Here is a 144179-nt window from a genome sequence, read left to right on the forward strand (position 1 = left end):
CTGACCTGGAAAACCAGTTGCAGGATAGCTCCCCTGAACTGGTGGATGAATGGTGCGGGACACCTGCCACAGGTGCCCTGACTATTCTAGAAGGGGGTACCGCTCCAGGTTGGAGGGTACAGAACCCCAAGGAAGAGGAGGGCCGGGTGTGGGAAAGCCCACCCCAACCTCCTGTCCAGCCACCGGATACAGGCCCGGGACTGGTGGGTCAGTGCCAGAGTGTTAGACCTGACCTGACAAGAGAGGGAGTGGACAAAGGGTGCCAAGCACCTGGGGCTACTGCCCCCCACCCTCTGACGCCACAGAGGTTTGAGTGCCCTGAGAGGAATGAGGCCTGGGTCTCATCCCTGATCACTGTTGGTGGTCACTGTGGCTTGCTGTCGGTCTGTTGGGACACACCTGTGAGGAAATTCAGGTTAGGTGCTGCACAGGTGGTGTCCACAGGTGAAGAGAAGATTTCCACATGGATTGGCATGGTGGACTCTGAGAGTATGGATAGAGTGATCCAACTGGGTTTAGGACGGCGTAGAACAGGGCTGCCCTGCTGTGTGGGCCAGTTTCCGTGTTCTATCGCCTTAAGCAGGGAATCCCATCGAGGTATCGTTTGGTCTACCCTGGCTTTAGGCTGGAAGGGGGTTGTGTTGGAACTGGCCCTTCTTGCAGGGTCATCCTCAAACTTTTTGCTTCTTCCTCCCTTATTTTTCCTGACCCGTGGCTGTTGGCAATAGGACTCTGCGCACTTTACCACTGCTGATCAGTGCTAAAGTGCATATGCTCTCTGTGTAAATTGTTATTGTGATTGGATATACATGTTTGGCATATTTGTATTACCATGAAGTCCCTAGTAAAGTGCACTGGGTGTGCCAGGGCTGGTGATGACAAATGCTACTAGTGGGCCTGCAGCACTGATTGTGCCACCCACAGGAGTAGCTCTAAAATAGTGTCTAAGGCCTGCCACTGCAGTGCCTGTGTGCAGTTTAGAACTGCCATGTCCTCCTGGTCAGTGTCCCCACTGACCAGGCCTAACCCTTCCCTTTTCGTGCACATCAGTCACCCCTATAGAAGGCCCAAGGTACCCCCCTGGGCAGGATGCAGTGTATATAAAAGGTAGAGCATGTACTAGTGCAGGTGACATGCTCTGGTAGTGAATGGCAGCCATTTTCGTTTTTCACTACTGTAAGGCTATCTTGCTCCATAGGTTAACATGGGTGATGCTGGCTACAGTGGTTAACAGCATTTCTTCCCATAGGAACAAGATAGGACATAAGTATCTAGTATCCCTGAACTCAGAATTTAATAACACATCTTTTAGGAAAGGTTGTTTTTAAATCCTGTGTTTGAGGACAGCACTTTTAGAAAGTTGCTGTTCTCTTGTCTGACCCTTCTGTGTGCCTGGGCCTGTTTGTGTATTGACTGTCTGGTTTGTGAGTGACAGGGGCTGGGGAATTCCCCAGCAGGATGGATGAGTCAGCACTAGGCTGAATGACTGCAGTTGCAACTGGAGTGGTGGGAGGAGTTAGCACCTGGGCTGAATAGGGCTCTGCCTGCCTTCCACAATGCTGGCTCCACCCCCCTGCTGGGCGGCTGAGGACCCTGCCCCTCACTCTGAAAGGAAAGATGCAGCCAGCAAAACAAAGTGCTCAGGATCCACCCAGAACTGGTTCAGACCGGGCTCAGGGCCCACATGCACCAAGAGAACAAAGACTTTAGGGGTATAAGTACAGGACCCCTGACAACAGAAAATTAGATCATCCTGGAAATCAAGAAGGAACCTCTGCCAAGGAGAAAGCTGAAACTGAAGAAGGAAGATTGTCCTGCTGTTGGTCTGCTGGACTGACCTGTTGCTTTGCTGCCAAGGAGAGGGGAAGGACTTTGCTGTGTGCTGTGTCCCCTGTCTTGAAGGAATCTCCAAGGGCCTGAAAAGAGCTGGCTCCCTGTTTTGAAGTCCCAGGAACAAAAGGACTTCACCCCCAGCTTCCCTGAACTCTGCTGAGAGAGTTCTGTCCCTCCTAGAGTGCTTGATCCAGTTGTGGGGCCTCTGGAGGTTGTACCTGTGCTGGGAAGCTTGAAACTAAGCTTGAGAGACTTTTGAACTTGAAAAGTGTCGCATCGCTCGCTTGCGGAGCGCATCCCCGACAGTGCGAGAAGTTTCCCGCCGCTACGGAGGTCGAGATCGTCGCAGCGACATCGCATCCTCCGTTTGCGGGACGCACCAGACCGGTACGGGAGAATCGAACATCGCTGCGAGTATCGTCGCAGAGCCTGTCGTCGCTGGGTGAGATCGCCGCACCGCTTGCTTGCGGGTCGCATCACCTCGCTGCGAGTGTCGTCGCAGAATCAACGCATCGAGGAGCTGCGAGAGAGAGGATCCCCGCTGGACCGAACATCGTCGCCCCGGAGATCGCCGCAGACCCTACGAGATCGTCGCATCGTGCCTTTGCGAGAACAGACTTCCTACGGAACCTACGCACCGGAATCCATACAAGTGGCCTTCCTCCCCATACAGACCGGATTCGTCGCAACACGCCCGCTGCTGCAGCGGGGCTGTCGCATCGCCTCCCCAGGGTCTCAGGAGCAACGCATCGCTTGTTTTCCACCGCACCAGCTTCTGCTTTTGGAACTTTGTTGCAACTAAAGGTACTGTGAGTAAACGTGACGCAACTGTGAACTTTTCACGCATCAGTAGAGAATTCTATCGCAACGTAGAGAATTCTAACGCAACCTTAAGAACTCTTTTGGAAACCATATTCTTGAACTGTGTATGTTGGATTTTTGTCGTTTTGGTCTTGTGTAGTTTAGATTAAAATACCTTTATTTTTCTAAACTGTTGTGGAGTCAGTTTGTGGTGTTTTCACTGTGTTACTGTGAGTGTTGGTACAAATACTTTACGCATTGCCTCTGGTTAGCCTAGACTGCTCGTGCCAAGCTACCTAGAGGGTGAGCAGGGGTTATCTCAGAAGGTTGTCTCCTTGCCCTGACTAGAAGCAAGGGTCCCTATTTGGACAGTGGTACCTACCTCTGCCAACTAGAGACCCCCAGATCTAACATTGGTGGTCAGGCGGTGGGATTTGAACTTGTATTTGTACTTGACCCACAGTAATTGGTGTACATCACTAGTGAGTGCAGACCACTACGCCACCGCATACCACGGTTATGTTTTTTTTTGTTCCATTTTTGATCGTAACCCTGAAAGAATCCAAGCATCATGTCTCTAAATGGTAAACCAGCAAGTGAAGTTGCGGAACTGGAGTTTGATATTGAAATGTTAAGTGATTACAAAGTAGGTCAACTCAGACAGTTCTGCAGGAACTTTGGATGTCCCATAAAGCGCCACTCCAAGAAGGAGTAGCTACAGGAGGCCTTAAGGGCCTGCTGGGAGACCAAAGAGGCTGGGGAGACAGGTGGTGCAGAAGTGGATGAGGATGCACAAAGGGATGGTTTCAGGCCACAGGACCTGCCTGTGTCCAGAGCAGCCTCAAGGGCTGGCAGCAACCATTCAGCTGAAAGTTTTTCCCCAGAGGAGTTGGAGGAAAACCAAAGGGCGAGAGATCATGAGTTAGAAATTTTGAGGCTTGAAATGGAGCTGGAGCAAATGGAAGAAGAAAGGGCGGCGGAGGAGCGCAAACATGCCCGTGCCCTGGAGGAATTGAAATTGACCTTGGCCCATGAATTAAGAATGAGGAAGCTTGAGTTGGAGCTCAAGTGGCGTGAGGCCATGAGGGTCTCAGCTGAAGAAGAAACATGGGTAGCTCAAGAGGTGAGCTTTGCTGAGTTGGAGGTGGAGTCCAGCTCAGATGGTGGCAGCATGATTATGATATCTAGTGCGGAGAGGGAGGTACAAACACCCAGAGATGTGGCGCCTGACTTGAGGGAGGGGGTCGACATACACCAGGGGGTTCAGGTTTATGATGTAGTTCCATTGGAGTGCAGTGTCCCTGAATTAGATTGGGGGACTGGCATAGGGGACCATATTCCTAGTGGTGGGAGGGACACTCTACTGACTCTAGATGAGAGGTACAGGGAGAGGGGTTCCCCCATGGTAGAAACCTTGGTGTGTGTGTGTAAAGACCAGCCAGAAGAGTGTGGGTTGTGTGACAGAGACAGTCAGATACTGTCTTGCCAGTCTCAGGAGAGTGGTGTGGGGTACTTGTGTGAGGCACTGGAGGGTGAGGCAAAGGGTAGCTTGGTTAACAACTGTGGGGGGCTGTGTGATTCATTTGTTGAAGAGCATATTTTAAGTCCCTGTTTTCCAGAGCTATGCCAACACCCGGTGGAGTGTGAGTTCTCTGATCCCAGAGAGCTTGCGTTGGAGGCAGACCTCTTGGTGGATTCCAGAGAGTCTGAAGAGGCATTGGGGAGTGATCCCAAAAGGAGTGGCTTAGATATCTTCCAGACCTGTGAGGTGTAAGATTTTCAGTGTAGCCCAGGTAGGTCCCAGTGTAGTGGGAGGGGTGTAGGGGCTCATGTCCGGTCTCAGTGGAGAAGGAATGAGTGTGGGACGGTGTGTCTCATGGTGCCCGAAACCCAGTCTCAGGGCCTGGAGGGTTCCTTAGGGGAACACCAGGTTGGGGACCTAGACTGTACTTGTAGGCCATTTGAGGAGGATCTCCTAGTGTCTGGGGAACGGGGAGTGCCTGTAACCAGGCCTCCATCAGTTCTGGTGTCTGGCAGTGCCGCTCCACTTGGGAGGGTACAGAAGTCCAGACTGAGGGGTGAGAGGGGGAAGGAGTCCCCAGTGGGAGAACCAGTGGGTCAGGGACCAGTCGGAAGGGCTGAGTCCCCAGTGAGTGACCATGGTGACCTCACTTCTGTCCTGGGGGATCTTCCCGTGCTGTCAGGTGGACAGGAGTCGGGAGATCTGCGGCAGTCAGACTGTCACAGGACACATGAGTTGTGTGTCACCCTCAAGGGGGTACTATGTGAGTCCCCAGAAGTCCTGGCGTGCCAGGCAAATGCACAACCGCAGGTTTTGGTCCCTGGGTTGGGAGACCAGGTTCAGGATTTGCCTGACCTGGAAGGAAGGACATCTGTAACCAGTGTCCTGACCAATATGGTTCCCAGGGGTACCCCTCCAGTAGGGAGGGTGCAGCGCTCTGGAAGGGGGTGCAGAGGGAGGGAGTCCTCGCCCCTGACCCCGGTACAACCTGAGGGGTTAAACCCTCGGTTGGGAGACCAGTTGCTGGAGGGAGGTCCTGAGCTGGTAGGAAAGTTGTGTTCTTGGTTGTCTTGGTGGACAGAGGTGCCCCTGGAAGGAGGGCAGGAGTCTCACCCTGGGGGTGGACTGGGCCACACCGTTGTGTTGGCCAGGTGGGTACTGTCTACCAGTATAGGCACCTCAGTGAGTGAAGTCCTGGTGCGCCAGGCAAGTGTTCCACTGCAGGGGTTAGTCCCTGGGTGGGGAAGCCAGGTTCAGGTGTTGTCTGACCTAGAGGCTTGGGAGCCTAGGTTTGAGGGCCAGGCCCGGGGTATCCCCCCTGACCTGGAAAACCAGTTGCAGGATAGCTCCCCTGAACTGGTGGATGAATGGTGCGGGACACCTGCCACAGGTGCCCTGACTATTCTAGAAGGGGGTACCGCTCCAGGTTGGAGGGTACAGAACCCCAAGGAAGAGGAGGGCCGGGTGTGGGAAAGCCCACCCCAGCCTCCTGTCCAGCCACCGGATACAGGCCCGGGACTGGTGGGTCAGTGCCAGAGTGTTAGACCTGACCTGACAAGAGAGGGAGTGGACAAAGGGTGCCAAGCACCTGGGGCTACTGCCCCCCACCCTCTGACGCCACAGAGGTTTGAGTGCCCTGAGAGGAATGAGGCCTGGGTCTCATCCCTGATCACTGTTGGTGGTCACTGTGGCTTGCTGTCGGTCTGTTGGGACACACCTGTGAGGAAATTCAGGTTAGGTGCTGCACAGGTGGTGTCCACAGGTGAAGAGAAGATTTCCACTTGGATTGGCATGGTGGACTCTGAGAGTATGGATAGAGTGATCCAACTGGGTTTAGGACGGCGTAGAACAGGGCTGCCCTGCTGTGTGGGCCAGTTTCCGTGTTCTATCGCCTTAAGCAGGGAATCCCATCGAGGTATCGTTTGGTCTACCCTGGCTTTAGGCTGGAAGGGGGTTGTGTTGGAACTGGCCCTTCTTGCAGGGTCATCCTCAAACTTTTTGCTTCTTCCTCCCTTATTTTTCCTGACCCGTGGCTGTTGGCAATAGGACTCTGCGCACTTTACCACTGCTGATCAGTGCTAAAGTGCATATGCTCTCTGTGTAAATTGTTATTGTGATTGGATATACATGTTTGGCATATTTGTATTACCATGAAGTCCCTAGTTAAGTGCACTGGGTGTGCCAGGGCTGGTGATGACAAATGCTACTAGTGGGCCTGCAGCACTGATTGTGCCACCCACAGGAGTAGCTCTAAAATAGTGTCTAAGGCCTGCCACTGCAGTGCCTGTGTGCAGTTTAGAACTGCCATGTCCTCCTGGTCAGTGTCCCCACTGACCAGGCCTAACCCTTCCCTTTTCGTGCACATCAGTCACCCCTATAGAAGGCCCAAGGTACCCCCCTGGGCAGGATGCAGTGTATATAAAAGGTAGAGCATGTACTAGTGCAGGTGACATGCTCTGGTAGTGAATGGCAGCCATTTTCGTTTTTCACTACTGTAAGGCTATCTTGCTCCATAGGTTAACATGGGTGATGCTGGCTACAGTGGTTAACAGCATTTCTTCCCATAGGAACAAGATAGGACATAAGTATCTAGTATCCCTGAACTCAGAATTTAATAACACATCTTTTAGGAAAGGTTGTTTTTAAATCCTGTGTTTGAGGACAGCACTTTTAGAAAGTTGCTGTTCTCTTGTCTGACCCTTCTGTGTGCCTGGGCCTGTTTGTGTATTGACTGTCTGGTTTGTGAGTGACAGGGGCTGGGGAATTCCCCAGCAGGATGGATGAGTCAGCACTAGGCTGAATGACTGCAGTTGCAACTGGAGTGGTGGGAGGAGTTAGCACCTGGGCTGAATAGGGCTCTGCCTGCCTTCCACAATGCTGGCTCCACCCCCCTGCTGGGCGGCTGAGGACCCTGCCCCTCACTCTGAAAGGAAAGATGCAGCCAGCAAAACAAAGTGCTCAGGATCCACCCAGAACTGGTTCAGACCGGGCTCAGGGCCCACATGCACCAAGAGAACAAAGACTTTAGGGGTATAAGTACAGGACCCCTGACAACAGAAAATTAGATCATCCTGGAAATCAAGAAGGAACCTCTGCCAAGGAGAAAGCTGAAACTGAAGAAGGAAGATTGTCCTGCTGTTGGTCTGCTGGACTGACCTGTTGCTTTGCTGCCAAGGAGAGGGGAAGGACTTTGCTGTGTGCTGTGTCCCCTGTCTTGAAGGAATCTCCAAGGGCCTGAGAAGAGCTGGCTCCCTGTTTTGAAGTCCCAGGAACAAAAGGACTTCACCCCCAGCTTCCCTGAACTCTGCTGAGAGAGTTCTGTCCCTCCTAGAGTGCTTGATCCAGTTGTGGGGCCTCTGGAGGTTGTACCTGTGCTGGGAAGCTTGAAACTAAGCTTGAGAGACTTTTGAACTTGAAAAGTGTCGCATCGCTCGCTTGCGGAGCGCATCCCCGACAGTGCGAGAAGTTTCCCGCCGCTACGGAGGTCGAGATCATCGCAGCGCCTGACGCCGCTGCCAGAGACGTCGCATCCTCCGTTTGCAAGACGCACCAGACCGGTGCGGGAGAATCGAACATCGCTGCGAGTATCGTCGCAGAGCCTGTCGTCGCTGGGTGAGATCGCCGCACCGCTTGCTTGCGGGTCGCATCACGTCGCTGCGAGTGTCGTCGCAGAATCAACGCATCGAGGAGCTGCGAGAGAGAGGATCCCCGCTGGACCGCGCATCGTCGCCCCGGAGATCGCCGCAGCCCCTACGAGATCGTCGCATCGTGCCTTTGCGAGAACAGACTTCCTACGGAACCTACGCACCGGAATCCATACAAGTGGCCTTCCTCCCCATACAGACCGGATTCATCGCAACACGCCCGCTGCTGCAGCGGGGCTGTCGCATCGCCTCCCCAGGGTCTCAGGAGCAACGCCTCGCTTGTTTTCCACCGCACCAGCTTCTGCTTTTGGAACTTTGTTGCAACTAAAGGTACTGTGAGTAAACGTGACGCAACTGTGAACTTTTCACGCATCAGTAAGAATTCTATCGCAACGTAGAGAATTCTAACGCAACCTTAAGAACTCTTTTGGAAACCATATTCTTGAACTGTGTATGTTGGATTTTTGTCGTTTTGGTCTTGTGTAGTTTAGATTAAAATACCTTTATTTTTCTAAACTGTTGTGGAGTCAGTTTGTGGTGTTTTCACTGTGTTACTGTGAGTGTTGGTACAAATACTTTACGCATTGCCTCTGGTTAGCCTAGACTGCTCGTGCCAAGCTACCTAGAGGGTGAGCAGGGGTTATCTCAGAAGGTTGTCTCCTTGCCCTGACTAGAAGCAAGGGTCCCTATTTGGACAGTGGTACCTACCTCTGCCAACTAGAGACCCCCAGATCTAACATTGGTGGTCAGGCGGTGGGATTTGAACTTGTATTTGTACTTGACCCACAGTAATTGGTGTACATCACTAGTGAGTGCAGACCACTACGCCACCGCATACCACGGTTAAGTTTTTTTTTGTTCCATTTTTGATCGTAACCCTGAAAGAATCCAAGCATCATGTCTCTAAATGGTAAACCAGCAAGTGAAGTTGCGGAACTGGAGTTTGATATTGAAATGTTAAGTGATTACAAAGTAGGTCAACTCAGACAGTTCTGCAGGAACTTTGGATGTCCCATAAAGCGCCACTCCAAGAAGGAGTAGCTACAGGAGGCCTTAAGGGCCTGCTGGGAGACCAAAGAGGCTGGGGAGACAGGTGGTGCAGAAGTGGATGAGGATGCACAAAGGGATGGTTTCAGGCCACAGGACCTGCCTGTGTCCAGAGCAGCCTCAAGGGCTGGCAGCAACCATTCAGCTGAAAGTTTTTCCCCAGAGGAGTTGGAGGAAAACCAAAGGGCGAGAGATCATGAGTTAGAAATGTTGAGGCTTGAAATGGAGCTGGAGCAAATGGAAGAAGAAAGGGCGGCGGAGGAGCGCAAACATGCCCGTGCCCTGGAGGAATTGAAATTGACCTTGGCCCATGAATTAAGAATGAGGAAGCTTGAGTTGGAGCTCAAGTGGCGTGAGGCCATGAGGGTCTCAGCTGAAGAAGAAACATGGGTAGCTCAAGAGGTGAGCTTTGCTGAGTTGGAGGTGGAGTCCAGCTCAGATGGTGGCAGCATGATTATGATATCTAGTGCGGAGAGGGAGGTACAAACACCCAGAGATGTGGCGCCTGACTTGAGGGAGGGGGTCGACATACACCAGGGGGTTCAGGTTTATGATGTAGTTCCATTGGAGTGCAGTGTCCCTGAATTAGATTGGGGGACTGGCATAGGGGACCATATTCCTAGTGGTGGGAGGGACACTCTACTGACTCTAGATGAGAGGTACAGGGAGAGGGGTTCCCCCATGGTAGAAACCTTGGGGTGTGTGTGTAAAGACCAGCCAGAAGAGTGTGGGTTGTGTGACAGAGACAGTCCGATACTGTCTTGCCAGTCTCAGGAGAGTGGTGTGGGGTACTTGTGTGAGGCACTGGAGGGTGAGGCAAAGGGTAGCTTGGTTAACAACTGTGGGGGGCTGTGTGATTCATTTGTTGAAGAGCATATTTTAAGTCCCTGTTTTCCAGAGCTATGCCAACACCCGGTGGAGTGTGAGTTCTCTGATCCCAGAGAGCTTGCGTTGGAGGCAGACCTCTTGGTGGATTCCAGAGAGTCTGAGGAGGCATTGGGGAGTGATCCCAAAAGGAGTGGCTTAGATATCTTCCAGACCTGTGAGGTGTAAGATGTTCAGTGTAGCCCAGGTAGGTCCCAGTGTAGTGGGAGGGGTGTAGGGGCTCATGTCCGGTCTCAGTGGAGAAGGAATGAGTGTGGGACGGTGTGTCTCATGGTGCCCGAAACCCAGTCTCAGGGCCTGGAGGGTTCCTTAGGGGAACACCAGGTTGGGGACCTAGACTGTACTTGTAGGCCATTTGAGGAGGATCTCCTAGTGTCTGGGGAACGGGGAGTGCCTGTAACCAGGCCTCCATCAGTTCTGGTGTCTGGCAGTGCCGCTCCACTTGGGAGGGTACAGAAGTCCAGACTGAGGGGTGAGAGGGGGAAGGAGTCCCCAGTGGGAGAACCAGTGGGTCAGGGACCAGTCGGAAGGGCTGAGTCCCCAGTGAGTGACCATGGTGACCTCACTTCTGTCCTGGGGGATCTTCCCGTGCTGTCAGGTGGACAGGAGTCGGGAGATCTGCGGCAGTCAGACTGTCACAGGACACATGAGTTGTGTGTCACCCTCAAGGGGGTACTATGTGAGTCCCCAGAAGTCCTGGCGTGCCAGGCAAATGCACAACCGCAGGTTTTGGTCCCTGGGTTGGGAGACCAGGTTCAGGATTTGCCTGACCTGGAAGGAAGGACATCTGTAACCAGTGTCCTGACCAATATGGTTCCCAGGGGTACCCCTCCAGTAGGGAGGGTGCAGCGCTCTGGAAGGGGGTGCAGAGGGAGGGAGTCCTCGCCCCTGACCCCGGTACAACCTGAGGGGTTAAACCCTCGGTTGGGAGACCAGTTGCTGGAGGGAGGTCCTGAGCTGGTAGGAAAGTTGTGTTCTTGGTTGTCTTGGTGGACAGAGGTGCCCCTGGAAGGAGGGCAGGAGTCTCACCCTGGGGGTGGACTGGGCCACACCGTTGTGTTGGCCAGGTGGGTACTGTCTACCAGTATAGGCACCTCAGTGAGTGAAGTCCTGGTGCGCCAGGCAAGTGTTCCACTGCAGGGGTTAGTCCCTGGGTGGGGAAGCCAGGTTCAGGTGTTGTCTGACCTAGAGGCTTGGGAGCCTAGGTTTGAGGGCCAGGCCCGGGGTATCCCCCCTGACCTGGAAAACCAGTTGCAGGATAGCTCCCCTGAACTGGTGGATGAATGGTGCGGGACACCTGCCACAGGTGCCCTGACTATTCTAGAAGGGGGTACCGCTCCAGGTTGGAGGGTACAGAACCCCAAGGAAGAGGAGGGCCGGGTGTGGGGAAGCCCACCCCAGCCTCCTGTCCAGCCACCGGATACAGGCCCGGGACTGGTGGGTCAGTGCCAGAGTGTTAGACCTGACCTGACAAGAGAGGGAGTGGACAAAGGGTGCCAAGCACCTGGGGCTACTGCCCCCCACCCTCTGACGCCACAGAGGTTTGAGTGCCCTGAGAGGCATGAGGCCTGGGTCTCATCCCTGATCACTGTTGGTGGTCACTGTGGCTTGCTGTCGGTCTGTTGGGACACACCTGTGAGGAAATTCAGGTTAGGTGCTGCACAGGTGGTGTCCACAGGTGAAGAGAAGATTTCCACATGGATTGGCATGGTGGACTCTGAGAGTATGGATAGAGTGATCCAACTGGGTTTAGGACGGCGTAGAACAGGGCTGCCCTGCTGTGTGGGCCAGTTTCCGTGTTCTATTGCCTTAAGCAGGGAATCCCATCGAGGTATCGTTTGGTCTACCCTGGCTTTAGGCTGGAAGGGGGTTGTGTTGGAACTGGCCCTTCTTGCAGGGTCATCCTCAAACTTTTTGCTTCTTCCTCCCTTATTTTTCCTGACCCGTGGCTGTTGGCAATAGGACTCTGCGCACTTTACCACTGCTGATCAGTGCTAAAGTGCATATGCTCTCTGTGTAAATTGTTATTGTGATTGGATATACATGTTTGGCATATTTGTATTACCATGAAGTCCCTAGTAAAGTGCACTGGGTGTGCCAGGGCTGGTGATGACAAATGCTACTAGTGGGCCTGCAGCACTGATTGTGCCACCCACAGGAGTAGCTCTAAAATAGTGTCTAAGGCCTGCCACTGCAGTGCCTGTGTGCAGTTTAGAACTGCCATGTCCTCCTGGTCAGTGTCCCCACTGACCAGGCCTAACCCTTCCCTTTTCGTGCACATCAGTCACCCCTATAGAAGGCCCAAGGTACCCCCCTGGGCAGGATGCAGTGTATATAAAAGGTAGAGCATGTACTAGTGCAGGTGACATGCTCTGGTAGTGAATGGCAGCCATTTTCGTTTTTCACTACTGTAAGGCTATCTTGCTCCATAGGTTAACATGGGTGATGCTGGCTACAGTGGTTAACAGCATTTCTTCCCATAGGAACAAGATAGGACATAAGTATCTAGTATCCCTGAACTCAGAATTTAATAACACATCTTTTAGGAAAGGTTGTTTTTAAATCCTGTGTTTGAGGACAGCACTTTTAGAAAGTTGCTGTTCTCTTGTCTGACCCTTCTGTGTGCCTGGGCCTGTTTGTGTATTGACTGTCTGGTTTGTGAGTGACAGGGGCTGGGGAATTCCCCAGCAGGATGGATGAGTCAGCACTAGGCTGAATGACTGCAGTTGCAACTGGAGTGGTGGGAGGAGTTAGCACCTGGGCTGAATAGGGCTCTGCCTGCCTTCCACAATGCTGGCTCCACCCCCCTGCTGGGCGGCTGAGGACCCTGCCCCTCACTCTGAAAGGAAAGATGCAGCCAGCAAAACAAAGTGCTCAGGATCCACCCAGAACTGGTTCAGACCGGGCTCAGGGCCCACATGCACCAAGAGAACAAAGACTTTAGGGGTATAAGTACAGGACCCCTGACAACAGAAAATTAGATCATCCTGGAAATCAAGAAGGAACCTCTGCCAAGGAGAAAGCTGAAACTGAAGAAGGAAGATTGTCCTGCTGTTGGTCTGCTGGACTGACCTGTTGCTTTGCTGCCAAGGAGAGGGGAAGGACTTTGCTGTGTGCTGTGTCCCCTGTCTTGAAGGAATCTCCAAGGGCCTGAGAAGAGCTGGCTCCCTGTTTTGAAGTCCCAGGAACAAAAGGACTTCACCCCCAGCTTCCCTGAACTCTGCTGAGAGAGTTCTGTCCCTCCTAGAGTGCTTGATCCAGTTGTGGGGCCTCTGGAGGTTGTACCTGTGCTGGGAAGCTTGAAACTAAGCTTGAGAGACTTTTGAACTTGAAAAGTGTCGCATCGCTCGCTTGCGGAGCGCATCCCCGACAGTGCGAGAAGTTTCCCGCCGCTACGGAGGTCGAGATCATCGCAGCGCCTGACGCCGCTGCCAGAGACGTCGCATCCTCCGTTTGCAAGACGCACCAGACCGGTGCGGGAGAATCGAACATCGCTGCGAGTATCGTCGCAGAGCCTGTCGTCGCTGGGTGAGATCGCCGCACCGCTTGCTTGCGGGTCGCATCACGTCGCTGCGAGTGTCGTCGCAGAATCAACGCATCGAGGAGCTGCGAGAGAGAGGATCCCCGCTGGACCGCGCATCGTCGCCCCGGAGATCGCCGCAGCCCCTACGAGATCGTCGCATCGTGCCTTTGCGAGAACAGACTTCCTACGGAACCTACGCACCGGAATCCATACAAGTGGCCTTCCTCCCCATACAGACCGGATTCGTCGCAACACGCCCGCTGCTGCAGCGGGGCTGTCGCATCGCCTCCCCAGGGTCTCAGGAGCAACGCATCGCTTGTTTTCCACCGCACCAGCTTCTGCTTTTGGAACTTTGTTGCAACTAAAGGTACTGTGAGTAAACGTGACGCAACTGTGAACTTTTCACGCATCAGTAGAGAATTCTATCGCAACGTAGAGAATTCTAACGCAACCTTAAGAACTCTTTTTGAAACCATATTCTTGAACTGTGTATGTTGGATTTTTGTCGTTTTGGTCTTGTGTAGTTTAGATTAAAATACCTTTATTTTTCTTAACTGTTGTGGAGTCAGTTTGTGGTGTTTTCACTGTGTTACTGTGAGTGTTGGTACAAATACTTTACGCATTGCCTCTGGTTAGCCTAGACTGCTCGTGCCAAGCTACCTAGAGGGTGAGCAGGGGTTATCTCAGAAGGTTGTCTCCTTGCCCTGACTAGAAGCAAGGGTCCCTATTTGGACAGTGGTACCTACCTCTGCCAACTAGAGACCCCCAGATCTAACATTGGTGGTCAGGCGGTGGGATTTGAACTTGTATTTGTACTTGACCCACAGTAATTGGTGTACATCACTAGTGAGTGCAGACCACTACGCCACTGCATACCACGGTTAAGTTTTTTTTTGTTCCATTTTTGATCGTAACCCTGAAAGAATCCAAGCATCATGTCTCTAAATGGTAAACCAGCAAGTGAAGTTGCGGAACTGGAGTTTGATATTGAAATGTTAAGTGATTACAAAGTAGGTCAACTCAGACAGTTCTGCAGGAACTTTGGATGTCCCATAAAGCGCCACTCCAAAAAGGAGTAGCTACAGGAGGCCTTAAGGGCCTGGTGGGAGACCAAAGAGGCTGGGGAGACAGGTGGTGCAGAAGTGGATGAGGATGCACAAAGGGATGGTTTCAGGCCACAGGACCTGCCTGTGTCCAGAGCAGCCTCAAGGGCTGGCAGCAACCATTCAGCTGAAAGTTTTTCCCCAGAGGAGTTGGAGGAAAACCAAAGGGCGAGAGATCATGAGTTAGAAATGTTGAGGCTTGAAATGGAGCTGGAGCAAATGGAAGAAGAAAGGGCGGCAGAGGGGCGCAAACATGCCCGTGCCCTGGAGGAATTGAAATTGACCTTGGCCCATGAATTAAGAATGAGGAAGCTTGAGTTGGAGCTCAAGTGGCGTGAGGCCATGAGGGTCTCAGCTGAAGAAGAAACATGGGTAGCTCAAGAGGTGAGCTTTGCTGAGTTGGAGGTGGAGTCCAGCTCAGATGGTGGCAGCATGATTATGATATCTAGTGCGGAGAGGGAGGTACAAACACCCAGAGATGTGGCGCCTGACTTGAGGGAGGGGGTCGACATACACCAGGGGGTTCAGGTTTATGATGTAGTTCCATTGGAGTGCAGTGTCCCTGAATTAGATTGGGGGACTGGCATAGGGGACCATATTCCTAGTGGTGGGAGGGACACTCTACTGACTCTAGATGAGAGGTACAGGGAGAGGGGTTCCCCCATGGTAGAAACCTTGGTGTGTGTGTGTAAAGACCAGCCAGAAGAGTGTGGGTTGTGTGACAGAGACAGTCAGATACTGTCTTGCCAGTCTCAGGAGAGTGGTGTGGGGTACTTGTGTGAGGCACTGGAGGGTGAGGCAAAAGGTAGCTTGGTTAACAACTGTGGGGGGCTGTGTGATTCATTTGTTGAAGAGCATATTTTAAGTCCCTGTTTTCCAGAGCTATGCCAACACCCGGTGGAGTGTGAGTTCTCTGATCCCAGAGAGCTTGCGTTGGAGGCAGACCTCTTGGTGGATTCCAGAGAGTCTGAGGAGGCATTGGGGAGTGATCCCAAAAGGAGTGGCTTAGATATCTTCCAGACCTGTGAGGTGTAAGATGTTCAGTGTAGCCCAGGTAGGTCCCAGTGTAGTGGGAGGGGTGTAGGGGCTCATGTCCGGTCTCAGTGGAGAAGGAATGAGTGTGGGACGGTGTGTCTCATGGTGCCCGAAACCCAGTCTCAGGGCCTGGAGGGTTCCTTAGGGGAACACCAGGTTGGGGACCTAGACTGTACTTGTAGGCCATTTGAGGAGGATCTCCTAGTGTCTGGGGAACGGGGAGTGCCTGTAACCAGGCCTCCATCAGTTCTGGTGTCTGGCAGTGCCGCTCCACTTGGGAGGGTACAGAAGTCCAGACTGAGGGGTGAGAGGGGGAAGGAGTCCCCAGTGGGAGAACCAGTGGGTCAGGGACCAGTCGGAAGGGCTGAGTCCCCAGTGAGTGACCATGGTGACCTCACTTCTGTCCTGGGGGATCTTCCCGTGCTGTCAGGTGGACAGGAGTCGGGAGATCTGCGGCAGTCAGACTGTCACAGGACACATGAGTTGTGTGTCACCCTCAAGGGGGTACTATGTGAGTCCCCAGAAGTCCTGGCGTGCCAGGCAAATGCACAACCGCAGGTTTTGGTCCCTGGGTTGGGAGACCAGGTTCAGGATTTGCCTGACCTGGAAGGAAGGACATCTGTAACCAGTGTCCTGACCAATATGGTTCCCAGGGGTACCCCTCCAGTAGGGAGGGTGCATCGCTCTGGAAGGGGGTGCAGAGGGAGGGAGTCCTCGCCCCTGACCCCGGTACAACCTGAGGGGTTAAACCCTCGGTTGGGAGACCAGTTGCTGGAGGGAGGTCCTGAGCTGGTAGGAAAGTTGTGTTCTTGGTTGTCTTGGTGGACAGAGTTGCCCCTGGAAGGAGGGCAGGAGTCTCACCCTGGGGGTGGACTGGGCCACACCGTTGTGTTGGCCAGGTGGGTACTGTCTACCAGTATAGGCACCTCAGTGAGTGAAGTCCTGGTGCGCCAGGCAAGTGTTCCACTGCAGGGGTTAGTCCCTGGGTGGGGAAGCCAGGTTCAGGTGTTGTCTGACCTGGAGGCTTGGGAGCCTAGGTTTGAGGGCCAAGCCCGGGGTATCCCCCCTGACCTGGAAAACCAGTTGCAGGATAGCACCCCTGAACTGGTGGATGAATGGTGCGGGACACCTGCCACAGGTGCCCTGACTATTCTAGAAGGGGGTACCGCTCCAGGTTGGAGGGTACAGAGCCCCAAGGAAGTGGAGGGCCGGGTGTGGGGAAGCCCACCCCAGCCTCCTGTCCAGCCACCGGATACAGGTCCGGGACTGGTGGGTCAGTGCCAGAGTGTTAGACCTGACCTGACAAGAGAGGGAGTGGACAAAGGGTGCCAAGCACCTGGGGCTACTGCCCCCCACCCTCTGACGCCACAGAGGTTTGAGTGCCCTGAGAGGCATGAGGCCTGGGTCTCATCCCTGATCACTGTTGGTGGTCACTGTGGCTTGCTGTCGGTCTGTTGGGACACACCTGTGAGGAAATTCAGGTTAGGTGCTGCACAGGTGGTGTCCACAGGTGAAGAGAAGATTTCTACATGGATTGGCATGGTGGACTCTGAGAGTATGGATAGAGTGATCCAACTGGGTTTAGGACGGCGTAGAACAGGGCTGCCCTGCTGTGTGGGCCAGTTTCCGTGTTCTATCGCCTTAAGCAGGGAATCCCATCGAGGTATCGTTTGGTCTACCCTGGCTTTAGGCTGGAAGGGGGTTGTGTTGGAACTGGCCCTTCTTGCAGGGTCATCCTCAAACTTTTTGCTTCTTCCTCCCTTATTTTTCCTGACCCGTGGCTGTTGGCAATAGGACTCTGCGCACTTTACCACTGCTGATCAGTGCTAAAGTGCATATGCTCTCTGTGTAAATTGTTATTGTGATTGGATATACATGTTTGGCATATTTGTATTACCATGAAGTCCCTAGTAAAGTGCACTGGGTGTGCCAGGGCTGGTGATGACAAATGCTACTAGTGGGCCTGCAGCACTGATTGTGCCACCCACAGGAGTAGCTCTAAAATAGTGTCTAAGGCCTGCCACTGCAGTGCCTGTGTGCAGTTTAGAACTGCCATGTCCTCCTGGTCAGTGTCCCCACTGACCAGGCCTAACCCTTCCCTTTTCGTGCACATCAGTCACCCCTATGGAAGGCCCAAGGTACCCCCTGGGCAGGATGCAGTGTATATAAAAGGTAGAGCATGTACTAGTGCAGGTGACATGCTCTGGTAGTGAATGGCAGCCATTTTCGTTTTTCACTACTGTAAGGCTATCTTGCTCCATAGGTTAACATGGGTGATGCTGGCTACAGTGGTTAACAGCATTTCTTCCCATAGGAACAAGATAGGACATAAGTATCTAGTATCCCTGAACTCAGAATTTAATAACACATCTTTTAGGAAAGGTTGTTTTTAAATCCTGTGTTTGAGGACAGCACTTTTAGAAAGTTGCTGTTCTCTTGTCTGACCCTTCTGTGTGCCTGGGCCTGTTTGTGTATTGACTGTCTGGTTTGTGAGTGACAGGGGCTGGGGAATTCCCCAGCAGGATGGATGAGTCAGCACTAGGCTGAATGACTGCAGTTGCAACTGGAGTGGTGGGAGGAGTTAGCACCTGGGCTGAATAGGGCTGTGCCTGCCTTCCACAATGCTGGCTCCACCCCCCTGCTGGGCGGCTGAGGACCCTGCCCCTCACTCTGAAAGGAAAGATGCAGCCAGCAAAACAAAGTGCTCAGGATCCACCCAGAACTGGTTCAGACCGGGCTCAGGGCCCACATGCACCAAGAGAACAAAGACTTTAGGGGTATAAGTACAGGACCCCTGACAACAGAAAATTAGATCATCCTGGAAATCAAGAAGGAACCTCTGCCAAGGAGAAAGCTGAAACTGAAGAAGGAAGATTGTCCTGCTGTTGGTCTGCTGGACTGACCTGTTGCTTTGCTGCCAAGGAGAGGGGAAGGACTTTGCTGTGTGCTGTGTCCCCTGTCTTGAAGGAATCTCCAAGGGCCTGAGAAGAGCTGGCTCCCTGTTTTGAAGTCCCAGGAACAAAAGGACTTCACCCCCAGCTTCCCTGAACTCTGCTGAGAGAGTTCTGTCCCTCCTAGAGTGCTTGATCCAGTTGTGGGGCCTCTGGAGGTTGTACCTGTGCTGGGAAGCTTGAAACTAAGCTTGAGAGACTTTTGAACTTGAAAAGTGTCGCATCGCTCGCTTGCGGAGCGCATCCCCGACAGTGCGAGAAGTTTCCCGCCGCTACGGAGGTCGAGATCGTCGCAGCGCCTGACGCCGCTGCCAGAGACGTCGCATCCTCCGTTTGCGGGACGCACCAGACCGGTGCGGGAGAATCGAACATCGCTGCGAGTATCGTCGCAGAGCCTGTCGTCGCTGGGTGAGATCGCCGCACCGCTTGCTTGCGGGTCGCATCACGTCGCTGCGAGTGTCGTCGCAGAATCAACGCATCGAGGAGCTGCGAGAGAGAGGATCCCCGCTGGACGGCGCATCGTCGCCCCGGAGATCGCCGCAGCCCCTACGAGATCGTCGCATCGTGCCTTTGCGAGAACAGACTTCCTACGGAACCTACGCACCGGAATCCATACAAGTGGCCTTCCTCCCCATACAGACCGGATTCGTCGCAACACGCCCGCTGCTGCAGCGGGGCTGTCGCATCGCCTCCCCAGGGTCTCAGGAGCAACGCATCGCTTGTTTTCCACCGCACCAGCTTCTGCTTTTGGAACTTTGTTGCAACTAAAGGTACTGTGAGTAAACGTGATGCAACTGTGAACTTTTCACGCATCAGTAGAGAATTCTATCGCAACGTAGAGAATTCTAACGCAACCTTAAGAACTCTTTTTGAAACCATATTCTTGAACTGTGTATGTTGGATTTTTGTCGTTTTGGTCTTGTGTAGTTTAGATTAAAATACCTTTATTTTACTAAACTGTTGTGGAGTCAGTTTGTGGTGTTTTCACTGTGTTACTGTGCGTGTTGGTACAAATACTTTATGCATTGCCTCTGGTTAGCCTAGACTGCTCGTGCCAAGCTACCTAGAGGGTGAGCAGGGGTTATCTCAGAAGGTTGTCTCCTTGCCCTGACTAGAAGCAAGGGTCCCTATTTGGACAGTGGTACCTACCTCTGCCAACTAGAGACCCCCAGATCTAACAGTAGGATTAGGAGCGTTCACTCCCATTTGCTCTCGACAGTACAGCTTATTAGCTGAAAGGAGCTCTTCTATATAAGTGCCTGATTTTAAGTGCTCAAAGTGAGTCGACATTGGTGAAGAATCCACATGGCTCATTGCGGAAGTACAATTAAGGTAACATTGATGAATATTAAAATCACCTAAAATTATAACACAATGGTAAGAGTGTTTCCTCTCTCCGAAGTGTTCAAGAAACCCCTCTAAGGCTACTACATGTTTGTATCTGTCCTGCCATGTATCAAGGTCGGAGGCACTGGCTGAAAGACAAATTTAACGAGCAAAGAGTCCGCACCTGTTGATCTGCGATAGTCCAGATTCTATGTTCAGCGTACCCACAACTGATCTGCCGATCAGTAAAATTTTTGGACAGCTTTGTGAAAAAAACGAGGCCCACAGCCATCGAACCGATCCTCGTCAAGACCTAAGAACACTGTTTGAATGACAAACTTGTGCTTCAGCAAAGCTCACTGGAACCAGTGACAGCCTTTTTGTAACATAGTTTTTATACTCGTCTTTTAAATTCTCTTCCCCTTCCCTTTTACTACTTATTATTCCTTCCCCATTCCTTAAAAGTTGTTTTAAATGTCGCAGAATGTTATACATTGTAATGGTTTTAATTAACCGAGCAATAAAGAATTTACTATTACTAAATGTTTGATCTAAAAACTTCTAGTAAAGTAAAAACGAGCTTCCAGCAGGGGGGAGATTCTTGAGCAGCAATTCTACTGCTAACAGATGGGGTGACAGTCAATCTACCATTCTAGTTTTATATGCTAGTTCAAGTGAAACCAGTAGAAGAAGACCCCTTGGTTCTACCCGCTGTTGAAGGGGTAGCACACTTAAAAAACGAGGTGAAGCCATCCAGAAAAAAATTTCAGTAGTATCCCATGTTTCCTGTAAAGCAATTAAATGGCAACATAAGAGAGCCATAGCACATCATCTCTTTTAAATCTTAGACCTGCAATATTTCATGACAGGATCTTCATATTGGAGAGACCAGGGGTGATAGGTGCTGGCTTGGAAGGCGGAGCAGAAACTGACTTAGCAGGTGAAGTGAATATAATTTCAGTCGAGCCCAAGGACCTTGTGCCCTGCGATTCGGCCTGAGCTTGAAATAGTCAGTCATTGTCCTCTAACCCCTGTGAGCTAAACAAGGGTTAGAATCTGTTCGCAAGGGGAAGTACAAATTGGCCATTGCTTCCATGGGCATGCTTAACTGACCTAAGAGCAATCTGCCTGGGATGGTTTGGACAAAAGTGAATTGGAGGGTAGAAATACTGAAGGGGGGCAATCCTAATCGATGTTTTGGAACTTCTCCTTAACTGACACTCAATGAGTGCTTGGGCAGGGTGTCTCGCCTTGACTATGACGCAGTCCCCCTCAATATTTTCCCTACCCTATGTCCTACCCATCCCGCTCTTCTGGCCATCATAACATGAGGAGACAGATATTGACCATTAACAACACTGGCATCCCATCAGTGAGTGACCTTCTGCATAAGATCCAGTGTGGATTCTTTTGAGGTTTGTATGATTGGTGGAACTCCCAATAAAACTGCATCTAAAGCGCTGATACTAGGGGCACTCTAGTGTACTCTGGTTTCCGACTTGTGCCATGGCAGGTCTATTTGAGGTAGATCTGTGAGTTGAACTTCCCTTTGGTAATCGCGCCCCTTGTATGTGTACTACCTGCGTGAGCGAGTCACAGCAGTGGCAGAGAGTGCTGCTGGGACCTGTGGTCTCCTGCCCCCCTCCTCCGTACACAGTCCAGGGCTGTTCTGTTTCCCCTACCACCCGGAAAGGCATTTACTTCAGCCATTGGCTAGTTTAAAGTGACAGGCCTGACCCATTTACAAACTTTCAAGGCAAAGCTCCCCTTGTTTCATTACCCCATCATCTCCATCCTCCTCGTCCCAGCCCTAACTGGTGATGTGGACTGGGCGAGGAGGGTGGAAATGAGGGTAACTGGTGCAATCTCTCCAAGCTATCTGGTCTCAAGCTATTTTCTGTTCATATTTGGTTTTATTCAACATGGGAAGGTAACCGCGCATCTATCCACACAGTGGGTGAATGTTTGTTGCACTTTCACAGTTTTATCAAGAACATAAAGTGTATCAGAGTATCAGATATAAGGGTAACTACAAATGAATGTGCTGAAATGTACCATTTTTTTTAGGTCCTGGTGAAGGGATCAGATGTCATAAAACACCTGTCGGGTGTGTTCTTATTGAAGGGGTTAAATATAACATTATTTGGAAAAGTAAAGAATGCCTCCAAACATATCAACCGTTTGAAAATACCTAGATATTTTGAAAACTAGCTATTTTTTCGTAAGTGCGTTTTGCAATCGAAAATGGTTTGGTGACTGGGGCCCAAGCATCTGATAGATACTACTTCATTCCCACTTGTAAAGTTAAAAAATAATGTAATGAGTTCTGACTTTAGCATATGTGTAAACTCAGCACCTTTCCTTAATTGAAACGGTGCTGTCCGAGCCTAAGAAGGATAGCACGCCTTTGATGTTAGCTTATCTGCAGATGAGGTTGCATTGTTTTTCTCTCTGTGTTTGCGGAAGCCTTGATACCACAGCGCCGGCCAACATGCACTGTTATACTGAGCATAATAGGTGCAGAATGGGTAACGTTTGAGTCCCGTCCCATTCAAACACACGAGTCCCGGTCGACATTGTGATAAACGAGCGGGTCACCAGTGCCACAGCGAGCGCGTGCCATGCCAGCCGCCGCAGCTGCTCTAGGCTCCTTCCAGGCTGATGAAGTCAGCTTATTGTCCCTGGCACCTTCCCCTGTCCGCGGGGCATTGTGGGTTCCAATTTTGTGTCAGAAATACGTTTCTTTGAATCTGTGTTCCAATAAAATGAAATGCTTGTCAATTAAATTAAAATAATGTCCTTCCATTCACTTTCTAAAAGCCAGTTTGCGCATTTATGTACGTATTTATGTGATTTGTCCAGCTTTACATGCCCCCTCCAGGCTAATGGCTGAACGAGAGGGTGCGGCTTTAGGCTAGAGCGCCCTCTGGGGACCCAGGCTTGCGCCTGGGAGATTCAAGCATCCTTTGATTCTGGGCAAATAACTTAATTCCCCACTGCCTAAAATGAATGTGTTAGTCTGTAGTGCATCTGGTGATCACGTAAAGCGCTCTGATACCCTCGGGTCGAATTCGCGCTATATAAAACTGCAAAGATAAACGTGTCCCCTGGCCGTCAAGGAACATGTCCCACATTCACAGTGAGGTAGTAAAAACAGCTATAATTGGGTCCGGAGGACCGCTCCTGCCCCTGGGCCCTCAGGCACTGCACCTAATACGCTTTGGGTAACTTCGCCCCCGACGCAGACTCTTCAGGCGCCACCAGTCTGCGGCACACGAGGCCGCGACTCTGTACAGCAAGGCTGTTTTTCATCTCTTCCATGGTGTGGGGTCGCTGCACGACTTGAAAGCTGGGATTAGAGCCCGGCCTCCGTTTCTCCCTGTGCAAAACATTTTCTATATTTATATATTTAGACATTAGAATGTGTCTATAATGCTCGAGCTTCTTGGCATTGCGTGGATAAGTTTTCTCATGATAAAAATAAGGTCCTCCGCAGAAGGTATGTAATTCACATATATACAACGATGAGCATAAACATCATTCCTACATCTATCTGCGCATGTCAAAATAAAATTATGCAATAAAAATATCAGAACATCAGGCTTTCAGCCTTCTCTTGTCCAGCGTTCATTGTGGGCCTTTGGTGTCTTTGAACTGAAAAAATACGTGGACATGCACACAAACAGAATGTGTGCAGTAATAAAGAACAAGGACAAGAGCAAAACATATCATCGGCATAGCAACAGTAGCATGACCAAGCATAAGAGCATGAGATTGGCACGTTAAATTAAACAACTAATTGCAATATACAAAAAACAAAGTGGCTTGGCCTAATTTGACAACGTTGACTCACTACAAAAGGTTTGCAATATATAAATATATAGATAAAAGTATATAAACACTGACACTGCATACACGAATTCAAAGGGCACCTTTCCTTTAAAGCTGCTGATAACAGGCATTTGGGATGTCAACAAAAGGCTGCATTGTCAGGAAGCTCTAACGGTGCTATGAATTCCTGGATATTGATTTCTTGTAGCATTATTTGCTCTTGTATTTCATTCTCTCTCAAACTATTTTTTTAGTAAACTGCGAGTGTGCTTCTGGAAATGTGTTCTCGTATAAAGCACTCTGACACCCACTGGATCACGTTCACGTTATATAAAATTGGAAATGCATAAACGTAATAAATAAATATGGACTTGTAATACTGGAATGTCAGTCGAATGTATGCAATGCCAGTACAAATTAATGAGGCCCAGTATCAGATGTTATTCAGAACAATCATATCATTAGAGTGAGAGTCACACTTTTAGTACTAGAGTGCACAGGTGTGATTGCTACAGAACAGGTTAGCTTATTTGAGATCACAACGCTTTTTTTCTCAAAGACTCCATTCTTAAACCACTTTACAAGTTGAAGCCATACTTACAAGCCCTAATTATTATGATTCCGTCTCTTTGCATGAGTTTGTCCCTCTGACCTCTGGGTAGGATTACATACTGTGGTTTATATGTACTGCACACGACATAAGAGCACAGCATAAACCGTATTTGCAGGTGAAGAGAGAGTGATATGCTGTGAGCAGTCACTTAACAATGGTAAAGAATAGCATAATGCACATCTACTGTACATTGCAAAGTCTGCAGTTCAACATGTGCTTGATGAATTGTTTTAAAATGCTTCTGTAATCATGAAATGCTGCACTTCATTCTGGATACGCACTTTCCACGCATTTATTCCATCATTTTCTCCCTTCCCACTTCACCTTAAAAAAAAAAAAACATTCTATTCTATTTCTTTGAGTTCAAAGTGCCATTAAATATAAGCCGTGACGAAAGCAGAGGACTAGAAATCAGAAGATATGAGAATGAGAAGAAGGCCACACAGCAGCCTGAGTGTGGAAAGCAGGAATGAGGAAAAAGGTGAGTATGAAGACAAGATAAGAGTCAGTTGAGCTGTTCTTAAAGAAGAGTTATGAAAGGCGAGCGACTCATTGCCTCACTCTAGATAGGGATACTTTATATTTGTATAATACCGCATACAGTACAACACTTGTTATTTCGATGTTGTGGTAATATACAACTGGCAGAATCTGATCTGGAATACGTTTCTAGAAGGCCTAATCACATGTTATGCAGAACCTAATACAGTGCGGGGCATATTCACAAGAATTGCCGCTAACCAGTTTTTGCATTAGTTAGCAGCAATTTTCTTAACGGTGTCTCTTGCCGAAAACTGTTAGCTACATATTTACTATACACCGATACATGGTGATGGTATCAGCTAACTGCAGCGAAAACTGCTGCAACCAATAGCGTCAAGGCGATAAAAAATGTGATGCTAGTGAGAGAAAAGTGGCGAAAGGCCAATTAGCTGTAAAAAAATCACGTTAGTCAGCCCAGCTTCACTTTTCCGCCTCTAGAGGCAAAAATAGCCTATAAATCCACCTCCAATGAAAAAAAGAAAAGAAAAGCAATAGAATGCTGAATGGACCAGCCAGGGCCAAGTTCAGCACAGGTCAACTACCCCCCCCCCCCAAACCCCCCAACAGCGAGGATGACCAGGAAGAGTCCCAGGGTAAGAGGAAATGCAGAATCTGGGCCTCATTTATAAAAAGAGACTTATCGCTGGGGAAAAACAATAATGCAGCACTTTTCATAGCACCTTCCTTGCAACACCATGGCAGCCAATGCCTGGAAGTACGGACAGTCTAAGGGGCCCGGAGCCTCACTGGGCCTGCGTCTGAGACCCGGGATGGGAGGCGGCGGTGCTGTGGAGTTACTGCGGCCTGACGGTGAGTAAGGCCCAAGCCTGTGGGCTGTGGCGGTAGACATTGAGGCGTCCACCCTTACCTGATGGCAAAGTCTGGCAGGACGCATGGAGACACATTGCTGACCTGGGTGAGAAGACCGCCTAGCGCTGCTTGGAGCTATGATCAGTAGAGGCACTCATGGGCACCGATGTAGAGAGATCTGCGTTGCACAAAACGCGCCACCACTTCACCGGGGTGCACAGAGGAGATTGCCAATGGTAGGCTGCATCTCTGCCTCACAGGCCGGAGGATCTGGCACTGCCCGGACACTGTGGAGGATGAGCCCCCTGAGCTGCACCGAACTTGTGTGTTGGGAGTGTTGTAACTTTACACCTAAGGGGGCCCTGTTGCATCACCTGCATCAGGAGGATTCCCTGTGGACTTGGCAGCGACTGCGGTACCCAGGCGTGCGAAATCCTGCATGGCTGAGTCACAGATTCAGAGAGAGAATGGTGGGTTGAGCCGCGGTTTCGCTGTCCAGGTAAGGAGAAGGTGGGACGTGGAGAGGAGGAGGCCCAGGGGTTGAGTCAGGCACAAGCCCTTGGGCGTGCAGCTTGATCTGCCATGACTCACTGGGGCACTTAACATCTGGCACATGTTAAGTCACTGACAAGAACAGCGTTCGGATGTGGAAGGCCGTACCCAGTGTAACAACGTGATGGTGTTGGGTCTGCCTGAGGGAGCAGAAGGGGCTGATACCGTGGCATATACTGAGGCATGGTTGTGTGACCTTCTGCCAGCAGGTGCACTTTTCTCATTCTTTGCTACAGAGCAGACCCATCGAGTGCTGGTTAGCTGCCCGCTGCCGGGGCACGGGTCCTAGACCCTTTCTCTTTCACCTCCTACAGGTATTGTGATGCTGTCCTGAGGGAGGTACGCAAGCTGGGGGAGGTGAAAGAGGAGAATGCCACAGTTATTTTCTTTCCTGACTACGCCACAGGGGTGCAGAGGAAGAGGAGCTCGCCTATAGTGGTTAAGCAGTGCCTCTGAGATTTGGGCATTAAATACTCCCTCCTCTACCCATAAAGGCTGCGAGTGATCTCAGACATTGACACGCAAATCATTGACGCCACTGAATAGGTCTGGACCTGTCTGCAATCCACTGGTTGCCAGGTGCTGTGGACAGGGAGTGAAGGGTCTGTACAACAAGCTGTCATTCATGAAGCCAGTCATACTGGGAGGCATAGGAGGAGCATGCGTCTGCCCCACAACCACAAGCCACTCCCAATCTGCATCGGGTTATACAAGAGAGGCGGAAGGAGCTGAATGCGGCGCAGACGATCCGCAATCACACTCAGAGACAGGATCCCGACACTTCCCCTGAATGCTCTCCCAGCGACATGGGCTCCGCTGCAACGTGGTCATCCGGTGTGGAGTCCATGCACCCCCCAGATGTGACTCCTCAGACGACAGATAACCTAATTTCATGTTGACTGGTTGTGCGTCTCTCCTTTTTCCATGGTTGCAGACAGCTCTGGAGAGTCTCTGGCCTTCTGCAGTTCCTGGTCTCCAGCTTCCTGTTGCTGAAGTTCCAGTCTACAGAGGTCAGTACTTAGAGGGAATCAGGTCCAGACATCACCCAAACGGAATGGAGCAGTTGATCAGGTAAGCAATGCATGTCAGGAGTGGTGGTGGTGGTCTCCTTGGTACTCCAAGCGGCAATGGTAGGAGGTCCATGGCGTTGTTGACCTTGCCAAGGATGAACTGTGGGAGTTCTTCTATTATCCAATCTCCTCTTTTATGAGACCCTAGCGGCACTCTTGTAATGCTGTAACGTCACTTGTTTGATGTTCTGGTGGCGCAATGTGCCACAGCATGTTTACAAGGCCACGTAAAGCCACTTTACGTGGCTATTCATGGCCTTGTAAATACACGCCCCTTTCATGCATTAAACAGTGTGAGAGGGGTATTCAATGAGTGTTGCTGTGGGTGTTCCCACACCAAAACAATAGAATTGGAACCATTCCCATGTTTACGAGAAACATTAAACCTTCGGAATGCTACCGAATCTAAGACCACCTCAAGGGTGGCGTTTGGGAGGCGCTACGAGGATAAATGTTTTCATTTCTTCTCTTTTTTTTCCTTTTTGTAAGTGTGCAACATTCTGCAGCACACAGAGAAAGAGGAAACACACTGATTGATAGGTTTTGTGCAGGTAGGTGTCCCTTCCTGCACAACTTCAATCAGTTTTGCAATTCAGTCAACCTTGCACCATGGTGCAAGGCTGCGTGCATTAGCGCATTGCCGCCATTGTGAGCCAAAGTAGGGGAAAAAGACAGGGAGGCTTATTCATTAGCCCCTTGTGATAGTGTAATGCCCCCGGTACATCATTTTCAAAACGTACTTTCAGCGTGAATTTTGCACCATGCTGCACTGTATTTACAAAGTGATGCATCTAGGCATTTGTGCGACCTTGTGAAGCCCATTATACCTGGGTCAGGTATGATGTATGCAGGGAGGGCATTCCCATGCAACAACGCCTCATAAGAGTGGAGGAGTGAAATCTATCAGATTTCACTGCGACAATTCTAGGACGTCACTGCATCAAAACCTTACTCCTGCCTCATGGCAGGTGTAAGGGTGACGCAGTGCCATAGGGATAGGCATGCCCCATGCATTGCTGGAGTTGCATCATGCTTGCGACAATGCATGACTTTAGCGCTGACAGCTACGTCAGGATTCCAGACGCATCTGTCATTTATTGCGACATGGATCTCTGTACAAAAAATATGGCCCATCCATAGTGTTGAAAGGAGGCACAGTGAAAAGTGTTGCATCTCTGTTTTATTGCAGCGATGCAACGCATTTCATGAAAGAGACCCAGTTATGCACCCTATCTTACTGATAGGACGCTTTCCTGAGTTTTTATTTTGGTGCAGGGCAGCAAAGCAATATTCCCTGCAGGACTGGTCAGCACAAAGCATCTTATATGTGGACCCAAGTGTTTTCACCAATTTTAAGACCAGGTATTTTTTGGCCTTAAAAAGCTGCCTCGAGTTGGACTTAGCAGCAGTTTTCTTGGTTTTGCAACATACAAGGACATCCATGTAAATATTGTGTAGTGTGTTTTGTGGGAGTTTTCACACAGGAAAGCCTACCTTGCCTCTCATTTTCTGTAAGTCACGCTGACAGAAACGTTGATATGAAAAATTCACGTTTATGCTAGAAAATTGCCGCTAACTGGAGTTAGCTGCGTTAGCTGCACCTTGGAAATACGGCGATAAAAAAGCCGCTGTAACGTCAAAAAATGTACGCTACGTCTGCATTAAGTTTTTGTAAATATACCCCTCCATTCCTTGAGAAACCATACATAGGCTTTGTATTATGTTACTGTTGGACTTGGCCCTTTCTGCAGGGTCATCCCCAGACTTTTCGACTTTACCCTCCACTTTTTGCTGAATTTGTTTTTGCTGGCTTTAGGACTCTGTGCACTTTACCACTGCTAACCAGTGCTAAAGTGCGCGTACCCTCTCCTTAAAACATGCTAGAATTGGCTTATACCCGATTGGCATATTTATGTGTGAGCTAAGCCACCCTACAGATGCATCTTGTTTCCATAGCTGCCCATTTGATGCCAGTGAGTAATGGAGTTATGTGATTGAACTTGAAAGTGTGCCACAGCAGCAAAGGACATCTCAGTGCAAAAAAAAAACGGAATGCAATGTGTAGTTGAGGAGAAAAAAACTCCACTCTTTTAAATTAAAGTGAAACAGTATAAAACAAGCCATATGGAGAAAATGAAAAAAATACCAGCTGGCATAATGGAGTAAAAATAAAATATGGCTAAATAAATATGAGGGGATAAACAACAAAAGGGTCACAAACTATCCTGTAATAAAGCAGGACAGTGTACTGGAATCTTACAGGGAACGTTTAGATATAAATCTGTCTGTTAACATTGAAATAATCTCACACTTACATTAGCAGCCTGGAGAGAAAAGAAACTATAGTACTGTATGACTTGGCGCATCAGATAAACACAGCAGCAAGTCCCAAGCGAACAGAGATTGACATCTAATATTTTCAACTGACCCCCATCCCTGAGGGAGTCCAAGCTCACAAGCGTTATTAAGCTCTAGCAACACAGTATTGCGGAAGCAGATTCGCCTACACTTGCCTTTACTTCTGGACAGAGGCCTTCTATGTATCCTCGACTATGATTTTGGGTGCAGCTTAGTCGAAAGAAGAAACTGTAGAGGGGACATTCCATTTACTAAGCAGGTGCATGAAAGCAAACTATATTTGCTGCTGCACACTTTGGGGGATATGTACAAGGAAGTGGAAGAGAAAGGCGTTAGCCTTCCTGGCTTAACGCCTCTCTCCTCCACTTCCGAAGCGCAAGGCTGCACCATGTGAAAGCAAAAACGAGGAGAAATAATGCATTTCTCCTCGTTTCGCTATCTTAAAAACAGTTTTTACCTGGTCTTAATTTTGACGCTGTCTCCTATGTACGCCATCCTTGTACATAGGAGGCAGCATCAAAATGAATGGGTGTTGCAGTGGAATGCCCACCGCAACACCCATTGGACCACCCCTTTCACGCTAACTAGCGCATGAAGGGGGGCATCATGTCCAAGGCAGCGTTAAGCCACTCGAAGTGGCTTAACGCTGCCTTGTTCATAAGGCGCAGCCCCCATCACCACCACAACATCACTATAGTTGACGTTGTGGTGGCGATAGGGGCTTGTACATATGCCTCTTTGTTTTCCTAAATCTGCAAGTGGGATTTCTGACTTTGCATTCTTCAGAAGTGCATTCTAAGGGCACACGTAATCCTCCGCTGCATTGGCAGGCCAATGTTTTACTTGTGGTTTTTTTTTATAAACCTGCAGCTACCTCAAAGACCCTCATTAGTTGGGAGGAGCAGATGTGGCATATATCACTCATGTTAAATAATGAACCATGGGTGAGGGATTTACAAGATGTGATAAAAACATGCTCTTCTAAGTTTTCAACTGTTAAATGAGGCAAAGCATGCAGAATCATTCTTTAAGGTACACAGACAAAATATCGAAAATAAAATATCGGAAAGACAAAATATCGAAGTTAAAATATCGAAGGTAAAAAATATTGGGAAGCAAATATATCGGATACAAAAATATCGTAATTGGTAAGTAAGTAGAAATATCGAAAAAAATAATATCGTATGACAAAATATCGACAATACAAAATATCGTGTAGTAATGGAAAAAATAAATAGTGTAGGAAAAAATATAATAATTGTAAATAAAAATTTGATAAAAAGGTCTATATTAAAAAATTACAATATATTTAATATAAAAATATTTTTAAAAAACATATATAGTTTTAGGAGCGGGTTATTGGGTTTATAGGGGATAAGGGTGGGAAGTAATTTAAAAATAAATAATAAATTAATATATATTTGTAAAAAACTTTTTATTAATAATTAATTGGTAAATAATTAATATTAATTAGTTATTTAATTAATATAATTTAGTACATTATTTTATATAATAATTAATTGGTAATTAATGAATATTAATTAGTTAATTAATTAATATAATATTGTACATAATAGTACAAAATTAATAATTGGTAATTAATTATTATTAATTAGTAAATTAATTAATATAATTTTGGACATAATTTTAAATAATAAATAATTGGTAATTACATAATAATAATTAATTAGTAATTAATTAATATTAACTAGTTAATTAATTAATATAATTTTGTATATATTTTTAAATAATAAATATGTGTTAATTAATTATTATTAATTAGTTAATTAATTAATATAATTTTTTTCATATTGTTAAATAATAATTAATTGGTAATTAATTAATATAAATTAGTTAATTATATTAATTAGCTTCATTTAGTTTAATATATATTTTTTACTTATTGTAAATTAATTTGGAAAAAATAATATTAATAATTAAATTTATTTCTTTACAGCTAATGTGCTAATATATTAACTTTATTGTTATTGTTAATTAATAATTATTTTGTAATTACATAATAATATTTATTTTTGGGTAAAGGAGTATGTTAGAGTTCAGGGTCAGTTTTCAGTTCTTGGTTAAAGGGGTATTTTTAGGGTTTATGGTCAGTTTTCAGTTTTTGGGTAAAGGGGTATTTCTTGGGTTCAGGGTTAGTTTACAGTTTTTGGGTAAAGGTGTAGTTTTTGGGTTCAGGGTCAGTTTTCAGTTTTTGGGTAAAGGGGTATTTCTTGGGTTCAGGGTCAGTTTTCAGTTTTTGGGTAAAGGGGTATTTCTTGGGTTCAGGGTCAGTTTTCAGTTTTTGGGTAAAGGGGTATTTCTTGGGTTCAGGGTCAGTTTTCAGTTTTTGGGTAAAGGGGTATTTTTAGGGTTCAGGGTCAGTTTTCAGTTTTTGGGTAAAGGGGTATTTCTTGGGTTCAGGGTCAGTTTTCAGTTTTTGGGTAAAGGGGTATTTTTAGGGTTCAGGGTCAGTTTTCAGTTTTTGGGTAAAGGGGTATTTTTTGGGTTCTGGGTCAGTTTTTAGTTTTTAGGTAAAGGGGTATTTTTAGGGGTCAGGGTCCGTTTTCAGTTTTTGGGTAAAGGGGTATTTTTTGGGTTCAGGGTCAGTTTTCAGTTTTTGGGTTAAGGGGTATTTTTAGGGTTCAGGGTCAGTTTTGGGTTTTTGGGTAAAGGGGTATTTTATGGGTTCAGGGTCAGTTTTCAGTTTTTGGGTAAAGGGGTATTTTTAGGGTTCAGGGTCAGTTTTGGGTTTTTGGGTAAAGGGGTATTTTTAGGGTTCAGGGTCAGTTTTGGGTTTTTGGGTAAAGGGGTATTTTTAGGGTTCAGGGTCAGTTTTCAGTTTTTGGGTAAAGGGGTATTTTTAGGGTTCAGGGTCAGTTTTGGGTTTTTGGGTAAAGGGGTATTTTTTGGGTTCAGGGTCAGTTTTCAGTTTTTGGGTAAAGGGGTATTTTTAGGGTTCAGGGTCAGTTTTGGGTTTTTGGGTAAAGGGGTATTTTTAAGGTTCAGGGTCAGTTTTGGGTTTTTGGGTAAAGGGGTATTTTTAGGGTTCAGGGTCAGTTTTCAGTTTTTGGGTAAAGGGGTATTTTTAGGGTTCAGGGTCAGTTTTGGGTTTTTGGGTAAAGGGGTATTTTTTGGTTCAGGGTCAGTTTTCAGTTTTTGGGTAAAGGGGTATTTTTAGGGTTCAGGGTCAGTTTTGGGTTTTTGGGTAAAGGGGTATTTTTAGGGTTCTGGGTCAGTTTTCAGTTTTTGGGTAAAGGGGTATTTTTAGGGTTCAGGGTCAGTTTTGGCTTTTTGGGTAAAGGGGTATTTTTTGGGTTCAGGGTCAGTTTTAATTTAATGTACGCTGGATTTGGTATAGTAATAATTAAATTATTAGAGACCAACATATACTCACATTTAATATACAGTGCAAAATTTCTGATAAGATTGTTACATTATAGTAAGATAATGATACAAATAGTTCAACATGATTGTAGAAACATTATTTTTATTTATGTTTCACAAATAAAATGTTATTTCATTACAAAATTCTTTTTATTACATTTGGTTTTATAAACATATTTTATAAACACAATGATAAGCAACTATACAGAAGCATTATTATTTTCATACTTTTTGTACAAAAATGAATATTATTTATTATCTCTTTTACATATTGTAATTTCATAAAGAAATGTAGAAATAACAAAAGTATTTTTTACACTTTATTTCAATACATAAAATATTTATTATGTAAGTCACATATTTTTAACACATTTTTCTATTATTATAATTTTTGACAATGTAGTAATATTTCTAGACATTGTTAATATAAATATTATTCTTTTCATAATATTTATTTATTACATTCATTTACATATTTGTTAATCAAATCATTGTAGGATTAAAGTAAATATTTCTTTACAATAATAGAAACTTAATGTTCATTTTTGCATATTTAGTGAAGTATATATATTATATTTTATACTTGGGACTATTTTATTGCATTTGGGTGCTTTATTTTGTAACCGGGTTAGGTCGTTTTGGGTTATTTGGAAGAAGGGCTGATCGCGGTTGGGAGACACTTCACGTCGCTTCAGGTAAGGTTTATTTTATATGTTTTATGTGTATTTTAATGATGTTTTGAGATTAGTGACCTTATATTTTGTGTTGTTGAATGTGAGGGAGGTATGTTTTAGATTTCGAAAACAGATAATTACTTATGGTATATACACGTAGTGTTAGTTAGTTAACTCATTATATATAGAGTGAATTTTAGTCTTTTACGGTATATCTACAAGTGAAATAATCTATTTTAATATGTTTGTACCTAATTACTAGCTAATTAATGTGGGTGGGAATGTCTGTTTTCTATGTTTTTGTCATAGGTGTACGCTACATCGGAAGTTCCGTTTTTTTTTTTAAAGGAAGTGTTTGTTTGTTTAATTCAACACTGCTTTACAAACACTTCTTTACATTTTTCGGTTTTGCTGGAGCGATTCTTTCTATTTTTCTATTTTTTCGGGTTTTTTATGCTTATTCGATGGCTCTGGATAACGTGGATGTCTTAATTTTGGAACAGTTGTATTTTTACATTTTTTTGGGGGTTAATTTGGCACTACCTGGATTACTTTGGTGGACAAGGAGGTTATTGGATTGAAATCATGATTGGTAAGTCCTTGCTTTCTTATTTTGTGTGGGTGGGTAATGTTATTTTTATTATGGAATAGTTTTTTACTTGTTATTTAGTTTTAATGTGTGCATATATTATAATAATATCTCTATATATTGCATACATTAAATACTTTAGAAGCTCACGTTACATATTTTTCCATACTTAGGTGATACTTTTAGTGTTTTATAACATTTTGGGAGTTAATTAGAGTAGTGTTTTGGCAATGATATTTAGGTATTCTATGCCTTTTGTACTAGGGTAAAGTTTAACTTGTTCTTCCAGGTACTTGTGCATTTGTTTATTTTGCTTTGATGTTTTAGGGACAAGTTCAGTTACAGATTGGTCCATTCTAAATTCCTGGTAGCTCTGTTCTTTCTGTAGGCATTTAATGAAATGTTCTAGAGTAGGTTTGGTTCTGCCAGTTGATTGTACAAATGCATTGTGCCAACCTTCCACTGCATTGTTAGTTTTTGAATCTCCGTTAAGGGTACTTCTATAAACGTTCCACCAGGGTATGAGGAATTTGGGATTTCGTCTGTGGCCAGATCTGTGGAGTCTGCCTACCCAGGTGTCTTCAAAGTAGTCCAGAAATGGACTTAATTTAGCTTCATTTTGTTTGTAGAAGGGGCTGTCTATAAGAATGTTGTAGTGTTCAGCTACGTCTGTTTCAGGTACATAAGCAAGTGCAATGAGTTTTTTAATTTGGAAAGCAAAAGATGAGTTTGTAGCATATTCGACACTTAGGGTAGTTTTTTGAAGGTGTCTCCATAAACACTGGTTTAAATGATAATAGCAGCCTTGAATGCAGGTATGGGGGTGGATTTTTATGATAGTTGAGAGCATTGCTTGCTCAAAATCAAGAATGATACTTTCAGGAGAAAAATCATTAGTTTTTTGTTTAATTATATTTATTAACTCCATATATGTGGAATTATTTTTGTTTGGTAATAGTGCATATAGCAAAGGTATGTTGCAGTTGTGGTAGAGGCCATGTATTGTGTATAATTGGAAAAATGGTTTGGGACAGATGTTAAATGTTTCATCCATCATCCAATATTGGCTTTGCTGCAGTTTAACTAAATTCATACTGGTACCAAAAATTATAAGCCTTTTGTCATTGTTTTCGTTGTCGTAAACTATAAATGGTTGTTTATTTAAAGTTATTATTTGGTTAGCAGTTAAATTTATATCCTGATATGTTCTGGGAGATGGTGTTGTAGAAGTAGTAGCTTTTTTAGTTCGTGCTATAGTTCTTTTTAAGGAGAGGATATTTGGCATTTGAGTTGTGGCAGTTTTTGGGATTTTAGGAATGGCTTCTTTTAAAATGACATTTGTTTGCTTTTGGGAACCTGTACTAGCTTCTTTTATATTTTCCAAAGCTGTTCTAACTTCTATTTCAGTAACATTAGGTGGATGATTGTGTTCCCTAGTATACAGTACTGTAGCTTCTTTAGTTGTTGCTCTGCCATAGCACTTGTTAGAATAATATTTACAACATTTCCAATTAACTTGCATGCCATATTGCTTTTCTTGTGTATAAGTGTAACCCATGTAGCATAGTAATAGTTTTCCTTTCTGGCTGGTCACAAATTCGGCTCCTTCGGTCATTTTGTACTTTGTATATCTATAAAATGTATATATAATAGTTAATGTCAAATTAAATGTGATAAATAATCTATGTCAGTGATAAGTAGGAATGTTTATACTTACGTGTTTTTGAATTTACAGCAAAATTAGGAGCTGCTTGCTTCTTTAGTTGGGGATAATTGTTTGTGATGTTGTTGTAGCTGTTATGAAAAACATGAAAGTAGTATATTATTAATTAATGTTTTGGTACATTTGCAATGTTAGAGCTCATTTCTACTACAAAAGTGTATCTTCATGATTCACATTGTGAAGATACTTACATATTTTTTAGGTTGGTCTTTGCCAGTATAGTTGTTTCTTCAGCTTCTGGAGAGTAGTTTGTAGTGTTATCTTAAATAAAAAAGGAACATATGTATTAGAATAATCACCATGTTGGTATGTTTTTTAATAGATTATCTGGTAATTATGTTCTTTAATATACTTACTTTGTGATTATTATCTGTATTATTCAGAATGTGGAGTTCTGTATTATGTCTGTATATCTATTCGTTGTGTTTGCTCTGTAAATAAACAATATATAATAGAACATAATTAGAACAGTTCTAAATGTTAGTATTGTTTTTCCACATGTATTTCAGTTGCATAATACTTACGTAGTAAAATGTAGTGGAGAAATAGTACTGATGTCTTTAGTTCATTAGTAGTGCAGTTTTCAGTAGTAGAATCTACAGAAAAAAAGAAATATGTGGGGCAAAAGTCATTATTTCTGTGTGTTTAGATTTATGTGCACATAATGAATCAATGTGAAATTACTTACATAGTTATTAGAATCTGTATTCCTAGGGTTTGTTCACAGTTATTTTGAGTAGAATATTCAGTACTCGTTGTATCTAAAAAAAATAGTTTCATATAATTATTTAGCATGTTAAGTAGTATGAATAGCAAAGGGGCACTGGGTATTTAGCAGGTAAGTGAGTAGTATTAGCAAATAATGCACTTTCTATTTTATTTACTTACTTAGAAGATGTGATAGTAGGTTGATAGTCTGGTTCTTCTAGTTGTTGTGCAGCAATTCGGATAGAGATGAATCTCCTTCAGTGACTTTTGGCAAGTAGTTTGTGCTTAGATTTTAATTGTTTATATAGGGGAGTGTCAGTAGTAATTACTTTGCTATTGGTTTATTAAAAAAATTAGGTTTGTGATTGGTTAGTTAGTATATTTGAATTTCAGTTGTGATTACTTTGTAATAGAAGTGAAAAACAAAAACAAATTATAAAATTATACAAAGTAGTATAGAATGTTTTTATATGTGTAGGTGATATAATTATACCAATAGGATATTTTCGACAAATTAATAGTGTGTCTATAGTATTAATTTAAGTATTGTGTGTTTATTTAGATGTGAACACATATAAAACGTTAATTAATTATGCAAACAGATGCATATAAAAAGTCGATATAGCTGATAATCCGATATTGAAGTGCACGATATTTTTGATGTCGATATTATAGTTAATGTCATTATTTTTTGTAGATAGCGATATTTTTGTTTTCCGATGTTAATGTAGTCGATATAAAAGTAAACGATGTTTTTGTATATCGATATTAAAAAATCGATATTTGTGTATATATCTAGTTAAGTATAGGAACCCGATATTTTTGATTTCGATATTTTTGCTCCGATATTTTTGTACGTCGATATTGTGAATCTCGATATTTTGTCAGACATTCATTCTTTAACACGCCAAGTTTCCCATTGTTTGCCTTTTCCCCAAAACTTTTTCCTGATACATTTCAGCAGGTTTGGCCTTCAGTATCTATGTAAAGGTGTGGTAATTCTCTCAAACCAATTATCAACGAGTGAGTGAGGGTAAGCGTAATGGAGATACTCTTACCCCCAGATTCATCATGGTCATGTTTTGCGAGTCCTTAATAGCGAATTTTAAGGATTCGCTATTAAAGACTCGCAAAACAGGATGCATGTAGAAATCGCAATATTTTTTGCGATTTCTACTGCTTCCTTATTTGCCTAAAGGCCCATAGGAATGAATGGGGAGTCATTCCTTATTTGCGATTAGCAATTAGCGAATCGCAAGTAAGGAAGCGTTTTCAAGGGTACCAGGGTGTCCAAAGGACACCCTGTAGCACCCCTTAATTGGTAAAGTACACTGGTGTTGTGCACGCACATGTCCAAAGGACATGTGTGTGTGTAACATACAACTTAGAAAAATGCACTAAGTTTTCGCTATTTACCACGTAGTTAGACTTCGCGGTAAATAGCAGCCCCAGATTGCGAATTCGCAATTTTAAAATGGTTCATGAATTGCATTTAAGGAATCTCAAATTGAGATTCTTTAAATGCAATTTTTCGCAATTTAGCAATTTCTATCATTGCGATTTTTGCATTTGGGATGATGAATCCCAAATGCAAAAATAGCGCTCGCTGGCCCTTTGCGAGCCGATTTTGCTTTGATGAACGGGCTGTTAGTCCCCCTGACAATATAGTTTAAACAACAGAAGAGTGTCAACATTTCATTCAAGAAAGAAAAAGCTGAGCATGGGAAATCTTATTAGATTTTTAGAAAGCCCTCACTAACCAACCTGGTTGGTGACATGCTTCATCATCGGGCCCCACCGGGAGAGGCCGAGTGCTTTCCCGGTGTGCTGCGACGCCAGATTACTGCGGAGCTGTTTTTTGTGAAGGTGTGGTGAAGTGGCTAAAAATGTCTGGATTGTGTCCAAAATAACTTTATTAAGTGGCCAATCAGACACATTAAAAACAAGGTGTAGGAAATGAATCTGAATAAATTGTTCAGCTATTTCGATGCAGTGGGGTTAACATGTTTCTGCCATCGTGGTGTAAATTACCTGCCATTCATCAGGACCTATCAGCTAAACATCGGCGGTATGGGCGCGCTAAGGCCCACCCTAACCTGAGGACGTGAAGTGAAAAAGAAAAAGTATGTGGTGAACAAGTGCAATCATATAAAAATAGGCGGTTTACTCTGTGATTAAGAGAAACCAGATTGCACCTAAAAATGGACAATGACAAACATATAAAGAGAGAGAGACAAGACAAGAACAGATAATTATCATCTTGCGTAGTTTGGTTGTCACAAGCATACCATGCTCAAATGTAAAGTACACTCATACTCCGTGTGAAACGGTCACCTGAGGTAAATTTATACTCAGTGTAAAATGAGTGATGTTGCTGCCAGCCACCGTTGCCAGCACAAACAGCCATGGCCAGTCATATTTCCATAGTACTATGACACCTGCATGCCAACTAGGGCGTTTAGCCGTAGAATTTACTTGGTGGGTGTTGCGATTCCAAAAGTCACTAATGACCCTCTGCGGCGGGACATGCATGCAGAAGATCACAATGGAAGTGGTTAAAAAACAAGTTAAAAAGTCTCGGGAGGGGGTGGTGACGAGAATGGCACACCCTAGGAAGGCAAAAAGGAAAACAAACAGGGAGGAGTCAGTGGACTCACGGCCGCGTCGTCAGGCACCCGCTCGGTACCTGTGTCTAGTCCTCTGTAACCGGACCCCGAGGATCCTGAGTCAATGTCTCCTGGGTTATTTAAAGGGTTATTTAAAGGGAGAAACAGAGAGCAGAGTGGCACGTCCTCGTGGAGGCGGGGGGCTTGGCCAACTAAGGAGGCAGAAGAGAACAACCACATAACGAAACATGAAGCAGCCTTTCTGACCACAGGAGATGGTATAATACCATACTTTTACACACTACCAAAAACCCCAAAAAACAACCCCCCCCCCGGGCGACCTATCGTATCAGGGATTGGTTCACTTCTCGAACCACTGTCACGCTTTCATGATCACTTTCTGAAGACACCAAGAGCCTGTTACAGCTTCTCCAGGAACTCACTTTTGAGGAAGGCACCGTCACACTAGTGACACTTGACATTGAAAGTCTCTACACGAGCATGCTATCACTAAGCTTCATACCGCCCAAGAGGCTCATGGTCTTGTTGACATGTTATTGGTAATGGGGCACCTGCTGAAAGCTGGTGAATGCCCCTTCCGCCAACTTCAGTACTCTCATGCCACTTTACAAAGGGGCAAGTGTTGAGTTTCTGAAGGTTAGCCATAGAGAGCTTCCTCATCGAAAACACCATTACTAAGGCCCAGCCGCACATTGGTCCATCATTATTTTGTCAGCTGTAATTTTATATTTCCAGGACCACTAAGCACAGTATTGCAGTAGCGAGCCAAGTAAAAGCTCTTAAGCATTGTGTCAACTCTATATTTTGAAGGCGGGCAGGCTGCAGCTGAGCTGTAAGCAAATTGACACCATACCTTCAATTTGAAACCTCCTAAAATATTATGGCCAGAAATGCCCAAATCCAATTAAGACTGGGGAATAAATACATAAACCCTAAACCTAATGTCAAAGTTGTATAAAAGCCTTTAGCCCTCAATTCAATATGGAAACTCCCTACATTATGGATGGAGATATGCAAAGTACACCTTGACTATCGAAACGGATGAGGGAGCAAATTTTACGAACAAATTATTCCTGTTTGCCTCACTCCCGATTGAAGCCAGAGGTCTATGAAAAATGATATGTGACGTTGAAAGAAACTTTTCATGCTTGCCCCCCAAACTATCTGGTTAAGAAAATCCCTTTCTCTGGGTTCTTTTCATTTTGAAGCTCCAACTCTCTACTTTTTGAATCACCAACTTTGACAAAACCACCATATATTAGCTCAGTGCTTCTCATGTAGTACTTCTAACGGACCACTGCACGTTGCTTTGTGTAGCTAGAAATGACCTCAAATTTTATTTTTCCAAGGACTTTTCCAAATCTGACATGTTATCCTCTTCGTTCATTATTTTCTGACACCCTGTTGCCATCTTTCTGTGATGTCAACACTATGCTTAATTTCACACAAATGTGTCAATCTGACCCAAACTTAATAGTACACAATCCCTTTTTAACTCCCTTAACTATCCTCCCCCGAAAATTGTATAAGAGAGTAACTAGGGGCTAGGTCTCCGACAAATTATATAGAGGTTCATACAATAAGTCTCAAATCGATCAAATAAAAGACACCCTATCAACTGTCTCCTCTTTGGCCCTGTGCAGGAAGGAGTCAACTGAGTCAGGTGGTGAGCTGAGCAATGTGGTGGGAAGGTTGTGGACATCTAGGTTCTGTCCTGCCTATATGGGGGCATTTTTTCACATCAGTTATACGGGAATGAGGCTCTAGCTGCAATAAAAATGATTATGGGAAACGTGTGCCTGCCTACCTAAGATTAATCGTCCAGAGTTTGAAGCCACTGACCTGGCAGGAGATGACTTCTAAACAATGGAAACCGATATTTTGTTTGTTGTTGGTGGCAAACCTGCTTTCAGCTCAGAACTGAAAAAACTGCATGACCCAAATATAAACCTCTGACAGATGGCGCTTTAAGACACTATGGCAACAGACAATTATTGGGCTGGGGTATGTTTCTATTTATATGACAACTTTTGGCGAAGTACATTGGATGTAGTGTGCATCCTCCACCAATAGCCCTGAGATTGTTTGACTGTGGAGTGATATTAAAAAGACTGACCAAAGAGACCTCAGTTCAAGGTCCCTCAATCACTGATTGATGCATCGAGCATCTAGCTCTGTCTACTTTCAGACGGATACATGTTAATTAGGCTTCTAAGGTTGTTTAGTTTGGGGTAAGGGAAAATTGGGAGAGGGGTGTGTGGTGTGAAGGAAACCTTATTTTTGATTTACTGGATCATGATTTTGTGGAATTTTCCAGAAGGAATGTGTATGATGTCTAAGTATGTAAAATGTGTAATCTCAATTTGTGATTCTATAAAACGTAATAAAAGAATTTGAAACAAATTAGACTCTTTTTCTCCCCACCTGCAAGAAACCATCTTTGACTGGTTATTAGATCAGTACCCATCCCTGGATGACAGGAGCTGCCAGACCGTGAGGATGGGCATCTTTAAAGGAAAACACACCCCACCACATTTTTACTGTAAAACAGTTTCCTCTGTATTCCTCCTATTTGCACTTTTTTAAGTCACATGTGCTTTTCTCTCGCCACACGTTCTTAGATAACATATGAGTGGATGTTACAGTAAATATTCTCCCTGTTTCTACATGGCATAGATCCTCCAGCAGGTCGCCTCTCCCAAAGGTCCCTCCTCATGCCTCGGAGTCACTTCACACTGAAAATCTCAGCACTGTCACTGTAGGATAGAGAGACAAATTCAATTTTCAAGAAAACGGCTTCTGCATATTTATTCAAGGTGTCCAGGCGACGTTGCAAGCCAATAAGCGCTCAATTAAAAATGGCCACATCATCCACGTACAATAGAGAACCTACGGACATTGGACCCATTCTATGGGCATCTCCCCTCACCGAATGTAAGGCGCCGGGGAGGTCAGATATATATATAGAGAAAACAAAAGAGGGGCCAGCAGGCAAACCTGTTTGAGCCCATTATGTGTTCTAATCTTATGAGATAATCCCAGCGATCCTCCCTTCAAAACTTGGTACCAGGTATTTGAGTGTAATTCTATGATGAGACCAAGAAGATGATGTGGGATAACCAGTCGATGGAGCTTTTTTCACAGCGTCCACTTTATCAAACGCCATGGAGAAATCAATGAATGCAGTATAGACTGGCATGCCCTGTAAAAAAACGTTCTCTACAATGGTCTGAAGGACTGCAATTTTATCCAGGGTACTATGTTTCTTTCTGAAACCGGCATGCTCTGGAGGTATGATATTCAGATCATGAGCCAATTATTGCAGATGACATAGGATGCTTTTACCAAAGATTTGTTTCAGAAGCATAGAGCAAAGTAATCTGTCTAAAGTTGGCTGCCTAAGTTTTCGGACCCTTTTTGGACAAAGGGACTACAACACTCCCCTTCCAAGAAAGAGGAATCTTCCCAGTCGATAGCAATAATTAAACAGCGGGCAAGAAAGGCTCCCCAGGCAACTGCCTCCGTTTTATGTAACACAATTGGATTTCCGTCTGGACCTTGCGCGCCAGATGTTCTGGCATTCATTATTAACCCCACAAATTCATCCCCTGAAGGAGGACAAAATTCAGAGAAAGAGGTCTCATCCTCTCCAATTCTTGCAGGAACGACTGGACTATTGTTCTTATATAATAGAGAGCTATAATCCACCTAGGCCTTTCCCTGGGATCAGAATAGGCAGAGCCTTCTGACTTGAGTTGCAATATTCCGCTATCAGGCACCAATAGTTTCTAGAATCTTTGACCCTTGCAGCTTCTCTCAACCCAATCAACTTAGAGTCATACTCCCTTCTCCTTTCACTGATTTTACGGCAACTTCTTACTTGTTTGAGGCGATTACTTTCCTGCTGATGACCCATAGGGAACTATAAATACTGTTTTCGAACTAATCGATTAATGTCTTGATTTAATATTTTCAATGAAAATGTGCCCAGTTTAGACGAGTGAGGGCCAACAGATTTAGAGCTTGAGTTGCAAATCTCTTCCATTTGGGCCTCAAAACACTGAATGGTATTATCGGGAAGACACCCCTACTTTTCTACATAAACCCTCTAAATTATCAAATTGACTTCAGCCATATTTTTTATGCACAAAAGGAACATCTTTTTAGCTTAATAAAAACAGCCATACCCAGGCCAGAGTTCCCCACATCCAATGCAGGAAAATCAAAAGCCATTGTCATACCCACTGCACTATGGTCACTCCATGCCGATGGGAGAACAAAGAAATTTTCACAAACGCTAAACGTTTGATAAGAGATAACCACATAAGCTATGAGACTCTGAGTAAGGGGGGAATGAAAAGTAAATAGAGGTACTTTATCTGCAGGCACTCTCCCATTTAAAATAATCAGATCTATACTCCTGAGGGTCTCATGCAAGGAGAACCTTTCGTTTATCCATTTTGATATTTTTCTGTAATAAAATCTCAGGAATTTGCCAAATTTTCTCATTATCAGGGTTGGCGTAGATATCAGAGGCAGAGTTAGAGACTTTGGCATTTAAATCTCACATGATTATTACTAGGGAACACTCTTCCCTAATAGCTATATTATGAATGAATGAAAAAAGTACACTCAGCAGGAGGTTAGTGTATATCAGGAGAAATGTATACATTTGCCAAAAGGAAGAAAGAAGAATTATCATTGTCTCCCAAGCATGCCAACTTCAAGCATATGCAAAGATTTGATGGATGTCGAAATACCCTCTGATTCCAATTAATCAAATTCTAAAGCAGAATAGCAACCCCCCCCACTAGCGTGTCCCCATTCAGACTGCTTAGCATAACTGGAAAACACAAAATAGCCATCACAGTCAAACTCTTTACAAGACCAAGGGCCATATTATCAAGAAAGGGCGATACAATATCGTCGCTTTTATCGGCAGGAAACTGCCGCTAAAGCGGCGATAATGGACTTAATAATAGGCCCTTGTGAATTCCCCTAGAAGCCCAGGTTCTGGTGTTAACATAGGCTTCTATGGGAATTCACAAGGGCATATTATCAAGCCCATTATCGCAGCTTTAGCGGCAGTTTCCTGCCGATAAAAGCGGCGATAATGTATCGCCCTTTCTTGATAATATGGCCCCAAGTTTCTTGTAGACACATAATTAAAGGGCTCAGGGTTTTCAAGAAATTCAATTGTATCTCATTGTGACCCAAACCAGACATATTCCATGACAATGGTAAACCCCCTAAGCTACCTCAAAAGATCACTCTTTTCTGCTGGAGGGCGGATGTTGTTCAAGGCTCTCGTGACCCAACTCCACTGGGCCAAATCATCTTCCATATATGGAGCCTGAGGATCAGTTGCCAAGCCCGTCACCATATTTATTAATCGTCCCCTCTTGCCCAAAGAGACCACAATATTTTTGGGATTACCAGGAAAATACTCAAAGTCAGGACCGACTGCTTCTGACACCACCGGTTTAATGGCCTTTGGAGCTTTCGGGCACTTAATTATGGGACGCATGGGGGAAGATTCCCCATGTTCTAAAGCAGATGTAATATCAATCCTTCATTTAAGAAAATGCTTGCAATTCTGCAAAACCAAGTTAGCAACAATCGGGGTGCCAAAAGTAATTCTAGTAGGGAAAGGTATCGGAAGAGCTAATCTTCATGTTTAAAAAATCTCTAATAGATATCAACTTTAAAGCTATCTCTAATAGATATCAACTTTAAACCTCCATCTCAGAGAAAAAGCTGAGATTGAATCCTCTATTTACTGGAAAGTATTTGCTGTCAAATAACCAAGTGAAGTCCAGAATCGAGAATAAAATGTTCTGCACCACCCTGGTTTTCTTAATGGCGTCCCTCGAGGGGATCCCTAAAGGGATCCTTTCCCTGAGACTAGAAACTTGTGCAGCACCATTAGGCTGAGTATTTGGATGCGAGATGGAAGTGACGGGTGGATCGCCCTCCATGTTTCTATTAGATCATGGAATGGTCCGGGTGAGAGCTTTATTGGGTCCATCCTGAATGATACTTCGCACTTGAACCCACTCCTCTAAATTTCAACTGTCCTAATCGCAGACCCCGCCTGGGGCATGAAAACACCACGTCCCATTCCCGTTTCCCCTCCCGGGGGATCAACCAGCTTGTCAATCAAGGGGAATTGGACTTCTTGGGTGGACTTCCGCATCAAATTTGGTGAAGACACTGCCGCTTCAGAACACCCCATCGCCCAGCTGAAACCATATGCGATGAGGGAGCCTCCAAGGGAACCCCCCCTTCGAACAGGGGTTCTAGGAACTCCCTCCTCCATTATTGTATGTGTGTGACTCTGCCTGTCAGAAATCCATGGAAAATGCAACCTTATCACTTTTCGTTTAGGAAGTAGCCTCATCTTTGTATGTTTCCTTTTCCTATTTTCCCCCTTATGATTTCTTATGGGGCTTCCCCCCTTCCCTGCCTTGGACCCACCCCCCTCTGGTAGATTTGGGTACTGAGCATGGGAGGAGGAAGGAGTTGGAACAAGCAAAGCCAGTTTGGGACTGTCCAAACTCCAGGCAGAGATGATCAATTTTTGCAATACTCATACGTGAGGCTTATTTGCATGCACTCAGTGTTCACTGATGAATTTATTTCATAAATATCATAGGGTAGAAAAGAAGATTTGTCTAGGCATTTCCTGAGTTAACTAATGAAATGTGATTTTTAATATAAAGTCGGCCTTTACCTCATGGAAGAGGGTGCTACAGCCCATATAATCAACTGGTAAATCGTGTTACTGCGGTGACAGGTCAAGTCAAATTTTGGCATGTCTTTCTTTTACACTTTTAAATACTCAGATCATGTGAGCTCCAAGCACTTCTTACTGTTGACTTACCTTATGTTAAAAGTAGTCTTTTCAACATGTAAGAAAGGAGTGTTGTTTTGCCATGCGTTTACTGCTGCTTTTCAGGCCTCCAATAGCAGCCAGGCTTTTAAAGTCACTTATGTGTGTGGTGTAAATGCACTCTTCAGTCCATATTCAACTTCAAACTTTATGCCACTGAGGCAATTTCTGCTATATCTGACTGCAGGCTTCTCTATTTCAGCTAGGCCAATTGTGGTTAGATAAATATTTACCATATATAAATGTTTACCATGCCTGTGTATCCAGTGGAAAGAAACTGGAGAACAATGGAAAAAGATGCACCTTTTTACATCACATACACAGGCACATGCATCAATATTGCATTTTGCGATTCCTTAATTGCGAAAAATAAGGAATCGCAATTAAGGAATTGCAAAATGCAATGCATCAAGAAATTGCTAAATAAATTGCGATGTCTTATTATTCCTTAATTGCAACTCGCAATTTGAGAGTCGCAATTAAGGAATACCTCCCCATTCATTCCTATGGGCCTAGAGGCCCATAGGAATGAATGGGAAGACATTCTCAATTTGCGATTAGCAATTAGCGAATCGCAAATTGAAAATGCGATTTCAAGGGTGCAGGGGTGTCCAAAGGACACCCTGTTGCACCCCTGAAATCAATCTGTGCACATATGTTGTGCACGCACATGCCCTTTAGGGCATGTATGTGCACAACTTGAAACTGTGAAAAATGCACAAAAGTGCATTTTTCAAAGTTTTCGCAAATTACCTTGAGGTTCAACCTCATGGTAATTTGCTCCCCTTAATTGCAAAATCGCAGTTTTTTTACTGTTTCATGCATTGCATTTAAGGAATCGCAAAATGCGATTCCTTAAATACAATCGCAATTTGAGAATTCGCAAATATTTACGAATTCTTTGCGAGGGCCTTGGCCCTTCATGCATTCCAAAAGAGGATTTTGCGATCGCAAACAGACGATTTTTGCGATTCGCACCGTTTGTGATCGCAAAATCCTTTGATGCATGTGCCTGATAGTGTTGGTCTAATATTTCCATCGATGGGCTCTGATGGGATCACATGCATAATGCTGAATTCTGAGTAGTTTGTTATTATAAACAAAGATCCAGTATGGCAATACAGTAGGATATTAAAAAGTTACCTGTTATTTTTTATATTATGCAATTCTTATGGTGCACTTTTTTGAAAAAGATACACTTTTCAAATAGTGAAATGTGTAATGAAACCCATAGTATTGGGGACTATGGCGTTTGATTGTCTGTAGACAGAGAATAGATCAATATTTAAATATGTAATTAAGAATGTACAGTTGTGGATAAAAATATACTTTCTTTGCTAAAAGATATATTCAATCTCTAGAAGTAAGACATGTTTTAAGTTGCTGCCTCCAAAGAACAACTATTAATCCGCCTCATTGGAAGTAGAAGTCTTGGGTTTTGATTACATTTCATGAATCCTGTGGTGACTGAATAAAGGAGTTAAAACTTTGCATGGGGGTTTGAGGCTGTCATTGTCTAAACTCACTGACATGATTGGAGACTAATTAGCTGTCAGAAAGGAAATCAGTCTGACACCAAGCCTCTCAAAATCTGTTTTTTACAAGAATGATGCAAACTCTGTGAAGCATGGAATCTTTTAGAAGTTATAACTCTTGTAAAATATGATTTGATTTTTGAAACCACTGTTTTTCATGCAATAAAAGTAGTCACACGTGAAATGTGAATATTTATTAACCTCACAAGCACTACGTTCCCCTTATGCATGTTACGTTTTGTGCTGATTGGTTAAACAGTTCAAAAGTTGTAACACAGGTCTGAAATCTTGCCACTTTACTAATCGCCTAGGTTTTACCTTGGAGAGTCTCTATGTGAATAACTCTAGAACTAGTGAACAGAAAGTCACAATAATTTAATTGCACAAAAACCCTTTTATCACCACATGTGTTTGCTTGGTTTGATGAGTGGAGGATTTGGGGGGCAGCCGACCACTGGGAGGTCTGCCATCCGGGCAGATTGGGAGGGTGGTGCAGCCCTTGAGCTGCCACTTTGAGTTGGGCTACTTTTGAAGCCAAATGTAGCCCAATATATAAATAGAGTCACATTTGGCTCTTTGTCACCATTTTAGGTTCAGGTGACCTAGTGGCTAGTGCCAGGGAACAATTAGGTGATTTTCCCCACCCGCCCATCCCTTTAGCTAGGGTTTCCTGGGTTCTTTTTTCAGTCAGGGGTTTGTTCCTGTTAGGCTCCATTGTTGAGACCGTTGTGTAGGGGTGTTGAGATTGCATTGTTGTCATTCAAAACAGGTGCTTGCGGGGGTCTTGAAAGTTTTGGAGGACTTGTCTGAAGTTTGGTTGGTATTGCCAGTTGAGGCAGCATGCCCAACGGTAGGGTAGGCAGGTAGTTCAAGGTTTATTTTATGATGTTCAGTTGCTGTGGAGTTCATACATGCAGTCATAGACCATAGGGGGAAATATAAAGCTTAAAATTATGAAACACACTACAGTTAAATGAGATAGCTGTGGAGTGGGCTTGTGAGGTGAACGTAGGGTTGGGGGACATTGGCTAGTTACTTTTGATGTTCAGCAAAGTTTAGTTTCGTTAGGAGGTTTGACAGGTAAAGTTTGTGATATGCATCTGTTTCAATAAAGTGGCCTTTTTCACACAACAAGGTGGTTTGTGATATATGCTGTGCCCCTCTCTCTCACAACGCATCGTTATTTCGGAGATACATGGAAAAATGTATTGTCAGTGTGGTTTATAGCCTGCATGTAAATATTTGATCAGTAAAAAATATTATTGACCACATATAGCAAAAAAACGAATACAAAGGTCATCAACTATATGTTTAACACAGGGAGAAAATGAAGCAAAAAGCAGCAGCACAGTTAGAGTGACTATATTGCAATATGCACATGGGACGTCCTTGAACTCACCCACTAATGCAGATCTCATTCTGGCCTAGCCAAGCAGAGGTGTAAAAAGATAAACTTCTGAGGCCTTGTTGATGGGCTGTGAAAAAATATCATTCCAGCCACCCTTTTAAAAAAGCGACTACCTTTCCTAAGGGTGAGGAATTGTGCAAAAAAAATAATACTAGAAAACATTTATATATGTTAGTTAGATTAAATGACGGCTCCCCTGCTTCTCAGTTGCTCGCTTCTTAGAGAGCCAGTGTAGCTCACAACTACCCTCTTCTGAAATGCAAAGATGGCAGCTGTATAGATAGATTCAGATCTATAGATAGATACATGTAAACCCTTCTTGTTCTTAGACAAGGTGGGGTGGGAGTTACACTAGTTACACACACTAGCACTACCTTTGTGAAAGGTGGGTGTAATGAAATATTTCCTGCCCTTGGTTATAGCATGGAGGGGTTCAATAGAGCAAATGCCTTTCATCCTTTGACAAGTGATTGAAGACTCCTAATGACCTCCCACTCATCAGGCAAAGGTGAGAGGTTCAAAAACAATGTCTGCTCTTGGCTGGATTTTAATAACTCTCTTGTGATATTCACTAACATTGGGAGATATTAAAACAATTCAGACCAAGGCAGGGAGGACCTAATTAAAGCAATCCCTCTAAAAGGTTAGGGGACATATACAGCCCCAAAGGTGTTTTCAACAAACTTCAATATTATCGAATTTCTTCTTATTAACACAATTGCACTTTAGTGGGGAAAAAACGCGTTACCTGCCAGCGTTTCTTTACGAACATTTGTATAAATAAAAAGAAACCACAGACCACCTCACCCTTTGGCAAGGCAGGAGAGAGGCACCAGGGCTCAGGAATTTCCTCCTAACCCTAGAGCAACACAGGGTTAGCCAGCGGAGCTAACAAAAATCACCCCAACCATGTGCATGAAGGGGGGAGGAAACAGAGATCGTGTTAGCCATTGGGAACTAAGATGTTGATGGGCAAGTACAGATTGCCTCTCACCCTTGGGCAAGGCACAGGTTAACACAAAACTATCATCCCACCTGCCCATGGAAAGGCAGGAGGGCAGACCTATGTCTTCCACCTGTGTCCACGGTGGGAGAAAGGACAACAAATACCCTTTGGTTTCACCAAGTGTTAGGAGCAATCAAATACACCCACCCTTGGCCTTGGTGGGGGAAAATTGACTCCCACCCCGGAAAAAAGTGCTAAACACACCCAGCATTATCTACAGCAGCTGAAAGCAAATACCCTCTGCCCTTACCAAAGATAGGGGAAGTAAAATCCCCTGCCCTAAGGCAAAGTGAGGGATAATACTCATGACCTTCTCACCTGAACAAGGCATGATGTAGAAAAATAAACACAAAAAAATACTAACCCCATAAAAAGGCTCCTAAACGCCCTCAACATTGATGAAGGCAGGGGCAATTGAAAATACAGCCATGTGGTTTTTCCCAAGACATGCAGGAAATATAATCCGTTGGAAAGTCCTTGGACCAGGAGAAGACTTTCACTTCTCACCCTCACACTTTGACAAGGTGGAATGTAGGAAAACTATGCTCTCCATCCTTGGGCAATGGGTCCCAACATTCAACCCCCCTCTCCTTGGTCAGGGGTGCCTGGTGAAAAAGATACTACCTCAACCCTTGAATTAGACAGGGAGTTAACACCAGTCACGTTGCAGCCCTTTTCACAATACTGAATTTGACACTATGGCAGGTGTCTAATGCTTTGTTCTTCCATTCACCTTAGTATTTGGCGGCACAATGTAGCCATTCTAGAGGACATTTGACCTAGTGCACTATTTGCAGTTCCATATAAGACACCCATTAGAAGACCCATGCATCTAAAAGAAAACATAATACAATCTCCTGAAAACCTCCCAAAACTTTTGGATGACTGAGGTGTAATAGCGGCAAGAGAACAAAAAATACAATTCACAAGTTATGGTAAGACCTTAACCTTACTTCCAACCCGACTGTCTTCACATACAATAATGCATTTCATGATATCACCGATTAAATTTAAATAAAAAACACGTATTCACATAATTACTCTCTCTCATGCACATCTCATTTCTCTCTGCCCCAAATTATGGTTAGATGAAAGTCAAGGAAATACATTCCTCTTAACTCTCACCTCTGCCTTTCTCACTCAGTCTTAACTCACAACACACTGTTTGTAACATCCCAAGGTTTGGCACATACAGTACCAAAATACAAACCAAACAAAAGCAAAATACATAAATAACAGTATCAAAAATTACATCTGTAATTCAAAGGCACTCACACTTGCACTCAGGGGCATTTTACAGTTGTTCAGGAAGGGAGAACCATCATAAATTAGTGATTCTCTCACCTCCCACTTAAGGCGGCGACAAGTTTCCCACAGGGTTATCCACATTTCATGCATCAGGAGGTACACTCTATTTAGGACTTTAGGGCAGTCATTTTCCTGCATATCTTCCTTGCTTGGGTTCGCCAGGTAACGTAGTTCCAGTCAGGGAAAAGAAACAACAGTACCCTTGTACAGGTCATTGATTTTAAAAATCATTTTTCACAAACAAACGCTCACCTTGAGTTCGCTCCATGTTTGGGAAACATCTTGTTATCCAATCTCCTATATGCTGATGCTTTGGTTTTAATAAGCCGGACCCCAATTGGCCTTCAACACCTGCTGGATACCACTAATAAATTCTTGCAATGCTCTGTATTGTGCATTAACTTAAAGAAAACTAAAATTATGACAGTGAATTACAATTAGACCAAGAAAATTACCTGGTACCTGTATGGGTGCAGCCTAGACTGGGTAACCAAGTACAAGTACCTCAGAGTTGTACTTGATAGCAGAGGCTCGTATAAACCTCAATTGGAGGCCCTGCGTCAGAGGGCAGCATGAGTTACCACACAATGAAGCCCCTGAAGTAAGTTCTACCAGACCGAACACTAGATCCCCTATTACGGGGGATTGGAGCACGACTGCAGCCAATGCTCACATATGGAAGGGAACCAACACAAGGGAAAGATGCGATAGTCCTAGACAAAATAATTAGTAGCACATATAGAGCAATTTTTTAGCTACCAGACTCTGTTTTACCCGCCCAAACACAACTGGAATTCGGTCTTCAGAAGCAATCAGTGGAAAGAAGGGGCACTTATATAAAAAGCTGGCACAAGATCAGAGGTGTCAAGCAAGGATCTCTAAAGGCTCATCTTTGGACCGAGTTGTCACATCGAGAGAACTCACCTGCCAGAGAGTACCTGGTCAAATCACTGGAAAGGCTCGAATTGACCAACCTCTGGGAATCCTCCACAATTCATAAGAGCTTTAAAAAGGTTGTAACCTAAGTAACAAAACTGATATCCATAAAAGAAGACAAGGAAACTTTGGCCAAGAGGGCTCACAGATGGATAGTGCTTAATGACTATAAAGCTTGTACGCCACAAGCTTACTTGAAAATAGTAGTTAAACAGAAGATAAAATAACTTTTTTTAAAGTTGCTCTTTGGCATTTTACCAATTCTTCCTCACCTGCCACCTTGGAAAAGGAGACCAAAAGATTAGTCTTGTTGTCTTTGTGGAACATGAAATGAGGACCTAATACATATCATTTGCATCTGCCTAAGCTTGATGGACATAAGACGTGCCTTACTTCGACCAACATTGAATCAGAAGGGCATCAGGACCTGTAGGCAGGCTGTAAAATTGTGCTTCAATCCAGAAGAGATTGCGCTAAGCTGCCGACTTACAAAGTACTTTGATATAGTGGCTGAAAGACTTAAGTCCAAGCAATAGGCGACAGCAGAATAGCAAGTGGCTAGTCTACTCTTATTGAGCAGTTGAACATCCAATAATTACATGGACTCGCTTAGTCGAATACATGTTTGCACCTTGAAGCACAAGCACTTTATTCGTGTTTTTTCCCACTTCAAAGGATTGAATAGGCACTCTGAAGCACAAGCACTTTGTACATGCTTTTACCCACCTTAAAAAGGTTTGAATAGACAATAAAACTGAGTCTCGATATGACCTCCACTTATAGCATAACATCAACAAGCTCAGCTGGAAGACTGCATTTTAAATGTTAAAGTATAAATCGAGACAAGGATTGTTTTATGCACTTTTAATGTCTTGATGATTTTAAATTGTGAGTTTTAATTAACTGTACAATTAAATTACTACTACTACTACTACTCACCTTGAGAATTAGTTGGTGCAAAACAAAAAATAAATGCTGCAGAGCGAGCAAAACCAATATGGTACCAGCTCACACTTCACCTCTCCCAAATGTGCGTTCCACCAGCAGATGTGTTTTTGGCACAGAGATCATTGCCAGGGAATCTGGGATTTCTCATTTTGGGGGCCACTGGCGAACATTGTAGGAACCTCCTAGTCTTTCATTAACACCTCATTTCCATGTTCCACAGGTGATGTAAGAGTTGTGGTTATGTTATGGAAATTTGTGGAGGGCATGGCTACCCAAAGGCGTCCCGGCGTTAGCCGAGTCTTAGGCAAGCGCTCGTATGCCTTCGGGTGTAAAGGTTGAGTGAACACTGCAAGAGCCTAGACGCCTAATTTGTAAAATATTAAGTGCCAGGGCTCTGACCAAGAGGCCACTGCAGCTTGCACCACCCATCGCCCGTGTCATAGCTGCCAAAACAACTACTAACCATCTCTTGTGCATGTAAATGCGACAGTTCAGATTATTCAAGGTCCCCCATGTTAAAGGAATGGCTGGAGAGGTAGTTGTTAGCAATTTGTTTAATGTATTCCTAAGCAACTGTTGTTCTGCTTATCTCTAAATTAGATGAGCAGCGCCACCATGTGGTAGACTGTTCTAAGTAAGGTGATGCCAATTAGGTGCCACTGCTGAGCACTGGAAACCAATTTAGTGCAGGTGCTGAGCACCGCAAAGCACTGGCTCAAATTAAGCATTTAATCTCACCGCAATATTGTTATCATTCTCTAAAATATCCTCTATGGAGGTCACATAATTTTGCCAATATTAGTTTTACACAGACATGTGCAAATTATAGGAAGATATCGTGATCTTTGTGAAACGTTGTGCAAAATGTCCGAACTCCTGCACCCTCGAGGATTTAACATTGAGGCTCGAATTTCCTCCTTTTTAGTTTTGTGCAATTTGACTTTTCAATCTTCTGTCCCTATACAAGGGCCTGTGGATTACAAAAGGTGTTATTTTGCTTCCAAAAGCCATGATTTATATCTTCCTCGGCGATGCTTAACTTGCCAGGAGAACTGACTACAGATGGAATTAGATTATTAACATTTGCCAGCCTTGCTGGCATTATCGTAAAAGTTAGGGTTGGCACCATAAAAAACTAATTGTGTCTCCTTAACTATAAAATGAGCCATCTGGGATCTAATGACTGCTAAGTTTGGGAGCACCTGGAGGATTTAGCAATTAATACTTTTAGTTCTTATCTAGATGTGTAATATTTTCTCTCATAGGGATTTATTTTCTTTCTCATATTTCTTTTTGAACAAAAAGGTGAACTGAATTACTCAAACAAGATAACATATTGTAAAGACTTCTCCAGCTATAGATGCTAAAGTCACACGGGCATAATTAGCACAGAAACCTCCAGTGGAGCCATTGTGCTGCAGCGCCTGTTTACAGATCATTGTGGCTACATTTATCAAAAAGGAATCTAATTTACAGAGCATTTCTAGTGTTAATTATTAATCTTGGAGTACTGATAAAGTGGTCGCTGGACGACACAGAACAGAGCCCTGCATTTTTAACTTTCCTAAAGCCAGGAGACCACGTACCCATGCACAATAATAAGCAGACTTAATTACATACCTTCTTCTGTTCTCCTTGGCTACCTCAGTCCTATGGTTGTTTCTCTTTTACCATCTGGCACTTGCATAAATGATGCGTAGCGCCATGTTCACGTAATATGGGTTTACGATTAATCGTGCTAGAGCTTTCGCAGCCCAATGGGCAGCGGACATGTTTTATGAGTTGCTTATACGAGTATGCCAGCAATACAAAATGTTACTCACTGCTTTAAAGAATATGCATAGTTACATTTACATTTATTTATTTGCTTGATTTTCTATCTCTAGCGTTGCACGCGCTGCCCTTGCACAAAGGCCATTCATTACCTGCAGGCCACTTTATTCTCTCTGACCTCAGTACAAGGTCCCCAGTAATGCGGACAGGGTCAAAAACAAGATCATCGCCTTCGAAATACAATGTGGGCGGTGACTCCACAGACCCATCATTTCCCACCCGAAGACCAGCTGTACTCTTCACAAGAAACTCTGGGTGAAAGTGAAATTACGATTCACCCGCCAAATTCGACTCGCATTTTCGTTTCTGCAGGTTATTCCTCATTTCTGGACTTATTGGTACCGGCTCTATAGGTAATGCCAAGAGGAGAGGGGTAGAACTACCACCTCAATATGTGGGGCCCTAAAATGAGGCCTTGTCATTGATCAGCAACATTCCACTGCATCCACATTTTATGCCTGGCTCTCAGTCAATACGCTTGCTAACCAGACTTTTTGCAGTAATCTTATGATTTGGTCATTGTTTAAATCACAATAGGAAATGCATTTTAATTATATGCTGATATGCCTGTCCTACATTAAACAATGCTTTTTACCTTTCACCAACCATCTCTCTTTTAACCTTTCATCAACCTCCTCGTTTAATGCAACTGGTTCTATGTAAAGCGCTCTGATACCGGATTCGGGTCAAGATCGCGCTACATAAAACTCCGTAAAATAAAAAATAAAAAAATCTATATGATGGCCTAAGTGTTTCTATTAAAAACATATAATCCTAGTGTAATAACTCTGAAATCGCTTGTAAATACCCGGATTTTGTTCACGTTAGTAAACTTGCTAAATAAAGTCCAGTTGGTACCGTAAGAATATGGTAAACACAATATGGGTTGTCAAAAATAGTGCACCCTAAATACCATTCAGCGCAAAAATTGCGTCATTGGAGTTAATATTAGAACATTTAACCCTATCAGGTGATATTTTTGTGAACAATATATAGGGCTCAATGTGTCTGCCAGAGGACATTATTTACCAGTGATAGTCTGACATTCCCCAATACAATAGCTATTTAATGACACATCTACATTTGGCTTTTTTGTGTCTGATTACATGTGATGATTGGCACCTTCCTATGCAATATCTTAAACATTCCTTCTTTCATATCCCCCATTCAGACCTGCAGAGTTGACCTGTTTCTTTTATGCATCATAGAACCACAACAGGTCCTCAGTAGTGATGTAAGAAAATCTACAACTCACATATGATTAATTTGGGACGATTATGGGCCTGAAAAAATAAGCCACCTTCCCTTTTAACACCATGGAATGAAGTGGTGCAGATTTCCAAACTTTTACGACCCCAGAATACTAATCATTTGCACCTGCTATCCCACGTATCTCAACTCTAGCCTAAAACTATGACATTGCAAATAAACAATCCTTCCTAAATAGGCCCAAACCTGACCTTCATTTCCTTGGACTGTCTGTATTTTTTGGTTATGCATCATGAAACCTGCTTCAAAAGTTAAACAGTAAATTCTTATGAGTCTTTAGGGCTCCTTTTAAGCTCAGATCTCCACCCACCCTTAATCTGTTCAAACTCTGTCAGAACCTTTCCTGGTGATATCCGTTATCCTCTGTTAAACAAGACTGCCCAGAGCAGTTTCCTAAAACGGCAATGATCCTCTCAGTCTTGAAGGTAGATTTTTGTACAGGACAGCTCACTAAATTGCTTTTGCTTGTTTAAAGACTCATTTAGACCTGGTAGTGGTAGTGTTTTTTGTTTTGCTCGACGCTCTATATGTTCTTTGCTTCTTAAAACATGCTAGAATTAAGCAGGACCATTTTCGCACACTGTTCCATGAGCCATGCACATCAAGGTGGGTTCTGCGCTCTTAATAAGGTGCAGCCAAACCCATCTGACTGCATTGACTTTTTAAAATTCTGTGCCTCACGCACAAGAGCCTGTATGACACCGGCCCTAGATATCTAACTAAGAAACTCCAATGGTACAAGCCTGGCAGACCCTTAAGATCCAGCACTAAACTCCACCTTGTCTTGCCACGTATTCGAACATCCCGAAATAGTGGTTGATAATTTTCCTATCTGGCCCCTAAGCTTTGGAATAAGCTACCATCGCATCTTCTATCCATAATTGATCATAGATGCATTCGAAGAGAATTAAAGACTTGGCTCTTTTCCCATTAAACTGATTATTATATCATCGTCCTGCTGAAGTTCTGCCCAGCGCCAGGAGACCTCCCGGGTGATATGTGCGCTTAACAAGAACATTTGAAATTTGACATTTGACATTGACCGAATCGAGTACAATATCATCACCGAATGGTCATCATCTCACAAGGATCGATAGATTCTAAGACTTTCTTGTCATTTCATCTGGAAATTACATCTCTCTACGGCTCTATTTGTGAAACTCCATGGAGATGCTCTGAGCAGAGTTGTTCCATAATTTTAGTAACAATGACTTTGTCATGAAGCACACTTAGCACTTTTGGCCAGGCAAAGGGAATCTTATAGGGGCAGTAATAACCCAAGTTATGGCTGTTCCCTTTTGGAGACATTCAAATCTGGTTTGCTCTTTCTGATCTATATCAAGATGTGAATGAGGCTATATGGATAACATGTTCCTCTTTAGATGCAGCATGAGTTGGGTGATGTTGATGAATCTTTGAACATCCCTCTGAATGATAAGTGGTAGGCAGATATGCAGTTATTTGCCCACTCATCAATCTTATATTGGTCTTATTAGTTTTCCTATTAAATTCTCTCTTTTGTCTGCATAGATGTTACACCTAATTTGTTGCATCTTCTTTGGTTGTCTAATTTGGAATTTCAATATTCTAACTTATCCTTTACCTTCATATCGTGGCTCTTCTTCCTTGGCTTATGCAGTTCTTAACCAAAACCTCACCATTTGATCATGAATTAAGTTAAGAGTGGGCTTTAATGCGAGACATCAAACTGACTCTTAGTTTCTCACTCACAATAACACACATGAATCAAATCTTCATGAAACATAACCATTTTTTTAGTTCTGGTGGTAACCAAGCTGTGAGCAATTGGGTCACTGGTTGACTGGGATGTGATCCCCGGTCAAGCAGCAACAACAATGCCTATCAGGGTAAGGCAAACGAGCCAACCCCTAATTAATCTGTGCGCAACCCCCTGGGAGCTTGGCACAAAGCAGTCAGGCTTAACTTAGAGGCAATGTGTAAAGTATTTATGCAAAACTACAGACAGTAACACAGTAAAAATACAGCTCAAATAAGGATCCCACATCAGGATCGAAAAATTGAGCAAAATGGATAAATAAAATAAGACTAAACCAACAAAAATAACATCAGTGGAACCGAATATATTCAATTTTAAAGATTTGGGTGAAAATAGCGCCAAAAAGCACAATGTGCCAACTGGGGATATCTGGTTGAGCTGGGCCAGGTAAAAGTCACACTTTCAGGCCAAGCGCGATGAAGTGTAGGTTGGATACAGTCACCAGTTTATGCCCACTGAAGTGTACCTTCTCAAGTCCGTGCCAAGAGTCCCGTTCGTGTTGTAGAGAAATGCAAGGAGCAGGTAGAGTGTAGTGGGAGGCTGTCGGCGTATCACGAAGAGCCGGTTGGCATCACAGGTGGGATTTTCTGGAGCTTTGCGCTGGTGGGCCAAATGAGTCGTCGATACTGGGGCACAAAGAGTCAGGCTGACGGATCTTCGCGCAGTATCACGATTCGAGATTCAAAGCCTTGGTGCAAACTGACTCGTTAACAGTTGCGAAGAGCCCAGCTTCATTTCAGGTCATTGAACCACACCAAAGATCCAGAACCTGAGGGGCAACTCTTAGGGGTCAAGAACGCACTTCATATGGGTCCAGGGGCTGGTGAAGGTTTGTTGGGGAGGTTTCTTTACATCCCTGAGACTCAGATCAGGAAGCCAGCAGACTAGCTCTTGGAGTAACTCTGAGGTCCTGAGTTCAGGATGAATTTGCAGGTGCAGTTCTTCTTTCCCCAGCCAGAGGGCAACAGACAGCAGGGCAGCAGTTCCTTTAGAGCAGCAGTCCAGCAGAGTGGCAGCCCTTGTAGCAGCACAGCAGTCATTTTCCCTAGCAGAGTATCCACAGGTCCAGAAGTGTACTGAAGTGGAGAAGTGTGGCTCAATGGTTAGAGCAGCGGTGTAGCACGGTTACAACGAATTTTTTACAACGCACTACCATTACATCGCAACTTTTACCACGCAAACCATTACAACGCAATGCGCTGGGGGGCGCTCTAGGATAGGGAATGTATTTAATATACTATCCAACACCTTCCCTGCTATCCACGGGGACTGGAGTTGGAATAGTAAATTAAATAATTCACTATCCAGCGCCTAAAAGCATTATGCGTTGTAATGGACTGCGTGGTAAAAACCGCGTTGTAAAGGCATGCGTGGTAAAAGCATGCGTTGTAGTGACACCAATCCAGAGCAGCAGACCCTGATGCAGAGGTCTGGCCCGGGACCAGGGTTCAATTCTCGCCTCGGCGGGTCTTGGGCTTAATTTCCTCGGACCTGATAATTCTCGCCTCGGTGCCTATTCTAATCATGGGTCACACTCTGCAACTCTGGGCAATAGCTTGCTTAATCTCCACAATGGCCCCAACGACGGGTTCCACAGCGGTATGCGTTACAGCGCCAGGACACCCCAGTTGGGGTATAAGTGCGATTTACAGGTACAAATTTCATTTCAAGTGTTGGTGTCTAAGGTCCAGTATTTTTACAAATTTGTGCCGTGGAAGTGGGGAGAAGATTCTAGAGGCATGCCTTTGAGGTGCAAAGATGCCCTGCCTTCTTGGTCCTGGCTCCAAACTAACTACAGGGAGCATGCAGCCCCTTTGTTTGGAGACAGGACACAACCTATTCAAGTATAAGTGGGGCTGGGCCTAGCTTCTCCTTCCCATCCTGCCAGTGATAGTCCATCCAGTCACACCTAAGCTCCCCATTGAGTGTGACTGTCTAGAGGAATACACAAAGTCCAACTGTCGACCACACCCAGTCATGTGACCCAGAGACAGGTTGCATGCTCGAAATGGCTAAGGGAAGAAAATACCATGGAAGTTAATGAACTAAAAAATGTATGAAGTTGTGAAAACAAGAAATAAAGATAAATATGGTTTAAACAAGGAGAACATATTGTACTGTGGTTTACGAGGAGAGATGGTATCTCAGTACAGGCAGTGCACAAAAAACTGGATGAACAGTATCACATTCTACGATTGGACATTTCAGATATTCACTTGTATTCCAAACTTGTTGGTATTTATTTCTGCATTGAATTAGTACACTGTAATGGGTTGAAATGCGGTAATGCATTTCGGTAATATTTTGAACATAGTGGGGAGGAATCAACAAGCAATGGGGCACGTGCATGGGTGGGTTGCACAGGACGTTTAGTGTTGTTTTGAATTAGGAGCACTTTATTGAGTCCAGGGGTGGGGAACACTTTTCTTGAAGATGCACATTAGTACTGGGTCAGGGGGTCAGATTCACGTTCTCAAAAAGATGGTTTATACGTGCGATGTGGAGATGAGGAAGGAAGCTACTATGGAGGCGGGCAAAAATGTAAAGAAGGCAAATGTTTTGTCTTACACATTTTTTTTAAAAGGACATCGAAGTATGGGTGTTTGTGACTATGGATTTTGTTGGAAGAAGAGAGGATAATGGGGGTGGTGGCTATATTAACAGAGTATTGGCACAGAATATGGGCTTGGAGAAGGTTAGGATGATTTATTATTTTAACAGTTTTAACAGTTTGTTTTTACAGTTACCCGTGACGAAGAACTAAAGATAGGCTCGAAATGCATTGGGTTTAAAGCATGAAATGACCTAGAATGAATTGTTAATTCCGATCTGGCATCGACAAGGCCCAGATGGGCATGTTGATGGCAAAAAGAGCAAAAGCGTCATTTTATAATTAAAGTTACCATGGAAGAGAATGAACTAAAAAATGGATGAAGTTGCGAAAACAAGAAATAAAGATAAATATGGTTTAAACAAGGAGAACATAATGTACTTTGGTTTACGAGGAGAGATAGTATCTCACTATAGGCAGTGCAATTGAGTGGCACGTAAGGTAGTGCCACATATGATCCTTAAGGGATGTAAATGTCAACTTTCTAAAAGTGGCTTTTTTAGAATTGTAATTCAAAAGGGACTTCACTACAAGTTAGGATTTAAAATTGGGATTCCAGAGATCCCAAGCATGAAGGAGTTATCTGTTCTCATTTGTCAATTACACTTATAAAATATAAGAAGGTCATTCCAAAGGGAGAGGTAGACCTTCCAGTAGTGAAAAATGAATGTAAGAGCTTTTCACTACCAGGACATGTAAAACTTAAAAGTACTTGTCCAACTTGTAAAATACACCTGATACTTCCCTTGGGCTGTCCAGGGACTATCTTCGGGGTGACTTATATGAATTAAAATGTAAGATTTGGACCTGGCAAAAGGTTTATTTTAAACTGCACACACAGAGGCTGCAATGGCAGGCTTGTTTAGAGGATTACTTAAGTGCTGCTGCAAACCCACTAGTAGCTTTTAATTTACAGGCCCTGGGCGCATGTAGTGCCACTTTATTAAGGACGTATAAGTAAAATGCTAATTAGGTATATGCCAAAGTTACAGTTTTAAGCAGAGAGCACAAGCACATCTCATTGGTTAGCAGGTTAAAATGCACAGAGTCCTAAGGCCAACAAAAACAAATTCAACAAAAAGTGGAGGGCAAAGGCAAATAATTCTGGGGTTGATCCTGCAGAAAGGGCCAAGTCCAACACAAGGCCTTTTGATTTTACTTAAATTATATTGATAATATTCTTACTGATCAAAGCTGTCAGCCAGCCTTCTTCATCTGTTTGTCTGCTGTTCTATCATTCACATGTTTCTTCCACTGACTACAGTATTCAGCATAAGGTAACAGGTCAGCCAACTTCAACCACTGAGTAACTTCACTGTGAGTGACAGCCTCACAAGTAGCTTATCAGCTTTTAAAGAAGTTCCCTTTAGCGCCAGACACTGCTATGGATTTATGTGCTTTTTGAGACCAATTTTTTTTTTTTGCTTTTAGCTGACATTATTTTTTTATATTGGCGATGGCCTACCAGCTCTCTGAACTATACAGTTTAAAAAAATGACAAAGCAAAACAATCAGTGGCAAAGTAAAAAAAGGCTAGAATCCAATGCCAGATCTATTAGCTTTGCCAATCCTTGTCTTCACTTTGACACTACCTACGTTACGAAATAATTGACAGAGCCAAAGTGGACCTGATAGTTTGTTATGTGTGCAAATAGCTTAATTTAGTACTTGTCCAGATTATGGGAGCCTTGGTGGTGTTCGAGTGCTTCCTAATTCAACGGTCAAGCAGGAGCAGGAACATTTAGGCGGCGGCCGTACCGCCAGGGCTGCACCACCCCAAGAACCGGGGGGCCACAGGGGTTGTCATCTGCCAGCCATACGGTGGGGCACCATCCCACAGGATTTAGGACACATTAGCTGCGGAGGCCCATCCAGGGTCCCTATTTGTCCGACAGAACATTTGCACGTAATGTATGCATCGGCACTACCACTCTCAGAATCCTCAGCACAACTCATACAGAGCTGCCCATCAAGGGGCGTGCCATCAAAGAGAGAAATGGGAAAGGCAGTGACCGGGCTGTGCACCTTATTCGACCACACGCCTTTGAAGAAGAGAAATCGAAACACGTCAGCAGCGGAGCAATGACTGTTAAAGGATTCTGCAGTGAACCGTTTCCATACCTTTATTAAAGGGCTTTGCTTGGAGCCTTGGTGGTGTTCGAGTGCTTCCTAATTCAACGGTCAAGCAGGAGCAGAAACATTTAGGTGGCATCCGTACCACCAGGACTGCACCACCCCAAGAACCTGAGGGCCACAGGGGTTGTCATCTGCCAGCCACACGGTGGGGCACCATCCTACAGGATTTAGGACACGTTAGCTGCAGAGGCACATCCAGGGTCCCTATTTGTCTGACAGAACATTTGCACGTAATGTATGCATCAGCACTACCACTCCCAGAATCCTCAGCACAACTCGTATGGAGCAGCCCATCAAGGGGCGTGCCATCAAAGAGAGAAAAGGGAAAGGCAGTGACCGGGCTGTGCACTTAATTCGACCACACGCCTTTGAAGAAGAGAAATCAAAACGCGTCGGCAGTGGCGCAATGACTGTTAAAGTATTCTGCAGTGAACCGTTTTCATACCTTTAATAAAGGGCTCTGCTTGGAGCCTTGGTGGTGTTCGAGTGCTTCCTAATTCAACGGTCAAGCAGGAATATATATATATATACATCAATGCTCGAAGGTGTCCACCTTTGAGTAGCACGCGAACAGCAGCTTGGTTTATGTATAGGTGAGGACGGGGATCCACTCGTAGACGCAGCTCCGTACGGGATCTGCCCGACGCCTTTCGAAGCTCCATATGCTTCTCTTCAGGGGCTTTAACGGAAGCGGTGTGCGCAACCGCCTACCCACTTCCACATTTTGTATATAGCACACCCACCGATGGGAGGCTCAAATGAGACTGTGCATTCTGGGAAGTGTGGTCCGGGAAGCACACAATCAAGTCCTGTATGGACTCCACAAGAAGGCCCGTCCTCGATTCCAAGTACGACTGCTGCTTCACTTTCGTGACCCCCAGGGTACCGGGGTGGTGCATACTCCGCGACTGGACGGCCGCGTATAAATCAATGCTCGAAGGTGTCCACCTGGGAGTAGCACGCGAACAGCAGCTTGGTTTATGTATAGGTGAGGACGGGGATCCACTCGTAGACGCCGCTCCGTACGGGATCTGCCCGACGCGTTTCGAACCTCCATATGCTTCTCTTCAGGGGCTTTAACGGAAGCGGTGTGCGCAACCGCCTAATTCAACGGTCAAGCAGGAGCAGAAACATTTAGGTGGCATCCGTACCACCAGGACTGCACCACCCCAAGAACCTGAGGGCCACAGGGGTTGTAGTCTGCCAGCCACACGGTGGGGCACCATCCTACAGGATTTAGGACACGCTAGCTGCAGAGGCACATCCAGGGTCCCTATTTGTCTGACAGAACATTTGCACGTAATGTATGCATCAGGACTACCACTCCCAGAATCCTCAGCACAACTCGTATGGAGCAGCCCATCAAGGGGCGTGCCATCAAAGAGAGAAAAGGGAAAGGCAGTGACCGGGCTGTGCACTTAATTCGACCACATGCCTTTGAAGAAGAGAAATCAAAACGCGTCGGCAGTGGCGTAATGACTGTTAAAGTATTCTGCAGTGAACCGTTTTCATACCTTTAATAAAGGGCTCTGCTTGGATCCTTGGTGGTGTTTGAGTGCTTTTTAATTCAACGGTCAAGCAGGAATATATATATATATATATATATATATCCACATCAAAGTTTGCCTGCTGAAAGAGGACACCTCCCAGGTGAGTTGGAATAAGCTTGTTTATTCAGCGAAAGCAGTCAAATGAGAACAGGCATCGCGGCAAAAGGTTGAAATCCCACCCAACGCGTTTCGTGCTCAGGATAGCACTTCATCATGGGGTGCTGGGATACTGCTGATTAAAAACCGGCAAGGTCCGCTTGCTGCATTTACACCAAGTGTCTCCACCCCAGTGGGTGTGGCCACCGCCTGTGGCCTGATGGTAAATGAAGTACGAGCTATTTTCCTCAAGTGAGTTGCCAGATTTCATTTCAGCGTGATATACATTAAAATCCCCAGTGGGGGTGCTCACTGCATACCGGGCTCAGTGCTGCTGCTTAGTTCGCTGAAAAGCACTCACCCGGCCCGGGCGCTGAGATGCCATGTGGCACCTCAACAGGACTGCGTCAAGCGTAGCGGGGTCACTCTCGCGACTCAGGCAGAGCCGCTATTTATCCACATCAAAGTTTGCCTGCTGAAAGAGGACACCTCCCAGGTGAGTTGGAATAAGCTTGTTTATTCAGCGAAAGCAGTCAAATGAGAACAGGCATCGCGGCAAAAGGTTGAAATCCCACCCAACGCGTTACGTGCTCAGGATAGCACTTCATCATGGGGTGCTGGGATACTGCTGATTAAAAACCGGCAAGGTCCGCTTGCTGCATTTACACCAAGTGTCTCCACCCCAGTGGGTGTGGCCACCGCCTGTGGCCTGATGGTAAATGAAGTACGAGCTATTTTCCTCAAGTGAGTTGCCAGATTTCATTTCAGCGTGATATACATTAAAATCCCCAGTGGGGGTGCTCACTGCATACCGGGCTCAGTGCTGCTGCTTAGTTCGCTGAAAAGCACTCACCCGGCCCGGGCGCTGAGATGCCATGTGGCACCTCAACAGGACTGCGTCAAGCGTAGCGGGGTCACTCTCGCGACTCAGGCAGAGCCGCTATTTATCCACATCAAAGTTTGCCTGCTGAAAGAGGACACCTCCCAGGTGAGTTGGAATAAGCTTGTTTATTCAGCGAAAGCAGTCAAATGAGAACAGGCATCGCGGCAAAAGGTTGAAATCCCACCCAACGCGTTACGTGCTCAGGATAGCACTTCATCATGGGGTGCTGGGATACTGCTGATTAAAAACCGGCAAGGTCCGCTTGCTGCATTTACACCAAGTGTCTCCACCCCAGTGGGTGTGGCCACCGCCTGTGGCCTGATGGTAAATGAAGTACGAGCTATTTTCCTCAAGTGAGTTTCCAGATTTCATTTCAGCGTGATATACATTAAAATCCCCAGTGGGTGTGCTCACTGCATACCGGGCTCAGTGCTGCTGCTTAGTTCGCTGAAAAGCACTCACCCGGCCCGGGCGCTGAGATGCCATGTGGCACCTCAACAGGACTGCGTCAAGCGTAGCGGGGTCACTCTCGCGACTCAGGCAGAGCCGCTATTTATCCACATCAAAGTTTGCCTGCTGAAAGAGGACACCTCCCAGGTGAGTTGGAATAAGCTTGTTTATTCAACGAAAGCAGTCAAATGAGAACAGGCATCGCGGCAAAAGGTTGAAATCCCACCCAACGCGTTTCGCGCTCAGGATAGCACTTCATCATGGGGTGCTGGGATACTGCTGACTGCTTTCGCTGAATAAACAAGCTTATTCCAACTCACCTGGGAGGTGTCCTCTTTCAGCAGGCAAACTTTGATGTGGATAAATAGCGGCTCTGCCTGAGTCGCGAGAGTGACCCCGCTACGCTTGACGCAGTCCTGTTGAGGTGCCACATGGCATCTCAGCGCCCGGGCCGGGTGAGTGCTTTTCAGCGAACTAAGCAGCAGCACTGAGCCCGGTATGCAGTGAGCACACCCACTGGGGATTTTAATGTATATCACGCTGAAATGAAATCTGGCAACTCACTTGAGGAAAATAGCTCGTACTTCATTTACCATCAGGCCACACACAGGCGGTGGCCACACCCACTGGGGTGGAGACACTTGGTGTAAATGCAGCAAGCGGACCTTGCCGGTTTTTAATCAGCAGTATCCCAGCACCCCATGATGAAGTGCTATCCTGAGCACGAAACGCGTTGGGTGGGATTTCAACCTTTTGCCGCGATGCCTGTTCTCATTTGACTGCTTTCGCTGAATAAACAAGCTTATTCCAACTCACCTGGGAGGTGTCCTCTTTCAGCAGGCAAACTTTGATGTGGATAAATAGCGGCTCTGCCTGAGTCGCGAGAGTGACCCCGCTACGCTTGACGCAGTCCTGTTGAGGTGCCACATGGCATCTCAGCGCCCGGGCCGGGTGAGTGCTTTTCAGCGAACTAAGCAGCAGCACTGAGCCCGGTATGCAGTGAGCACACCCACTGGGGATTTTAATGTATATCACGCTGAAATGAAATCTGGCAACTCACTTGAGGAAAATAGCTCGTACTTCATTTACCATCAGGCCACAGGCGGTGGCCACACCCACTGGGGTGGAGACACTTGGTGTAAATGCAGCAAGCGGACCTTGCCGGTTTTTAATCAGCAGTATCCCAGCACCCCATGATGAAGTGCTATCCTGAGCACGAAACGCGTTGGGTGGGATTTCAACCTTTTGCCGCGATGCCTGTTCTCATTTGACTGCTTTCGCTGAATAAACAAGCTTATTCCAACTCACCTGGGAGGTGTCCTCTTTCAGCAGGCAAACTTTGATGTGGATAAATAGCGGCTCTGCCTGAGTCGCGAGAGTGACCCCGCTACGCTTGACGCAGTCCTGTTGAGGTGCCACATGGCATCTCAGCGCCCGGGCCGGGTGAGTGCTTTTCAGCGAACTAAGCAGCAGCACTGAGCCCGGTATGCAGTGAGCACACCCACTGGGGATTTTAATGTATATCACGCTGAAATGAAATCTGGCAACTCACTTGAGGAAAATAGCTCGTACTTCATTTACCATCAGGCCACAGGCGGTGGCCACACCCACTGGGGTGGAGACACTTGGTGTAAATGCAGCAAGCGGACCTTGCCGGTTTTTAATCAGCAGTATCCCAGCACCCCATGATGAAGTGCTATCCTGAGCACGAAACGCGTTGGGTGGGATTTCAACCTTTTGCCGCGATGCCTGTTCTCATTTGACTGCTTTCGCTGAATAAACAAGCTTATTCCAACTCACCTGGGAGGTGTCCTCTTTCAGCAGGCAAACTTTGATGTGGATAAATAGCGGCTCTGCCTGAGTCGCGAGAGTGACCCCGCTACGCTTGACGCAGTCCTGTTGAGGTGCCACATGGCATCTCAGCGCCCGGGCCGGGTGAGTGCTTTTCAGCGAACTAAGCAGCAGCACTGAGCCCGGTATGCAGTGAGCACACCCACTGGGGATTTTAATGTATATCACGCTGAAATGAAATCTGGCAACTCACTTGAGGAAAATAGCTCGTACTTCATTTACCATCAGGCCACAGGCGGTGGCCACACCCACTGGGGTGGAGACACTTGGTGTAAATGCAGCAAGCGGACCTTGCCGGTTTTTAATCAGCAGTATCCCAGCACCCCATGATGAAGTGCTATCCTGAGCACGAAACGCGTTGTGTGGGATTTCAACCTTTTGCCGCGATGCCTGTTCTCATTTGACTGCTTTCGCTGAATAAACAAGCTTATTCCAACTCACCTGGGAGGTGTCCTCTTTCAGCAGGCAAACTTTGATGTGGATAAATAGCGGCTCTGCCTGAGTCGCGAGAGTGACCCCGCTACGCTTGACGCAGTCCTGTTGAGGTGCCACATGGCATCTCAGCGCCCGGGCCGGGTGAGTGCTTTTCAGCGAACTAAGCAGCAGCACTGAGCCCGGTATGCAGTGAGCACACCCACTGGGGATTTTAATGTATATCACGGTGAAATGAAATCTGGCAACTCACTTGAGGAAAATAGCTCGTACTTCATTTACCATCAGGCCACAGGCGGTGGCCACACCCACTGGGGTGGAGACACTTGGTGTAAATGCAGCAAGCGGACCTTGCCGGTTTTTAATCAGCAGTATCCCAGCACCCCATGATGAAGTGCTATCCTGAGCACGAAACGCGTTGGGTGGGATTTCAACCTTTTGCCGCGATGCCTGTTCTCATTTGACTGCTTTCGCTGAATAAACAAGCTTATTCCAACTCACCTGGGAGGTGTCCTCTTTCAGCAGGCAAACTTTGATGTGGATAAATGGCGGCTCTGCCTGAGTCGCGAGAGTGACCCCGCTACGCTTGACGCAGTCCTGTTGAGGTGCCACATGGCATCTCAGCGCCCGGGCCGGGTGAGTGCTTTTCAGCGAACTAAGCAGCAGCACTGAGCCCGGTATGCAGTGAGCACACCCACTGGGGATTTTAATGTATATCACGCTGAAATGAAATCTGGCAACTCACTTGAGGAAAATAGCTCGTACTTCATTTACCATCAGGCCACAGGCGGTGGCCACACCCACTGGGGTGGAGACACTTGGTGTAAATGCAGCAAGCGGACCTTGCCGGTTTTTAATCAGCAGTATCCCAGCACCCCATGATGAAGTGCTATCCTGAGCACGAAACGCGTTGGGTGGGATTTCAACCTTTTGCCGCGATGCCTGTTCTCATTTGACTGCTTTCGCTGAATAAACAAGCCTATTCCAACTCACCTGGGAGGTGTCCTCTTTCAGCAGGCAAACTTTGATGTGGATATATATATATATATATATATATACATTGAGAAAGAATACGGAGGTATTCGAAACGCGTCTGGCTATAATTAGATAATAAAGACCTGCTGATCCACAAAAATTTGAGTCTGTAATCCGTTCCTTTGGTTTTGTCCCGGCTGGGCTCTGCAGAAGGGAAACGGAGATATTTCTATATATATATATATATATATATATATATATGGCAGAAGGACGTCTTTTTTCAAAATTGACAAAAAAAAAAGAGCCGAACCCAGGAATTGGTGAATTAATAAATTTATTTTGTGCTCAACACCAAACCGCCATAACGCGTTTCAGCCTAAAGAGGCCTTGATCACATGACAACGTTAGAAAGGTCGGAGTACTCCTTTTAAAGTGCAACATGCCATATTCTCACAGTAGCATCAGCATAAACATAGAAGACATACTGTCATAATCACTAGTGTATGCAGAAATTGCAAAAACAGTGTACTGATTAAATCAATTTGGTTAATCAGAAGACCACGGGTTTCGGTGAATATTATCACACATAGCAGCTATTTAGAATAAATATAAAACATATAAATAAATAAATAAATATGTTAAAATATAAATATTCCTCAACATTGCTGATAAACCCTGTTATCAAAGATCCAATATGTATCACATGACTGGAAAAAACTGAGGTTGGTAAAATCCTGTTAAAAACAATAAATAACTAGGATTTACTTTCATTTTCTCAGAAAATGCATGAGAAATGTAACAACCGGCTGATCAAAACCACCATGTTCACCATAATTTTCAAAGGAACACTGTAGGATAAAGCCCAAGTGGGCATATGCCGGTAGACATATTGATATGCAAAGACAAATGTGCACATTTCGCAAATAAATATTGGCATGAAAATTAGTGCAACCCGGTGATAAAAATCTATATAAAAGTGACATGTATAATACATCTGAAAATGTTTAAAATTGACCCTATTGGTCAAAAAAAAGATGAAGCAGCTCATTAATATGTGCAAAGTGACAGGCGAAATTCTTGATTATAATTCATAGGAAGGTAAAACAATCCTCGCTGGCATTCAGACCATTCTCTAACTCTAACTTACGTAGCATTGACTCACGGTCCCCGCCTCGTCTCTGAGGAGGGACTGTGTCAATTACAAAATACCTGAGCTATACAGGGTTCTTATTGTGTTTTTCCTCAAAGTGGCGTGCGACCGGATACGCAGTGTCGCCATTGGTAATGGCCCGTAAGTGCTGGAGTATTCTTTTGTACACCTGTGGTCTGGTACTTCCCACGTAACACAGACCACAGGAACATTCCAGCACATACACTGCGTACTCTGTCCTGCACGTCAACTTTTGTTTAATGCATACAGGTTTACTACTGAAAGGAGTCGTATATTCAGTTTTGCTGATTCCATTCCTGCAGGCTTAACACGACGAGGAGCATTTGAGGAAACCTTTACTGCTATTTAGCCACGAGCCCGTGGTTCTAACTTTTGGGCTGCTAGAGACCAAACAATTGTTCATGGACCTGGGTCTTTTGTAAGCAATGCTAGGAGAGCACGTAACCTATTTGCCCAAAACTGGGTCACTGGTAATAAGTGCCCAATTTCTTTTCACAATACTATGGATTGTTTGATGTTGACTGCAGTACGTGAAAATGAGCCTGGTCTCACTTTGTTCCGCACTATGTTCCTTTTACTGATCATGCTAGTAGCCAATAGCTGAAGCCTACCTTGAGAATTGGCTCTACTCATTGCTTTATCTAAAATCTCAGTTTTATAGCCTCTTCTATAAAATCTAGCCTTACAAGCTATTTGAGCCTCTCTGCAATCGGTGTCCGTGCTGCATATTCTCCTGATACAGAGCATTTCTCCATACAGTATGCTACGTATGAGATGGGCAGGATGGTGACTAGCGGCATGCAACACGGCATTTCCAGCGGTGGGCTTTCGAAAAAGTTTTGTCTCCAATTTGGCATTACAGATAAAAATCTCAGCATCCAAAAAACAAATAGATGTAGCACTAATATGACTAGTGAACCCAAGATTTAAGTTGTTCTCATTCAAATTCTCTATGAACTGTTTTGCCTCACATTCTAAACCATCCCAGATTATTAAGAGATCGTCAATGTATCTCATCCATCTTATGACTTTAGAACCCATAATGTTCGGGAAGTTGGGTATGAGGACCTGTTCCTCCTAGTATACCATATGCAAACAAGCATAACTGGTAGAAAAACGGGCCCCCATAGCCACTCCCCTGACCTGCTGGAACAGTTGATTGGCAAACAAGAAAAAGTTGTTCTCAAGACATAGATTAATCATAGATAAAATCATTTTGCTGTGTTCGTTCAAACAAGAGGGTCTCGTGCTTAGATAGTGTTGCACGGCTTTTAAACCATCCCTGTGGTAAATGCTTGCATACTGGGAGGTAACATCTAGAGATATCAACAAGTAACTAGGTTGCCACGTGAAATCTGCAAGTTTCCTTAATAAATCCCCTGTATCTAAAACAAAAAATGGTACATTTTTGACATATTCTTGAAGGAAAAAATCTGCATATTTGCTGACATTCTCTAGAATGCTATTACAGGCGGAAATGATAGGTCGGCCTGGTGGCTTGATACAATTTTTATGTATCTTCGGAATGAAGTACACTACAGGTGTGACTGGGTGTTCTTTCTTCATATACTTGAATTCCTCCATTGTAATGAAGCCCACGCTTCTCCATGCCATCAGCTGCGCGTATATACCATTCCAAGCCTGCTGAACTTCGCTCAAGTTAGTCCTCTTGTAACAGTCTTTATATATTTATATATATATATATATATATATATATATATAATAATAATAATAAACCATTTATTAAGCGCCTGGTTACACATAAGACAGTGTGTCCCCACGCTAATTGCTGCTATGATTTCCAAAGGCAGATGATACTAGAGCCATAGGAGGGGAAAGTTACATAATGGGAAACAAGAATGTCTTAAGTTTACCCCGGAATCTAGTTTTCGAAGGTTCCATGCGAAGATGTAGCGGGAGTTCATTCCACTGTTTAGGGGCCAAATATCTGAATGAGCGGCCGCCCATCCTGGCCCTCTTGACTCGAGGAAGTTTGAACAACATTGTGCCGGAAGATCTTAAATTCCGGGTAGGACGGTGTATACTAAGAAGATTCTTAAGATAATCTGGGCCTTTACCTTGTGCGATGCGATGTGCAAAACAAAGGACTTTAAACTTAATCCGTTCCGTGACTGGGAGCCAATGAAGCTTTGCTAGCGCGTTCTTTCCAGAGGCTCTTCGAGGAAGCCCAAGCACAAGGCGTGCGGCAGCGTTCTGGACACACTGAAGTTGGTGGAGGCCTTTCACACTCAGGCCTACTAGCAGGGAATTTCCATAATCAAGGTGGGGGGTCACCAAGGCATGGACAATAGTCTTCCTGGCACCTATTCGAATGAGATCTAAAACCTTCCGCAGCACCCTTAGTACGTTGAGACACCTACCTGTCACCTTGTTGACGTGTGACTTAGAAGAGAGGTCCGAATCAAGCATAACGCCGAGATTTCTTACCGAATCCACAGGAGTGGGCGGGCTACCCAGTTCAGTAGGCCACCACCTATGAGACCAGGCAGATACTGTTTTCCCCACCACTAACAATTCAGTTTTTTCGCCATTAAGGCGCAGACAGTTGTTGTTCATCCATGATGTCACTGATGACAAACAGTTGGAAACATTAGTGGCATCATCACTGTGGTCGGGCGTAAGCTTGAGTATTAGTTGGGTGTCATCAGCGTAACTGACAATGGCCACCCCAAATGCCTCCACCACATGAGCCAGGGGTTCCATATAGATGTTGAACAAAGTAGGGCTCAAACTTGAGCCCTGAGGAACCCCATGGCTCACCTTTCTAATGGATGACCTGAAGGGTGGGCAGTGAATTTGGAAACTCCTATTGGCCAGGAAGGAACGTAACCACTCCAGTGCTGATCCTTCCACCCCCATCTCAGAGAGTCGGGACAGCAGCGTTGTGTGCAGCACGGTGTCAACCGCTGCACTTAGATCTAATAACACCAACGCTGCTGTCTCACCCTCATCTACTAGCTTTCTGAGGCACTCGGTGGAATAAAGAACGGACGATTCCGTGGAGTAGCCAGGTCTAAATCCTGATTGTGAAGGGTGGAGGAGGACTTCCTCCTCAAGATATGCCATAAGTTGCTTATTCACAACCTTCTCTACAACTTTGGAGCAGAAAGGAAGGAGGGAGATGGGGCGGAGATTTTGGAGTTGAGAGATATGAATATTTGGTTTCTTTTTAAGAGGGATCACCTGAGCAGTTTTCCATGCTTCAAGTACATGACATTCCTGAAAGGACAGTGTCACCATACGGCTAATATGGTCAATTAGCATACTTTCCATAACCTCTTTGCAACGTGCCGGAGGGCATACGTCGCTGGGGGAGCCGGATTGTATGTTATTGATGATAACTAGTAAGTCATGTCTTTCAGGTGTTGTGAAGCATGTAAGATGGGATTTCTTGATGGAACTAGAACTGTCTCTCGTGCCTCTTTGTAGGCCTAAAGGATCGACACTGGGTATAAAAGTGGCATGGATTTTATTAACTTTTCCCAAAAAGAAATCCGCAACAGTATCGCATATCTCATCAGAAAATGTATCTTGAGCTTCCAGTCTAGTAGGAACCGTAAGCTCCTTATAAATAACAAAAAGTTCATTAGTGGGATTGTCTGCCAGCTCAATCCTGTTTTTGAGATAAGTACTTTTCTCAGATCTTACAAGTTTTTGATATTTTTTTAATTCCAACTTATAAAGAGCTTTATGTTCTGGAGCATATTTTTTTCTCCAGCTCCGTATATATATATATATATATATATATATATATATATATATATATATATATATATATATACACCAAGCTCCTTCGAGGAGCGAAACGCGTCATGGATTGATATTAAGTCCCTATATTCTTTGTGAATACATTTTCACTTTGCTCTTCACTTGAAAATTGCTTATCGTGTCCTGATTGCTGCGAGTGTTGGAGGCGATTCTGATGTCATCACCTGGTTTTCCCTCGCCGGGTACTGGCGAATAGGAACATTGTTCAATATATATATATATATATATATAGAATCAATCGAAGTTTTAGGTAACTTCAAGATGGCCACCGCCAAACTTACAAACAGTCCGTCCTTTATGTCAATTAACTAAAGGATGTGACGACAATATGTAACTTTATTTAAAAATGCAAGCTGACATTGTGTGAGTAACAGCAGACAAAGGCGCTATGCTGAAACACGTCCTGTTTTTGATTTAAATAAATCTAATGAATTGGTGTAATCTGAATCACTGAGTGCCGTCCATTCTTTTACCGGAGTGAAAGAAGTTGTGAGCAGAGAATATATATATATATATATATATATATATATATATATATATATATATATATATATATATATATATATATATATATATATATATTCACAGAAAAAACCGTAGGTTATAGACCATATATAGTTAGGAATTAGCATTTACAAAACCTTGAAAATTCACTGAAAAAACCATAGGTTATAGACCATATATAGTTAGGAATTAGCATTTAAGAAACCTTTTTTTTACTCACACAAAACCATTGAAATTCCATATATAGTTAGTTGTACTAACTATATATCGCGCACCCGCAATCCACTGCTGATCATGTCACATATTACATCATTCATGACATGGTCAGTGACATCACTGATGACATCACTGATGACATCTCAAATGACATCACTGATGACATCACTGATGACATCTCAAATGACATCACTGATGACATCACTGATGACAACATCCAGTGACTGTATGTTTCTGTAAAGTTAAAATATGTCTTACATATTGAAGAATGAGTGGATTTATAAGTGTCTGGATGAAGGATTTATTAGGTGCATGACTGACTGTATGAGTGACTGATTAAATGTGTCTCACTGAGTGCATGGGTTAGTGACTAAACTGTCTTAATTTGTGCATCATTATGTCTGTTGTTCTGTAAACTGCGGCATGTGTTGATCAGTAGCTATATGAGTAACTATATGGGTTATTGGTTGATTGCCTAAGTATTTGTATGGGAGACTGAGTGTGTGTGTGGGTGGCTGGGAGGTGTATAACTCTGTGCATAGATGTGTGAGCAGTTGATTCACTAGATGTATGGGTCAAAAGTGCATGTGGAAACAGCTGTATGGGCGGTTGACTGTGTGCATGAGTGTATTGGTGAATGAATGGATATCTAAGTGCTACATGTCAAAGTAAGTACATATGTAAAACACAGTACATGTGAGAGTTGACATATATAAATAACTATGCATAATAGCCAGTGAATGTGTGAGTGACTGTATGGATCATTGTGAACTTGTATCAGGGATTGTATAAGAGAGTAAATATGTGTTAGTATATGTTTGAATAAGTAAGGTGTGTATAACTGTATAGTTGAGGAAATGGAGGTGTGATTGATTCTTTGCATGACTGACTAGGTGTGTGAGTAACTCCATGGATGAGTGACAGTCTGTGAGTGTCTGTTTATACTGAGTGTATCTAAGTTTTTATTAGAGTCTGAAGAGATTCATCGTATTATCACATGAATAATGTCATCAGTGATGTCATCAGTGATGTCTTTTGAGATGTGATCAGTGATGTCATCAGTGATGTCATCGGAGATGTCATTTGAGATGTCATCAATGATGTCATCAGTGATGTCATCAGTGATATCATCAATGATGTCATTTGAGATGTCATCAGTGATGTCATCAGTGATGTCATTTGAGATGTCATCAGTGATGTCATCAGTGATGTCATTTGAGATGTCATCAGTGATGTCATCAGTGATGTCACTGACCATGTCATGAATGATGTAATATGTGACATGATCAGCAGTGAATTGCGGGTGCGCGATATATAGTTAGTACAACTAACTATATATGGAATTTCAATGGTTTTGTGTGAGTAAAAAAAAGGTTTCTTAAATGCTAATTCCTAACTATATATGGTCTATAACCTATGGTTTTTTCAGTGAATTTTCAAGGTTTTGTAAATGCTAATTCCTAACTATATATGGTCTATAACCTATGGTTTTTTCTGTGAATTTCAATGTTTTTTTAATAGCAAATATCAAAAGCTTTAAAATCTATTCTTCTTTAAATCAAAAAATATATTTTATATGTTTATTAATAAAAAATATTTAAATTTTTATGTTTTGGTTCGCTCCCGGTCCGCGAACCGGGTAGCTTCCCGTTAGCTCAATTTGGTGCCGCGACTCGGTATGTGAACCGGTAAACGTTCCGTTTGCGCAACTGCCGCGTTAGAAATCAACATCGTGACGCGTCGCGGAAGCGCGACGTATCGCGTTGTCGCGTAATGCGTCTTATGACGCGCCGCGTTAGCGCACCCGGAAGTGCTCCGGTACGCGAACCGAGGCGCGAAGCGCAGCTCCCCGGAAGCGATCCGGGGCGCGTCGCGTAAGCGCGACGTATCGCGTTGCCGCGTAATGCGTCTTATGACGCGCCGCGTTAGCGCACCCGGAAGTGCTCCGGAGCGCGAACCGAGGCGCGAAGCGCAGCTCCCCGGAAGCGATCCGGGGCACGGCCCGGAGCACGTAACATAAGCGTAACAGGTCATGTGACTTGTTAATAAAACTTTTTATTGGTTCATTTCACTTTTGGTTTCCTAATGATGTAAGGCTAGGTCATGTGACCTAAAAATAACACTTTTCATTGGTTTAGAACTACTTTTTTTCCAAAATGATGAAAGCCCCCACCTTTTTTCTCACTCTGACTTTCAACTTTGTGAAAGGAAGACCTATTTTGCTTACTAGAAAATGGCTTCAGTAGTAGCTGCAGCTGGTGCACCCCCACCACCACCACCACCTCCTAGGAAGAGAGGACCACCTCCACAGTTCCTTCCCAACACAGAGGAGGAAGAGGACAAAGAAGAGGAAGAGGAAGTACAGCCAAGACAGTTTTTACGTGAGGAGCCCCGGATATCTCACCACAAAAATAGTTTTATTTGGCAGTTTTTTTCTTTTCCTCAAGGACAAAAAAAAGTGAATGCTCGCTATGTGACATGCCTCATATGCAAAGAAGATTTATCTAGAGGCACAAATAAAAAGTATAGTTTCGGCAACTATACTATGCACCGTCATATGCAGAGGTGGCATCCACTGAATTACAGCATGGCAGAGATGCGTGACCTCCAAGACAACCCACCAACTCCTGTGGCCAGTACATCGGCACAGGTAACTCTGTCAGGGCCAGAGGCATGGGAAACAGTGCCAAACATTCAACAGAATTTTGTGCACATGAAGATAGTGTGTCTTTATTGTGGTAACCTACTCTCATGTGCAAATATGAGTATTAATTTGATAAACAGAGCATTTGAAAACCACAAGTGCTCAAAACGCCCCAAAAAAAAAAAAATTGCTCCTGTTGAGCCCTTTCTAATGCCTGTTTTTCGTTGTTTCCCCCCAAAAAAACCAAAAAAACAAAATTGTTCCAAAAATACAAAAAAAACTAAAAATGTTCAGAAAAATAAAAAAATATATAAAACAACAAAAACATTAAAAAAAAGTTCTTTTCAGAACTACCTCCCCTTTATAAAAAAATTGCTAGAATGTTTAGCACTCTTGCAACCTCTATTTCTTTTGGTTCGCTTCCCGGTTCGCTCCCCGGTACGCGAACCGGGAGCGAACCAACATTTAAAAAAAAAAAAAAGAAGAGTAAGTATAAGGGAAGTAAACAGAGAGTAATGTTAAAAGAAAGACAGCTATAGGGACTAAACCAGAGATACTGTTTAATAGATCTATTTACCGAAGAAAAGATGGAAGAGGGTATAATTGTGAAAAACAAAATAGATAAGGAAGTCAAAGAAAAAAAGGAGAGTAGAAGAATAACAAAGAAGAGTTTCTTAGAGAATGTGAGTGAATGTTCAAAATAAGATTAAAACATGTGGAATAACACAGAGAAAAAACAGAAAGCAGAAAAGAAGAAGTAACAGAAAAGGAATAATTGAAACAGCAAAGAAATGTAAATAACATAGGGGCATATTATCAACATAGGCGATAAAAGTTTCGCAGCTTTTATCGGCAGAAATGTGTCGCTAAAGCCGCTTTTGCGGCAGAAAACTGCTGCTAAAGCCGCTTTTGCAGCAGTTTTCTGCCGATAAAAGCAGCAATAATTTTATTGGCTGTGTTCATAATATGCCCCTTAGTGTGCTTCAACTACACAGAGAAAGCATAATGAACAAGTAGTGAAAGAGTGATCAGTCAGAGACACTAAGAGTAATAGAGACGGAGTGAGTGAACAAGAGTGAGGAACTATGAGAAGAGAGGGACTGAGAAAAGGAGTGGAAGGAGTAGAGTAAGTAAGTAATAGAGAAAGGAATGAGGGAAGTAGCAAAGGCAGGAAAGTGAGGGTTAAAGAAATGAAGCAGTGGAACTAATAGTAGTTAAATTTGATAGAAATGTAACGAAAAGAGTACAAAACATTTACCTTATAATTGTCGTTAACTTAGTCACTTGTTATTTTTATACTTTCAATCTGTGAAAGAGAGAACAAACATTTGAAAAATATTAAAACATGTATTTAAAAATTAGAAAAGACAAGGGAAAAGATTGAAGGACAAACAGTTTTTCAACAACTTTGACACTTACAGAAGCCTCTGCTTCTCCAGGCCCCCTACACAGTCCTAAAAATATACATTTTAAACTAACAGTATCTTGATGCAGATGAAGTGAGGCCTATCTTGGAACATGGTGCATCTTTTGCACTGCTGTTGTCTCACAAAAGTGACGCAATGGCAGCGCAAAAGAGGTGCACAATCATCATAAAACTGTTCCTAACATTTTAAATGATTGTTTCAGGATGGCAATAAGGTGTGTCCTATCCAGACGTTTGTTTCAGGTGAGGCCTACTCAGGGTTGCAGATGAAATTTAGGCTTGTTGAAGAGTACAGAGGAGATAATACATGTGCAGGCCTACCAATAAAGTGAGTCATGTCCACTGCACTCTTGAACAAAGTTCAGACCTCCTCTGTTTCCCTGGACAGGCCTAAACTTCATCTGCACAATGTGATTCATAATGTTAGGAAACACAGGTAATGTATTTGAAAAACGTGCAATTTCTTTTGCTCATTTCACAATCACATCACTTGTGTTTCCTTTGGTTAGGTATCTCATTGTGCAGATGTAGTCCAGCATATGAAAGAGTACGCAGAAGTGCAGCACTGCATGCAACAACTTTGACACTTACTGAAGCCTCAGCTTCTGCATGCCCCCTACACAGTCCTAATTATATACATTTTAAACTGACTGTATCTTCCTGGAAATGAACTGAGGCCTATCTTGCAACATGGTGCATCTTTTACACTGCTGCTGCGTCACAAAAGTGACGGAACAGCGGCGCAAAAGAGGCACACAGCCTTCATAAAACTGCCCTTAACATTTTAAATGATTGTTTCTAGATGCTGATAAGGTGTAGCCTATCCACAGATTTCTTTCAGGTGAGTCCTACTCAGTTTTGCAGATGAAATTTAGGCTTCTTGAAAAGTACAGAGGAGATAATACATGTGCAGGCCTACCAACGAAGTGACTCATGTGCACTGCACTCTTCAACAAATGTCAGACCTCCTCTATCTCCTGGAACAGGCCTAAACCTTATCTACACAATGTGATGTGTAATGTTAGGAAACACAGGTAATGTAATTGAAAAACGTGCAATTTTTTTTGCTCATTCCACAATCACATCACCTGTGTTTCCTTTGCTTAGGTATCTCATTGTGGAAATGTAGTCTATCATATGAAAGACTACGTAGAATGTGAGCACTGTATGCAACAACTTTGACACTTACAGAAGCCTCAGCTTCTTCATGTCTACTACACATTTCTAAAGTATATCATAAATACAAAAAGTACAGAATTAATTATACATGTTAAATGGTTTATTTTTGCTGTTCTCAGAATTTATCAAATTTCACTAAAAACAGTGACTTGAAGGTATTCATCATATAACAGCGGGGAAAAAAAAACACAATCAAAATGATTGTGTTTAAAAAACCCATACAACATGACAAATCAGAAATCAGAACTCCTTAAAATTAACTTACTTTCCATGACGTCGAATGATGTCCTATGAACAGCTTACACTCTGTTGTGCTGTTATTATTTTCAGCCCGCCACTTTCTGAAAGAAAACCTCCATCGTTTTGAAAAATATGTTACATACAATAAATGACTTCTCGCTCTCTACCACACGTTTCCACAAGGCCAAATCGTGTAAGAGCCATTTATAACTCTTGGAATTCTTCTAAGCAAATCCCGTCATTTTGTATTTCCGCAACTTTGAGAAAGAAAACGTTCAAGATCACTTTCACACTCCTGGACTAGTAATATCTTACCCTTCTTGCTCACTCATGTTCTACATTTCCTATGACACTGATACTGCTTACTATGAAGCAGACTTACACTACCTCTATGACTACTACAATTATTTAATTCTCTATATCACTTTTAATCACAAAGCAATTTAAAACAGTACATAAAATTATATCAACCCCTAGAATCATTATAGGCCAGTTACCTACCCTAAATTCTCTTTTCTGAAAACAGAAAGTAAAAATATTTTTAAGTAAAAAGGCAACATTGTATCGTAGTCAAATGGGAATGATTTCCGAAACAGCAGCTTTTTTTACATTTTCAATAAGCTGTGTAATAAGCGGATCTTGTCAAAGGACCATCATGTCATATAATAGCTGCAGTTAGAAATGTTCTTTCTAAAATCAACGACTGTGTAGCCACAACATTTGTAATTAAAGTTGAAGACTTACTTTCATCAGGTTTATATAGTTGAAATTTTAAAATGACATGATAACCAAAAGTTTGGTCAAATAATCTAGACAGCATTGCAGACTTACATTACCTCTACTCCATATTTTTATTGGCTGCTTGAATTAGCTTATAAAAAGAAACAGTTTTTCTGAACTCATTCAAAGTGCAGTTATTTTTCCATGACGTCAAGTGTTATGGTAAGAACACCGTTTGCTTTGGGAAATACTCTGTTGTCCTTTAACTAATCCGTGCCCACCACTTTCTGTAAGAAAACCTTCTTTTTTTCCAGGAACTTTTTAAAACTCAAAAATAACTTTTGACTCTGTACTACACTTATCCTCAAGGCCAAATTGTGTAGGAGCCATTAGAACCTCTTGAAATTCCTCAGAGCAAATCCTGAGATTCCTTCCCTAAAATGTTGGTTTTAAAAACACCAGGTAAGAATTTTTAAGGTCAAAAGGCAATTTTTTTTTAAAGTTAAAACAGAATCATTGCAGAATGACCAGCCATTTCTAGACTTTAAATAAGCTGTGTAATGTCCTGATGTTATTGAAGGACCGTCATGATATATAATTGCTGCAGTTACAAAAGTCCTTCCTGATATTGACAACTGTGAAGCCACAAAATTTTTAATCAAAGTTGTCAATTTTGTTCCATCAGGCCTACATCGTTGGAACATTAAAATGACATACTGGCCATATGTTCGTATAAATAATGTGGACAACATTGCAGACTTACATTGGCTACACTCCATGTTGTGATCAGCTGCTTTTACTAGCTTATTAAAGGACACTGACTTACTGTCTGGCAAAGTTAAATATATAAATTTTTCTGAGTCTACACTAGTAGTACTTGATACCCTACATTTCTCGCAGTCATGCTGCCATTGATAAGAAAGCCCAAACAGGTGATCTACATCTACACCTTCATCATGCAATACATCAAGCATATACATTAAAAACTCCTGACAATCTTGCTGAATATTTTGAGAGAATTGTGTTTGACCTGAACATCTGTCTAACAGATTTCGAATTTCAGACACACTTTCTATTTTTGTTCTATCAGTGCTACATTTCTCTAACACAGAATTCAACAAACTGCAAAATCTCTGATCCGAATTGACCACAATCTCTTGTTTTAAAGTTTCTAGAGAAAACAAAACATTAACCACTACATTAGCATAGCAGTTGACACCAGAACTGTTTTCAAATTGAAAACCAACAACATCTTCAACAAAATCCTTTTCCTTTCTGCTTATAATTTCTGGTTCATCGACTTTTCGTCTTTTTGCTACAACCTCCCTACTATTGGTCACATTTCTTCGTTTCCGGCCTACCACACGTTTCTCAAACAAAGGATATTGAGGCAAATGTGGCGCATACTCTCTTCTTAACCTATTGTATTCCTTAACACAGTCTAGATCCGCACAAATGTTTGTGACATCACACTCAATCAAGTACAATCCCGATAAAGTTCTGACTCGTGACAATGCCACATATGCCATACCCTCCTTGAACACCGAACTGCCAATATTCACCAATGCACTGTCTACACTTAAACCTTGCGATTTATGGATTGTCACCGCATATGCCAAGCAAACAGGAAACTGCTTACGGCGAACATATAAGTCTTTCACAAGCAAAAACCTAGCAGAGCAACGACCAATTAGCTGTACTTCCTCAATGCCATCAAATGTAATTTTTAAAAATTCAATTTCATCCCTATTTCTGTATTTCACAAAATCAACAACATTACCCATTGATCCATTTACCAGACCTCTTTCAACATGTAAATTCCTTGTTAAAATTATACGGCAATTTAAGCACACATTCAGAGTCTTTTCAAAACCCGCAGTTTTAGATATACTCTTCTCTAATGAATCCAATTTTGATTTCAAATTCTCAGACAAAATAATTGTTGATCCCATATGCTCTACTCTGTCAATAGCTTCCAGTTTCACAATCTCTTGGTTTTCTAAATACAACATTTTGTTGTTGAAGATGACACATTCTGCAAGAGTTGGCATCAAACATATTCCAGATTTCTTCTCAGTAATTTTCTGAAAAATATTCTCAGGCACAACGTCTTGTTCTGGATACAAATTTGACAGTAATTGTGCATGTAAAGCTTCTTTCCCATACTCGGTCATTTTTCCAATTCTAACATCTTGTAGAATATTCTTGTAATCTTCATCCTTCGCCTGACGCATATTTTCATGCAGTTCAGCATAATTGAAGTTTAACCATATATTAACGTTGCCAATGCTCCCTAGGCACTTCCTGGTATCTTCAAGCATGAGCATTTTGAACACAGGTTGTCCTTTCACTGGTGTCAGCTGCAGAAGATCACCGAAAACAATGATGTGTTTGCCACCAAATAACACATCATACTCTGTTTTGAGAACTTCTTGCATTCTCAAATGCACAAAGGCAAGCATGACATTGGAAACCATGCTTACTTCGTCAATGATAAGAAGTTTCATTTTCTTCAAGACTCTTGAAACTTCACAACAAGCATCTCCAGATAACTTGTGGTATTGTAATTTGTTATCATGCTCCACTGGCAGCATCAGTAGACGATGCAAAGTAATACCTTTAATGTTATGTGCTGCCAGTCCAGTTGGAGCGGTGACAACACAAGACAGCGATGACTCAGTCCTTTTCTGCAAATAACATGAAATTGCTTTAATGAGGAAACTTTTTCCAGTTCCCGCTTCTCCACTCACGTACAGTCGGACAGGTTTCAACGACGTACATGAGCACTCTTTCTTCTCATGACTTAATCCATGATCAATTTGGTTGGTAACTTCGTCATATATTTTCCTCTGCTCAACGTTGAGTTTTCTTTCCAATTCTTCTAAGTTAACCGCATCCTCCTGAGCATGTGCCATGGCTCTTTCCACTTCAATCATGGCAGTGGCAGCTTCATTTTCGATAACTGGTCCTCCTAGTGGATCCTGACTCAATGAAACAGAACCCTGACTGTCCTGAGAACTGTCTCTAGCAATCTCGGCTGCAATCGTTGCTTCCTGCTCGATTTCTGCATTCAACATTTCTAGATATTTGAGAAAAACAGGACATTCTATGGTCTCCTTGGCGGCATTGAAAGAGTCTTCGTAACAGAGGAAATCTCCAAGCAGTTCCTCTTCTGCACGCCAAGGCTTGAAAAGTTGCAAAAGTGCTATATAGAAAAACTCTTTTTTCAGGAGATTCGCCACTCAATTTTCGATGGTTTACCAAGTGGCATTTTCTTTGCTTGACGAGACATCCCTCACTTCCAATTACAGCATACACTCCTTTATCAATATCTTCTTTGATGTTCCTCTTGAATATGTAATTTTGTAGAACCTCATACAGACAAACATTCTCGAGGTGTCTGCTTCTATTTGGATAATATGTATCCAACATGTTGGTCTTCAAAATATCAGTACTGTTTGGCTCCTTTTCCACCAAATACTCAATTTCCCGCACAGGTTTCAGAACTCGATTACGCGTTGCAGCAAGACCAAGACTCGCCCAAACGATACTCCTGGATTTAGCATAGAGACTTGCTGAAGACAACCGGTCAGAACATTCGTAAGCTCCGATTTCTCGATGTGACAACATCTTCAGACTGAAACTGTACAACTTCTTACTGAGGCTCTTTTCATGGGAAATGTCCTCCCACATATCCTTCAATTCTGTCTTTTCTTTTTTGGTGATGTAAGATGTCACATACCGAGCCACAGCCATACAGTTATCAGCCACGAACTGTATATCCATGTTAGCATTCCACATGGACAAAATCACTGGGTTGTAGTCGTTGATATACTTGGACTCTTCGTTCCTTTTCAAATTGTATGTGTTTTTAGGTGACTTCTTCATCACATTATGTTGCAGCGAAGACATCAAACTGTTCACTCTTCCTTTAGAAATCACCGGTCGTGGAAAGGCGAAACGACATTTGGTGTAGAACTTGTCCTTGTTTCTGAATTTACGACGACAGTACTTTCCGCAACGATGGCTTTGGAAGCGTAGAACTTGTTCTCTTAGGCTTTTGCCCTCCTTTGCGTTTGGAACAGCACATGTAGAATACTGTTCTATGAAACTCATCACTAAGTCTTCTGGATCTGTTCCAAATTTAGGTGCATCCTTGATCCACAGCAGCATATGTATATGAGGAGCACCTCTTGCTTGGTACTCCTTTCTCCAGAAGAAATCCAACACCTCTCCAAGAGGTGGATTTCTCTTGTTCATGATGAAAGACATCATAGCTTCAAATCTATGATTGAAGTACCTGCATACATTCACTGGATCCAAAGAGCACAGTTCTCCGGGTGTCTTGAATTCGATATTTTCAATGTTTCCATTTGCCTCTCGTAGAAATTCCAGTAAGTCTTCCCAGCCATACTCGGCACAGCTGAGAGTGAGGAACCATGTGGGAGTTCCTAAGTTCCTCAGCATACATTTTAAATCACCATGACGACGGTACCAGTACTCATTAGTACCACGCTGACACGCCATGAGATTAATCAGGTGAGAATCCAAAATACTGTCTTGCACATTGACTTTATCCATAAAGTCACTTGCCGAGATGTTTTGCATCTGTATACCACTTTTCAAGATGTGGTTCACTGCGTATGACAGTCCAGACAGATCGCTTTCAAACAGGAGATGAAACAAATAGGGAATGCATTGTCGAAACCTAGGATCTTCTGCATACAATCGTAAAGTCCGGTATTCAGAAGCAGGAATTTGATGAGTTCGCTCATCATATCTTCCTCCTTGACCTGTTGTGTGATGTATTCCTATAGGTACTGTATCGATTCCCCTATTCCTGACCCTGGTCTGGTTAATAATTAACTAGCAGCCATCCAACGGTGCAAAAACCGTTATCTGATTAAGCCACACCACGGCACAGAAGCGCGTTATCTGATTAGGTCATAACGCATGCCATATAATTAGACAAGCGATATTCCTCCAGCCCCTGATAAGGCATACGGAGTTCTCAAAACAAATCAAACCTACAGCGACCTGGGAAATTCCCATAGCCATTGTTTTGATTTCACCGAGAACTTCAGCAAAAGAATGTGCGAACGAGCCCGTTCATATGACATCCTTATTGACGTATATATGTCAATCCTTACATCAATCTCGGCACCTTTTCGGTATAAATATTACCGACATTGCCTTAAGCAAACACATGCGGTGGTGACGAGATCGGAGCAGCGAGACGTGCTGAGGAGCCCAGCAGAGAGCGAAGCCCACAGACCCTGCCCCGCCTTCCTGACGCGCTGAGAACGAGATGCTGCCTTTCTCCTGCCGAGAAATCCAGCTCCGGCGCTTCCAAGCAGCCCTCACAGGCAGCTGGAATATCAAGATCTGGGATAAGAGATACCAGCCCTCCATCATTCTAGATCTCAGGTACAGAACTGAATAACCCCTTGCAGAGAATTCTCGAGTCAGTCCCTTGGCAAAACAAACTTAACTTAAACTGCTACTTATCTACTCCCGCCCACGTATTAGGCTTAGGTCAGGTACATTGGGGTAGGCGTGGTTAGAAGCACCAGTTGAGTACGATTAGTCAAATGTATATATGTATGTATCTATTTTATCCATTTTAAAGTATCATATGGCTCAGAAACCATATCAATGCTTTTACAGTATTATTTTATAATTCTGTCTCTACTGTATGCACTTTACTTAACTACAAGTATTGCAATAATAGCGATTCATTTCTCTTGTATGAGAAAAGAGACTGATCAATAAATAACATCTTTTATTGAACCACGCCCATCTCTTATTTCTCTACAAACTGGTGAAACTAAGAATGCACGTACTGACTGAGTAAAATAAGTTGTCTATTGTTTTCACACGACTCTAGAGATACACTCTTGATTAGGGGAGAGCAAAGTTGTCATGTTCTATGGTTGTCAGAAACTAAATCCCTTCTTGTCTATCCAGGGAGGTTAAAATCCTCCTTGCCTATTCGAGAAAGTTTCTAGTGAACTCTGAGCTAGCTGGCAAACACAAAACTTTAAGTCTAATATCGTCGGTAGAAGACCTAGTTAACCTCTGCCCTAGGTCTATACTATTGAAGATATTATTGCAATGCGCAGAGCCTATTGGGATAATAGGAGCTACACTACATGGCGCCCAACGTTTGGATAGGCGATAAAACTAACGCAAGACATTAGAGTAACTCAGTCGTGCTTTTTCACACAGACCCCCTTTTTCCCATAATACTCCAAAGACGTCTGGAGTGGGTGAAAGGTCATATCCGCCAAACCTCGCAGGAGGAGACTCCTATGTATGGTTCTTGGTTTATTCAACGTTGAAGGATACACTGTTCCAAAATATTGTGCATCTAATCTTTATATTCCGTGGAAACCTGATCTGCAAACAAACAGAATAACCTTCATGTCAGTAAAATGTCAGACACTGAAGAAGAAAGAGAGACAGCTAGACTAGCAGCTGAACTAATAGCAGCTGATAATACTCTGCTACAAAATGACCCGGATATAATACTCATCCCGGTCAACATAAGGAAATCTATAACCTTAAAACTTATAGAAAATGGACTGACACCAAGAGGTGGTACAGTCATATTCGTAATTGAGGCACACGAATATCGGCAGACAAAGGTATTCTATTCATGGATAAACTTTCCAGCAGCAAACGCTGTAACAAAGGACTTCCACTATTACAAAATAGAGGAACCTCCTAATGAGTACACTCCTTTCGAGGAAGTGGAAATACCACTCAAATTCCAAGAGCACCTGCTCTTGTTTCATGGCGCCCTAAAACATAATAATCACATCACCAGGCTCGGTCCACTAGGTAGACCAGGAGCAACGTGGCCGGTCCTAGCCGGATATACACCACATCCAGACATTGAAGAAATGCCTGCACCAGAGCTTTTAACACAGCTAAAACAATTCATAAAAATACATAGACAATTAGTCCAATATGTAATGCGGACTTCAACAATCCAACCAGCAATTAAAATTCCACAGCTGACCAGTCATCAGGGGAACACAAATAAAATTACACCACAGAACATACAGTCCTATCTAGGTAAGGTACCCGCAAAACGGGAACAAATTCCTTTCTGGCTAGCACAAAAAATCACTCAAATAGAGGCGGTGTTTCCAGATACCACCCCCGTTGAGAAACATAGGATTCTGACTATCTGTCTTCCAATGGGAATCGCACCACATGTGGAGGACTGTGACATTTGGGGAACAGTCTTTGCTTCCATTTACACAAAAACACATGGTGTACCATCCATGTCAGTAATACCAGATGTGCTAAAACAGATTCAAGATGAATACGGTCCAGAACCCGCCTTAACTCTCGGTATGAAATTACTGAAAGATTTCAAGCAGGTCTCGGCAATATTATTAGCCAACATAAAGGGAGAAGCAGCAAATGAGGCGATTCGCCAGAGGTTAAAAGAGACAAATATAGCAGACCAACCATCGGAAATTGCCAGGATCATAGAAAAATCCTATGAATAACTAGGAAGAGATAGTTTGGGTGGAATACCAGTGAAACCCCAACTAGTTGAAAGTCCTGAAAATGTATTTATAAAAAATAATTTAAACAATCAAAAAAAGAGCTGGGATGGAAATAACCAATCCAATCCTAAAGAAAAAAGATTCCAGTCCAGAGGAAGGTCTCCTTGGAAGAGAGAGAGATCTCCCGACCAAGGACGCAAGTCTCCCTAACGGGAGCCCTCTGTGAAAAAATACAACCTTAGAAATAGGGATAATATAAAGAAACCTGATAGATATCAAGATATTGATACACGTCCCTCTAAATCTTTTCAGACTTCCTCGCAGAAATCGGAAAGAAGAGGACGATCAGAACAAAGGAAAGAGCACGTCAAGTCCAAAGACAAAGAACCTGCTCATCTGAATAAAAAATTACAATTTCCAAAAAAGAAGGTAGCCAGTATTAAAGTAATTAACAATGCCGAGAATACTGAGGACACAGCTGAAAAACGGAGAATGGGCTCAGACAATGCTAGACAGCGCAGCAGAAGTGAGCATAGCTCGCAAAGTCCTTATGAATCATCTGGAGACAGTGGACACGAATGAATACATTCAGGTGGAAACTGCAGATACCAGAGTTAGCAAACCTCATAAAATATATGAAATAACATTGCGTATAGAGGGGGATAAGACTAGAAAAATAAGGGGACTATTTTGGGATAATCTGTCCAAGGGCTATGACATCCTTCTAGCTGAACAAGACTGGCCTCCAGAGTTTGTCAGGGAGTGCCCACATGGCGAAGAAATAATTATGCCTGCCTTCTCAAACCATATTCCAATTCATAAAAAATATACACTTGCAAGAAAGTGGGCAGTAGCTCAAGCCCCTGCCTTATATAAAAATCATGTGGGATGGGATGAGGACTCTCCTCCTCACAAAATCCAGTTAAAATCACAACCTACTGCCCAGAGGCAGTACCCGATTAAGCAAGAAGCTAAAAAACAGGTAAAAGAGATCCTAGATCAACTTGAATACCAGGGGGTGATTGAAACTTGCACCTCACAAATGAACAACCCTTTGTTTCCTGTCTCCAAGCCAGACAATTCATATCGTCTTGTTTTGGACTACAGACACCTTAACTCATGTTGCAAAACATTTGCAGTACAAAACTCGCACAGTGCTGCACTAATGAATAACATAGTGCGCAAAAAATACAAAACAACCTTAGACATTTCTAATGGTTTCTTTTGTCAAAATATAGCACCAGAGAGCAGATGTTTGACGGCGTTCTCAATAAATGGCACGCAAAAGAATTTCTGTTGTTTGCCCCAGGGGTTCAAGAACAGCCCAGGATTATTCTCAGCGAGAGTAACAGAATTACTACAAACATATGATGACGAGGCATTATCTTATGTCGTCGACATCTATCTAACAGACGATGACTTGGATACTCACTTGAAGAGAGTGAACACCATAATACTTGGGTTCGCAGCAGAGGGTTACAAATTTAACTTTAAAAAGTCAAGAATTGCCCATCTAACAGTCCTGTTTTTAGGATATGAACTATCAAGTGAAGGCAAAAGCCTGGCTGACAATTTCCTAGAGAAATGTGCTCTAATCCAAGCACCCAGAACACTAAAAAACCTACAATCAATTCTAGGCTTCCTGAATTTAGGAAGAACATACATTATAAATTATGCAGAAAGGGTCAAACCCCTTTATGATCTAATAAAACCAGATTTTAAAAGAATCAATTGGACTCAAAAACACACAGAAATTTTGAGATCTTTACAAACAGACATATTAGTTAAAACAAAATTACAAACACGTAACAACACACGCAACCTTGTGATTCGAGTCATCCCAGGAAGATGCGGATTCACATACCTGACCTCTAATGAGGGAGAGAAGGTACCAATAGCATACAAATCACATTTGTACACAAAAGCTGAAATGAAATTTAGCCCAACGGAAAAAATTCTGACCGCGGTACAGACTGCTGTAGCAAAGGAGCGGGCCCTAGCACAGGGTAAACGAATAATCATCGTGACACCTATACCAGCTCTAGAGGCGGTAACCAAGGCAAGCATTCCGAATGCTAAAGCACTCCATCCAAGATGGATACAGTGGGCTAACTCTCTCGCTGCAACAGACGTGGTATACGAATTTGATCCCAATTTAAAAACACAAGAATTTCTCCAATATAAATTCGAATGTCCTCCGCCGACCGAAATTCTGCCTCTAGAACACTACGGCTGTATAATATATACAGACAGATCAGCACAACCCGCAGTGGGGGGTAAGCAAGCCTACAGTGCTGCGTGCGCGATTGTTAAAGGTCGTTGGCACGAAGGAAAATTTAAACCTGTGGTCACTAAAACGCAATCTCTAGGAGACTGTACAGCTCAAAGAGCAGAACTACTAGCATTCAAGATGGCGCTTGAAAATACCGATCGAGAATTCCCCACACTTATTGTGTGCGATTCGTATTACTGCGTCCAATCTTACAATGAATACTTGCAGATCTGGGTTCAGAATGGTTTTAAAGATGCAAAAGGTGGCACAATCAAACATAAAATGCTTTGGGAACAAGTAGTTCTTTTGCAAAAGGAACTACAAAAGACTCACGTGATACATACACTGAGTCATCAACGTGATGGCGTTCACGTTGCAGGGAATTCATTGGCTGACGAAGCAGCGAAGGCAGCAGTGCAAACGGCTTCCGTAGCTGCTATCACCCGGTCAAAAACAAAAATAGACAGCGAAATATTACAGGCTGTCAGCGCTACAGTAAAAGATGCGATAGAAACACTCCCGAAAGGCTTTCCAGTAAAGTACTCATACATAACTGATGCAAATAATGTTCCGTTTGCTCGAATCCCTGGAGTGGGGGATAGGGCAATTCCAAACATGGAACATAGGTTAGGACTCATCATAGCGGCACACGAAGGGCTTGCTTCTGTACATGCTGGCGTTTCAGCCACAGTATCATTATTAAAACAGAGATACTGGTGGCCACAAATGAGAAGACAAACAAGGAACTATGTTCTAGAATGTGAAACATGTCAAAGAATGAAAGTATCAACAGTGAAACGACCAGCACAGACGCCCCTTCTAATCTCAGATAAACCATTAGCCTGTGTTTACCTGGACCACTGTGGTCCCTTACAAAGGGATGGTAACTATAAATATATCTTGGTCGCAGTGGATTCATGCACGAGATTCATATGGATGTGGCCCCAGCGATCGGCTGACGCCAGAACTGTTATAAAAGATTTGCGGGTCTTTATCGGCACATACGCAATTGGCATGCTACATCCTGACCAGGGTCCTGCTTTTAGCTCGCTTGCTTTTAAGGAGGCCATGACCAGCATGGGCATTGCATTGCGGTACTCTTGTCCATTTCATCCCGAGGGAAACGGAATCGTAGAAAGAAAAAAACGTGACATAAAGCAATCTATAACAGCAAGGGTATTAGGTTCGGGAGCTGGGTGGGTCAAACATCTAATAAGTGTCCAACGTAGTCTAAATAACCTGCCAAGGAATTCTCTGAAAGGGTTCAGTCCGTTGTGGAAAAGTAAATTTTGCAATGTTCTGTGTCCCTACGTGTCCCCCATCTTATGTTATGTGTGCATGATTAATATGCATATGCATCCCCCATGTTCGATTAAAGACGCAATTACAGTTGTGTCCATCTCTAGTATGCTAATTTCCAGTTCTCGTGAAAGCTACGAGTATTAGGCCTATGTAAAGTTACGTTGCCACGTTTCTCAGTGTGCACGTTATTTCATTGAAAAGTCCCCGTTTCTAGGCCTCAAAAGGGCCCGGACACCAGATTCAGCTCCAGTCTCCTGAACCCTCGCTGAGGAGCGATACAGCCCCCACCTGTATCCTCGACCCTTCACTTACTTCCTGCCTCGCAGTGCCCGGCTCGGCCTGGCTCTGCCTACGAGTCTGCCAAGAGTATGTTATGATTCTAGTTATCAGTCCAGCCCTCCTTCTCTGCATTCCTAAGCTACTGAATCGCATCAATAGTTTCCGTCATTGTTTAGCCTTTACGTCTCCATGTAGGAGAAATACTGTATTAATGGTCATTTAATATTCCTCAACACGCACTACATGTAGAATAATGCATGCTCCAGTCTTAGAGTCTGTTAGCCTCTCCCCTCCTGACTCTTAGTTTATATCAACATGTCCTCTAAACATTAGATACTAGATAGGGTTTAGGTACATGTCGCCCTGACTCTCCAGACTTCAGTCTCTGCTCCTAGCGCAGAAGTCATAGCCCCCAGCTTCTCCTAGTAACACGTCATTGTCAGTTTGCGCGCACCATTAGGTTAGAGGTCCCGGCTCCTTAGGTAGCCCCCTCCATGTTTCCGCCCCATTTATGACATATTCTGTTACGTTTACATCACATGTCTATGTATACGCCTCCTGTTACACCTACTTTCACCCTTATCTTTCGCGACTGCTATTGACCACACCCACTGCTCCGCCTATTGTATGTATTGCAATGCAACAGTTTTAGTATATATGCTTGTGTACTGTTATTAAATGTTACGCCGATTCCTTTACGCCTATACGCCAGTCCAATCCTGTCCCAGGCAGCGCTGCCATCCTATTCCTGTGCAGGTTGTCCTGTTCCTGTCCTTTATGCTGTATTAAAACCTGCAAACTCCTACTACCTTGAATCTTGACTCTTATTTATTGAGCTATCTGTTATTACTATGTCCAGTCAAACCTAGATCCGGTATTATTTATTTATATACCACATAATGGCGCCCGAACAGGGACTTGCCCTTTCCCCACGCGCCGGTGAAGCCACGCCGGCCCCCTGACCCTCTGCAGCCGTGACGGAACCATACCGTGCACCGGCAGATATTTCTGCTTCAAGTATCCCTCAGGCCCACGGAGGAGACGGAGGTGGCGGTCCAGCATCCAGACGAGGCGGTGGAGGAACGCGGCGAGTCCCGACCAGAGCCCAAGCCGAGAGTCCAAGGTCCGAGGTATCCGGAGGGCCACCCGTAACAGAAGTCCGAAGTCCGTCCGTCCGGCGTCAAAGCAGTCCAGTCCAGTCCGAGGCCTTCCGTTCTTGCTGCCCGGTGAGTACCGTTGCTGGGGTAGTATCTAGACAGGGTCAATCTAATAGATCCCAAAACGAAGTGTCCACTTCGGTGGATGCGGGTCCTGACGTGTCTCTTTATGAGACCGGTAAGTTTCGTACTGTTTCAGCAGTGCATCTAGTTTCTGTTCTAGTCAGTTCTGTTCTCGAGAAATTCATGTATTCTGTTTTCAGTATTCCAGGTAGTATTCTGTTCGAACTGTTATTTTAAATGTTCTTCATGTATTTTTAATGTCGTGGTATGAAAGTGGTGTAATTATCGTGTTCATTGTGTATTGTATTGTGTCTAGATTACAGTTCAGTCATGCCGCTATTTTCCAAAACTACGTCAGTTGAAAACTAGAAAAGGTCTGTTAGAAGCAGCAGTTCCTGTCCCGCCTAGGGACAGTCCAGGTCACTTTATGTATCAGAAGCATGGCATAAGTGCCATATTATATCTAGATTTATGGGTGGAGTACACCAAAGAGTTAGAAGAAAAGTATAGATGGCCCGTATCGGGTACATGGGATGCCGAGTGCATCATGCGAGTAGAAGAAGCATTATGGAAAAAGAAAGCCAGACAGTCACAGAAAGATGCCATCGAGTTATGGCGCAAAGAATCTCATAAAAGAACCGAAAAAGAAATCAGAAAGTCAGAACTAAGTAGAGAATCCTTAGAACGAGCCCAAGAACGGGAACTAATCGAGATAGGTGAACGAGTCAAAACCGAACAGTCAGACAGACAGAGGCATGCCCTCATTAAGGGTATGTATCCTCTTCTTGCCGAGGGCTTGCCAAAAGCGACCCCGGAGGCATCCAGTAATTTTCCGCCACCATTAGTTCCGATCAAGCTACGTCACAAACCGACCGCAGCTGATATTTTTATTTCGTCCTATTTGGACGACACAGTCCCAGAATATGCAAATCCTGTTCCGCCAGCTCCTGTAAATAATGTAAATCCTGCTCCTCCAGTCACGGGAGTACCTGCTACGGTACCCCCGGTCCAGCCCGTAGTACAACTTCCCGCCACATCAGCCACTCTGCCAGCACGAAGAGTATCAGTCGACGATTCTAGTTTAGGGGCCGCAGGAGGAGGTCCTCCTGGTACCCCGCCGCCACACCAACGTGTAACGTTAGTCGAGACAGAATATATCGTTTCATCCGTACAGGGGATGATCCAGAAAGTATTGGCGAAGCCATGTCTCAAAGGAAAGCTGAGATCCAGCTCATGTTATTAAAGTTTCTGATTAATTGTTTAATAAGAGAACAAGATTCTCCGACTACAGATCCGGCCGAAATGGGAATCCTGACAAGGTGGAGTGATAATATAGCCGAGGGTAAGCACAGAACCATCAGTAGTATAGAGAGTATGTACAAGAAAATTCGTAAAGAAATAATAAGGTTACACGAACAACGTAAGGCAGCACAAGTAAGCGAGAAAGAAGACGACTCTCCTACCGAAGAGGTAGACGACGAGAATCCCACGAGAATAGCGTATGTAGGTAGAACTAGACTTTCCGACCGACATTCACGTCTAGACTACAAGAAAACTGTTCCTCATCCAGTACCAGAGCAAGGTTCTCTAGAACAAGTATTTCAAGTTACCGATCATATTCTGAAATCACGAATCGGTTACAGTGAGTTAAGTACTATGCATGAACAAGAACTAGCCCGATCAGCAGTCCGATGGATTACTGATTCTACCACTTTTCCAGACGAAATAGTGGCACAAATGTTTCTGAAACTGCCCCCAGCCGAGCAACGACTGGTGGGTATGTATATGATCCAGCACCTCATTACTCTGTATGAGGGTCAACATTCTGATCCAGGTCCGTTACACGATGTCCTGAACGAGTTACTCCAGTATAGATGGAAAGGTCTAGGTACCGATTTAATTAGTGTCATTCTAGAACAGCGCCACAAATATAGTATGTTTTTGAACCCGCATTTTGTTCATGTCTCACCCCCAGAAAGTAAACCGTTTTACATAGACAGACAGAATCCGTTACGAGAAGTACACCCAGTCAGGACAGCAGATGGTGAAATGCAAAGAGTATTTGTTTACACCCCAATTACAAAGATGGAACTCTTAGAGATGAAGAAATTAATTCCCTGTCATGACAAAGATCCAGCAGGGTTCCACCGAGAATTAAAAGACATGCTCCGTATGGGAGAATACACGTATCCAGATATAATTAAAATGTTAAAAGTCCTGTTGCCCGCAGGGGTATATGAAAAACTCAAGGAAAATGATTGGGAGGTGGGAGAGAAAAAGATCGATTGGGCAGTTCTAGAAGCTGAAGATAAGATACGAGTACCAGGTACCGGTCTTGGAGAGAAATGTAAAGAATTACCAGAACTGTTAATACAAGTTTTGCCCAGATTATTAGCAACTAAAAAGGAAGACTGGGATGCAATCTCAGCCTGTAAACAGAAACAAGACGAAGACACTAGTGATTTTTATTCTAGATTTGAAAAATGCTTTAGTATAAACAGTGGCCTCAAGACAAGTAGCGAGTCATACCCTCATCTCTTTGTTACTAAATTAGTCGAGAATTCAAGTCCACAAGTTAAGAATCGAGTTTTGAAAGTCGAAAGTACCTGGCAAGCTAATACCCCGTCCCAAATGTTACAGATGCTTCAGTATCACCAGAATAGAATCAGAGAAGAGCAAGATCATGAAAGAAAACGTATGAAAGACACGAAAATGAAAGTACTAGTTGCACAATCTGTTCCTCAAGACAGTCAGAAGAAGGGTACGAATCAAGTCAGTCATCCTGCAGTTCCCGTTAAAGGGACCTGCAATTATTGTAAACAGCCAGGTCACTATATAAACGAGTGTGCAGTTCTGAAACATAACATAGCTACCGGTAAGACTAAAGAAAGACTACGTCCGCCTAGACAAGAACAAGTTCCACAGACTTCTCAGTCACAGAATGCACCACAGACAGTTCCAGCACCGCAGCCTATTGCTGCAACACAGCATGTTACACAGCAGATGTACCAGTATGCACAGTCCGAGTATCCAGAGTATCAGCCATATTCATGAAACAGCCTAGAGAGGGAGGTAGGCTTGCCTCTCATCGAGATACCTGTAGATCAAGAGGGTCCCTATGTTCATAGTCAAGTATTAGGGAAAGACAGAAAGTTTCTGATGATACAGGGGCAAGTAGGACGACCATCAGTCACGCCGAAGTTCCAGGGGCTCCGCTCTCAGGCTCTAGAAATGTTTCCCTTGGATTTTCAGGAAAGCCTATTGTAAACGAGATATCTAAGCCAGTCACTCTAGAAGTAGGTCCATTGTCCCGCACTACTGATCTGTTACTTACGAAGTCATGTCCAGAAAATCTGTTAGGTATTAAAACACTGAAAGAATTAGGTGCAGTCATATGTTGTTCCCCCGAGGGAATACGACTGTTTCTACGTGACTTCAAGGGTCACTATGTATTACGAGATTTTGATCCGAGATTGTCCAATGTTCCACAGCATTTATGGGCGCAAGGTCCAACTGATGTAGGTTATATGCAAATCACACCCCATCGTGTGACTCTCAAGCAAGGTGTAGTGTTACCACGAATCAGACAGTACAGATTGCCACCTGAGGCTGTAACAGCCTTATCCAAAATTATTGACGAGCTCATCGCTCAAGGAGTAGTTGTAGAAACTAACTCCAATGTATGTAATTCTCCGATCATTCCAGTCATGAAACGTACTGATTCAAATGCACCCCCAGTATATCGATTAGTGATTGACCTTCGAGAACTCAACAAATGTATTATTCCCCAGTACCCAGTTGTCCCAGATATCTCTTCCCTATTGACAGCCATTGATTCCGAAGCCTCATTTTTTACAGTCATAGACCTCAAGAACGCGTTTTTCAGTGTCCCCATTCATCCAGACAGCCAGTACCTTTTCGGTTTTTGTTTAAATGGAAGGAGCTACCAATTTACACGAGCTCCTCAAGGTTTCACAGAAAGTCCTAGTATTTACAGTCAAGCACTTAAGAGACAACTAGACAACATTCACATGCCAACTGACACTGCCCTGCTCCAGTATGTCGATGATCTACTGATCACAGCCCGTTCTGAACGTGCTTGCGAGCGAGCATCCCTTACAGTTTTGTATTTCCTTGCCGAGATGGGGCACAAGGTGTCCCCTTCAAAACTTCAATTCTGTGTCCAGCAAGTGATCTATTTAGGCCACTTACTGTCCAAGAGGGGTAGGCAGTTGACACCTGACCGTATCCAGTTAATAGCGAGTCTTCCTCAGCCCAAGACCCAGAAGGAGGTACGTGCTTTTATCTGCCTTACTTCTTATTGCAGACAATGGATTCCTCAGTATGCATTTCTAGCCAAGCCACTGATACAGTTAACGACACAGGAGGCAGCCGTATCGACTGTTCTCCCTTGGACATCTGAACATACACTTAGTTTCAATGAGTTAAAGAAAGCTCTATGCCAAGCTCCAGTTCTAGCTACACCGAACTACAGTAAGCCTTTTACACTTTTCGTCACAGAACGTGAAGGTACAGCATTATCTGTTCTCACACAAGATCAAGCAGGACAATACAAGCCCTGTGCTTATTTTTCGAGCACACTAGATCCTGTAGCCCAGGCGCTGCCTGCTTGCCTCAAGTCAGTTGCAGCCACAGCACTAGCTATCAGACAAAGTGATTCCATAGTATTAGGACATTCCTTGACAGTACAAGTTCCACACTCCGTGGAAGTTCTTTTAAACCGAACACAGACTCAGCACTTGACAATTGCACGTCTAACAGGTTATGAACTGACACTGTTCCAGCCACACATAGAAATCAGACGCTGCAACGTTCTAAATCCTGCTACACTGTTACCGTCAGTTAATTCGAATCCTGCCACACACGACTGTGTGGAAGTAGTTAATACTATGACTAAGCCAAGACAAGATCTGACAGATATTCCATTACCAGATCCTGACCTGACACTTTATGTGGATGGTTCATGTATGAGAACAAGTACAGGAGAATTAGTAGCCGCGTATGCAGTGACTACTGACACTGAAGTTATAGAGACACATCGTATTGACACCCTGTCTGCTCAAGCAGCAGAGCTAGTTGCTCTGACCCAAGCCTGCATACACGCCAAGAACCTGAAAGTTAATGTTTACACAGATTCACGCTACGCATTCGGAGTCGTACACGACTTCGGAGTGCTCTGGCAGGAGAGAGGTTTCATGACTTCTCATGGAACCAAGATTCAGCATGGTCTCCTTATTCAAGCTCTGTTAGATGCCATACATTTACCGACAGCTATCGCTATCATGAAGTGCAAAGCACATACGAAAGTTACTGACATTATTTCCCAAGGTAATGATCTAGCAGATCAAACAGCCAAGCTTACAGCTCAGACACCAGACATTCCAGTTAACAAGACACATACATCCACTCCAGATCAGACTACATGTATGACAGTTAAGGACCCCACTCAAGATGTCATAGATATCCAGTTACATGCTACTCCCGATGAAATCAAGAAATGGTTCGAACAAGGAGGGGTCCAGACAGATCAGGGATGGGTAACGAAGGGAAAAGCCACATGGTTTCTCCCCGACTCTATGGTTCAAGTCATTATCAATACTGCACATAGTCCAGCACATTTAGGAGAAAAAGCTATGATAGATAGTATCCAGAACATTTGGTTCAACAAGCATTTACGAGCTGCAGCAAAGCAGAAGGTCCGTACCTGTATGATATGTTGCCAGTTTAATCCAGGTAAAAGTGTCCCGGTGGAACAAGGTGGATTCCAGCCCCCTGACCACCCTTTTGAAGTCCTCCAAATGGATTACATTCAGATGGAGCGATGTCGAGGTTTCAAGTATGTCCTTGTAGTTGTATGCGCTTTGTCCAGGTGGACAGAAGCATATCCAGTCCCAGATTACACAGCCACGACCACTGCCAAGCAGTTGGTTCGTGAATTCTTCCCCCGTTATGGACTCCCTAGAGTCGTATATTCTGACAACGGCCAGCCATTCTCATCTGAGCTCATGAAACACATCTCCCTTTTGTTAGGGTACCAGTGGAAGTTCCATTGTGTACGCCATCCTGAAGCAGCCGGTCTAGTAGAGAGACATAATCAGACCCTGAAAATCCGTATTGCTAAAGTATGTAAAGAAAAAGGTGTGGACTGGCTAGTAGCTCTGCCAGTCGCTTTGTTTTATATGCGCATGGTCGCGCATTCCAGATCAGGTCTGTCCCCGTACGAGGTCGTATTCGGCCGCCCCCCTAACATGTGGGGTACACCTAGACCCCGAAGTATTACCGATGTTTCAAGTAATATGCTGACAGATTACCTAGCTTCCTTGATGTCTGCCCTACACTCTTGTCGTTCACAGGTTGCCGCCGCATTTCCAGACAATACCGAGGTGGCACCGCATGAAATCGTTCCCGGATGCATGGTTCTTGTCAGGAACTTTGATCGTTCAAGTCCGCTGGAGCCCCGCTGGAAGGAGCCCAAGCAGGTCCTCCTGGCCACCCGTACTGCCGTCAAGCTGGAAGGCAGGAAGGGCTGGGTCCACCTGTCTCATGTGAAAAATTTTTACGGACTAAAGACTGTTTCCAAGAACATTTCCGAGGATTTTAAGGACTGCCAAAGTACTATTCTTAAGGACTGTCCCGCAAAAGACAATGATACAGATTCCTCCCTGTTAGAGAAAACTCCGCAGCAGGAGTACAAGCTAAAATTAAGGTCTAGTAAAATAAGTCAGCCAGTTTGATTGTCTAAGTCCTCCCCTAGGTGAAACGGTTAGACCGGTTTCTGACATGTATATAATAGACCCCCACAGAGAGAGAGTTAGTGAGAACTCTAAAAGTTGCACTATTATTTTATGTTTTCTGCTATATCTCAGCCTTATGATTACCTGCACAAGTTATGCATTTTATTTGTGTTTTCCAGTTTCTAATGTAAATGAGTCTGCTAATGCTACAGTAGAGCACACGTTTAGTGATCTACCTCCTCATGAACTCTCATATCGTCTTGCTATGCGTAATAATTCCTTTATCCGCATGTTACATTATTCACACCAGACCAGCAATGCCACTAATTGTTGGGTGTGTGGTCGACTCCCCCCTTTCCAGACACCGAAGGGAGTTCTGCCACTCTTTCCTTATCCATTTTCACATAACGGTTCGTGTGGAGCATGGTCCACGTTAACGTCATCCTCAAATGATATGTCTTTTCTTAAACAGTACATGTTTCCCAGGCAAGCAAGGTCTGCCCCACAGAACAGGGCTAGATCTAGAAAATGAAGTTTATAATTTGGGTAATTATTCTTCGAATTTTATGGTCCTGAATGTTCAGTCTGATACTACTCCAGACTTACCTGCTATGTCAGTATTACCAGTTAAAGGTGAATTATGTGTCAGAAAGAATGGTTCCGTACATGTAGGCAGTAGTGATTGAGACTACTTCTGCTCTAGGTAACTTAACCGAAGAGCAATCCTTTATGAGAATTGTCGTGCTCCAGAATCGTCTCGTCCTTGACGTCATACTGGCCGATAGGGGCGGGGCATGTAGAGTCATCGGATCTAGTTGCTGCATTTTCATTCCAAATAACGCACCGTCTGTTTATTCAGCTATTACCAGACTCCATAATATTGCCCATATGTTACACCAAGATCCAGGCACCTGGACATGGTCCGGTTGGTTCTGGAATATAATTTCCGCCTGGGGATGGAAAGTATTATTCTTTCTAGGTATTGCAGTAGCGATCATATTCAGTTGCTGCCTCTGTTTACAATGTGGCCCTGCGATTTGCGGCATTTGTGCTACCTCTTGTATTCCTAGCCCCAAGTCCCGTTCTAAATCCCGTTCCAAGAAAATTCGAGACGAGCAAATGATACTGTATGAAATGATAGATGGTATCATGAATATTGATGTTTCCTGATGGAAACGTAGTGACAAGGAGGGAATGTGGAAAAGTAAATTTTGCCATGTTCTGTGTCCCTACGTGTCCCCCATCTTATGTTATGTGTGCATGATTAATATGCATATGCATCCCCCATGTTCGATTAAAGACGCAATTACAGTTGTGTCCATCTCTAGTATGCTAATTTCCAGTTCTCGTGAAAGCTACGAGTATTAGGCCTATGTAAAGTTACGTTGCCACGTTTCTCAGTGTGCACGTTATTTCATTGAAAAGTCCCCGTTTCTAGGCCTCAAAAGGGCCCGGACACCAGATTCAGCTCCAGTCTCCTGAACCCTCGCTGAGGAGCGATACAGCCCCCACCTGTATCCTCGACCCTTCACTTACTTCCTGCCTCGCAGTGCCCGGCTCGGCCTGGCTCTGCCTACGAGTCTGCCAAGAGTATGTTATGATTCTAGTTATCAGTCCAGCCCTCCTTCTCTGCATTCCTAAGCTACTGAATCGCATCAATAGTTTCCGTCATTGTTTAGCCTTTACGTCTCCATGTAGGAGAAATACTGTATTAATGGTCACTTAATATTCCTCAACACGCACTACATGTAGAATAATGCATGCTCCAGTCTTAGAGTCTGTTAGCCTCTCCCCTCCTGACTCTTAGTTTATATCAACATGTCCTCTAAACATTAGATACTAGATAGGGTTTAGGTACATGTCGCCCTGACTCTCCAGACTTCAGTCTCTGCTCCTAGCGCAGAAGTCATAGCCCCCAGCTTCTCCTAGTAACACGTCATTGTCAGTTTGCGCGCACCATTAGGTTAGAGGTCCCGGCTCCTTAGGTAGCCCCCTCCATGTTTCCGCCCCATTTATGACATATTCTGTTACGTTTACATCACATGTCTATGTATACGCCTCCTGTTACACCTACTTTCACCCTTATCTTTCGCGACTGCTATTGACCACACCCACTGCTCCGCCTATTGTATGTATTGCAATGCAACAGTTTTAGTATATATGCTTGTGTACTGTTATTAAATGTTACGCCGATTCCTTTACGCCTATACGCCAGTCCAATCCTGTCCCAGGCAGCGCTGCCATCCTATTCCTGTGCAGGTTGTCCCGTTCCTGTCCTTTATGCTGTATTAAAACCTGCAAACTCCTACTACCTCGAATCTTGACTCTTATTTATTGAGCTATCTGTTATTACTATGTCCAGTCAAACCTAGATCCGGTATTATTTATTTATATACCACACCGTACGAACTATTGTTCGGGACTAGAATGATAATCCAAGATCTTGATAGTCAGACTTCAGTGGTTAAAGTCAAAAGCTTTGATATCAAAGATCGTTTGGCTATTTTGCAGGACTTAAATGAAACAAGAAAAGACCTGAGCAACATAAAACTGAAACAACAGCCAACAACCACTGAAGAGAAACCACCTGTCCCAGCAAGGCCTGTCTGGATTCAAAAAGTCGGGGATCTAGTCAGAGAGAAGATCGCGGTAAAGAAGGAATTTGGGCCTTCTTACAGAAAAGCAGTTCCTGTCTTGTCTGTCAACGGGACAAGATCAGTAGTACTACCGCCCCTTGCTGGTAAAAAGGAGAACCGAGTTGTATCCATCGACCTGGTTAAACCACAATCATGTGGTCGATAACAAACAGTAGGCCAAGTGGACTCCCAAGAAGTAGCAGAACACCAATGTTTGCTACGAATACAGAGGCTCAAAATGGAACACTGATCACATTTGGGAAATCTACAGTGAATCAACAAGGACTATGCAACAAAGCAATGGAACTTGAACCTCTTAAAACCCAAATTAAAACTTTTCATCAAGAAATAACAACCTATGATGATGTAACTGCAGACTTTGCTAATGAAACAAAGCAAAATCTAAAAGCAATTGGAACAATTGACAGAACAGCATCCGGCTACTTCATCAACTTCGATGATTCATCTGAAGACCTGAGTGAAGCAAAGAAACAGCCATCACCAAAAACTTTTAAAGACAAAGCTAAGGAACTTTTTCAACAGCTGAAAGAAACCTATCTGATCTCTCCATGGATTGAATTTTGGGTGGCCTTCGGTGCGTTTATCCTCATTCTTTGGCTCATCCTAGTACTATGTTTGGGACATTTCATTGAGGGGAAATATGCTAAAATGGACACAGCAAGCCAGAAAATCAACTTGGTCCTTAAACCACACACATCTTCACACATCGAGAAAAGAGAACTTTCTTCAGTAAACTTCACAGCCAATCCTATACCAGGCGGTGTAGCATGGGACAAAACTGATTATGAAATCTATGGTCCGGTTGAAATCCTGAAGTATCCACACCAATTCAAGATCTCATTGAGTGACTTTGTAAAACCAAGCTCATTTGCAGATGATTGGGACTTTGAAAGTATCAATGATATGATGTCTGATCTTGTTATGTCTGCTAAATTCACAGAACATGATTATTTGCAGGGTTCGTCTAATTATGATCAGATGTTCTGCTACAACCATTATGGTAACCATTATCTACATAAATCTGCTCAACCTAGAAATGTTTTAAATTATAACCAATAGGAACATTGTGCTACTCCTCCAAAAGATAGCTCAAAAACATTTTATGATAAATATTCATACTTTTCAGGGTTTAACACAAGTAATGCAGAAACATTTTATTTCAAATTGTCAAATAAGACAGGTATGAAGACCATGCTTACAAACACAAAATTGATATATTCCGATTCATTCTTTGAACAAATGAATACATTTGGGTTTGATTTCTGGAACAATAATATTGAAGCAAAAACTGTTTGGGGTACAAGAGATTGGCAAGTACAAGGTATAGAATCATTGTTTAGAGCCTGCATGATCCCAGAACAAATTATATTTTTGAACGACACTATTCAACAAACTACCTGTCTTGGCTTAGCCAAAATCAAAGATTTGAACAAACCGTCTATTCCAAAGCCAACAGTGAACAGTAATAGCTCTATAGATGTTGAGATAGACGTAAACCATATATTAAACCAAAACAGAACACATCCTGAATGGAAAAAATGGTTGATCTGGCCCACAGATACAAATAACTGTCAAGACAGATTCCTGAACAAAGAACAGGGGTTCACATTGACTAGGCCAGACCCTAGATATTCCCAAAGACAACATCCAGGGATAGTAACAACCTACAGCGTGGGCAAGCTCTGCCTTCAATGGCTACAAACGTCCACACTGGCTGAAATTAAGCAACACCTAACTTTACTTACAGAAGGTGCTGACTTGCGTGATTTCATATTGGGACCACGCAAACAGCGTCAAAAACGTTTCATAGTGGCCTCTATATATGCAGTTTATAACGAAGTTTGGAAAGTAACTCAAATTGAGACAGCAGAAAAAATACGGGAAATTGACCGTATTAATTTGGAAAAATCACTTTCTGTGGTGGACAATGGGTTAATGACTCTGTCCTCCAGAATATATTCTCTGGACAGCATTGTGTCTTCAGCAATCAATATAATATCGCAAGACTTACTGATGTTACAACACGGTCAGTCCCAATTGCGTTCTATTGTACAGCTTGGCTGGACGTTACAAAATTTGCGTTCTGGCTATGTGCCTTGGCGTTTAATCAACACAACGTCATTATTTAATATCTTTAATCTCACTGATAAACAAATCAGTTTGGCACAAAAGGGTGCTGACTATACAATTCTGAGCATTGAAAAACTTGAGAGATTACCATTGACAATGTCAGAACGACCTGTCATTGAATGGATAATACATGGAATAATAAATATTCCGATAACTACTTTCCAGTTTCAATTCTGCCAAAAATATATACCGGCAGGCCAGTATGAAAGGTTGGGTAAAGGATACATTAAGTCAATATGGAACTTGCCCTATACACACGAATGTGTCAGCAATAAAGGCTAGAAAGTGTTTCTCAGTGGCGATAATTGTGCAAGATCACTGAGCGGTACACTTCTGTGTCAGGGTATTAGTTTGCACGGAGCCTGTGAAGGGACTTCAAATAACCTTTCATGTTACCAGCTAGGCACACCTGCAACACGAATAGAACCATTCTTTAGGAGACTCTCGAACGGGAGTTAGATTCTAATAGTAGATCGCAGATGTTGTAGTTTGCTGCCCGGAAAACCTTATCTCATAAATGTGACTAGGAAGGTCATATGCTGTGAACATGTATTGTTCCCCAGCGACTCTGCAGACAGGGAGGCAAGGTTATGGCCCGATTTGAAAATTGCTTCTATTCGAATAGATACTTTAAGCAGAATGAAGACTGTGCTCCTACAGACGCCGACGAGGTTCACGTCCATCAAAAGAAACGTATGATCTCCAAGTTGCAAGGACAACAGAAGAGATTCATTCATTGTTATCAACTAATTCCCCCATACATTTCGCAGAAATACTGAACGAAATCTTAAATATTTCTGATACCACTGGTATCTCCAGTGTATTTAAAGCAGTGTTTTCGGGTGCTTTAACTCCATTCAAAGCCATCCTGGGTATTTTTCCAGACTTTGTCCATTCCATTTTTGGCGGACTTCCTCTCCTTTTAGGACTAATAGCGGGTATTCTATTTTTGATCCTGTTATTTCGCTATGGCAAACCATGTCACAGACAAAACACCTGCGACAAGGGAAGAAATGATCCTAGCCATTGGCTACCGGGACCGGGTAACTAAAATCTTTGGACTATCCCGGCTTAGAGACCTGAACATGACTTGGTTTCTTTCATTTAGACCAATGTGGCAAAGTTGTGTTATGCCTGTATTAAGATGCTTGCTATGCGGTGAAGAATGCGTGTTGGACACCTGTCTGGCACTACAATCGGATGTGCCAATGGACGCAGATACCTTGTTGGGTCCGGTAACGGCTCATGCATTGTGCTGTCCCCAGCGGCTACCAATCCTGATGACGGCATTCGTGGAGTCTTCACCACTACGATTGAGGGGTAGTGAAGTACAAGATGAAAGCAGCATCGATCAGGTACGACCTTCAGTCAGCTATGCTGATCAAACCATCAATGGAGGCAATCATGCTCAAGCTCATGAATGCATGGTAACAACTTTTTCCGAATTAGTGGAACTTACGCAAGAAGCTGTTGACAGTTTTTTCAACAGTCTGAATGATATGATGTTTTCACCAGAACAGCAGGAATAACTTTGAGCAAATTGGCACTCGGAGTTCCCTACATGCTGAATTTGGCCTTCAACTTTTTAAAGTAAAGCGATATGAAAAATGTTCTCATAATTTTTTTCAGACTGCAAGAACTTTTCCCCAATTCCAAAATATTTACGATTTTTGGGACACTTATCTTCTGCTTAAAGTAGACATTATTCTTAGAGAACTAAATTTCTATTTTAGGTAGTCACGAGACATTCGCTATCCTCTAGCACTATTATACATAACTTTATGATTGTGATGAAATGGTCTCACACTTTTTTCTGTATTCAGAGCCATTTCATGTGTAATTTTCGCATTTATTCATGCTGAATTTAGAGATATGCGTTATATGTTTAGCATTATTAGACTGCTTGTGCATATAGTATACGTGACAGTATATGTAATTGTGTTTCATATATTCTATAAAATCCAATTTCCGGAATGCATATAAATGTATTTTTGGGGTGGTACGGTATACACAAACGCTACTGATATTCACTATGCCTAGATTCGTAAATATGGACATAGTCTACGTGGAGTGGGTGTGATGTATTCCTATAGGTACTGTATCGATTCCCCTATTCCTGACCCTGGTCTGGTTAATAATTAACTAGCAGCCATCCAACGGTGCAAAAACCGTTATCTGATTAAGCCACACCACGGCACAGAAGCGCGTTATCTGATTAGGTCATAACGCATGCCATCTAATTAGACAAGCGATATTCCTCCAGCCCCTGATAAGGCATACGGAGTTCTCAAAACAAATCAAACCTACAGCGACCTGGGACATTCCCATAGCCATTGTTTTGATTTCACCGAGAACTTCAGCAAAAGAATGTGCAAACGAGCCCGTTCATATGACATCCTTATTGACGTATATATGTCCATCCTTACGTCAATCTCGGCACCTTTCAGGTATAAATATTACCGACATTGCCTTAAGCAAACACATGCGGTGGTGACGAGATCGGAGCAGCGAGACGTGCTGAGGAGCCCAGCAGAGAGCGAAGCCCACAGACGCTGCCCCGCCTTCCTGACGCGCTGAGAACGAGACGCTGCCTTTCTCCTGCCGAGAAATCCAGCTCCGGCGCTTCCAAGCAGCCCTCGCAGGCAGCTGGAATATCAAGACCTGGGATAAGAGATACCAGCCCTCCATCATTCTAGATCTCAGGTACAGAACTGAATAACCCCTTACAGAGAATTCTCGAGTCAGTCCCTTGGCAAAACAAACTTAACTTAAACTGCTTCTTATCTACTCCCGCCCACGTATTAGGCTTAGGTCAGGTACATTGGGGTAGGCGTGGTTAGAAGCACCAGTTGAGTACGATTAGTCAAATGTATATATGTATGTATCTATTTTATCCATTTTAAAGTATCATATGGCTCAGAAACCATATCAATGCTTTTACAGTATTATTTTATAATTCTGTCTCTACTGTATGCACTTTACTTAACTACAAGTATTGCAATAATAGCGATTCATTTCTCTTGTATGAGAAAAGAGACTGATCAATAAATAACATCTTTTATTGAACCACGCCCATCTCTTTTTTCTCTACAAACTGGTGAAACTAAGAATGCACGTACTGACTGAGTAAAATAAGTTGTCTATTGTTTTCACACGACTCTAGAGATACACTCTTGATTAGGGGAGAGCAAAGTTGTCATGTTCTATGGTTGTCAGAAACTAAATCCCTTCTTGTCTATCCAGGGAGGTTAAAATCCTCCTTGCCTATTCGAGAAAGTTTCTAGTGAACTCTGAGCTAGCTGGCAAACACAAAACTTTAAGTCTAATATCGTCGGTAGAAGACCTAGTTAACCTCTGCCCTAGGTCTAAACTATTGAAGATATTATTCCAATGCGCAGAGCCTATTGGGATAATAGGAGCTACACTACAGTTGGAAATAGCTGTGGGAAACACCGACCTTCCAAACTTTCCTCCCAAACACTAATGGGACTCCCTTTGGCTTGTTTCATTTGAAACAACTCAATAGCATTCCCCATGACTTCCTTGGAATGCAAAGGATGAACACTATAATGTTCATATATTTCTTCACTTTTAGAGGGTTCTACTTTCTCAATTTGACCAGCACACAAATCGCTATCCTCTTCTTCACTTACTTCCTCTTCTGCAACATAGACATTCTTATAGTACTTATTGTTTTTTTTCAAATACAATGTTGCCTTTTTGACTTTCCTAACATCCACTAAATATTGCCATATTTTCTTACTCTTTGTCGGAACCCCATTAACTAAGATAACCAGAGGTTCCTCTTCCACTTTTTCTACTCCAATTGTATTAATGTTTTTCTTCAAATCTAGAGGCAAATAAACAACTCTTCCCTTTAATCCTCTCTGTAAATCTGATGGAGGCAATTTCCCTGTCTTTGGCTCCATTCTTACAATAGCCTGAAAGGGATGGATACTTTGAATCAAAATAGATTCATAAGTATTTAAATCCTTCAATTCAGAAGGAATCTCAACCAATTCCAGATTATTATGAACCGCTCTAGCAGGCATCTGGTTTTGATTTAATTTGTTACAACAATAAGTACACACACGTTGATCCAATCCCAAATCAAAACAATTTTCTACCATCAAGTATGTTGCAAAATCCTTCCATTCACTATTATTTTCCCTTTCACTTTTTGCATATAAATCCACTAACTTAGTCTGATTCTTATAATAAGTGCGTCGACAACACACACAAGTGAAATTAGGCCTCTCACTTGATTTCACCTGAAACGTGGCAATTTCCTTCTGAAAATTATCTGTACTGGAAACCTGTACACTATCTTCCACATTACCCTCTTCTTCTGGGTCAATTTCAACATTCTCCTCTTTACTTCCAAAGTAACAAAACTCAATTTCTTCACAAATATTCTTCACATCTATTTCAGAACCATGCAAAAGAGCAGTGCATAATTGTTTAAGCATAACTGCTGGACTCTTAGCATAATACAACATTCTAACTAATTTCCTCACTTTATTATGATGCACTGCTAGCATCCTGAAATGATGAAAAACACTCTGGCATACTCTCCTGGAAAGACAAGCCAGTGAATGACCAAGCAAACCTGTCACTTCTCTCACTCTGCAAGGATCTAATTCTTGCAACAACTTCATTTTCTGCTTCAAACTTTTCTTATTAAATGTCCGTACAAAATCACAAAGCAAATTGATGGAATCCTGTCGCACACTGCAAATACTACTACACTTCCAGGTGTACACAGGTCCCTTAGGACGTCTTCCTAAAACCTCATTACCTAACACCTCTTCTGCCTCTGTTGTCACAAGTTTTTCTTTTTCAACTGGACAACCATCTTTCACCTCATAAGCTCGACCACTGGTGTCAACTGCATGCACCAAATCATTATCCTGGAAATAACTCTCCTCATTAAAAAATGGCTCACAACTTGAACTATGCATCCATTCTCCTGAAAAAACTTCACAAAAATTACTACGATTAACTGTTCTCTTCCATCTACTATTTGTTTTGAAATCATAAATTGCCTTGTTTAGCTTCCTAATTCTATTGATTATCAAAATAAATAACTTTCGCTTAATTTCAAATGCCTGATCAATAACTTTCTCAATTTTTTTTTCTCTTATAAAAAACCACTTTCTGCTGACCTTTCTTAACATTTTTTAACAAATTGCCAATTATCCTGTTGCGGAACATTCGTCTACGAATGTCCCTAAACTGATTTTTCCTTCTACTACCATGCACAGAGTTATCTCCTGCTCTAGCAGTAACATTTTTGATTGGCCTTCCCTTTCCGTTTAAATTGCTTCTCTTTTTCTGGACTAAAACATTTTCTGTAGTACTACTTTTTTTTCTACAAATGTTTCTTATGAATGATTTCTTTATCTTACCCGGACCTTTCTTGGTGACTTGACAAGTTTTTATTGTAGAGGTCTGCTGCAACAATTTTTTAAGCTGCTGTCTTTGATGTTTGGTAGCCTTTCGCCTTCTGTCCTTCGAAGGCATTCTTTAATTTTGAAATGATCTGCAGTTGAATCTGTGGTAAAATATAATAAAAAATGTTATTAACCACTATTAGCAAACAGTAAATCAATAACAGTCATCAAAAATTTAACACACTACTTGTCATTTTTACATAGAATAATTTTTAGTGCATTGGCAAATTTAGTAATCACAAATAGTAGCAAAGAAATTGAATGCTTCTACATTTGACCTGTGCTGTTTTATATGTGAATCTGAACTAATTTTATGAGCATATTTGACTATTTTATTAAAGACACTACACACAACCTATTTTTGAACTTTTGTTTAATTTTAAATGAAACGGATTACATTTTTATTTTTCATTTTCAGTAACTTTTAAAAATAAATGTTTATAGTTCCATAGGCTCAAGCAGGTCATACAATTCTGACAAATCGGCATCCTCATCATGTTCTTCATCATCCTCAGGATTTAAATCATCCAAGGGATCTACTTCCACTGACGTTTCAATGACAAGTTCAATGATAAGATCGAGATCAACTGATTGCTCATTATCACTCATGGTTGATGTTGTCGTTATCTTTAAAGAAAGAGAACAACAATAAGATGTTGCAGAGTAAGAGATAAATCTCAGAGACTATAATATTAAAATTGTTTAACAAGAGTAACATTTTGCAATTATTATTTAGCCATGTCCAGCGATGCTGAGGAGGTGAGGCCTATGTCCAAGTTTTCAGTGAACAGGACTCATCTCTTCTTAACCTTCGATAAGCCTCACCAACTCTTTTTACCCTGCTCATACTTAAATGTAAAGGGGCAGATTTATGTTAACTGGCACATCCCCGGGGATGCACCAGTTAACGTGCACCGCTGCTCTGCCACCCATGATGTGCCGCATTTACAATGTGGAGCACCATTGAGCAAAAACAGCACAGATGCGTCACGCATCTGTGCCGCAAAAGCAGCACATTGCAGGAATCACGTCGTAAGCGCGACATGTCTACTGCAATGCAAAGGAGGAAGCCTCACATTGCATGGTGCATCACTCCTTATGCCTGTTTCAAACAGGCATAAGGATTTGATTCAGCAATGCTATAAAGCTGACTCAGTGAAATCTTCTAAATTTCACTGTGTTAGTTTTACAGGGCTTTCATGCAAATGAATGCCCACCCTGCAACAAAACACCTATATGAAACCTGACGCAGGTTTCAAGTGGCACAGGACTTTACAGCATGACACATCTGCCTAGATGCATCAAGTTGTAAATATGTCACAACATAGCAAATCTTTTGCACCGCCGCTGCGTCACAAAAGTGACGCACAGCGGCGCAAAAGAGGCACACACCTATCATAAATCTGTCCCTAACATTTTAAATGATTGATTTAGGATGACGATAAGGTGTGGCCTATCCAGAGGTTTGTTTGAGGTGAGGCCTACTCAGGGTTGCAGATGAAATTTAGGCTTGTTGAAGAATACAGAGGAGATAATACATGTCCAGGCCTACCAATGAAGTGAGTCATGTCCACTTCACTCTTGAACAAAGGCCAGACCTCTTCTGTGTCCGTGGACAGGCCTAAAGCTCATCTGCACAATGTCATTCGTAAAGTTAGAAAACACAGGTGATGTAATTGAAAAATGTGGAGTTTCTTTTCCTCATTTCACAATTACATCACCTGTGTTTCCTTTGCTTAGGTATCTCATAGTGCAGATGGAGTCTAGCATATCAAAGAGTACACAGAAGTTCAGCAGTGTATACAACAATTTTGACATTTACAGAAGATTCAGCTTCTTATCTTGTTGGAGATGAAGTGAGGCCTGTCTTGCAACATGGTGCATCTTTTGCATCACTGCTGCATCGGTTTCATGTGGCACGGGACTTTACAGCATGACACATCTGCCTAGATGCATCAAGTTGTAAATATGTCGCCAAATAGCAAATCTTTTGCACCACCGCTGCGTCACAAAAGTGAAGATCAGAATGGAGACTGATTAGTCCGTGGTCGCGACCAGAACGGGCCTCGGAAGAACCACATTGCCCATAAGTCTAAGCTTGACGCATATGCGTCATCGCGCCGCGCCGACCAATGGGGTGACACTCCAGAATACCCGGAAATGGACGGACGACGCCATGAGCGCGGCGTGCACTACCCGGTATGTAGACTTAGGTTTATAAAAGCAAGCTTACCTATGCCGTCGGTACCTCCCACAGACAGCCCAGTTGGACGTCTGGAGTACCGACGGATAGGTGAGTCATGACACGAATCAGTGCTTTGTAGGATCATATCATGTTGATTGGCTTGCCTTGACTCAGAGGTACTTCCTTTTAATTGGTTTCTCTTGTGTGTTTGTTGTTTGTACAGAGCGGGGCTCCTTAGTACCTGAGCTAAGGCCGGGTGAGGTGGGGCAACATTCTCCTTGATATAGGGTGAGTGTGTTGTTACACGAGTGGTAACTTGGCTCTCTTGTGAATACTTGTCAGAACAAGATAAGTGCTAAATGTAATGGACTATTCATCATTATAAGCGAGACACTGTATAGACTGTGAGCCTCGCCAGAGAAGTTTTGCTAATAGGCATGTTCTCTTTTTCTTCTTTTTTATGTGTGTGCTGTTTTGCGAAACCCAACGGTCCTCTCATCAGGAGAATCGAAGGTGATATTTAATTTATTTGAGTTTCCTTGTTTATCATGCACTAATTAAGCAGTAGCAATAGAGGTCCTGACGAAGCAGTAAGTGACCCCGGGGCACAGGTAAAGCTGCAGAAACATGTCGACCATGACCATGTAAACTGTCCAGGTAGTTATTTGTTGACACTACCTTTTGCACTGTTTTTAGAGAGTGGGAGCAGAAGGTTGCTAATAAAACTATTTTCCTTCTTCTACCCCTTTTTAATCCACCACCTTTTTGAAATTTTTTTTTATTTTCTTTATTATTCTGCACTGCTTACTAGTTACATCCTGATCCCTACCTGCTTGATATAATTCATTGGGTAATTGATCACCACCAGGCTCACGCTGCGCCAAATCGTACATCGGGTTTCTCCTTGTGTACTTATGGTGGCTCTCCCAAATGATGTAGGGCGGTACAGGATGGAACTCTGATGGGAACACTGTAACAAGCTTGAAGGTGCCCCATGATTGATTTCGCCATCAGCACACGCATCCACCAAACCCTCACGTAAAAGGGTTCTCCGACTTAATGCTACTTGTTAGTTGGTATCTAGTAGTCATAAGGGACGTAGCATTTTGGTCGTTAAATCTCCCTCAGACCCCCTTCAGTGATTTTTGCATCACTCCTTATGCCTGTTTCAAACAGGCATAAGGATTTGATTCAGCAATGCTATAAAGCTGACTCAGCGAAATCTTCTAAATTTCACTGTGTTAGTTTTACAGGGCTTTCATGCAAATGAATGCCCACCCTGCAACAAAACACCTATATGAAACCTGACGCAGGTTTCATGTGGCACAGGACTTTACAGCATGACACATCTGCCTAGATGCATCAAGTTGTAAATATGTCACAACATAGCAAATCTTTTGCACCGCCGCTGCGTCACAAAAGTGACGCACAGCGGCGCAAAAGAGGCACACACCTATCATAAATCTGTCCCTAACATTTTAAATGATTGATTTAGGATGACGATAAGGTGTGGCCTATCCAGAGGTTTGTTTGAGGTGAGGCCTACTCAGGGTTGCAGATGAAATTTAGGCTTGTTGAAGAATACAGAGGAGATAATACATGTCCAGGCCTACCAATGAAGTGAGTCATGTCCACTTCACTCTTGAACAAAGGCCAGACCTCTTCTGTGTCCGTGGACAGGCCTAAAGCTCATCTGCACAATGTCATTCGTAAAGTTAGAAAACACAGGTGATGTAATTGAAAAATGTGGAGTTTCTTTTCCTCATTTCACAATTACATCACCTGTGTTTCCTTTGCTTAGGTATCTCATAGTGCAGATGGAGTCTAGCATATCAAAGAGTACACAGAAGTTCAGCAGTGTATACAACAATTTTGACATTTACAGAAGATTCAGCTTCTTATCTTGTTGGAGATGAAGTGAGGCCTTTCTTGCAACATGGTGCATCTTTTGCATCACTGCTGCATCGGTTTCATGTGGCACGGGACTTTACAGCATGACACATCTGCCTAGATGCATCAAGTTGTAAATATGTCGCCAAATAGCAAATCTTTTGCACCGCCGCTGCGTCACAAAAGTGACGCACAATGACGCAAAAGAGGCATACACCTATCATAAATCTGTCCCTAACATTTTAAATGATTGATTCAGGATGACGATAAGGTGTGGCCTATCCAGAGGTTTGTTTAAGGTGAGGCCGACTCAGGATTGCAGATGAAATTTACGCTTGTTGAAGAGTACAGAGGAGATAATACATGTGAAGCCCTACCAATGAAGTAAGTCATGTCCACTTCACTCTTGAACAAAGGCCAGACCTCTTCTGTGTCCGTGGACAGGCCTAAAGCTCATCTGCACAATGTCATTCGTAAAGTTAGAAAACACAGGTGATGTAATTGAAAAATGTGGAGTTTCTTTTCCTCATTTCACAATCACATCACCTGTGTTTCCTTTGCTTAGGTATCTCATAGTGCAGATGGAGTGTAGCATATCAAAGAGTAAACAGAAGTTCAGCAGTGTATACAACAATTTTGACATTTACAGAAGATTCAGCTTCTTATCTTGTTGGAGATGAAGTGAGGCCTGTCTTGCAACATGGTGCATCTTTTGCATCACTGCTGCATCGGTTTCATGTGGCACGGGACTTTACAGCATGACACATCTGCCTAGATGCATCAAGTTGTAAATATGTCGCCAAATAGCAAATCTTTTGCACCGCCGCTGCGTCACAAAAGTGACGCACAATGACGCAAAAGAGGCATACACCTATCATAAATCTGTCCCTAACATTTTAAATGATTGATTCAGGATGACGATAAGGTGTGGCCTATCCAGAGGTTTGTTTAAGGTGAGGCCTACTCAGGGTTGCAGATGAAATTTATGCTTGTTGAAGAGTACAGAGGAGATAATACATGTGAAGGCCTACCAATGAAGTAAGTCATGTCCACTTCACTCTTGAACAAAGGCCAGACCTCTTCTGTGTCCGTGGACAGGCCTAAACCTCATCTGCACAATGTCATTCGTAAACTTAGGAAACACATGTGATGTAATTGAAAAATGTGGTATTTCTTTTCCTCAGTTCACAATCACATCACCTGTGTTTCCTTTGCTTACGTATCTCATTGTGCAGATGGAGTGTAGCATATCAAAGACTACGCAGAAGGTGAGAACTGTATGGAACATGGCTATGTAAGTCAAATAATCAAAATCTAAATTTGCCAAGCACACATGGGGGTGTATTTACAAGGACCTTCCACCACGGGGAAATGTCTTTAATTAAAATGGGAAAAATAACATCAAAGGGACTCAAATGCCTTTTAAATATACCCCAAGCAACCTATGAAACTCTAGCACTACATATCAAGAAACTTAATTGATTTCAAAAATCGTTTTTAAACACATCATCTAAATCAATTATATACCTACATTCAAGGGGAAATGACTTAAAATGGCCTAAGACACATGAAAGCGTTTTTTTAAGGCCCTTGCACCATTTTTGGGTCGCTTTTAACATGCCTATGTTAGTCAAAGAATTAAAATCTAAATTTGCCAAGCACAGATGGGGGCATATTTACAAGGACCTTGCACCACGGGGAAAGGTCTTAAATTAAAATGGGAAAAATAACATCAGAGAGACTCAAATGCCTTATAAATATGCCCCAAGCAACCTATGAAACTCTAGCACTACATATCCAGAAACCTAATTGATGTCAAAAAACGTTTTAAAACACATCATCTAAATCAATTATATACCTACATTCATCGGGAAGTGACTTAAAATGCCCTAAGACACATGAAAGCGTTTTTTTAAAGCCCTTGCTCCATTTTTGGATCACTTTTAACATGGCTATGTAAGTCAAATAATCAAGATCTAAATTTGCCAAGCACTGATGGGGGTGTATTTACAAGGACCTTGCACCACAGGGAAAGGTCTTAAATTAAAATGGGAAAAATAACATCAGAGAGACTCAAAGGCCTTATAAATATGCCCCAAGCAACCTATGAAGCTCTAGCAGTACATATCAAGAAACCTAATTGTTTTCAAAAATCGTTTTTAAACACATCATCTAAATCAATTATATACCTACATTCAAGGGGAAATGACTTAAAATGGCCTAAGACACATGAAAGCGTTTTTTTTAAGGCCCTTGCAACATTTTTGGGTCACTTTTAACATGGCTATGTTAGTCAAAGAATTAAAATCTAAATTTGCCAAGCACAGATGGGGGCATATTTACAAGGACCTTGCACCACGGGGAAAGGTCTTAAATTAAAATGGGAAAAATTACATCAAAGGAACTCAAAAGCCTTGAAAATATGCCCCAAGCAACCTATGAAACTCTAGCAGTACATATCAAGAAACCTAATTGATTTCAAAAAACGTTTTTAAACACATCTTGTAAAGCAATTATATTCATACATTCATGGGGAAGTGAGTTAAAATACCCTAAGACACATGAAAGCATTTTTGTAAGACCCTTGCACTATTTTTGCGTCATTTTTAACATGGCTATGTAACACAAAGAAACAAAATCTATTTGTAAAACACTTGACACAAAGCAACATTTTAAATACACAACTTTCTTCATAATTTTCTCCCTAAACCATACTATTCTCTATCTAAATTAAATGAATCTTTTCTCACCTTAGCAAATAATTTATGAGTTTCAAAACAGTCTCAGAAACACACCAATTTGTCTTTAGCAGAGCAAAAGGTATGCACTCCAGAGTCTGCAGCCATAAAAAGCACAGAAAAGCTGTAATTCATCACACATATCTCTCATGTCACCCAATCAAAACTCTTCCCTCACTTTTTTCAAATCAACACCCTTCCCCCCTCTGCCCTTTCTGCCTTTTTTGCATAGCAACCACCTCCTGAAAGACCTCTGATGTTTGCAAGTTCACACAACAATGTTTCAATTGAACTCTGAACTCTCAGTACACCTGCATATCCAGTGCAATCTTTCATAAAATGATTTTTTCTTGACCATTCAAATTACATCTTTCAAAGAACTCATCCATGCACCCTAACTTTCTGTTTTCAGCAATCAAAATCCACCAATCACTGCTACTGCTTCATTAACACAGAAACTCCACAGTTTTTTTCATTTTAAACTCTTATTTTTTCAACTGCCATTTCATTGCCACACTTCATCTGACTGCAGCAGAACCTCCTCTCACCATGTTTTCTGTCTGGATTGTTGGACATAGTTATATCCACTGGGCTCAAAGGTTTGCTGATAACAGAAATTTACACAACCTCAATTTACAAAATGTGGAAATTAAGTGGATTGGCCACAGAGGTTTAAAATGTCACCAATTGATACCATTGGTGAAAACCTTTTTGCATTTGCCAAAACCTGACCTGTTAATTGTGCACTGTGGAGGTAATGACTTGGGCACTTTGACTGGGGTAGGTCTGGAAATGCTTTTAAAGGACACCTTTGAGCAATTGATGGCACTTTTTCCTCAAACTGCCTTGGTATATTCAAATATATGCCAAAGACAGAAATGGAGGTGGTCGAACCAATTTTGTCCACAAATTGAGAAATCGAGGAAGCATGTAAATAAGTCTGTTTCAGCTTACATGAGAGACCATGGAATGGGCTCCATGTACAACAATAACTTGCGTTACTACATGCAAGATATCTACAGAGGAGATGGAGTTCACTTCTCAGATGAGGGGAACAGAATTTTCATCCTCAATTTAAGACTGTGCATTGCTACCTACTTGTAGGTACCTACATCAGCCACAGGACCCAAAAGCTCTTTTCAGAGCTACCCTACATCTGATCACTCACAATTATTATTTTACTCTAACTTTTTTCACTAATTTTCAACAAAGTATGCTCCCCGGAGCGCTACCCGGTACGCGCACCGGACGCTAACCGCGCGAAATTTTTAAAAAAAATGGTTTTTTTTCGCACATATTCTACACATTGTAGAAGTTCATGGTCTCGTGATTCATCCATGAATTCCAAGTCAATGGGTTCAATTATTTCCTCATTGTTCATGTCTAGGACAATTTCAAAGGAAACGTTCTGTTCTCCTTGCATTTTTGTGCTGAAATTTGAATAAAAAATAAATATATCAGTAGAGATAGGGCACTGTTGGGTTTAAGTTCTGACAGGTACTTTTGAGGCATGAAGTAGTACTGTTAAAAAGTGCCTGTGAAAAAGCCTATGTAAATTCATAATTATACCACAGAAACCTAAATCAATCCATAATTATAATAAACAAGCCTTTCTCAATGTCTAACTCTTACAGAGGGATAGTATATAACTATCTGAAAATGTTTTCAAATTTATAAAATAATATCTTACCTTTTAAAAACAAGTTTAAGTTGTGAGTGAAAATGATCTTGCAATGTAGTTCAGGAAGTAGTAGTCAAAATGGCTGTGTTTCTCTCTCTTTTTTTATATATATTCAGGTACATAACCAATCAAATGTCAGGTAAAAAAAGTAGAAAATGAAAGTAACATTTTAATTGGTTGTCAATTCCAACACTTCAGATGTGTTTTGTGAAGTATCATTGGTTAAAGTGCAAAAATATAATACATAAAACATTAAAAAAACAGAATTTTGGTTAGAAGAGGAGATAGCAGCAGATGTGTATATTTTTATCAGAAACGCCTAAAGATAGGTAAAACAATCTTCACTTGAATTCATTCCATTGGGTACTTTGCAATCGAGTAAGATTATATGTCTAGTTTACAATTTACGGAGTAGTGACTCCCGGTCACCACCTCTCCTAAGCGGAGGAACTGTGTCGAGTACAAAGCATACTGGAGGTTTCTGGTGGGCTAGTTGGCCCCCAGGGACCCCCAGTATGCAAGGGGAATTAGTTCCCCCTCTGCAATCGTGGCAGGGGGCTGCGTTGCAGAGAGGTGTAATGAGGCCACGCCCCTTTTTACACCTCTCTGCAACGCAGCCCCCTGGTGCATACTGGAGGTTCCTGGTGGGCTAGTTGGCCCCCATGGACCCCCAGTATGCAAGGGGACTTAAGTCCCCAAGTTAGAACGTGGTACGGGCGTGTTTGCACAGTGGTGAAGGTAGGGGGCGGGGGTAGAGGTGATATGTGTGCAAACATGCCCTGTGGTGCGATTTAAGTTGGGGAATTAATTCTTCTTCAATCCAGAGGCCCCCTAGGGGCCAACTAGTGCAACAGGTTCCTCCAGTAAGCACCACGGAGCTGCGTTGCAGAGTGTTGTAAAAAGGGGGCGTGCCCTCTGAACACCTGTCTGCAACGCATCTCCCTGGCGCATACTGGAGGTACCTGGTGGGCTAGTTGGCTCACAGGGCACCTCAGAATTGAAGAGGAATTAATTTCCCAACCTAAAACGCGCCACAAGGCGTGTTTGCGCACATGTTACCTCAGGCCCCGCCCCCTTCCTTCACTATTGAGCAAAATATTCCTGTAAAATCAGCCCAACTACGAATTCCGATTTACTCACCTGTTATCACAAGAGACGTCGGTGCTGCATCTTTGAGCGCACTACTGAGCCTGAAAAGTAATTCTAACCATACTTACAGTAACTTGAATTTCCTTTCATAGGCTAACATTGACTGGTTTCACTTGGCAATTTTTCTAAGTGTGGAGTTTTGTAACATTAAAAAAATCCTCAAAAATCAGTCGAACTACGAATTTTAATTTACTCACCTGTTATCAGGAGAGGTCTCAGTGCTGCATCTTTCAGCCCACTATTGATCCTGAAAAGTAATTCTAATCGTAGTTACAGTAACTTGAATTTCCTTCCATAGGATATCATTGCCTGCTATATAAAATATATATAAATTAAAAAAATATTTAAAAAAAATATATTACAATTTCAATATTTTTAAAAACATTTATTTTTCAATTTATTTAAAAAATATGTAATGTAATTTAAAAAATAAAATATCTAAAAATAAATCATTTAAAATAATGTAGTAAATCAGTAAAAAAAATAACAATTAATACATTTAAAAATTATAATTTACACAACCTTTGAAATTCACTGAAAAAACCATATGTTTCAGCCACGTTATAGTCAGGAATTAGCATTTAAAAAACCTTAGAAATTCACTGAAACAACCATAGGTTTCAGCCACGTTATAGTTAGGAATTAGCATTTAAAAAACCTTAGAAATGTACTGAACAAACCATAGGTTTCATACATGTTATAGTTAGTTGGACATTTCACTCATACAAAACCATTGAAATTCCCCAGTTATAGTTAGTTCAGCTAACTATAACTCGCGCGCCCGCAATGCACTGCTGATGACGTCACATATTACATCACTCATGACATGGTCAGTGACAACACTCATGACATCACTCATGACATCTCAAATGACATCACTGATGACATTATCCTTGTGAAAGAGTGGCAGACCTCCTCTCAGCATAATATAACCCTTGATACACACATTCCAAAATAGAAACTAACATTTTCAAAAAAATTGATACCAATACCAGTTACAACAACCTATTTAGTAATTCCAACATCTACATACACATCCAATCATTCACCAACAGTTCTATATAGTCACTCACACATGTACTCACTCATTATATGTACTCATACACCTATACATCCTGTTAAACACCGACACTCATCCATAGAGTTACTCACACACATACTCACACATGCAAATAAACTATTGAACATCCATTTATTTGCATATACAGCTATACACACACCACTACACTTACTTCTATAGAAATGTACACATACTTACTCTCTTAAACAATCACTTATAGAAACACATACTTATTTATACAGGAACTCTTCCAATCTCTCACTCCCACATATACTCACTCATATACATCAATACTCACATAAACTAGTTTAAAAAATATGTAGTTACTCATAAAGATACTATTGAGACAGTCATTCGCTCACTAACACACCCATACACACACTCATCCACCCCTACAGTCCTGCACACATGCTGTCTTCAAAACACATACAAACAGCGAGTCGGTCATTCATGGATCTGTGCGCTAAGTAATACCCCCTCCAAACCATACAGACACTCATTCTAATACTCAAAAAACCAACTAATAACCCATATAGACACTCATGTAGCTACTCACCAACCCATGCAGCCACTTATACACAAAGTGAGACACTGATACAGATATTTACATATTTAAACATTACTCGCTAATACATGTATTCACTAAGATACACTAAATAAGTCAGTTATAAAGTTACATTAAAATAATCAAGAGTGATAATGGTCCATGGTGAACCCGAATCTACCATTAAACGTATGTCTATTCCTAGGACTTGAAAGATGCATTTTGGGGATTTAAGAAACTTAATTGCATGGTCATCTATAATTGATACCACAAAATTTTCCCCCACCTCAACATCAGAAAAGGTAGTTATACTTTCTTCAGACATGGATGCAACTGCACCTCTATTTTGTGGAAAAGGACGTTTGTCTCTACACATGTTGCTAAAATGTCCAATTCTATTACAATTTTTACACACTTTTTTTTAATGCTGGACACCCTGGAAAAGAAGCATAGTGTGATCTATTGCTACATCTGAAACACATAGATTGAAAATGTGATCGTTGTTGTTGAAAATATCTTGGATTATTAAAGTTAGATTTTGATGTGTGACTTGTTAACAGTTTCTTTCCATCAAACTTGTTTTTTACAGAACACACTTCCTCTCCTTCAATTTTTTTTTTATAGAGTCTTTCCTAACAGTGTCCATCCACAAGTCTGATTGCTCTTGGGGCTTGGCAGTAGCAATAGTCTCACTTAAATTGGGATTACCCATAACCCATAACTTATCTTGAATCTTTTTGCACTTAACATGGACGATGATCTGGTCTCTTATCATTTCATCAGAAATGGCACCAAAGTTACAGTGGATGCTGAGGGATCTGAGAGCTGTTAGAAAATCATCAAATGATTCATCGTCCTTTTGTTTTCTCGTATAAAATTTGAAGCGATTTAACGCAATGCTAACATTAGGTTTGAATCTTTTTTCCAGTCTTGCCAACGCTTCTGAGTAAACATTTAAGGAGTCACCACTACCACCAGCTGGTGTATCAATTTGAGGCAGTGATCTGAAAATGACTTGCCCTTCGGATCCCAAACAATGAAGTAAAATACTTTTTTTTCTTTCGGAACCCATCCTTTCTCCATCAATTGCTTTCATGTAGGTAAGGAATTCTTCCTTCCATTTAGACCAAGGCATGGGAGGTGTCATACTCCCGCTGAGCGCCGCTGACTTGCATGGGACTACATCTCCCAGAATTCCAAGGGGAAGCAGGAAGTGATAAAGGAGACCTGCAACCTGAAGAGGGCGTCGGATATTCGTGTTCCTTCCAGGATTGTTGTGGCTTGCCTTTGGATGTGCCTGTTGTTCCTGCCATTCTGCCTAGCACTCATCTGTTGTGGCAATCAGACGGCTGTCTGATTCTTTGGTCTTATCCACGAATTGCCCTCCGTTGGGGAGCCGTCTTGGCTCATGCGGAGGACGATTGTTTTTGCTTCATGAAGGGTTAGGTCCTTAAACCCACTCTGTACCGCTGATTGTTCTGCGCCTTTGCCTCCGTGGAGAGCGCAAGTTATCAGGGCGGACTCCGCTGTGTTTCTATCGTGTCTGCTCTTGGTTGGAGCGCAAATCTTGGTCTCCACCTCCCAGTGGGCTGTTGCTCCTTTTGCCCTCCGTTGAGGAGCCGCTTTCCTTGGCTCATGCGGAGGACGAAATCTCTACTAATTCCCACCGTCGTTACCAGGCTTGGTAACCCCTCTGTCGGCTGTTTGGAAGCCTGACGACTTGCTACCCCGGCTGGGGTTCTTTCTTTGGAAGTAATTTGGAGAACGGATTGGAAAAGTCAAGTGGGTGACATAACGTTCATTGCTCAGTTCTTCGAGCTTCTTGCCAGAGAATCCACAAGGTACTGTGTTGTAGAGTCTATTCAGGGTGCCTTTAACCCACCATTTTGTGTTGTTTACACAGACATTACTCTTGGCTACACCTCACAATTTTGAAGCCCCTTATACGTGGTGTCTAATAAGAAGGGGGTACGTACGTATTATATATATATATATTTATTGGCTCATTCAATCACGGTATGTGAATGTATTCATGAAAGTGTGCTTGTGTTCACAGGTGTGGTTGGTGTGGTCCCTATAGATATATACGCCGAAGTGGCTAAGGGTGAAGAGACTTATCTTCCCATGAGACCTGGTGTTCTTTATTGTTTACAGGTATATGGATGTATGGTCATAGTTTCTAGTATTTATTGTTTTGGTTCTTGTGTATGAAAAAACAACAGAAGAAGAGGTTCTTACTTTCCTTTTCTTTGTCGTTTCAGATCTCCCTCCCTGCTGTTCCCTCCCCTTCCCCGCGGGCTTTATTGCCCCCGTCTGATCCTTCCTTAACCTTTGGCTACTGTAGCATTCAGGGTTTGGATAGATCAGGAGGTGGCCTATCTTTGCATCACGCTGATCTTGAGGACGTATCCGGATAACAGAATATCCGACCCACGTATTCACGTCCTCCTGTTCAGCGGGTGTGAGAGATGGCTACGTTAGATGATGTGTTAGCAGCCCTTGTAGTGGTGCAGTCTGAACTGCTCTCCTCCAGACAAGAAACCACTGAACTGCGCAATAGAGTGGATGCGCTTCAGCGAAATCCTTTCAATGCGGGGACTTCTAGCCCCGCTGCGTCCAGCCCAGTAGTAGTGGAAATGCCTGCTACGGTTCCACTGGCTAATCCGGAACGGTTCAAGGGTGATGCAGGGTCAGTCCAGGTTTTCCTATCTCAGGTGATGTTGCATTTTACATGCAAACCTCGATTCTTCCCCACCAATCAAGCCAAGGTGGCTTTCTTAATCTCGTACTTGGCAGGGGACGCGGCCCAATGGGCAGTGCCATTGCTCCAAAGAGACGACCCGGTTATTCATGACTGGGAAGCCTTTAAAGATGAGTTCATTAAGGTCTTCGACCGGAGGGCGGACTCATATGCTGCGGATAGAGAGTTGTTGCAGTTGCGTCAAGGGAATCAGGATGTGTTGACGTACTTAAACTCCTTTCGGAGACTTGTTACAGAGACGAAGTGGCCTGATGCCAAACAAGCCTCTCTGTTTCATCAAGGTTTAAAGGAAGAGATGAAAGACATTATCGCCCAGATAGACCCTCAGCCAGCCACTTGCGAAGATCTTATCAATCTTGTTTTGCGTCTTGACCATAGAATGAGGGATCGCAAGGGGGATACTAAGTTGCAGGGGAGAACAGTCCCTTTATCCGGGTCTTCAAAGCCGGTGGACAAGGATACAACGCATGCGGCTGAACCCATGGATGTGGGGGCTGTTCGAGCAGCTCTTTCAACCACTGAGAAGGAATTGAGGCGTAAGCATGGGTTATGTTTATATTGTGGAAAAAAGGGACATTTTGTAAGAGAATGTCCGGTGAAACCTAAGACGTCCAGATTCCGCAATTTCAAGGGTGTTTCCTCCGCGGTCGAAAGACCGGCGGAAAACTAGAAGGCTCTGGGGTGGACGAAGGGGTTCCTTGGAGTCAGGCATATATCCCTTCACTGTATAAGAATATCGTTGGAGCGCAGCATTTGTTTATTGAGGTGTTGCTGATGGTACATACCAGGTGGATCCCTGTGCACGCCATGATAGATTCGGGTGCTACAGGTATGTTCATGGACTTGTCTGAAGCAAAGAGAGCTGGAATAGTGTTGATTCCCCGAAAGACTCAGGATGTGGTGTATGCAGTGGACGGTAGACGGCTGGATTTAGGTCCTGTTGGACATCATACCTGTGAAATGGAAATGAGATACGGGGATCATAGGGAGAACATTCAGTTCAGTATCATTAAGGCCCCTCAGTATGGTGTTATCCTGGGTATTCCATGGCTCAAGAAGCATAATCCGGTCATTGATTGGGCGGGTGGCACCATAACGCTAGAGTCCCCGTATTGTACAGACAACTGTTATGAAAGGTCTGAAAGTCCTTCGTCGGCATTAGCCTGTATCGAACTCGTGGCTACAGCTGCGGAAAAAGAGGTATGTTTGCCTGAGGTGTACCAGGAGTATGCGAGCGTTTTTGATGAAGTGCAAGCAGAGACACTCCCCCCACATAGGCAATATGATTGTCAAATAGATCTGGTCCCTGGGGCGGTTGTTCCTTGTGGAAGGTTGTATGCACTGACTGAAACCGAAAACGCGCATCTGAGAGAGTATCTGGATAAGTTGTTGGCACTGGGGTTCATACGTCCATCCATGTCCCCTGCGGCATCGCCCCTTTTCTTCATCCCGAAGGCCAACGGGGAGCTGAGAGCGTGCATAGACTTTAGGGCCTTAAACGCTGTGACAGTAAAGAACCGGTACCCCCTTCCTTTAATCAGCGTGTTGCTAGAACAAGTCAGGACTGCAATCATCTACACTAAGTTAGATCTAAAAGGTGCATATCATCTGGTAAGAATGAGGAAAGGGGACGAATGGGAGACCGCTTTTAAAACCAGGTATGGGCTCTTCGAGTACACAGTAATGCCGTTCGGACTCTGTAACGCCCCTGCGGCGTTCCAATAATTCCTGAATGATGTTTTGAGGGAGATATTGGACCGATATGTCATTGTGTACATTGATGACATTCTCATCTACTCGGAGTCGGAGGAGGCTCATGTAAGTCATGTGCAAAGAGTGTTATCCATCCTGAGAGAAAACAATCTGTATTGTAAATTGAGCAAGTGCGACTTTCATGTGTCCACCGTTGAATTCTTGGGGGTCATGCTCAGCCCCCAGGGACAGGAAATGGCAGAGAGAAAAATCAAGGCTGTCAAAGAGTGGCCTGTTCCTAGGAATGCGAAGGATGTGCAATGCTTCATAGGCTTCGCCAATTTCTACAGGCGCTTTATTCACCAGTTCTCCAGAGTGGTGACTCCCATCACTCGCTTGCTACGAAAGGCACAACCTTTTGTGTGGGATCCTGCTGCTCAGGAAGCGTTTGAGAATCTGAAGGAGGCGTTTGTCTCTGCTCCAGTGCTCGCTCATCCTAACCCGGAGAAGCCCTTCATCGTGGAGGCGGATGCCTCGAGTGTAGCGTTGGGTGCAGTGTTGTCTCAGAGACACGATCAAACGGGCCAGCTTCATCCTGTGGCATACATGTCTAAGAAACTGAACGGGGCGGAGTGCAATTATTGTATTGCCGAAAAAGAACTGCTTGCGATCAAGGTGGCATTCACGGAATGGAGACATTGGTTGATGGGGGCGAAACATCTTGTCACAGTATATACAGACCATCGCAACCTACAGTTTATGACCGCTGCCAGACATCTCACTCCCAGACAACTTCGGTGGATGCTTTTCTTTTCTGAGTTCCATTTCGCTATCACGTACAGACCTGGGTGGCCAACAGAAAGGCGGACGCCTTGACTCGCCAATCCTCCTTACATGATCAGGAAACAAGAGAGGAACGGGCCATAATCGCGCCAGCACAGGGATTGTGTTCCATTCAGCCCGATGCCTTTCTGGAAGGGGTACGGAAAGGGGTGAATACGTTCTATTGGAGGTCCTGGTTGCGTAGCCACATCGAATGGAAGATGCTAGATGGCTTTCCGGTGCATAAAGGACGGCTTTTGATCCCTACCGTGCCTCTTCGAAAGCAGCTGTACGAATGGTGCCACTGTTCCCCCAGTGCGGGTCATCTAGGGGTGGAAAAGACGGTGGAGTACATCAATCGTAGGTGTTGGTGGCCATCTTTGAGGAAGGACGTAGCATCCTGGGTGTCCAAGTGTGTGGTCTGTGCGACGGTCAAGGCTGATCACCGTCGCCCGGCGGGGCTCCTCCAGCCATTGCCCCCGCCTCGTGTGCCTTGGGATCGGATTTCTATGGATTTTGTGGTGGGCCTTCCTAGAGACCAGGGGTGTACCGCCATCATGGTGGTGATTGACTATCTGACGAAACTGGGTCATTTCATCGCTTGCCCTCAAGTCCCTACTGCAGGACAAGTTGCTCACCTGCTGATGATCCACGTGGTGCGTTTGCATGGGTTGCCGTCTGTCATCGTTTCGGACAGAGGCGCTCAGTTCACAGCGCAGTTTTGGAAAACCTGGTGTTCGTCTTTGTATATTCAGACAGCGCTGTCCACCAGTTTCCATCCGCAGACGGACGGACAGACGGAACGTCTGAATCAGACATTGAAGCAATTCCTGAGATGCTATGTGGATCAAGGAAAAGAGAATTGGGTGGACTATCTATGGTTGGCGGAAGTGGCCTATAATAACGCTACTCACAGCTCCACTCAGGTGTCCCCCTTTTACTGTACTTATGGTCGTCATCCTCGATTCCCTCCTTTTCTACATCCTGTGTGCGAGGAGAAGGTACCCGAGGCGGCTAGAAGGGTAGTCCACATCAAGGAGACTCTGGCACGGGCACAGGGCAATCTCATTGCTTCCAAGGCAGCGTATAAACGTACTGCGGATAAACATCGCCGTCCGGGGCCGTTGTATCAAGTGGGTGATCTGGTGTGGCTGTCTACTCGGAATATCAGATTCCGCAAACATAGCGTGTTCAACCCTCGCTACATCGGACCATATCCTATTGAACGTTGTATCAATCCGGTGGCGATGAGGCTGAGACTCCCGAGGCACCTGCGAATGCATCCGGTGTTCCACGTGTCATTGCTGAAACCGTCTGTTTCCTCGGTGCGTCGTCTTCCTCCGCCTTTGGCTGTTATGGGCGGTTTTGAGTATGAGGTGGAGGACATTGTGGACTCAAGGTGGCATGGTCGTGGTCTTCGTTATTTGGTCTCCTGGAAAGGATATGGTCCGGAGGACAATACGTGGGAGCCGGCTTCTGGAGTGCATGCGCCTCGTCTGGTTGCTCGGTATCACAGGAAGTATCCGATGCGTCCTGGCCCATTGCGGCGCTCTTAGTGTGGAGGGGGATGTACTGTCATACTCCCGCTGAGCGCCGCTGACTTGCATGGGACTACATCTCCCAGAATTCCAAGGGGAAGCAGGAAGTGATAAAGGAGACCTGCAACCTGAAGAGGGCGTCGGATATTCGTGTTCCTTCCAGGATTGTTGTGGCTTGCCTTTGGATGTGCCTGTTGTTCCTGCCATTCTGCCTAGCACTCATCTGTTGTGGCAATCAGACGGCTGTCTGATTCTTTGGTCTTATCCACGAATTGCCCTCCGTTGGGGAGCCGTCTTGGCTCATGCGGAGGACGATTGTTTTTGCTTCATGAAGGGTTAGGTCCTTAAACCCACTCTGTACCGCTGATTGTTCTGCGCCTTTGCCTCCGTGGAGAGCGCAAGTTATCAGGGCGGACTCCGCTGTGTTTCTATCGTCTCTGCTCTTGGTTGGAGCGCAAATCTTGGTCTCCACCTCCCAGTGGGCTGTTGCTCCTTTTGCCCTCCGTTGGGGAGCCGCTTTCCTTGGCTCATGCGGAGGACGAAATCTCTACTAATTCCCACCGTCGTTACCAGGCTTGGTAACCCCTCTGTCGGCTGTTTGGAAGCCTGACGACTTGCTACCCCGGCTGGGGTTCTTTCTTTGGAAGTAATTTGGAGAACGGATTGGAAAAGTCAAGTGGGTGACATAACGTTCATTGCTCAGTTCTTCGAGCTTCTTGCCAGAGAATCCACAAGGTACTGTGTTGTAGAGTCTATTCAGGGTGCCTTTAACCCACCATTTTGTGTTGTTTACACAGACATTACTCTTGGCTACACCTCACAATTTTGAAGCCCCTTATACGTGGTGTCTAATAAGAAGGGGGTACATACGCATTATATATATATATATTTATTGGCTCATTCAATCACGGTATGTGAATGTATTCATGAAAGTGTGCTTGTGTTCACAGGTGTGGTTGGTGTGGTCCCTATAGATATATACGCCGAAGTGGCTAAGGGTGAAGAGACTTATCTTCCCATGAGACCTGGTGTTCTTTATTGTTTACAGGTATATGGATGTATGGTCATAGTTTCTAGTATTTATTGTTTTGGTTCTTGTGTATGAAAAAACAGCAGAAGAAGAGGTTCTTACTTTCCTTTTCTTTGTCGTTTCAGATCTCCCTCCCTGCTGTTCCCTCCCCTTCCCCGCGGGCTTTATTGCCCCCGTCTGATCCTTCCTTAACCTTTGGCTACTGTAGCATTCAGGGTTTGGATAGATCAGGAGGTGGCCTATCTTTGCATCACGCTGATCCTGAGGACGTATCCGGATAACAGGAGGTTCGCCTTTGAGTTGAAGAAATTTGGCTGGTGGGTCGAATTGCATTGCAGTTTGTAAGACTTAATAATAAAAGATGAGTAAAGACTAATATAATAAGACTTGAGTTGTCCTGTAAATGTAGTTGAATAGTAAGCTTATTAATAAATGAGATAATTTGAGTTGTCTTCTAAATATAGTTGGACGATTTCTTTTTAAAAATATGAGACCTGGTGTAATACCCAAAATTATTGTAACTAAAATTGATGCAAACGCAAAGCTGAAGAAAGTTATCAAATTGTCTGTTGAATGTAAATCGTAATTGTGAAAAGATGAATTTTTCAGCACTTACCGATCCGATTCGGTTTCTCTGTGAGGATTTGTCGTGTGGGTTGTCAAGGAAACTGATTGAGACGGAGTACGACTTGTGCGTGTGACGTAGGACGCAGCGTGTGCACGCGGCTGGCTCGTCAGAACGTCTCAGTATCCAAGCAACACACCTCCGGTAAGATATCCTTTCTGTTTAAAATTAAGTCAAAGGGTCAAAATTAATCGTAAAAACATGCGATGTCCACAAAATTGAAACCTTATGGAAGCCCAAAGTCTTTGAGGATTAAGTAGGTTGTTTGAAGTAATTGTTTCTAAAAAACAAACGAACGAAGAAAATTAACGTGAAAAGTGCAGCCGCGGGTGCAATCAAAGCACGTAGGTTAAAAAAACAGCCGCTGGTACTATCAAAAGTACATTAAGTAAGTTGAATTAACATACCAGAAATACTTGAGAGTATCTTCAAAATGTGAGTTCTTCTTCAAATACCACTCTTTCTTCGTGCTGCGGAGTGGTTCAAATCGTCGCCATATTTGTTATGAATTCTCACAGATATCATATGATTTAAGTATAGTTTATTTCAGCACGAAGACATAGGTCCATACAATACAAAGTCCAAGGTTCAACTGTCTATTGTATCATCATGCTAAACTTAACCAACTACTATGGAATGTGGAACTAGTTTAAGTAATAACATGTCTCATGCACCGGCTCACGCAGGAGCTCATGCAGATGCATGCGACAGGTTAGACCCTTAAAGGAAAACACACCATGAGTAAGAGAGGATGTAACAGATTGATTCTTTCATGACTGACTAGGTGTGTGAGTAACACCATGGATGAGTGGCAGTGTGCGAGTGTCTGCATAGGTGTATGAGTGCATATGATAGTGTTGCATTGATGAGGGACTGTATGTATGAGTGATTGTATGGGTGAATGAGTGGATGTGTGAGTAGACCTAGGAATCAGTGAGTGCCTATGTAGTAACTGGTATTGGTGTGTCAATAGTTTCAAGAATGGTAGTCTGTATTTAACACTGGGTGTATCAAAGGTTATATATATATTAGTTGATGGCAAACCAGGCTACGCAGCTCATTCCAGTCATTATTAGTCTTCATCACCATATCCACAGCGGCTCTGGAATATGGGCGTTTTTTTAAACTAGGCTTTTGCCTCTGTTTCAATAACTGTGTGTCGTATCAGTGGCTGTAGAAGGTGCCAGTAGACCACATAAAAGTCTTGAGCGGATAAACAGAATAGCTTGTGTCGGGTCTTGCCAATCTGACCTTGCAGAGTGGTAGGGTTATAATTTCCCATCTGAATCTTGGCTGACCCCCGGCCCATATTAGTGTAACAACCTCAGATTTTACATATTGAAAGAAGTGTTTTGTCAAGGGATTGGTACATTTGTATAGACATAAAGAAACTTGGGTGTCACCACATCTTAATGATTGCAACCCTGCTTGTAAAGGATGGGGAAGGATTTTCCATGTATTCACCTTTGTATGCACTTTAGTCATCACTGGCCATTATTTATCAATCATAATTACCTCTCTGTCCCTGTGTATTTAAATATGTACGGATGGCAAATCGATTCCTCTATCCAATTAATCGAGTAGTCCAGGGCAACAGCTTGTGTAAAGTGCGTTACTGAGTGTATATCTGATTTTTTTCAGTTTATCACAATGCTAGGGTAGCCACCAAATTTAGTAACCTCACAGAGCACAAGCATACGGTTTTCCCCCGTTTTTTTTTTATTAGAAGCAGAATATATTTAGCAAACATCAGAATATTCAATTGTCTCTGCAAGAATGTTACTCCTCTATGAGCAGGATGTTGTCTGAGCTTACATGCCAGAGGCTCCATGGCAATGGCAAAGAGGAGCATAGACATGGCGCTGCCCTGCCTGGTGTCAAAAGTGTTTCATTATTAAGAAAGTGTGCAGTCCGAGGTGTGTATAAAAGCTATATCATGAATTGTATTTGGGTTCCCAGTCCAATCCTTCGCAACACAGTGTGCAAAAAATGACACAAAAGGGAATGTTTAAGTTTGATGTAGAGTTCAGTGACATAGTGCATTACTGGTAAGATTAATTTGAGAATGAAGTCGTCGCAGCTCTGGCCCACATACAGGCTAGGTTGATAAGGGTTGACCTATCCAGAAGGGGAGTAGACGAATAATAGAATCCAGAAGCAGAGGAAAATGGGAAAAATTGGATCACACAAATGGGTTGTTAAAACCATGAGGGAGTGCTGATTTGTTTACGGTGTTGAGAAGGTAATGTTTATTATGTTTTAGGCCATAGGGTTTTATTTAGACTTTGGCCCATAGGATACTCTGTCAAAACAAGGTGGATCACCTATTTGCCAAATTATAAGCACCGTATGCTGTAAAACACCTGTAATGCTGTGGACGGGAGAACTGCCATGTTTGATACTTAGGCCCTGATTATGATGTTGGCTGTCTGACCGACGGACCGCTGCTATAGTGGTTTGGAGAACGCTGCCAAGCCAGAGGCAATCCTGATGCCGTATTAGATCACTATTGCCAGACTGGCGGTCTGTCGGGTGGTGGTGGCACAGCGGTGGCATGCTTTGACTCATAAAGAGAGCCTGAAACACATACCACCACAGTGCAGTGCTACTTGCACATCGGTGCACTGTTGCCATGCACCATGTCATGCATGACACGCAGTGCACGCATGACAGTGCTGGCATTGAGGGGCACATCATAACAAGGTCGGCGGAAAGGCAGGTCGCGCTCAGCACTGTGGTACAGGCATCGGCACAGCCTTCATAGACCGCCGCTTTCTCCACCAACACAGGAGCTGACATCCTGGTGGTGGCGGTGGTCTTAGGGAGCTCTGACAGCAAGCCTCGTAATTGGGCAGTTGGACTGCCGAGGAGGCAGGAGTCGTACTGCCAATGTAGGTACAGCGGTCCCAAGACTCCCATACTCGTAATCAGGCCCATAGTATTCCAACGGCAAACTCTAAATAATGCCCATAGTTCAGTTTGGAAAAGGGGACAGAGAGGGCATTATTGTAGCACTCTACTACATTTTCAAATTACAAACAACGTTTTTGCAACCTGTGTTGTCCTGTCTGTACCCAAATCATTATTTGCCATCAGTTTCAATAGTTGCATTAATATCCTGCACTGTTTTCTAAGGAACTTATTTTAATGTTTCTTTCTTTGTTCCTTTCAGCATCCTTGCTCCAGACCAGCTTCCCTTTTGACTCTCTGCAGTGATTCCATATTCTTGTATCATTCCTTCTTCCTCCTTCCCTTCATTCCTCCTGCCACGTCCACTTCATAATGTCTCAAAAATTGACCATCTCTACAATCCTCGCCGCGAATGTATTTTTACTTTCCCCCACATTTTATCTTATTTTTCACTCTTTCCCCAAGCCTCTCTTTTCTGTTTGCCCCTTGCCCCTTTAACAATTCTTTTTGTTATTTCGTTGTCTTCCTCTGTCTTTTTTCTTCCCTCTTGTCAATCCCATTCATTTACTGTCTTCTGTTTTCCACAGTATGCTGCCTGGCAGATCCGGTGCCCAAGAATGACATCCAGTGGTGCACGATTTCAGAACCAGAGTTCAAGAAATGTCTGGCATTTAAAGAGGCCGTAAAGGACTGCAAACTCAGCTGTGTGTCAAGGACCAACACTCATGCTTGCATTAAATCCATTGCGGTATGTAAAGTTAGCAACACGACAATCTTTGGCTTCCGACCGGCTGGGCCACACAGTACTTTCCCGCACTCACCGGTACAGGTGCGGCAGGGCTCTTCTCCTGTGGCTCGCTTTCTCCTCTCCGCCGGCACCTGCGGGGCTCTCCCAACACCACGGGGGCCCCGCTGCGGTACGGGCGGCATCTCCACTTTTCCCGGGGCTCCCTCAGCACACGGGAGCCCCGCACCAGCGGGCAGCATCACCCGGTCTCCCCGTCGGCACGGGAGACCGGGCGGGCACTTCGAAGGCTTCCCCCAGGCAGAGGGAAGCGGAAACCGCGTCCCCCCGGCCCCGCCCACAACCAGGCGGCGGCCATCTTGAGGCGGCTCGGGCCGCGACGGTGATCTCGGGGGTAAAACGAGGGGTGGGCACCCTCGATATTAAAATAAAGACACTAAAATAAAAGAGAGAAGCCCCCCAAGCCCTTCCCCCCCCCACATTTTTTTTTCCGAAAAATCGCGGGGTGCGCGCACGGTGCGCGCTTACAGATATATAAGTGTTTTCTCTTTTAAATATCTCAGGAACCACTGGAGGGATTTACACTATTTAACCAAAAGCGTGATCTGTGTACCAGACTTTACCATTTTGACAAGTTTGGTGTAATTCCGTTCAGCGGTTCAAGCTGTAGCCGTGTCTAAAGGTCCTATGGAAATTAACATGGGGAAAACACGTTTTGGGACCCCCCTTTTTTCTCAGCCCCCACTTGACTAATCCCCCCCAAACTTTCAGGGAAGGAGAGAAGCGGAGCGGGCCATCTTCTTTGAGAAATTTGGGAAGATTCATCAACCAGCGCCAAAGTTATTCCCAATAGAATGTTGCGGATTTCCTATGGAAACTAGGTCCTAACTATATATACCTACTGGCGACCGCCAGTAGGTAATATATATATATATACATATATATATATGTGTGTGTGGGTATTTTGAGAGAAGGGGAGCAGCAGGGTCTGATTTGAAACAAAAATCAGCCCTGGCATAAATGATCAATCTAGCCCCACAGTACAGGAAGCTGAGACTAGACTACAGTGGAAGCCAGCACAACACTAAGGTGGTGGGGGCGGGGAACAGACAGACAGGTGGGCGTGGAGAGTGGGGGGAGGAAAAATAATAATTTTAAAAACCTAACCTTTTCCCCACAGCTTCTGGCACCAATGGCCGCCACAGCCTTGGATCTCCCCGCTGTCTTTGGGAAGACAGAGGCTGCTCAGAAATCTTGGTGCTGCTCTGGGAGAGCAGCACCAGGATTGGTCTGAGTGGACTGCTCTGCTGCTCAGACACTGCCTGTGAGCCTGCTGTATTACTCCAACCCAGTTATGAACACAGCGGGTTTGGAGAAATAGAAGTATGCATGTATGTTTTGCCGGCTTAGGTTGGCCTGCCAAACATACAGGCACACCTCTAAGTGCCACTATCTGCCTATCATGTCCCGGCATGGTCAGAATCTGTCAAAGAAAAATGAAATTATATTGTTTCATTATCACTTAATTTTTCTAGCAGTGACTCTGAGAGTGGGGCGGCGCTCCTCAGCCATTACAGAGAAGCTGTCCCTGCTAGAATAGACCTTGGCAGCAGCGGTGGCTCCTCCACTAAGGCGGAGTAGCATTGCCACACTGAATTTTGAGCAGTGGATAAAATAAAAATAAAATGATAATAACATGTTAATTATCATTTTACTTTTTCCGATTTACGGGGCAGGGCTTTGCTGTGTCGCAGCCAGCAAGGGGAGGAGTGGTGGGCACTTAAGTGGGCATGAATGCTTGGCCGGTCGTCTTGGTCCTGCCAAACAGTCATGCGCACTTTGCATGTTCCCCACCAGGCTGTGAAGCACAGCCTGGTGAGGAACATGCATAGGCTCCCACTGCCTGTCTGAGCACCGAACCACGGCTCTCAGACCAATCACAACATTGAATTACAGTGTTGTGATTGGCTGGGGGAGCCTGTTTGTGCTTACTGCTTCAAGTAGGAACAGAAGAGAATGACGGGAGGTGAAGCACAAGTCTGGTAGCAAGTAAATAATTTGTTTTTTATTTTTGTGTTCGTGTCTGCCTTGATATAAGGGATATATGAACATATTTACTAGTAGACACTCCAAAGTCATTATTCTTCTTAACTTGTCAAACACTGTGACCATTGTTTTTTGCAATATTTACCAGAAAGATATTAGCGATAACTAAACTTCCTGCATTTATGGCCTGACATTTTTGTGTTGGGGAGCAACATGAGCAGAACTAGTGTTTATCTTTTATTTTAATCTATTTTATCCCCTCATTCTTCCTTGGGCAATGTACATATTTTTAGTGTGGATTTAAAATGTATATGAATGTGCCCCTGGTGCACAAAGGAGACTTGGGCATGACCATAGGTGAAGCCCTTCTGTCTAGGGTCAGCTGCCTGATACTTTCCACAGCGAGTCCAGATATCTTTTGTTTACATTAAAACGCTCCTTCCAAATAAGTTAATGAAGAGGAGACCCACAAGGAAGGTTGAGGGACAAACCCCCAGGACATCCTGATCAGAGAAGCAACACCCTGCCCCACAGTACAGGCCCTTTTGCAGATCGGGGGGGGGCGCCTCTTCTCATATAACTTAGCCAAAATCTGGAACTCTCTCCCCCTTGTTCTGAGGAAAGAATCCAACCTCTTGGCTTTCCGGAAACAGCTGAAGACCTGGCTCTTTCCCTGAGCTCCCTCCCTCCCCCTTTCGCAGTCCTGCTGCAGCGCTGTGATGCCCCCGGGTAGCCATGCGCTATACAAAAGCCTATTCCATTCCATTCCATTCCATGTCTGGGAGGAACACACAAAACACCACAGGAGGGTCATTCACAGTCATGTGACTTTTGACACTGGGGGAAAGGCACAGTTGGTTTAGGCAGCAAAAATGCCAACTTTCTAAGAGTGCCATTTTCAGAATAGTAGCTTAAAATTCGACTATACCACTAAAACGTTATAAGGCAACCCAATGTAGGTAGACCGTGTAACCTTGAAAAATGACTCTGGAAGTTTTTCACTGCTAGGACATGTAAACCTTAAACCCAAATGTTCAACTTTTTAAATACAGAGTACCCTGCCCTAGGAGATCTTAGGACCTACCTTAGTGGTGCCTTATACACTTTAAAAAGGAAGGTTTAGGCTTGGCAAAAGGTTTATTTTTTCAGATCAAAATGTCAGTTTAAAACTGCATTTCCAACTGTAGTTGCAGGCCTAAGATTTGTTTCAAAAGGCTACTTCAGAGGGTGGCAAAATGAGTGCTGCTGCCTGCTAGTAGTGTTTGATTTACAGGTGCTGGATACCTGTAGTACCATTTACTAGGGACTTATAAGTTAAGTGCCACTTAGGTGTATCTGAATTTTACAATGTTTCAGGGAGGCAGCACAAGGACTTTACCACTGGTTAGCCAGAAAAAAGTGCACAGACACCTAATGCCAATAAAACGAGTTCAATAGCAAAAGGCACAATTTGACAGTGATCTGGCTTAGAGAGCCAGGTCCCACACTATACCTGTAACACTCCTGTCACTGCTTTAATCTCTAAGATTGGAATGTCGGTCCTAAATGAATGATTTGCCAATATTTATCAACACGATCTCGGGTAAGTATTGCAAAGTGACTCAGTAGTCCAAGTTCAATGGCCACCCTCTCCAACCCATAGCCCTTAAGACATTATCCAAACTCTATATCAAACCCTGATCAGTCTTCAATCCTTTGACTGACAAAGAAACGCATACTACTTTGCCAAGAGTACAGAAAGCAGGAGTATGGCTCATTGTGAACCTAAAATAGGAGACATCCCTGTTCAGCTCATAGAACATTGATTCACTGACTGCAAATGGATCTTGGCAAGAACTTGAGAAAGTACGTGCTCAGCGTAATTGCGCCATTAGAACACCATTATATTGAGTGTAAATCCAGTCCCGTACAACAATTCAGATTTGGCCTCTTACACGGGTAAGGAGTACCAAGATTCAAATGGCTGACCAAGGTCAGATGTTAAGTTGTGGTGCTAAATCCGCAGGTACAGAGAGGGGTACTACCCAACCACCTGAAGAAGTCTAACCATCAAATGCTCATGGTTCTAAAGAAAATCTCCCTGTTTGTTAGCCAAGACTAGGAGCGTCTGCCATGCCCTACACTTTTTTCTCTTTGACAAAACCAAAGTCATTATTGTTTTTGCCCTTCACTCAACAATATTCCCAGATGTTTTGCTGATTGAGAATGTCAATTTAGCATTGTCAGTGTCTGTTAAGATCTAATTGTAAGGTTGGACAGAAAATGTGCCAGAAAGGTTTCTGCTGGTAATATAAGTAGCTCCATATTTAGAGCTAGCCCCAGTAAATGGGCAATAACCATCTGAAACCATTAATTCCAATGATAATTTCACCACATTTTCTTTAAGCAAAAATCTGGTGAAGTAATGCCAGGGAATTAACGGGATATGAGTGGTAGAGTGACTCCTCTGCTTCACGGATACAAGAAAATTGCATGTACCTAATTAGAAGGGCTTGAAGGTGGAATGCCTCTTGCCTTAACTGCTTCAGTAGTGAGACTGACATACTGTTAACTAGACCTAACTCCTCCAAATGATCTTGGTGTGAATCTGTCAGAGAGACAGGGTGATACATGCAGTCGCAAACAAGCATTGACAAAGCCAATAGGTCTCACTTATGTCAAAGCTATTGTCCTTACAAATGTATTTTGAACCATGTAGTACAGCTATGTGGCTGCTGTTCAGCATGGCTAGAAGTTGTGGCATGTCATAGAGGAAAGTGCATAGAGAACAGTGGCATAGAGTGGAGTTGAGGTGAGTGGTGCAGAGTGGAGTGATGTGCAGTGGAGTGGCGAACAGTGAAGTGGCATTGAGTAGAGGGGCCTAGATACCACTAGCGTAAATGATGAATCGTACTGGAAAATAACTTAAAATGGGAGCCTGCCTTTCCTAGCATCAACACATACATCCAAGTCATTAGTGAATTCACAAGAAAAATTAAGCAGAGTAAATGAGAAAGCAGGTTATCTTATGAAACTGGATCTACTCTCTTGTTCGTGTAATTGTGTGCAGCAATGGTGTCACTGGTGCACTGGGTGTTTTTAAGCACTCTTTGATGACTGAGCCACCTCTATGAGAATGCACATGTGAATTTACTACATGAGAAGGGTGGCAAGTGAAGTACGAGCAGATAGTACCTTCAAGGTAATGCTGCCAAACGTTTTTTGAAGGGTAAAATTAGTTATCTATTTATACATCAACATTATACACGTCTAAAATCCATTCAAGGCAGTAAAATTTGCAAAATATCAGCAAGCACATATTTAGCTAGGTCCAATCTCTGCTCAGGAGATTTTTCAAGTCAGAAATGTGTATTTAATGTTTTTCTGCATCTAGTTGAATTGTTATAAGGATTGGATTTTCATTACAAATTAGTATCACTAAAAGTGATGTAGAAAGAATGAATAGCTCACTAATTTTCTTTTGAAATTCCTTGAAGTGTGCTGTCAGCTAATGCACCAATTGCAGCAATGTAATTAATATGGTAGTAGGGCCAAAACCAGCAGAGCCATCAGTCAGCCCTTCCACTCCAACTATACCAAAAAACGAGCTTTAAGGAATTAAATGGCCTCTCAAGACAGCCTTGTGGAAAAGGTTGCGGAATTTAGAGTGCTGGAGGTGAAGTACTCTTTCACAGTGTAAGCTCTCCAGGCTTGTCTTTAACCTCTAAATAAACAAAGAAAGGAGTACCATCATTGGAAGGTCAAAGGAGATTCCTAATGTGGTGGTAAACTAGCAAAAGGAAAGAATTTTTCCTTTTGTTAAAAACCCCTCACTCACCAGCCTAGTGGTGACATGGTTCTTCATCGGGGTCCACCCTGGTGGCCTAGCGTCACCAAGGTGTGCTACAACACCTGAAGTACAGTGGAGCAGGTTGTGAGTGTAAGTGCAGAAAAAGGTGTGTTAAAAATTGTCCTGGTTTAACTTAGTGGGAGAATACATTTTATTCATAAGTAACTGGACAATATTAAAAAAGGTGGGGTGAGATACTATGAGGGTATATTGAGGCCAAAAGCATCTCTTATGTGTGTACTGGTCTACATGTTTCAACCAAAAGTGGGATATACCAGGTTTTCATCAGGACCGTTAAGACAGGGAGCTGGACGGTATGTGCCCCCTAAAAGGCACACCCAAATCCAAGCGCCCGACATCGCCATCGCCATTCCAGACGGATACAAGATCATCCGGAGGGACCGCGTCAACCAGACAGGAGGAGGCATCGCCATCATCCACAGGAACACCATCCGCATCACGACCAACGCTGACGACGCCGACGACACCCTCGCACCCGCCGAACACCTGCACTTCCAGATCCACGTCAACCCCAAGACCACCCTCAGAGGCACCCTCATCTACAGACCCCCGGGACCACGCACACAATTCAGCGAGGACATCGCCGACTTCATCAGCCCACACGCGCTCCCCTCCGCCGACTACATCCTCCTCGGGGACCTCAACTTCCACCTGGAGAACAACAACGACCGCAACACCACCACCCTGCTGGACAACCTCGCCAACCTCGGACTCAAGCAACTGGTGACCACCCCCACCCACTACGCCGGACACACTCTCGACCCGATTTTCTCCTCCAGCAAGGACATCGCCTTCAGCCACGCCACGGGGCTCCACTGGACGGACCACAGCTGCGTCCACTTCAGCTTCAGAAGGACCACGCTCCACCATCACCAGCAACAGGCTCCCCGCAGAAGCTGGAACAAGATCACTGCAGACCAGCTCGCTACTTCCCTGAACAAGAACCCTCCCGCCAGCACAAAGAACCCCAGCCAAGCAGCCACCAACCTCACGAAATGGATCAGCGCCTGCGCAGACGACCTCGCCCCGCTGAAGACCCCGCCGAGCAGACCCGGCAGCAAGAAAGCCCCATGGTTTAACGACGACCTCAAGAGCTCCAAGAAGAACTGCAGAGCACTCGAGAAAACCTGGCGCAGAGACCCAACACCGGACAACATGACTGCCCTCAAGCTCGCCACCCGAAAACACCACCACCTGATCCACGCCACCAAGAAAACCGCTTTCAAGGAACGACTGGACAACAATGCACACAACAGCAAGGAACTCTTCAACATCGTGAAAGAGCTCTCCAACCCCAACGCCGGAAACAACGACATCACCCCTTCGCAAGACCTCTGCAACTCCCTCGCCTCCTACTTCCACAACAAGATATATACACAACAGCTTCAGCACTCAACCGACGCACGCCACGACCGAACCACCGCCCCCCACCACCACCCTCCGCGCCTGGACCCCGATCAGCACCGAAGACACCATCCGCACGATGAAATCCATCCACTCCGGATCTCCGACAGACCCCTGCCCTCACCACGTCTACAACAAGGCCGACGCTGTCATCGCACCCCACCTGCGGGACATCATCAACACCTCCTTCGACACCGCCACCTTCCCGGAGAGCTGGAAGCACGCCGAACTCAGCGCTCTACTCAAGAAATCATCAGCAGACCCAACCGACCTCAAGAACTACCGCCCCATCTCGCTGCTCCCGTTTCCAGCCAAAGTCATCGAGAAGACCGTCAACAAGCAACTGGCCGCCTTCCTCGAGACGAACGGATCCCTCGACCTCTCGCAGTCTGGCTTCCGGGCCAACCACAGCACCGAGACCGCCCTGATTGCAGCCACCGATGACATCCGAGCCCTGCTCGACAATGGAGAAACAGCGGCCCTCATCCTCCTGGACCTCTCCGCGGCCTTCGACACTGTCTGCCACCGTACCCTAGTACAGCGCCTCAGCAACGTTGGAGTCCAGGAGAAGGCACTGGAGTGGATCACCTCCTTCCTAGCCGGAAGGACACAGAGAGTTCGCCTCCCCCCGTTCAGATCGGAAGCCACCGAAGTCATCTGCGGCGTCCCTCAAGGATCCTCGCTCAGCCCAACACTCTTCAACGTCTACATGAGCCCCCTCGCAGCCATCGCACGTCAACACAACCTGAACATCATCTCCTACGCCGACGACACCCAGCTGATCCTCTCCCTCACTAACGACCCCGCCACCGCCAGAGCTAACCTGCACGAAGGGATGACAGACGTAGCCAAATGGATGTCGGAAAGCCGCCTGAAACTGAACTCGGACAAGACGGAAGTCCTCATCTTGGGATCCTCACCCTCCGCCTGGGACGACTCCTGGTGGCCCCCCGCCCTGGGCAGCGCACCCAAACCCACAGACCATGCACGCAACCTGGGCTTCATCCTGGACTCCTCCCTCTCCATGACCAGACAAGTCAACGCCGTCTCCTCGTCATGCTTCAACATCCTGCGCATGCTACGAAAGATCTTCCGATGGATCCCCACCGAGACCAGGAAGAAGGTCACCCAGGCCCTCGTCCCCAGCCGTCTGGACTACGGCAACTCCCTCTATGCTGGAACCACCGCCAAACTCCAGAAAAGACTCCAGCAGATCCAGAACACCTCAGCACGACTCATCCTGGACATCCCCCGCCGCAGCCACATCTCCGGACACCTGAGAGACCTGCACTGGCTCCCGGTCAACAAGAGAATCACCTTCCGGCTCCTCACCCACGCACACAAAGCCCTACACAACCAAGGACCAGGATACCTCAACAGCCGCCTCAACTTCTACGCTCCCAAACGCCAGCTTCGATCGACCAGCCACGCCCTCGCCACCGTCCCCCGCATCCGAAGAGCCACCACAGGAGGAAGGTCCTTCTCCTACCTGGCTGCCAAGACTTGGAACTCCCTTCCGTCCCACCTCCGCCTGACCCAGGACCACCTCGCCTTCAGGAAGCAGCTCAAGACCTGGCTGTTCGAGCAGTAGCGGACCCCCGCCCCCCCCCCCAGCACCTTGAGACCCTCCGGGTGAGTAGTGCGCTATATAAATGCTATGATTGATTGATTGATTCCCTGTGAACCAAAGTTAGCAAAAAATCACTAAATGGTAAAAGGACTCTATCCTCGTTGGGTGAGTCAGGCAAAAGTTAAAAAAAGACCTGTGGGAGGAAGAAGAAAAATAGACATCAGTCAGACGTGAACTATGTTACATGCCTGTTACGTTGTGCAGTGTCGTGTCTTTTGTATCTTCATGCTTACTGCCACTGTCATTAGGAAAATATTGTGGGTTTAATGGTGAAATTATCACGGTGTGACAAGGCCTGCTGTGGGCTTGTTGTTGAGCTGAATCACGCATACTTATCAAAAGGTGCGTGCTTAGCGGCAGCGTGCTTGCTGCCATTCGCTACATTTACACAGTCTCGCGTACTGTTCCTACCATTATGGTGATGTGATATCCCAATCTCGCTTATCCGTTAATGTGGTAGCGGGAAATGTGTCAGCGTATGCTACCTTGCAGAAAACACCAAAACCCTCAATTTGGAGGAAGGAAAAACCTGGGAACAGAGATCACACACCAATTGCAACAGTACCAATGTGGTGTACATGATCAAATGTGTGTGTGGGAAACCCTACATAGGTATGACAACGCGCAAAGTGAAGCAACGTATAAGCGAACACCGGAGCACGATACGCTGCAAGAAGGACATCACAAAACTCACAGACCATTTTCTGGCAGCGCTCCATACACCAAATGACATGTAATGGACAGTCATTGAACAGGTACAACCAGGTCCAAATTCACAGAATCCTTTATTTGAAAAAGAACAAAGATGGATCTATAGGCTTTCGACACATAAGATAGGCCTTAATGACAATGACAATGTCCCTTGGGCAACTGTTCTAAAATGAGTACCCCTAGCTTTTGATAAATCGCACCTGAAAGCTTCGGCAATAACTCTAGACAATATGGAACCTCGCTGTACAAACCACACCCGCACAGACATCAGCGCGACTATGTCCGGACCTAATGAACCCAACCCACTTTCAAACTTTGCTTGCTGACTTGTAATATGAGCACTCTACCAAGCAACCGTGTCACTGCAAGTTATCTAATGACCTATCAAGCCTGCGTAGAAGCTTGCCCATAACTGCTTGCCTAAAAACACCCTGTGGTTTATTTCAAAACACTCTTATGCAGGTGAGCAACTGAAAGCAATGGAACACTTAAGCGCCTGGAATACCAGTTTCAGTTTTTTTTTACAACCTGTGTTTTATCATAACACAGCAACGATGTGCCTTTACCAACAACAGGGTGACGGCATGTGATCATACGACCACCGCTGCTCTACATATAA

The sequence above is a fragment of the Lissotriton helveticus genome, chromosome 7 (genome assembly GCF_964261635.1).
Source record: "Lissotriton helveticus chromosome 7, aLisHel1.1, whole genome shotgun sequence".
NCBI lineage: Eukaryota > Metazoa > Chordata > Amphibia > Caudata > Salamandridae > Lissotriton > Lissotriton helveticus.